The sequence below is a fragment of the Protomyctophum parallelum genome (genome assembly GCF_964188405.1).
Source record: "Protomyctophum parallelum genome assembly, chromosome: 6".
Taxonomy (NCBI): Eukaryota; Metazoa; Chordata; class Actinopteri; order Myctophiformes; family Myctophidae; genus Protomyctophum; species Protomyctophum parallelum.
In genome coordinates, this window is record NC_139701.1 from 20,205,178 (window position 1) to 20,349,356 (window position 144,179).

At 38.3% G+C, this 144,179-nt stretch overlaps 4 protein-coding genes across 9 annotated transcripts; 2 read left to right on the top strand and 2 right to left on the bottom strand.

Annotated features, from left to right (window-relative positions):
* Positions 1–9,018: 9,018 nt before the first annotated feature.
* LOC310860387 (histamine H3 receptor) lies at positions 9,019–17,034 on the bottom strand. Its single transcript, XM_083767266.1, has 3 exons — positions 16,672–17,034; positions 11,779–11,945; positions 9,019–9,906 (listed from the first exon to the last, which is right to left on the bottom strand). The coding sequence occupies exons 1-3, from the start codon at positions 16,943–16,945 to the stop codon at positions 9,031–9,033; spliced, it is 1,317 nt and encodes a 438-aa protein (XP_083623392.1). The 5' UTR covers positions 16,946–17,034; the 3' UTR covers positions 9,019–9,030.
* A 5,647-nt stretch (positions 17,035–22,681) lies between these two features.
* On the bottom strand, positions 22,682–37,089 carry impact (impact RWD domain protein). 2 transcript variants are annotated; one of them, XM_083767816.1, is made up of 12 exons: positions 36,943–37,089; positions 35,485–35,613; positions 35,055–35,107; positions 34,900–34,962; positions 34,470–34,555; positions 32,721–32,849; positions 31,974–32,068; positions 31,003–31,076; positions 29,521–29,611; positions 27,041–27,175; positions 25,846–25,911; positions 22,682–22,905 (listed from the first exon to the last, which is right to left on the bottom strand). In XM_083767816.1, the coding sequence occupies exons 1-11, from the start codon at positions 36,988–36,990 to the stop codon at positions 25,891–25,893; spliced, it is 924 nt and encodes a 307-aa protein (XP_083623942.1). In that variant the 5' UTR covers positions 36,991–37,089; the 3' UTR covers positions 22,682–22,905; positions 25,846–25,890. The 2 variants fall into 2 exon arrangements, with proteins under 2 accessions (XP_083623942.1, XP_083623941.1); XM_083767815.1 differs by lacking the exon at positions 25,846–25,911.
* A 324-nt stretch (positions 37,090–37,413) lies between these two features.
* Positions 37,414–74,933, top strand: osbpl1a (oxysterol binding protein-like 1A). Of its 5 annotated transcripts, none has more exons than XM_083767976.1 (30): positions 37,414–37,698; positions 40,326–40,455; positions 42,170–42,255; positions 42,373–42,447; positions 42,627–42,738; positions 43,120–43,205; positions 43,332–43,476; positions 47,064–47,131; positions 48,048–48,092; positions 48,205–48,278; positions 50,240–50,303; positions 50,569–50,670; positions 51,294–51,416; positions 53,161–53,242; positions 54,022–54,128; positions 59,546–59,708; positions 61,549–61,729; positions 64,134–64,209; positions 64,614–64,748; positions 67,041–67,138; positions 67,741–67,923; positions 68,052–68,159; positions 69,219–69,308; positions 69,508–69,634; positions 70,054–70,167; positions 70,590–70,713; positions 71,027–71,117; positions 71,477–71,497; positions 72,634–73,320; positions 73,870–74,933. In XM_083767976.1, the coding sequence occupies exons 2-29, from the start codon at positions 40,332–40,334 to the stop codon at positions 72,734–72,736; spliced, it is 2,907 nt and encodes a 968-aa protein (XP_083624102.1). In that variant the 5' UTR covers positions 37,414–37,698; positions 40,326–40,331; the 3' UTR covers positions 72,737–73,320; positions 73,870–74,933. The 5 variants fall into 5 exon arrangements, with proteins under 5 accessions (XP_083624102.1, XP_083624103.1, XP_083624106.1 ...); XM_083767977.1 differs by having other exon boundaries at positions 42,690–42,738; XM_083767980.1 differs by lacking the exon at positions 71,477–71,497.
* Positions 74,934–76,695: 1,762 nt separating this feature from the next.
* Positions 76,696–81,238, top strand: nipa1 (NIPA magnesium transporter 1). The gene is made up of 5 exons (XM_083767295.1): positions 76,696–76,780; positions 76,859–76,906; positions 78,478–78,568; positions 79,892–80,052; positions 80,595–81,238. Coding segments are annotated over exons 2-5 (762 nt in total). The 5' UTR covers positions 76,696–76,780; positions 76,859–76,905; the 3' UTR covers positions 81,104–81,238.
* The last annotated feature ends 62,941 nt before the right edge of the window (positions 81,239–144,179 follow it).

Here is a 144,179-nt window from a genome sequence, read left to right on the forward strand (position 1 = left end):
TCATAAGGTCAATATCAAAAAGGAGTCTAAAATGACAATAACCTACAATAGATACCAGTAGCCGGGGGGGGGGGTACCAGGGGTGTCCTTACAGACAGGGGGAAGGCAGGGAGTGAGGGACTGAGGGGAAAGAATCACCGCCACCAAGGACGCACACACTAATACTATAATATATATAGTTCTATATTCATCAACTGCTAGTGAGCTGGTTTGCACCAAAACAAAGTAAACTTAAACAAAACAAAACGAAATCATAAACAAATTAACGACAAAAAACAACAGAGGCAAGGCAGACTGGATTGGGTTCTCCTAATACAAACAAAAGGATACCATTAATACCTGGACATGATTAACTGATTTCAAACTATAGTCTAGTATAGCAGAACTGCCTTACCTCGGTTAAACGGTTCAAACACATATTGGGCAGACGTGCCCACAGCACAGGACAATGCCTCCGCTTGCGAGGCAAACGAGGGCAGATGAGATGACAGGGGGGACAGCTCTAAGCCTTGGTTGAACAGTACCAACTGTACCAACCCACAGCAGCCTATCCCAGGGTGGGATTCCCACTGTCAGATGCCTGTAGAATAAGACACTTAGGCCCAATCCCAATTCCTTTTTTAACCCTACCCCTCAGCCCTTGCCCCTTCCCCTTGTCCCTACATAATGAGTGTCAAGGGGTAGGGAGATAAATCATCCCCCTAGGAATTGGAACGTCCCTAAATATTGAACGTCCCTTGTAGAAATTGATATACAACCTGTTCTCAGAAAATAGCTGATCTGCAAGCTCACTACAGGCCAGTGGTCCCCAAACTTTGATGGCATTTCTGTCTCTAGGACCCCCAATTTATATTGTAAAATCAATGTTAATTAACTCTGAGAGTGTACAAACTATCATTTAGCCCATAACCCACTTTGGAAACTACTTTCCATTTGATTTAAGCTGTAGAGATGGAACATAAATATAACATTGCTGTGGTTATGATGAAATAAATATATTGTAATTTTGTCTCATGTTGGTAGCCCATGTATGTAATTCAGCTAGATATAGCTCATTCTGACACCTGCTCAACAGTTGTACCTGATTAATTGATTATTGTTTGTATAGCATGGGTACAGATATATATACAGGGTTAGAAAAAGGAAAAACAATTTACAGTATAGAAAGAAGGGGCTGTGGTCACTGTTCATTGTTTTTAATATCATTAAGAACATAGTAATTTTCTATCAATGAAAATGCCATCGTGATTCATCTCCATCCAATGTATAGTCTGCACGGCAGCTTGCAATCTGTTCTGTAGCTGGTTTGCCTGGGGAAAAAAACAACACCATTGCTAATTAGTTATGTAAGTTTTGCAACTTGTGGGGATTAGCTTAACATTGGTCATGATAAAACCATAGCTATCACTGCAGCGCGAGTAGCCAACGTTATGCAGTGACAGCGTTATGTAGGTACAGTAGGCTATTTCACGGCTTTTAAGAGCTCCAAAACTGCAGAATGTTGACATATCGTGGTCTGGGGGGTCGGACTGATGCCTGCTAATAAGCTAGCTTGCATCCGTGTTGTATCACCGGCGCACCGGCGATAAATAAAAAAGAATTAAAGCGCCGATGCGGCGCCAAATGAATGGGTAACGTTGTATGAATGCAACGCCGTATCATATCGTTAGTTCACGTGAGGTAACGTTAACCTTTGCTAGAGATTGCGATATTTTTGGCGATGCAGATTGTTAATACATTCAAATAATATTGGTTATTATAATATTTTTCCATAATAAAGGACATAAAAGGCTTCTTACCTCGTCCGCCTTTCAGCCCTCACTGCCCCTCAGTGATGTTGCTCCGTTTGAAGTCCCGTCGAGATATCCCTTCAAACGAAGGGGATTCTACCCCTCGCCCTCGGCCCTACCCCTCGCTCCAAAGACAATTGAGATAACCCTTCCCCCTCACGTGAACGCGCATAAGCAAGGGCAAGGGCTAAGGGCCAGGACGAAGGGAGGAATTGGGATTGAGCCTTAGATTTTGCTCATAACTTTACAATTACACAAACACAGGGAGACCTTACATACTGTCAATGACATTCTCTTGCACATGCGACCCCAACACACCACCAGGCAAACACAACAAAGCCAGCCAGCTACTCTGATCGCTGGGTGTGGCTCCCTCTTATTCAGCTTGTGACTGCAACTTGTTCCTGTTCGCAGATGACTCAGCACTGCTGGTCTCGGACAGGAACAAACTGCAGGTTGAAAAGACCCTCAGCTCTGAACTCGGTAGAATCTGCACCTGGCTCGCTGATAACAAACTATCCTTACACCTGGGAAAAACTGAATCCATCCTCTTCGGATCAAATAGTAAACTCAGCAAGGCAGATGGCTTCTTGGTTAGAGTGGGTGACAATATTATCACACGAAAAGATCAAATTACCTACCTAGGTTCCATCCTGGAGGCCAATCTTTCCGGTGATAAAATGGCCACCAACGTAATCAAAAAAGTCAATCAAAGAACAAGATTCCTTTACAGGATCTCCTCACTGGTCAGCAAAAACACCTTGAAGACCTTAACAGGAGCCCTCGTACAAGGTTTCTTTGACTATGCATCCACCTCTTGGTACCACAGCACCTCAAAGGCCCTTAAAACAAGGCTCCAGACCTCCCAAAACAAACTGGTCAGGCTCCTACTTGGCCTCACCCCCCGAACCCACCTCACCCCTGCCCACTTTGACAGGCTGGGATGGCTTAGGGTCGACGACAGAGTACAGCATCTTGCAATGGGTCTGGTCCACAAGAGTCGATACACCACCAAGATACCCATGTACCTGTCTAAATACTTAATTTAGTAATGTAATTTAATGTAAACGAAGTCCACACCCACAACACCAGAGGGAGTGCAACAAACCATGTACAACCCAGATTCGGCACAAACAAGGGACTAAATTATTTTCGCTCCTATACCACCAAAATGTGGAACGCCCTACCAACAGTCATTAAGACATGTGAATCCCTTGACTCCTTCAAAACCGCTCTCAAAGGGCACCTACGGATGGCTGCAATTCGAAACTGGCCTCTGTAAAATCTGAATCCCCCCACCCCCCCCCCCCATTTTCCCTCACTGTATATTGTATCTTTTCCCTTTTTTGCTTCCCATATGATGAATTCCTGTTCTGTTCTTTAGCTACATAGAAATGTCTATTTGTATGTCTCTAAATGTTTGTATGTCTTTAAATGTTTTGATGAATTGAACAATGTGGACCCTGTTGTAAACAAGTGTAATGCTTAATTGGGTCGTCCACTCACAGTTGACAGTCTTTGTATTGAGTTTGTGCTTAAAATGTACTGTAAATTCTACAAACTGTTAATAAATATTTCAATCAATCAATCAATCAAGTGAGCAGCCAGGTCTATCAGCTGTCCTGAATATGGGTAATTAGGGTGTCACATGATTGGAAAAGCTCAACCCACTACAATAATATCGGTATATACTCTAAGGTGCCTACTTACAGCCAAAAAATAAGTGAATTGTGCATGCCGCATATTAGGCACTAAACTATCTGCACATCCTGTGGTGCACTAACGTCTCGTCACCAGGCTTTTAGTGGTGCAGTAGTAGTTATAGTATTAGCCTGATTATCAGACTGTAGCTTTCTTGAAGCTTGAAGCAAGAGATGCAGTCCACTCAGAGAGTGGGCGGGGTCTTTGGGCTGGATCCAGGCTAAGTTAGTATACCTGTTGAAGAATTAAGAACGACAGAGTACAGCATCTTGCAATGGGTCTGGTCCACAAGATTCGATATACACCACCAAGATAGGCTACCCATGTACCTGTCTAAATACTTCCTTAATGTAAACGAAGTCCACACCCACAACACCAGAGGGAGTGCAACAAACCATGTACAGTACAACCCAGATTCGGCACAAACAAGGGACTAAATTATTTTCGCTCCTATGCCACCAAAATGTGGAACGCCCTACCAACAGTCATTAAGACATGTGAATCCCTTGACTCCTTCAAAACCGCTCTCAAAGGGCACCTATGGATGGCTGCAATTCGAAACTGGCCCCTGTAAAATCTGAATCCCCCCCACTGCCTCCCCCCCTTTCCCCTCACTGTATATGTATCTTTTCCCTGTTTGCTTCCTTTATGATGAATTCCTGTTCTGTTCTTTAACTATACGGTATATAGAAGTGTCTATTTGTATGTCTCTAAATGTTTTGATGAATTGAACAAGATGGACCCTGTTGTAAACAAGTAATGCTTAATTGGATCGTCCACTCACAGTTAACAGTCTTTGTATTGAGTTTGTGCTTGAAATGTACTGTAATTCTGCAAACTGTTAATACATATTTCAATCAATCAATCAGGCGACCGAAACGTTGCTCAATACAATCTAAACTCAAGTGAAGACAGTGTGCGGGATTATTTTTCTCTACTTATCAGCTCCAGTTATCCGACGCACCTGTCCATTGTAGGTGTGCAGAAGGACTTTTTCTTATAGTAAAAAAGAAACCAGTACTACAGGGCTATTAACTAAATTGTTCAGGGGCCACATTGTCAGAAACCCAAGGCCCTCGCAAGCTATTCATCTCATATGCACACTTGACACAATGCACTGGCTACTTGACAGTGCAGAAATATAATTGCCTTCCTTGATGCATTAAACGACCGTCAACGACCATCAGCTAGTTACAGACACAGACACACTCCTCCCCTCTGCTGTGCTTTAACTAGAAGTGACTTGGAGTCTGTCTCATTTCATCCAAAAGCCCTTGAATATGATGGAATGTGATTAAGGATTACTGAGGAAACTCAGTATCAGGATTATGGCAAGCTCACATTTCATATCACTCACACCATAATTCACTAGCAAAACAAAAACCCACTTTGAGAACCGTGGCTCAAGGCTATACATGGAAAAAGAAAAGACAACAAAATAAGCAACAGAAGCCAAGTAATCAGAAGTATTCATGTGTGTTATTTTCAATGTATCTGCTATTTTTCCTATGTTTTAAAAACATTTAAAAAATATTGCCTGTAAGGACATGACCAATAGGAACCCCAGTGTTATTGTCAACTGGATTGTCTGGACATATGTCCATCTGATTTTTTTATAGACCAAAATAGCATGCTACAAAAGGGGGAGCTGGGGAAGGAGCATTTCCTGTCATACATCTCCAGGCAAGTAAATATTTATAAAAGTGCTAATGCACCCATGTGCAATCGGTTCCCATATTAAGTGGTGACTGGCTGCATGCGTGGGCTGTGGATGCTTTCAGGATTTGTAAGTGGGCCCTGATCCAGAAAGTGATTCAATGTAGTCTATACTTTGTGGATCCATTTCCACATTCTAAGAGTTAAATTAATAGTCTGGACTTTACTGTGTTGTCTTTTGTATGGAAAATAACTTATTTGTGGCTATCTTAAATGAGAATACATCAAAGTACATATACAAAAATCAATTTTACTTGATTTGTAGTTTCGAAGTTTGAAGTTGATGCAGGCTCAAATTGTTGTATAACTCATAACCCATATGGTCTGGGAACAAAAGCTTGTTTTATATGAGCGAGTGTGAGTGAGAGGGATCGAAAAACATTTCCTCCTTGAAAAACAGAAAGGGTCAATGGCATTTGCACATAGTGGGTTGTCCACTGAGCCCCTCCGCCATAGCCCCCCCTCGGACAGGTCACAGGAGGGGAAAAATAATAATAATTTTAAGCAAAATAGATTTCTGTTACTAGGCCTAATTAAATATTCTGTATCACAGTATCGGCGCCCTATCCTGGTTAATTGCCTGTGTCAGTTTGTTCATATATAACTTTTCTGCGTGAAAATGCACAAAGATTTCGGATGCACACGCATTTTCGCACTCCCTACTGAACATTCAGCACCTCCTACTGTAATGTTCTCTCAGCCCTGTGAATGTTCACATTGAAATGTATAATTTATTGCATTCCTTTATCGTTCTCTGCTGAGAACATTCTCTTCAAAGCCTTTTTGTTATAAGGATATATTGGGATATTTTTGTGTCAATATTGTTTATTTTACTTTCATCCACCTAGTGATATCTTTCAGTCATTATGTAGAAAATGACTGTAAAAATGACAATGTTAGTAAGGCGGCATAGCTAACCTATCGTTCATTTCGTGTTAAAAGCGCCAAAATGTGTGTTGATAAATATGCCTCGCCTCTGTCTGAGGCATCCCCGGCGTCTCCTCCAAGGTCCTACGCCTGGTCCCAGCTCCCCGACCGTCCTCCAGACCGCGTGTCCTCTGCCTCGTCCCGCCCACCAGATGACATCAGGGTCTCGTCCCGGCCACCAGGCCGCCCACCAGATGACATCAGGGTCTCGTCCCGGCCACCAGGCCGCCCACCAGATGACATCTCGGTTTCGTCTCAGCCGCCAGGCCGTCCGCCTGATGCATTGTCTCAGCCCCCAGGCCGCCTGCCTAACTCCTGGCATCAGCGTCCTGGCCGTCCACCTGACGTCACCTGCTCAGCTTCGGTTCCCCTCCTCCAGGCCCCCTCCACCCGCCCTGCTCTGTGCGCTCCAGGCCAGTGTGGTGGGACGTCTGGAAGCCGTCCCTTAAGAGGTAGGTACTGTCATGGTCTGGCGCCCTACAGACCATGTCTCCATGTCAACCACTCCCACATTACATTCCAACTCTCAGGCCTTGCCACACACCTGCTCACACTCCCTCATTATCCCCACAGTGCCATGCCCCTTTCACACCTGAGGACACTTCTCCAATCATCCTGCTCCCCATAAGACTGGACTCATTCCACACAAACATTGCCAGTACATCCTTTGTGTTCCCTGTGATGCTCCTGAGGTTTTTGTTTCCAGTGTTTCATTCCTCTGAAACATTTTGCATTTTGGACCTTGCTACATTGGACTCATTGAGAGGTTTGCTTTTTGGACCTTGTTATTTTTGTTATTGTATTTTTGAACTGTTTAGCTTTTGGACATCCTGAGTTTTTGCTGTTATGCAGTATACTACTTTTGCTTGTAAGCTTTACTGCTCCAATAAATACCATTATTGAACTTCTCTGCTTGTGGCTCTGCGATTGGGTTCTATCTCCTGCCTATCCTGACAAACCTTGTTTAAAAATTCACACTATTTTGATTTGTTGCAATCTGCATGCCACGCAGGAAGAATCCAGCTGTGTAGGAGTTTGTGATAGTCACTGTACTAATTTAGTACAGTGACTATGATGTTTTCTTAGGTCTCATAATGGACTGGATAAAGTGAGTGTTGAGTACAAACCAATGACAATCCTTCTTTAGTTCAGTGATTCTCAACCTTTTAATTTCAAGAACGCCCAGGTTGATATTCATATTAATAGTATCTCCAATTCTCCATACATTTGCTTCACATGCTATATTTATTATTTAACTCTAATGATGAAAGTTATGATTGTGCATTACATCCACCCATTTACACACATTCATACACTGATCATATCTGTTAGTCATTGTCAGTCATGTCAGTCATCTCCAAACTCGGGCAACCTAGGCGATACCATTTATGTACATGCAAGTGCCTTTATTATCATTTCAGTACATCGAGGCTCTGCAAGTGACACTTTGTCTACATCACAGTGGCCATTGTACAAATCTTAACATGCAGGTGACCACCTTATGACCACATCACCTAAACCTGGAGTATGAATAGGGCTTAACGCTATGGACCAGAGCAGACCCCATCTAGTTGTGTTTAACTGTGCTGCACAGTGCACCAGTCTGTAAAAATAAGTTATATAATTTTTCTTTTGTAAAAAACTACTCTTATTTACAAAATAAGCCACTAGAATATGAATTCTACAGTGGATAGCAGTGTTTGTCATTTTGAAGGACAACTACCCTTTTATTTACAAAATAAGCCACTAGAATATGAATTCTACAGTGGATAGCAGTGTTCATGTTGTACTGCAGGATGATGAGATGCACCCTAGAACTTCAATTACATTAACTGGAGGTAAATCCTTTAATACAGTGTCAATTTTCTCAAAGTAGTTTTTAGTCATTAGTCAACGCCTTCTGTTTTAAATGCACACACACACACACACACACACACACACACACACACACACACACACACACACACACACACACACACACACACACACACAATTTAGTAACCCCTTTGGTTTCTTTCTTAACTTCACAGTCATGGCTGTCAGCTCCTGAAACTCATTCCAGGGAATATTGAAGGTGATGGTCTGGGTTAACTTTAAGGGTTCTGCCACAAAGCCTCCAGTCCTGTGCAGCAGCATGCCTGTCAAATACAGCAGCAAACATCCATCTTCGAGTTCAATATAAAGGTACTCAATATTGTTTAGTCTTCAACTGAGTTTCACTTCGAATCTCCATTCTTTTCTGTTTTCCAGATTTTCTTTGCTTTCCTGTCAGGTGTGTCCTGACATAGATTTTTAGCCCCGCTAGCAGCGAGGCTTGAACATCCACCACTTTGGTCATCAAGTAAACAATATATATATAGTAGCTCAACTACTGGCTAGAATTTTCTGTGAACCTTTGTGCACCCATAGGATGCCCCCTGTTGAATTTATTTCACTCTCAACCAAGATGAAAACTACTGCCGGGATTGCCATGGAATTAATTGTGCATTCTCCTCAGACTATGGCCTTTAAGGCCAAAAATGTCCACTTGCATACCAGATATCTGAAAATATAATCGGCAGATTGACAGAAATTTTAAATTTTACCCCAAAACCTTTTCTCTAGCACCACCCATCAGCCCATAAGATCAACTTTGATGCATCATAAATAGGCAGATATTCAAGTACTCTTGAATATCTCATTATTTAAGGCAGATTGAAGGATGAAGTCAACCCTTTTTCTCCCATCAATAGGGCCCCATTAGTGAGAGCATGGGCTTCTAAGGATGGCAAAGTTGTTGGTTCAAACCTGGTTTCAAAGCTGCTATCAGGGCTTTTACACTCTTTGTCTTGTTTTAGAGTGTTTGACCGGCAAACATTACTGTATTTATAAAAAGGCAAAGTTTATTTAACTTGATCTAGTGTAACTGTGTGCGAGGTTGGACTGAATGTCTGTTAGGACACAGAATCTTGGCAAAAGCCCTTCGGAAGCTGCTGTGGCAGAGAGGGTACAGGAATGGGTTGATGGCGGAATTCAGCCACAGAAGCCAGAAGGTGATCTCGTACCAGAAGTTTGCCACACATGTACCCCTGCAGGCAGCGCGGATAATCATCAGTAGCGTGTAGGGAGCCCAGCAGATCCCAAAAATGCAAACAAGGATGGCCAGGGATTTGGCAATCTTTTTGTCACGGGAAAGACGAGACTTCTGCATTCTAAGAGCAGTGACCCCACATGGGACCTTGGGTTGACAAAGCCTGGACGATTTCTTGCAAGGTGAGATGTCGTTCCTATGCAGAAAAGCCTGGCTTATGATAGGCTCGCCACTGGACGAGGGCGACTGCATCTCATCATCCTCGACCTTGATCACCGCAGAAATAGCCGTGTTCTTCTCGCTGGAAGACACCTTCCGAGTCTTAAAGAAAAACACAGACCAGGTGTCCCTGTCCTGTGACGTCTCCCTGTCCTGTGGCGTCCCTCTGTCTCTTGGAGTTCTTGCGGGCTCCTCTGCCCTGGGCCTGCTCTTGTTCCTCCGGTGGATGTTAACGTAGATGCAGAGGTTGAAGAAGGCCACCGAAAAGAACGGTGAGAAGAACTCAAAGGTGGAAGCGCTCAGGAGGAAGTACCAGGTGAAGTAGAAGTCAGCAAAACACTCTTCCTCCGGGACGACGCTCTGGCCCGCGATCAGCTCCCAGAAGATAATGGCGGGGCCATAGAGCAGGAAGGCCAGCATCCACACGACCACCATCTTGACCACAGCCTGACGGATCCTGTTTCGCTGTGCTCTGTATTTAACCTGTGGAAAAAACAAAAGCACAAAGTAAGACAAGATAAGACTTCAAATCAATTACAATTACACAGTCTGAGTCTGTCACAGTGCAACTCGTGAGCAAATTACAATCTGGTTTGAGAAAAGGTCACAGCACTGAAACAGCACTTGTAAAAGTAGTCCGCCGACAACAACAGGCCAAACCGTGCAGTCGTTTTTTACAAAATGTGGCAATATGGTAGAGGGCTATGTCACGCTGCTTAGACACTAAGCCCACAACCATTGGCCAAAGGGTGGCGCATGTCTCGAGCAGGCGTAGATTTACTGTAGGCAAAGTAAGGCATGTGCCTTACTCGTTTACGTGTTTGCCTACCCTCAGTCGAGTGGCTTTTCGTGTATTATTTGCTATGTATTTTGCCCTATTCAAGGCTGACGGACTCACGGACTGTATCAGACAGGAAAATACACATCTATTCTCTCGGTGTCCTGCATGTCTGGAAGGTGTTTGGTCAAAGGCCATTTTCAAAATTCAGAAACATTTCTACACACAAACTGTCTGTCTGTCTAGACATAGAATCTACCTCGTGTTTGATGTGGTCACTCAAATAGAGGAGGCATGTGTCAGTGGAGTGGGATGTTCTGAAGCCGAGCTTATTAGATCGGCTATTTTCTAGGGTAGATTGAGAGCTGCACTCCTTAACAGCAGTGCATGAAAAATAATATCTGTATTCAGGTTCCATCCTGTGATTCTCATCACCATAGTCCTCTTTCTTCCCCTTTCGATCTCTCTTCATATTCAGACTACTCCTTCGTCTCTTTTTTGTGACATTTTGTAATACATTGTTGAAAGTGGAAACCTGAAGTGTAGCCTCGGAAACCCAGACGTTTTATTTACCTGAAGTGTGACCCGGCTCTGTGGGTTCCGTTCAGATACCTTAATAGGATTCAGGAAAGGAGAACAAGGTGGAAGGAATAGAACAGAAATATGTTCTAATGATGCCAGCAACTGTGTAGTGACTGAGAGTGGCTACAGACTTATAGCATGTTATGTAGACAGCACTATAATTGCATTGTATGTAGTAGTCATAGTACATAATGTATAGCATATATGTATAGTTTATATGTATAGTTTCATTATATAGATATTCCACCGTTACTTTCTTAGCTTACGCATGTTTCATGATAAATGCTTTTTATGTGATTCCCATGCTTTTTTGTTCTTGCTTAATGTAAATCGCTCTGGATTAAGAGCGTCTGCTAAATGCCTAAATTGTAAATTGTAAATTGTGAGATTGGGTTGGACCCTCAACTCATGTCAAACCATGATTGAGCACATGTTGACCACAGTTGCCTGAATCTCATTAGATATGACCGTTCTCCTTCTTCTTTCTCCTCTTCCTCTTCCTCTCCCTTCCTCCTTGTCCTCCTCTCCCTCCTCCTCATTCTCTCTCCCTCCTCCTACTCCTCTCCCTCCTCCTCCTTCTCTCTCCCTCCTCCTACTCCTCTACCTCCTCCTCGTCCTGCTCTCACTCTTACCCTTCTCTGGCTGTCGATCTCTTCAAGGTTCTCCATTGTTAACTTCGATTTTTGTGTGTTTACAATCGTGAAAAACTGTATTACAAGTAGGAAGCAGAGCTGACTGAAAAGGCCATACAAAATGTTAATAAATTATAATGTGGCACTAATGTTGTGTTGTAACGCATACACATTGTGTGTGTGTGTGTGTGTGTGTGTGTGTGAGAGAGCAGCAAATGTACAATTCTTATGATTTTGTAAGTTCGATTTCCCTCACTTGCAATAACAAGTGATTTCTATTCCCTTTCAATTGCACATACATTATTTTATTTTGATTGTGTTGTTCCACTTTGACAGAGAGAGAGAGAGAGAGAGAGATCTTACTGCTCTGGTGACAGACAGGAAGCGGTCGTAACTAATCAGGACTATGTTGTAGACAGAGGCGGTGCAGATCAGGTAGTCCATAACCAGCCACAGCTTGCACAGTCCTCTGCCCAGCGTCCAGTGGCCGGTCAGGGTGTAGGGGATGTACACAGGAATACAGAAGGCACCTGCAAGCAGCGCTGGAAAGTAACTTACCTTAGAACATCATTTGTTACTTAGGCTACTGTGCTTATAAGTCCAATTTTGACGTACTTTTACTCTACTTGAATATCTCCAATTATTGTATCTTTTTAATCAACTACAGTTGATTGAAATTATTTAGTTACTTTGCAGATTTAGATTATTACCGTAATACAAAACATGCAATCATTGGTAAATGGTAAATGGTGCATTTATATAGCGCCTTTTATCCAAGGCGCTTTACAGAGATTGTGCATTACATTCACCCATTCACACACACATTCATACACCGATGGCAGCGGAAACCATGCAAGGCACCAACTAGCACATCGGGAGCAATTAGGGGTTCAGTGTCTTGCTCAAGGACACTTCGACAGTAACTCTGGGGGAGCCCGGGTTCGAACTGGCAACCATTACGGTTACCATCCAGGCACTCTACCCCTGAGCCACCGCCGCCCCATCATCATCATTGATAAATGATGAGGAGCTACCCACAAATAAAGTACCGGCGGCAGCCTCACCTTCACCAGTGATGAACACATTAATGCAGTACTAATGTCAAATCAATAATATGATTATGAAATGAACCATTGTGCATATAGGCTTCTGTGGTTAGGCCTATTATCTGTAGAGCGTCGCAGTCCCTCCCCCTTTCAGAACGACGAGTGGCCCAGGAAATGAAATGCAATGCATTTCTCCCATAGGACTTCTTTAAGTATTTATTTAAAGACGGTTACGCCGCGGACAAAGCCAACTCGGATCGTGACAAATCATGACAATGAACACAATGTTTTGGGCCGATCAAATAATTTATAAGAAAAACAAAACAAATAGTCTTGTCTCCTGCCTTTATTTTCTTCTTTCTAATGATTTGATCGGCCCAAAATATTGTGTTCATTGTCATGATTTGTCACGATCCGAGTTGGCTTTGTCCGCGGCGTAACCGTCTTTAAATAAATACTTAAAGAAAATCCTATGGGAGAAATGCATTGCATTTCATGAGAGAACATATTACTCCAGTTTTGGCATCACTGCACTGGCTTCCGGTTGTTTTTAGGATTGATTTTAAAATAATTTTACTTGTCTATAAAGCTCTCAATGGTCTCGCACCTTCCTACCTACATGACTGCCTGCCTAAATATGTCCCAAAACGACCCCTAAGGTCTTCCACTGCTGGCCTGCTCGCTTTGCCTAAAAAAATGGCAACTAAAAAATACGGGGAAGCAGCTTTTTGCTTCTACGGGCCGTCGGCATGGAACAAGCTCCCATTGTACCTTCGTCAGGCAGCCTCTGTAGACATTTTAAAGCTCAGCTCAAGACCCACTTCTACAACATTGCTTTTAATTGATCTTTTATTTTATTTATTTTTATTATTTGTTTGTTATTCATGTCCTCACTGTATTGCATTACTGCTTGTTTTTTGTCGTTGCCTTGCTGTATTGCATTACTGCTTGTTTTTTGTCGTTGCCTTGCTTTTCTTTTATTCTCCATTGTTCTGTAGTGTAAAGCACTTTGAGCTGCATTTCATGTCATGAAAGGTGCTATACAAATAAAGTTTTATTATTATTATTACTCGTCGTTCTGAAAGGGGGAGGGACTGCGACGCTCTAGTCTAAGTACCGGTAGGCCTATTTTATTGCCAATATTGTATAACCTACTTTCACTCATCAAGAACTATTTCGAATACAGGACTGTACTTTTATAATTATTTAGTTGTTTAGAACCTCTGCACTGTTTTCAAACCATTTTCCTCGTAAAACTGAGGAAATAAGAACACTGGCAACACACCATGGGTGGCTTCATTACAGACTATAGCCTCCTAGGGCAATGTTTGCACCGTGCATGCAGTGCCAACATTGGCACACTATGTGTGTGAGAATAAACTATTTAAAAGCATTTAGTCAAATAAATAAATGTCCCTCACATCCTGCACATAATTCCTCATTCATTAAAACTCTGAACTCTGACTGGCAGTCAGGGTTGTTTGTTGTTTCTCTGAGTAATGATCATTATAACAATGTGAAAGAAAGATTAAGGAAAAGGGCCTATATTCGTGGAATCGTGGACAATCGAAATATGTTGTGTAGCTGTCCCAGCAATGGGTATTTTGTGATAGTCTATTTTATTGCTCACCTTTCTGAAAATGTATATGTGAACATTATATGTGTGTTTATTTGGGTACATATGGTAAATGCATGGTGATATAGTGCCATCTACTGTGCTCTGTTTTTGTGGTCTGTCTGGTTCATGGGCAGGTTGAATTAGGCTCACCTGCTCTAATCACCTCATTCTAATCACCTCATTTAAATAACCTGTTGGGTCTTGGGCATGTCAGAGCAGAACAAACAGAGCAGAGGTAAAGAGAGGAGCTCTCTCATGTCAGAGTCTCCACAAAAGATGAGAAAGATAAGAAGGGGGCACGGTGGCACAGTTGGTAGTGCTGTCGCCTCACAGCTAGAAGGTCCTGGGTTCGATTCCCGCTCGGGGCGCTGTGGGTGCTGGCGGCGTGTTTCCTCCTCCGCGTCATCAGTGCCCATACCCGAAGGCGGTGTTGGCGAAAGGGCCTTTCTGTGTGGAGTTTGCATGTTCTCCCCGTGTCCCCTAGGGTAGGTAGCCTACCCTCACAAAAACATGCAGTAATCCTGGTCTCTAAACTGCCTCCCCCTGGCCAGCCGGGACGCCTGATGGAGGGGAAAGGAACTGGTTGGAATAACGTGCTCCTTCCACGCGCTACGTCCAACCCAGGGGGGCAGTCAGCCAGATATTTCGTGAAGCCTCATTTGAAATCGGTAGTTCATATAATGGCCTGTTGTGGCGCTGGACTGGACCCAAAAAGCCCCATAGCTCCATAGAGGCCCATGTATTTTGGCCCAACTTCACCTAGACTGTATTACCTTAATAAAGATGGTCATGAATACTTTCTGCTTCCAGTCACTAGTTTAAAGTCTCATTTCTAATGTCATAATATTCTTTTTGGAAAATTATGGTCCCATTTATTTAAAAAAAATGACCATAAAGTCGCGCATGTTCTGAGGGGCGTGGCTACCGTTACAGTCTATGATCGGGATTCCCCTCCCACTCGAGTCAAAATAAAAACCAACGGAGAAGAAGGGGGGAAGTCCCGCCTCGTTGTCTGGGCCAGCCAATGGCCAGCTGGTCCAAAAGGGAGCCAGCCAATGGCCAGCTGGTCCAAAACGGATCTAGAAAGATGGCGATTTACAGTGCATTAGAATGCAAGGGATTTCAGGCTTCATTTTACGTTCATGTTAGACCCGGGGAACGCTTTGTCCATATTTTTTACAGTCTATGGTCCAACCAGGTAAACTCCCCCCTGTCAGGTGTAAAGGAGCAACTTGGACACTCAAGCACGAAGGAAGCATGAGTTAAGTCTGTTGCTCTCCCTAGGTTGGCGGAGGGTGTGTAGAGACCAGGATCACATCACAGGTGAAAATGGGTTACAAAATCGTGGGACAAAAAATATAAATTAAAAAAAAAATAAGAAAGAAAATAATATAAACAAGAACTTAACTGAACTCCTAAAAATCTGTGCAGAAGGCGCATACGGTATGTTCCCAGTTGGTTTGTTTGTCTGTAAAAGTTTAATTGCCATTGTATCGTTTATTGTTTGTGTACATTTCATTGTGTTTATATAATACGGACATCAGGATTGACAAAGACATTCATATTTCATGTTTCATTGTATTTAAAAGAATATTGTTATGTTTTTGTTGCAGTTTTTCACGGTTGTCACTTGGGAGAAATAATTATTTCTGCCACGGATGAAGAGGGTTTAGGAGGAGCAGTTACATGTTGTAATTTTATGTCATTGTTATTTGTCATTAAAAAAATATATATGTTGATATGGCACACTGACTAAAATAAAAAACATGGCACTTCATTTAAAAACGGTTGCAGACCCCATATCCAGCCATAGACATTAAAGGTATATTCAGTGATTTCACTTAATTCAAATATCACTTATTTTTTTGTTTTGTTGTGATAATCCTCCCTACTATAGGGCGCGTTCGGCTATGCGCACCGGGAATGTGGTCAGTTTGTTGAGTGTGGTGGGCGGTGACGTCACAGAGTGCGTTCAGTGTGCCTTATTTACGAACGACCAGTTACAACACACCATTCACACTGAGCAACCCTACCCTGAGGGTAGGGTTGCTCAGTGCGTGCACTCGGCACACCCGGTGCGCAGCGCACTGGATTTTCGAACGACAACGCACTGAGTGCACTGAATAAACGAACGACAAGAGAGCACACCAGTGCGTTCAGTGCGCATTTCCGAACGCGCCCATAGAGTGTGCTGGCCATATAAGGAGTTCCTTCCTGTCCCCAGTTAACCCCTGGGGGTCAAAAAACCTTAGGTTTCGTTTTTGACTCTCTATCCTGATTGGACGAAAGGCTGGGTCCCACAGCCAAAAACGAAACCTAAGGTTTTTTGAGTGAAATCACTGAATATACCTTTAAAGGTATAAGTAAGTAACCCCCAGGGGTTAACTGGGGACAGGGAGGAACTCCTTATATGGCCAGCACACTCTATAGTAGGGAGGATTATCACAACAAAACAAAAAAACAAGTGATATTTGAATTAAGTGAAATCACTGAATATACCTTTAAAGGGGTTTATGTCCATTTAAGTTTAGGATATAGACACGTTTAGATGCGCGTGCAGTCACAGAGAGGCGCAAATGTGAATGAACTCACCCACAAGGAAATCTGATACAGCGAGGTTGAGGAAAAATAAGTTACTTTGATTTCTCAGGTTCTTGTCCACAGCAAAAGCCATGATCACCAGAGCGTTCCCTGACACAATCACCACGTCCAGAAGGATCATGAGCCCCGCTAGGATCACCAGCAGGTACGCCGGCAGCTCGTCTCCGGATCCGGTCCGACCTGCTGCTCCATAGTCCGCTGGCGCTGGGGTTGAGTTGACGGCGCTCCAGTTAAAACCCCAAACGTTCGTCGCACCCGTTTCCATTTCCAACCCCGTTTATAACAAGTGTGATTGTTGATTCCACAACGAGTCCAGGCACGAGATCCATCGATTGATGTGGCGCGTCGTTTCGTTACATAGTACTCGGAGTAAAGTGAGAGATGAACGGGAATTGAGATCCATGCTTGCCTAAACCCAATTAGGAGCGTTGGGACCGTTCTGCCCCCATGTAGCTGCGTGCGTAATATGGCTCATTGGCTGGATGCGCTTTTCCCACAGAGCGCACAGATAGAAGAATGAGTGAGTGACACGACGATTGATTGATTGAAATATTTATTAACAGTTTGCAGAATTACAGTACATTTCCAGCACAAACTCGATACAAAGACTTAACTGTGAGTGGACGACCCAATTAAGCATTACACTTGTTTACAACAGGGTCCACCATGTTCAATTCATCAAAACATTTAGAGACGTACAAATAGACACTTCTATATATTTAAAGAACAGAACAGGAATTCATAAAGGAAGCAAAAAGGGAAAAGAAACATAACAGTGAGGGGGAAAAGGGGGATTCAGATTTTACAGGGGGCAGTTTCGAATTGCAGCCACCCATAGGTGCCCTTTGAGAGCGGTTTTGAAGGAGTCAATGGATTCACATGTCTTAATGACTGTTGGTAGGGCGTTCCACATTTTGGTGGCATAGGAGCGAAAATAATTTAGTCCCTTGTTTGTGCCGAATATGGGTTGTACATGGTTCATTGCACTCCCTCTGGTGTTGTGGGTGTGGACTTCGTTTACATTAAGGAAGTATTTAGACAGGTACATGGGTATCTTGGTGGTGTATATCGAATCTTGTGGACCAGACCCATTGCAAGATGCTGTACTCTGTCGTCGACCCTAAGCCATCCAGACGCGCATGTAAACAAACAGTTTACTAAAACAGACTAAACTGTCCAACTTGGACTGTCCATATTGTTTGACCTGCCTATTCAATCAGTATTCACAACAACATCTCTGCTTTACAATCGTCATTTAATTAGCTGATTAGGCTGCATGGTTATTGATGTGGTCCAGCCAGGACGTCAGAATTCAAACCTTAGAAGTAAATTATGGTTCCACCACAATTCACTGACTGATTTAACTGCATGCCATAAGTAGGCCATTATTTAGACATAGATTTATTTTCATGGATTTGTAAAGAGAACAGAAGTGCTATACATCATCATGATTAGAGCTACATTACTTTCGTCACTGACTCACTGGTCAGGTCATCAGTTTCTATTTTAGGAAAGTTGGTGACTCAATTGTGCATGACATTTCCATTAAATCACTTAAATGGGATTAGAAAATGCATTGCTTATAAGCAAAATATTGAGTGCACTGCAGCTTCTGCTATACTTAGAAAAGGCCTATGTAAACAGACACTGACCATGCAGTGAGGATTCATGCTGCAAGTCAAGTCCTCCGTATACCTTTGTAGTTTTTGAGCAGTGCCTCATGCTCCATTACGCATGAAGCTATCTTAGCTATGTGTGTCTGTCCCTGTGTCCGAGCACCGTTTCGGACGAGGGAAGGCTTGCCGGAACTGGGCCGGCCCCCTGTTCCTGGGGGTCTGGATGTTCCTGGGACCTGTTCTGTCATTTTCTGTCATTTCTCGATGTGCCACGACTCACAAGTAAAAACTTTTTTTGAGTAGTGCAACCACTCCAAGGAACAGCAATGTCCGTGCCCGCCTATGTGTTGTTCACCTATGTGTCCGTGTGACATTAATGAGCACGAGTATGACTAGTACCAGTAAGGGCGCTGTTGTGCCAGAAACAGAGAGAGAGAGTGCTGCACTGTTGCCTGCTAATGAGAGAGAGAGAGGGGGGGGAGTTGCACCACTCAGTTCAGACGGGTGTGATTTTTTTTAAATACAAAAATTAATTATTGCAAATAATTTCGGAAGTTTCAAGTTTCAAGTTATTAATTTGTATATTTTTGTTAGAGATTTATCTTTAGGGTCATAATCCCCGGTATTATTAGTTTCCCAAGTTGCATCGTTCTCAAGTAGGCAGGTGGCCGACAGGTCTAGTTAATTTTATATTCTTTCCCTTGCACACAATGCATAACATTCAGCTATTGTGGTGAAACTGGATGAAAGCCAAAGAGACAAGTGGACCATGTCCTCCTGTCTGTTAGTTAACGTGTTTAGTATGCAGGGCAGGCCATGTCAACAAGAGCAACGCTGGATCACATTTCCTCGATCCCAAAATTGCATTTGGATTCGAATGTCGGAACAGGTCAGCTCCATATACCCTGCTGAAAAATCCAGCATAGACCAGCATAAGCTGGACCAGCAACTTTCTTGTCTTAGCTGGTGACCACCTTTTGCTGGTCTTAGCTGGTGACCAGCTTTAGAGTGTGTTTTGGACGCCATCTTGCTGGTCTTAGCTGGTGACTGACCAGCTAGGTTTTGCTGGTCCATGCTGGTTTAAACTGGTAGCTGGTCACCAGTTTATGCTGGTCTTAGCTGGTATTTTGCTGGTTTTGCTGGTCACCAGTTTATGCTGGTTTTAGCTGGTATTTTGATGGTTTTGCTGGTGACCAGCTTATAGTTTGTTTTGGGTTTAGGCTTAGGTCTTGCTGGTGAATTTCAGCCAGGGTCCCATGGTATTAAAAAATCACACCTGTGTGAAGTGAGGGGCACTAATATATTAAGTCTAAAGTGTGGGTCATGACCGAAAGAATAAGGTCGCGAATACAAGCAGCCGAAATGAGTTTTCTTCGACGGGTGACTGGCATCTCCCTTAGATCGAGATAGGGTGAGAAGTTCAGTCACACGAGAGAGACTCGGAGTAGAATCGCTGCTCCTTCGCCTGGAAAGGAGTCAGCTGAGGTGGTTCGGGCATCTGGTTAGGATGCCTCTCGGGCGCCTACCTAGGGAGGTCCTCGACGCACGTCCCACTGGGAGGAGACCCCGGGGCAGACCAAGGCACAGTTGGAGGAAATACATCGACTCACTGGCCTTGGAACGTCTCGGAATCCCCCAGGGGGAAGTCACTGATGTTGCTCTGGAGAGGGAAGTCTGGAGCACTCTGGTGGAGCTGTTGCCCCACGACCCGACTACGGATAAGCGGTTGAAGATGGATGATTAGGTAGCTAGGTCGTAGGTACTATATTGCAAACAAATAAAGTAAGACCAAATCCAGGTTACAAGTTCTAATACACTGCATTTTATTCAAGCTGCACATTAAATGTAAAATACACCAGCTTCAAATACTGTTTAACAAATAAAATAAATAATGACAAAAATAAATTAGATGTAAAATGTGCTTACATAAAATAAAAAGTAGTAAACACTAACAAATAAGTATACATAAAGCAAATTATAAATAAAATAAATAATACATGAACAGAATGCGTCAGACCTTAAAATGCAAAAATAACTTAATTTCGTCAAAGAGACACACACACACACCACCACAGAGCCTTCATTTAATCAAAGACACACACACACACACACACACACACACACACACACACACACACACACACACACACACACACACACACACACACACACACACACACACACACATAACATCACACATTCTGTGAACAGGGAACAGGCAACCCCCACCAGGGGTATGGGCTGTCAAAGCCAGGAAGTAGTTTTTTGGTACTCAGTAGGCGTTCCCGCATAACTTCCTGGTTTGATGATGTCACACGCATATACCCTCTATCTATAATACCTTTGAATTGATCACACTATTCTTGTTGACAGGCTGGGTATTGATATTTAATCTGAGCAACTCCTCTCCCCTCCCTCTCACTAAAGGTGTCTATTTACCTAAATAATATCGCCAGTTCTTACTGGATTTTCAGCAATACATCTTCACGACACAATCCTGTACTCTGTTGGACCCTCCCCAGATATAGTTTGTAAACTTCTTCATGATAGCTTCAGAAGAGTCCAGCAGGCCTTCTCCATTCTTCAGTTAAACACCTCCAAGACCAAAGTCATGTGGTTCGGTAGGAAGGGCTCTGTGTCCTCAAATGCTAGTATCTCATTATCCACCCTTGACGGGACTAATTTGGCAGGCGTTCCATAAACTTACGGCTCTGAACCAATTTGCACTTGAAGCTCACAGTTTTTGACCTTTTGTAAACAAGAAATGTGAGGGGCTTCTGTAAAAGAAAACCAATTTGATTGGGCCTTGGACTGTGTAAGAGTGCCGAGCGGCCAAGGCGATACATGAGTGGAGACCAGTCCAGAGCAACCTTCAATAAGGCTTTATTTCTTCCATTATTTCCTCAATCACTTTGACAGTAATATTCAATGCAACCTGTCATCACTCGGGTTAGTGTTATCCACACTTTTCCTGGGCTGTGTGTGCTCCAGTTCCTGTCGATTTGATCCAATGAAAGCCAATGAAACTGGTCAGATGACCAATGATATCCAATGAAATCAACAGGAACTGGAGCACACACAGCCCAGGAAAAGTGTGGATAGAGTATATAAGGTGGGTACCCATTACCTGGTTAGCCCATATACCATTCTCCAGGTATAAACAATAACAATATTCCCCACTCCTAGAATCACACAATGCCATTTTACATAAGCCTACTAAATGTATATGCACCCTCAATACATATGCACAGTTAGCATTTAGCATATAATTATATACATGATATCCCATACATGATTACATTCATTTATTTCATTATAGTCCATCCCAATCTCCCCTTCTATCCATTTCCCACTTGGTGTCACCCTCCCAGAACTATAAAAGGGGTGCCTATACCCAGAGGGAACACATTTGCCCGAACACCACCCTGAAAGGCAGGATGAGAATAAACAGAGGTCAAGTCAAAGTCACACACACAAGTTTAGACATCAGAGATTTACATTCCTTCTTCACAAGTCTTCTCATTATACTGGTCAATTAGAAAGTATGCTGTCCTATTTATTCCTAAACGAATGTGCCTTATCTGTTAATTTGTAGGTGTATGATGAGGTCGGCACGTCCGCCCCTTCAAAGAATCACAGACAACTCAGTGTCCCCCCTGCAACCCCCGAATTGCAGCCGTCCGTAGTTGACCTTTGAAAATGGTTTTGAAGGAGTCAAGGGATTTGCATGTCTTAAGGACCGTTGGTAGGGCATTCCACATTTTGGTGGCATAGGAGCGAAAATAATTTAGTCCCTTGTTTGTGCCGAATCTGTGTTGTACATGGTTCGTTGCACTCCCTCTGGTGTTGTGGGTGTGGACTTCGTTAACATTAAGGAAGTATCTAGACAGGTACATGGGTATCTTGGTGCTGTAGTGAATCTTGTGGACCAGACCCATTGCAAGATGCTGTACTCTGTCGTCGATCCTAAACCATTCCAGCCTGTCAAAGTGGGCAGGGGTGAGGTGGGTTCGGGGGGTGAGGCCAAGTAGCAGCCTGACCAGTTTGTTTTGGGAAGTCTGGCGCCTGGAACGTGAGACTGCCCTGTCTTATGATGGACTGTGTGATAATGGTAATTATTATAATAAAGTAATTGCAAAGTAGGATCAAAGTGACTGGGAGTACCATTTTAATACAATCAAACATCCTAAGAATTGACTGACTGGAAAGTATTGCACATGCACATTTGAATCAAAGTAGCTCAACCATCATGAGATATGTTTTTTATTTCAGCACAATTGAACAACCAACATTATTGGGGCCGCTATATCCCTCTAACAAATCACCCACAATTTCATACATTGCCCACACAAGGTCCAGCCATATACTGGGCTTCGATGCAGGTGTGTTAATAAGTTGTCATTTATTGGCAGGAAATTCACATACACATTCACCTTAATCTCAGAGGGATCCCCTCATTATGTTAAATAATGTTCAGATGTCACAACACCATGACATGGCATCAAGTCAAACTGTACAAGATTTCATTATTTTTCTTTTTTCCCCAGATTCAATTAGTCTTCTTGCTTTTCGTTTTTTTACTCTTCCCTCCTGATTTGCTTCCCTCGTCCTGTGAAAAGACAACAGTAAATCATCAGGAGTCAGGACATGAAATGAGTTCTATGAAATGTGTACTTGGATTTGGTCTGTCGTCAAATTTGGGGGTCCTTGACATGAAAAGGTTTGAGAACCACTTGTTCCACACTTAAAGTTTCCTAAAATGTAATAGGAATGAAGAAGTAGCCATAACACAATGAAATAAATGTCATTTTCACAAATTGTCATAGCAACACCTCAGTAAAATGAAAGTTTAATACATATAGAACAAATTAGTACAAATAGAACAAATGAACAATGACAAGGTGACAACTTAACACCCACCCTTGGTTTAAATAAAGTGTAGTATTTCTGTCTTGGTTACTGTAGTTACAGACCAGTAGCCATCTTTCTCTTGCAATTCACATTTAGAGACAGAATAAAATGTCACACACATGAATACGATGATATCACCTTACCCTAACCATAAAGAATATCACCTTAACCCTTACCCTACCCTGTTGTAAATAAGTGTAATGCTTTATCATGGATTGTCCACAAAGTAACAGTTTTTCTATTGACTTGTGCTTTCGTTTGAAATGTACCCATTCTGCATAATGTCAAATAAAAACTTCAATCAATCAATCAATCAATCAAACCAAATTCATGCAGTAATTGAATAGTAGGTCTTTCAAGTTTCTGCACTTTGTGCACTGCCCTCTGGAAGACAATAGTACCCACTACCCACCCATGGGCTAGACACTGGGAGATGGATTGCTGAGGTAGAGCGCCACACCTACTGTCAGCTCCCAGTACTTATGGCATACCTTAGTTACCCAAACCATTCCACTCATAAGCTAATGAGTTGACGGTGCCCGGATTCAAAGTCGAGCACGCTACTGACTAGCCTCGGAGACCGCAGGCGTTTTGTTAGCTACCGATGCTATATATTTACCGCCTGGAATCCCTTCAAGGACCCCTGGGACCCACTTTGAGAACCACTGCGCTGGAGGCCAGAGCAGAACCTCTTCCCCAAATTTTTCATATCGTCCCAGAGCGCCACCGGGAGACCAATTTTTGGATTTTCTTTCTATGCAGTATATTACTCCATTTGGTATTCCATTTCCATCCTGATTGTCTAAGTTTGGCTTCTAAAGTTTGCAGGAGTGGCCCGTTTTGAACAAAATGCCTCAAATCATGAACACAGTACACACACATGGACAGGGGCGAAAACATAGTCTGTGCTATGCCATTGACCTGGCGGAGACACTAAAATAGGGATGAGATGGGTTGAAAAAGCTATTCTCTCTCTCTACATCTCTTGTGGATTGTCACACATGCACACAGGTCTGAGATCTCTTTGGTGAGATTATGCAGGCATGGTCTGCCACATTTCAGATACAGCTGCGTACCTCTCATCACCCGATTCGACTGTTATCAATAGACAAGACCGCAGTGATCACTTAGGATCATTAATAATAATAATAATAAAACTTTATTTGTATAGCACCTTTCATGACATGAAATGCAGCTCAAAGTGCTTTACAGAACAATGGAGAATAATAGAAAAGCAAGGCAACGACATTAAAAAACAAGCATGCAGTACAGTGAGGACATGAAAAATAAAAAATACAAGATCAATTAAAGGCAATGTTGTTGAAGTGGGTCTTGAGCTGAGCTTTAAAAATGTCTACAGAGGCTGCCTGACGAAGGTACAGTGGGAGCTTGTTCCATGCCGACGGCCCGTAGAAGCAAAAAGCTGCTTCCCCGTATTTTTTAGTTGCCATTTTTTTGGGCAAAGCGAGCAGGCCGGCGGTGGAAGACCTTAGGGGGCGGTTTGGGACATATTTAGGCAGGCAGTCATGTAGGTAGGAAGGTGCGAGACCATTGAGAGCTTTATAGACAAGTAAAATAATTTTAAAATCAATCCTAAAAACAACCGGAAGCCAGTGCAGTGATGCCAAAACTGGAGTAATATGTTCTCTCATCTTAGTTCTAGTTAAAACTCTGGCTGCTGCATTTTGGACAAGTTGTAATCTGTCAGTTGTTTTCTTAGGCAGTCCTGAAAAAAGTGCATTGCAGTAATCAAGCCGAGAAAAAACAAAGGCGTGGATTAGCGTTTTTGCATCGTCCAAGGACAAATAGGCTCTGATTCGTGCAATATTTCTAAGGTGAAAAAAGGCAATCTTGGTGACATGATTAATGTGTGAATTAAAGTTCAATTCAGAATCAATAATAACCCCCATGTTCTTTACTGTACTGTTAGTTTCTACAGTTAGGTTGCCCAGTCTGCTTATTATTGATTCTTTCTGCTCACTAGAACCGATTATGAGAACTTCTGTCTTATCCTCATTTAGCTTGAGAAAGTTCTCACTCATCCAACATTTGATGCTAGACAGGCAGGTCAACAGCGGGTCTGAAGCACAGGGATCATCTGGAGCCACAGAAAGATATAGTTGGGTATCATCAGCATAGAAATGAAAATTGACTCCGTGATTGGTAATGAGTTCGCCCAATGGCAGTATGTACAAGGAGAAAAGCAGAGGGCCAAGAATCGAGCCCTGTGGAATACCAGAACTGATGTCATGTTTGTCTGAGTCAAACTCGGCTAGATTGACAAAGTAACTTCTGTTTGATAGGTAGGAGGAAAACCAGGACAGGGCCGTACCAGACAGGCCTATCCAGTACGATTGTTTTCGACGAGTATGGGCATGCTCTGCCGACTGATAAAAAAAAATCCGACAGGATTAAGGTTGGCGAACATGCGTTAATATTAGGACCGCACTGCGACATGCTTGCGGTTAAGTTTAGGGGAGGGTATGAGGAGGCATGTCATTTTCAGTAGGCTCCCAGCATGTCCAGTAGACCTGACTAGACTGATGAGATCGGTTAACGTGTCATCAACGCCAATCGCAGCCAGTAGGCTCCAGACGAGCCAATCGGCTGGATAAGATCGGCGTAATAAGTAACCTACTGGGAATTATCGGTTGATTTTCGGTCGAAACGGCTGCTCTCATTCCTACATGCCATTACTTTTCAGCTGTAGGGGGAGAAAGAGGAAGACAGTACAGATATGTGTACAACGGGTAATCACATGCCACACTACCCTTCCATGGCTCTAGGCAGGACTTTCATTACACATTGATTGCTATTATTATTCGGGCATGAATCTTGGCGGAGATTTATGCTCTGAGCGCAACTTTCTAGTTCACACTAGTGTACTGTATATGATGAGTGTGTTATGTTTACACACTCATGACGAGAAGATGCTGAAATATCGTCACTGTCAGGCAGAAACCTTTTTTTTATGTTTTTTCTTAAATGAATGTCATGTCTTATAGTTTGTTGTATGACAGTGTCACACAACAGTAATAGTGACGACCTGCCCAGAGAAGCCAGGTTGAAGTCTGTCTGTGGGATTTTAAAATATTTAACCAATGAAAAGTATTAACAAGATAACGGTTTAGATACGTTTCCACCCAACTCAACTCAACTCAACTTTATTTATATAGCACATTTTACATGACCAGGTCAACCAAAGTGCTGTACAGGTTAAGAAGCAAAAAACAAACAATACAATATAAACAACCATTTAAAAAATGAAAACAAAACGATACAATTTAAGCAGACTTTAGCAGGCAATATAAAGGCACAAACAAAACAGGGCTACCTCAGCTGACACTAAAGGCCAAGGAGAATAAGTGGGTCTTAAGCAAATTAAAAAGTTATGATGGACTGGGCAGCTCTGATGTGAAAGTCTGGCCTTGCATGGTTGCATGGTTTCCTCCGGAGCCGCATCGGTGTATGAATGTGTGTGAATGGGTGAATTTAATGCACAGTCTCTGTAAAGCGCCTTGGATAAAGGCACTACCGTAATTTCCGGACTATAAGCCGCAACTTTTTACCCATGATTTGAACCCTGCAGCTTATACAACGGTGTGGCTAATCTATGGATTTTTACAGCTAACGCAGAGCCATCTAAGGCTCTGAGCTAACGTGACGGCCACTAGGGGGCCACCTGCGGCTTATAGTCCGGTGCGGCTTGTATACGTACATATTTGGGATTTTCCCTAAATTTGGCTGGTGCGGCTTATATTCAGGTGCGCCTTATAGTCCGGAAATTACGGTACATAAATGCACCATTTACCATGACGTGTTGTGTCTCTCACCATGGCAGAGGTGAATCCTTCCTGCACCAGGATGTTCCTTGCACAGTTATTGATGTGCTTGAAGCGGTCGGGACCCAGCAGAATGCCTCCATACCAGCGGGACACCACCACAATCACGTTCCGCACGTCCAGAATCTGAGGCGAGAAAACCAACGCAATGGTATTGTTGGTGTCATGAACCCTATAGTCTCGATCAATAAAAATAACAAGCTCCGTCCCTACTGTATAATGAGCCTGCTTATTGATCGAGGCTTTTGTCAAGCCTACAAAATAGCCTATTTTGAGCATTTTATATTATTTTGAAGAAATATCTGTTCAAATAGATAGATACTCCAACCTGGCTTTGGTTGTGTGTGCCCCTTGCTTTATGCGTGCTCCCCCGTGACGTGATGTGGCAGCCAAGTCTAAGGACTTCTTACTATGACGTTGTGGGTGCCCCCTGCCCCCAAAGGCGCCCCTCACTTCACTTCACACGGGTGATTATTTTTATTGACCAGTACTTGTGACAGAGGAAAATTAAATGAATGCACTTTTAGGCCAACATGTTTGTGCCAGCGTGGTTGATTACCGGTAGATTAATTTCCTGATCGCCTCTTGTCTTGCTTGTTTAGACATGACGTCATGAGCTGCTAACAGGCTCCATAAGCCGAGAAGCCCAAAGCTTATTGATACCTGGTCTCAATAAATCTATGTGTTAAGGAGTTTGTCATGGTCTCGGGTTTCTAACATTCTCGAAAATAGCACGAGCTTGAGTTTGAAGATCGGCTACTTTTGGACTTTTTGGTGTAGAGGGAAAACAATGAGTGGGAAAGGTTAGGGTCCAAAGGGAAGCACGCACATCTCAAAAAACTCTACAGGTGTTGAACAAAAAATACATACAATGACAAAGGAGGGTTGTCCGCACACTGAATATCTGCTCCCAGGAAAATGTTATTGAAGAGTAAAGTCTTCAATAAATTTTTCCTGGGAGCAGATATTCAGTGTGCGGACAACGTTACCTCCTTTGGGACAAGCTTAGACTCCTGGGGGACACAAATAGCAGAGATAGTCGATCTACAAGCTTGTAAATGTGCTATTTTAGCTATTTTCGAAAAAAGTAATTTGAAAGATGTCATAGACCAGGCTTGTCGAACTCAACTTGGGGTGTGTGCTCTGTGTGTGTGAAATATAGAGGCAGTCAGGCATAAAAAGAGATATCAGAAGAATAACTGAAAAGCTGTGCGTATACTTTGAGCCTTGGCATTAACGTTAGTGGCATGGCATTCAAACCTCCCACGCAACTGTAAACATCAACAAAGATCACGCTTCAAAGCAAACATCAGACGCTTTTCAACAAAGCAAGTGGGAACTTGGCTGATCTCACACAGATCTGCAATCTCGACTCTGACCTGTCATGTAATTATAGGTGAAAATTTAATATATATTTTTCTTCTAAGAAAGTGAAAACATTTCAAAATACTTTTTACATCATGTCGATCCGCGACTGTTTTCATTCAAAGTTAGCTATGCTAAACATATAGGAATGTTTCACTGGAATGATTGTGTCACTCATCACTGATAAAATGTAGGCGAGCCAAACAGTATTGCAACCTGTTGTGTACAGTTATGGTCACGGCTTCTGACACATGCATGCCAATAATCCATGCAGTGCCATCTGAGATAATTTTGGTTTTTTGGAAGTTGGAATTAGTTACTCAATGACCTGACCTATTTGATGAAAACACATTACAGAATTGGACTACAGTTTCGTTGTGATGTGATTGGAATGTGGGTGTGTATGAGTGTCACAGGCAGTACCACCTAATCAATTGGCTCTCAAATGAGAAACTAAATCAGAAAAGTAAATTACTGCTTGTTTAATCTTTCTGGTGGCATTTCTACAGTATGCAACATAGTAGAGTAACATTAGCATAACTATATTTTTGCCTCGCTTAAAATAGAATAATTATATATTATATTATAATTGCTTCACCTGAAGTGCCTCAGTATTCCCTCCCTAGATATAAGCTGCAGCTCTGGGCACAGACCTCTAAATATACAAACAAAGATAACTTCCAACACACTTCAGCCAGTTGAAGGTAATAGGGCTCGTTGGTGGCGGTGCTCAACGGGGACAAATTAATTGCATCAGAGACTTCAGACACTACCCAAATAAAATACTGGGGCACTCAACATGGTCTGCATGTATTTATAGTCTCTCCTGAATGCTTTCTATCCTTGTTGTGTGGTTGTCACAAAATCCCAAGGCGCACTTGGACTTGTCACATGGCACACCATTTGAGAACTAGTAGAGTCATAAACGGAGGTTCTGTGACCATCCTCTGGCAAGGATGTTTTGATGACTGATATGGACCCTTTATAAAGATTTAGCCCCCATGTCCATCGCAAAAATCCCGGCATTAATTTACATGAGGTTCAGTGGCCATGGGGGTCCTTGACATGAAAACATTTAATAAGCACTGTTGTAATACACAGTGAACCTGCAATAAATGGAGCAGTCGTCCTCCGGCAGCCGTTTCACCATCATCTTCACAGTCCTGCAGGAAGCTCTGCTTGTCCTCACAGTGGATTCTACAACAGCACAGCGGAGATAGAGAATGTGAAGTCCATTTAAAACTTTTTGCTGTTTGCCGGAATGCTCTGAATTTATAAACCCGACTGCTTTTCATGGCCCCGTGGCCGTTTCCTATAGCACCGACCTTAGGCCAATTGACTTCCACTTGCACACAAGAAATGTTAAAATCAACTGGGCACATTGCCTTACTGAGAACTTACTGAGAACATTAATGCTACCCAGAGGCTATTTGGATATTGGTGACCCCCAGAACCTTTCCTAGCACTACTTCGTAGAATTAGAATATTAATAGAATAAGTATTAATTTTTTTTATACTCCAGCAAAGTCAAAGTGGGGCTTTTATAATCATTTAATCTTGTTACACATTCAGGGTCACATTATAAAGGCGGTATTTTCAGGTGGTATTACAAAATCAGCTCAAACCACGACCTCGTTATGCGCCCTACGTATTATGCAAGTCGGCATATTCTATACAATCATTAGAACTATTAACTCTGACTGGGGATATGTATAATATATGCTTGCAGTTCCATTCCGATCTGAAAGGTAGGTGGCATTTCAAAGGTTTAGTTATTCATTTATGAATCAAATGAACTAGAATAAAGATTTTCAAGGTTTCCCATGCTTAGAACAGAAACAAATGAAGTGATTTGTGTGCGTAATAGGCTACCTCTCCCGACTCCCTCCCTCCCTATCGCTGCCATGCTGTCATGACTTTCCAACACTGCAAATTACTTTAATAACCACAAAGAAATAGACATAGGCCTACAAGCTATGCACTACATGGCCGTGACAGCTTGTACCGGTAGATCTGTTCTTTTGAGGCACAAAGGAGACAGCAGTGCAATAGGAATTACGTTATGGTTAACCCAAATGTGACAAAGTCATGTCCTGTCTATGGTGCCTGCATGCAGAAATGAAATGGTGCAACATGAGTATATTGTCATAATTTGTACACCATTGTGTGTGCGGGAAAAAAATTAAAAAATTGAGACCTAGGGATTTGGCTATGCACCCCTGGCCTTTACCTCCTAGTTTACTCTAAAGTGGATATACCACTCACACGCTATTAAGCAAAGCTTCATTTGCGCATCTCGTACCGGGGATCAGCTAACTGTTAAAGGGAATGGCTGATTGGGTTGATGGAGGTGACGCCCTAAACACACCCTTGACTAATTCAGGGCCGTTTTGCGCACTCTACCATGGCGGAGAGCGCATCTTACCACGGTCATAATAGCAGAACTGTCATAATACATGGCGGAAAACTTGACCTTCTAAATGGCACCCTCAAACTATATTTCAAAAGTATTTATACAAATGTATACAACAGAGTTCTTGTCTAATGCCACTGAGACAAAGACCAACACATACTGGACATGAACTGACCTGTATGCATAAATATTATGCGTGGCACTCGCAATTTTCTTGTTTTCACACAGCTTGTCCAGGACAACTTTAACCTGCAACATCAGGAACATACAACAATGAATATTATTCAGGGTTTGTAGGCTACAGTATTTATGTATATTTTCTAGGGGTGCATGATTATGAAATTAGGACCGATATCCGATTATTTGCAGAGTCATATCTGCCGATACCGATTCTGACCGATTCCAATATTATACAGAGGACCACAATGGAAACAAGCCTAAGAGCTTGGCCCAAAGCCTGTTAATAAAGTATTCAATCAATCAATAAATAGCATAATACTTTCCACAACTGATGCCTCCCGACATACGTTGCCGGTTACAAATCACCTGTGCTGTAGGTTACAATTTTGTGGCGTTTGTGTGTGGCTAGGGTTAGGTTAGTGGGTAGGGTGTCGGACCAATGACTGTCGGACTCTTGGTATGTCGGAACAAATGCCTGCACCCGATTTATACTTGGCTGCATGCCGAAAATAGACGATCTACAAGCACACAACACATCGCAGTGCGAGGTTGTAGATCGACTATTTTCTTAACCAAGCATAAAATGACTTGTCTTAGTTCTACTGGATCTCTTCTCCACTAGTCCCTCCCTAACGTTTAGCGTAGTATAGTTTTTATTTATTTGGTCCAGTGCATTAGCGAGATAACTCGCTAATGCACTGGACCAGGGCTATAGTTCTGTGTATGTTTCTACTACTTTTTGGAGAACGATCGAGGAGTGAGTCCAGAGACCAGAAAACTACTCTACTGCCAAAGGTCGCCACGGTTACTGCACCCACCGTATACGATGAATGTACGATATACTGTATACGTCGGATTGGGAACAGTCAACAAATGAACAAAATAAATAAAGATGCACAGACAAAACTTCTGCAATCTAATGAGCACATAACGAAATTAACCCTGACCCAGACCAGCCTTTCTCACCTGTCTGGGGGTGACCACAGCTGCCAGGTGAGGCTGGAAGGTACTTCGTCTATCTGTAATTGTCTCTCCATGTTTGATCAACGGTACCTCAACATCTGCATGAAAACACACAAAAACATGCACAGATGGTTTCCATACTGCGTTCGACTGCAGCGATTGAAGCTGCTATAACTAAGCCACCGTCGTCTGTTAACTGCATATCATTTCAAATTATTCCATGTGCAGTGGTGGAAAGTAACTCAGGTAATACTCAAGTACTGTTAGTATTTCCAATTTTGAGCACTTTTACGTCTACTCCATTACACATCAGAATAGAAGCAAATATAGTACTTTTACTTTTACTTATTGGACAACTTTTGTTACTAGTTACTTTGTAGATTTTAATTATTATTACAAAACATACATTAACCACTTCAGCCCTGTATAGACTTTGGCTATTTGAAAATAGGCGATCTACAAGCTCACAACGCATCACAATGCAACACGTTGTGAGCTTATAGATCTGCAAATTTTCTAATCATTTTATACATTTTGAAAACATGAAGAAAGAAAATCTGCACAATGAGTACATTGTAGTATAGATACTTTTACTTAAGTAAAAGATGTGAGTAGTTTTTCCACCACTGAACATGTGTTTGATTCTGCTTTTGACTGCAGCAATTTAAGCTGCTGTTACTCAGTCATGTCTGTTATTTCTAATAACCCCACATGTACGCGTCATGGGGCCATGGGGTCATGGGGCCATACCATCAGTGTGATCCGCCAAGAGATGGGCGTATTCCATGTTCCGTTTCAAGGTCCTGAAGTCAGGTATATCGTCGTCATCATCGTCACCTTCCTCCTCCGCAGTCATATTGACCATCTCGGATTGTACCACTGCAGGAACAGAGCAGAGGTTATGATTATGGTTATGACCCATGCTCAAATGTGGCTCAAGACGACACTTCTGTAGTCTAGAAAAGCCCCTGCCAGACTCAACTCTTGCTCTCATTCAAATTAATTAAGGAAATACCACTAAATGCCTTTTAAATTATGTATAGTATGTAGTAAACGAGAGGGTATAAAGGCACAATCGGATCCAGCTATAGCACATACAGCATTGGATGATCTAATGAACATGTGAAGTGATCTCTCTCTCTCCCTGATGTAGTAGTTATAGCCCTGCAGAGGGGTCTGCTGACCTATTGACCCTCAAGAATGGTCAGTATGGTACATTCTGACTGAGACAGCATCAATTCCAGCCGAATTGAGATGTAAACACTGTTACTGGGAACTGTCCAAATCCAGGCACCACTGGCCTTCATGTTCATATACAAGGAAGTACCCATTCAAATGACTTGTTTCCCTACAGACTCAGAGACTCAGTCCCATGGGATACCCTTGTACTATATACTTGATATACTTCTCCAACTGTGTTTACTCCCCATACTCCTCAAGGTTAATTTCCTTTATTTGATGCGGATTGCATTCACACCTGCAGTGAATGGAAGTCAGGTGCGCTTGGAAGCAAAGCGAAACCGCTGTTTTTTGAACAGCAAGCCTTAAATATACAATCAGGGGCTCTACCCAGAAATATGTTAAAGTCTGGCAACCGTTTCTGTCCTATTTTGAGGAAGTATTTTCTACTGCCGCAACATAGCCATTGGCCTATTCCTCCCTGTTATAGTTGATTTTCTTTTTCATCCATTTTACAGTTTTGGACATTTCATTTATTCTTTGTGTGTTGAGTACGGGTGTCTGGTGTTTTGTAGCCGTTAGGTGTTTGTCTGTGTTTGTTTGCATAACTTTATGAAAAATCCAATACAAATATTTAAATAATAAATGTCCTTTTCTCTGCATAAATAAAATCATTCATCAATATTTGTCCCTGCCCCCTCCAACATTGAACCAACATATTAGTGTCTGGAACTAGATTGTCAATGATAAACACGGTGACAAGAAATTACACTAACTGAGAGATACCAGCAATACAATCTTGGCCTTTCTTATGCCTGACAAAGATTTTGTCAAGGAAGCAGTTATGAATATGAATATTCATTCACCAGAGTAGTTTTAATAGCCTGCTTCGTTTCACCTTTGTGATCCTCTTCCTCTGGAACCAACCACTCATGAAAAGGCTTGAGTGGGATTTATTATCACACAATTTAAACTCAGTCATTAGCCAACCATTAGGGAAGATCAGTTCCATACATTTCATGTAACAATTTAATTAACTGACCAATACTGCCCTCTGGTGATGTCCAAAGTCCATATCTCAGTTATTTCCTCCCAATATGCTGTTTTTAATTGAATACTTTAATAGACATAAATTACATAAAAGAAATATGATACAAAATAAAAACAGATAAAGTTAGTCATTTAGGTTAAAAGAATAGCAGGGAAAGTGGGCGGGTACAGAAAGTTATTTTGGATTCATTTTGGAACAAGTTTTCTAAACTTAATTAAAAATTACAAATGTATTACCAGGCTATTGCACTAAATTACATATCATCTCACCTGCTTCAGTGCTTTGGGACTTCTCCACGAGAAATTCACGGATTTTTTCAACCCAGAGGTAGAGGATGCTCTCCCCAGCATGATCTCTGTTGGAATTTAAGAAAAAGCCCAGTCCCTAACATGTAAGTGCATTTATCAAAAAGAGCACTGGGAATAGATATCGTCACTGTCGGGCAGAAACCTCCTATCTCCATATTCTAACTTTTTTTTTTTTTTCTCATAAATTAACGCCTTACTTGATCATATTACAGTGTCACACAAAAGCCTCAAAAGTAGCAGATCCACAAGCTTGTAGATCTGCTACTGATACTGAAAAGTATCAGTTTTGAACATATGTCGAGGTTTCCACCCGACAGAGACGATGTGCAAAACATGGTTCTATTTACATCAATTACAATAAGTGTTAAAAAATATAATGACATGTACTCACACATAAAGGTCCTCGAGGCTATTTGATAACTTCACCCTCTCAGGGCCTCGCAACCACGACGCACTAAAGGTAGATTATTAAAGATGGTGTTGGTGACGTGATCTCTCATTGCAGTGTGTGGTATTTAGATTAATTTAAAGAGCAAACAAACTTACTTGATCTGATAGATTGGTGGTGCTGCACTTGGATAATCAAGTGGGAGAATTATCTGTTCGATTTAAGGTATACTTGTCTTATTAAACAGTAAAAGAAATCTCAGAGATTGCACACTCACACTCACAGCCCTATATATTGGCTATTTTTAAAGCTTGATCTACAAGATCACAAAACATTCACAATACAATGTGTTGAGCTTGTACATTTTTTTTCATGCTTTTTTTTAACAAATCTTGGATTTATGTATTTTTATGTTATAATATTTTCGAAAAACATTTCAACAATACAAATAAAATGGGGGTTTGTGGCGAAATACTTAATATGGGTTCTGTGACAAGAACAAGTTTGAGAACCACTACTCTCCAGTTTTATTATTAATTCAAGCATTTAGGATATTATGATGAATACATACAAACACAAACACTTTACCTGGAGACATGCGGTGAGTTTGGGCTTCTCCAAGCCAGTTGATATTTTTATGCAAAATATTCTGGATGCTTCATCGATGACACACCATTCATCACCGTATATGGAAGAAAGTGCCTCCACCTCCTCAATCTATATGTGAGACAAGACAATAACAATCAGCCTGTATGCACCTGTTAAGCTGACTGTACCTGCAAATGCAGCAATGCAAATGTGGACTGTTCCCCACTTTGCAAATGCAATTGTGACAGCAAGGCAGAATGCACAGCTCTATAACATGTTTCACACTATGATGCATTATATCCTTCTACTATAATGGAAAGGGGGAGCAAACCAATATACCCGTTTATCCGTCCGGCTTCTCCTACGAAACCACTCCGTTAGCACACATCAATCCATCCATGAACAAATAATTCTGCATGCCACAGGAATCCATCTGCACTACATTGCCTCCACGCAACTGTCATATTTTCTGTACAAATATTGCTTTTGTGTGCCATACTGTTATTGCGCATGCAACATTTTGCTGTGATGCAAATTACATCACAATTTCCACATTCACCGACCCCTCCCCTTTTCACTACACACACACGCACGCACGCACGCACGCACGCACACACACACACACACACCACACACACACACACACACACACACACACACACACACACACACACACTCGAGTTCTAGTTCATTTGTATTCTTCATTGCAATAAAGGTGTTATTGATGATATTTTATGTTCTGTGACTTTAGTAATGTCAGAATAAGTCAACTTTATGACATTTGGAAATAATCTGATCATTTTATGATTTTATAGTCTGAAAAATACTAGGCAGATTTTCACACATTTCACATCTATTTCATTGATAATGATAGTGCTATTTGATTATTTTTTTTTTTTTGACAAGGGCTACTAGGCTAAAATTCAATAACTGACCCTAACGAACCATCATGCAAAAAATTACGCTTTTATCCAGAATTGCACAATCATTCACTAAGCCACCAGAGGGGGGTGTCGCTGCTGTGTATGTGGAGCAGGCTGTAGTGCTTGTCCACATGCTCAGTCAGCCTCATACTGCACAGTACTGTATGGACTTCTTGGGTGTCTACTGTCTTTACCCAAGACGTCCATAGTCCATACAGTACTGTGCGTAAAACTATAGTCTTAGAACTTCTAAGAGTCTACTACTAGGCTACGTATAAGTTCTATTTTTTTTGTTTAATGTTTGGTGAGTGTAATTGTGTGTGTCTGCTGTGTGACACAGGGAATTCGAGATCAACGTGAAATTGCAGATCTTCAAGCTCACAACGCGATACATGCTGATGAGTTGACTCAACGCTGAATGGAACCTGATTAATTACTAAAAAGTATTACTATAAGTATTACTAAGTTTATACCTATAGTCTCATCAGTCTCATGAGTCATGTCATGTCATGTCATGACAGACAAGACAACTTACTTGAGATGGAAGGTCCCCCTCATTCTGTGAATTTAAGATGTCGTCCATTTAATTCATTATAAATCCGCAACGTTTTTCAGGTATTAAAGCAAAGAAGAGAAAGCTCACGTAACGTTCCACTTTTTTACCGAAACGCCTATGTCCGGACGGTGTCCGTCAGCAGATATTAACACTTCCGGTGGTCGATCTCTTACAAATAAGAGTACCCTCTAACCGAATCAATTGAAAAACTATTAATTTGCACATAATTAAAACGTATGTACATATATACTCTAAGACTGCTATGCTTCACTATACATTATACTTGTGTATTTATGTATTTAAAATTGTATGTATGGATTGTATTGATACATGTTCGCTGTAGCTATGGAGGCGGGGTCAGACTTTTATTTTGAAAAGCAGAGGTGCGCATCCTTGGTTCCGCAGATCAGCTGATAACGGTGTAAACAGACTAGACTCCAGCTAGACACCAGCAGGTTGTGTGTGATGTGGTGGAGTGTGTGTGACACGTACGCTTCTTCTTGTTCTTTAACACTAAAAAACTGTCAAATGCTGCTCGTCAGGATTACGTGCTGCTTTATAAAAGCACAGAGTAACATGTATGCTGATGCTTCTGTTCAATAGAATGAAAATAGCCAGAGAGGCTTAAAACGAATCACATGCTGAACTCCACAGTTTCGGAATATGTGAGATCACATTCAACGCTTCTTAAGTGGATTTTCTTTTTTTTTCTTTGACAATCCTAGAATTTAATCGGTAAGTGTATAATGGGAAGTTTTCCCTGCTTGTTGTCAATCACTAATTTATGTAAAAGTTACTTTTTTGTTTGACCGTCACCGTGTCACGCCGAGCTAACCCTATAGCTGTAGCCCCTCTCGGGACCCTGGCATCAATTGTGAGTTGTGACTGATTTGTGATTTGACATCCAAATCAGTTCACACTGTAAGTCAATCTGAATGTGTCAAGAACAGTACGGACAGTTGCGTTTCACTATTGAAATCTCCACAAATCAAAGTCCTTCCATTCCATGCCAGCTTGTTTTCTTACAAGGTCTTTCTTTTAGATAGCAGATTCTAAATTCTCGAACCTGAAGTCAGTGGGGTTGTAGGATGTCACAAGACCAGCTGCATTCTTCATTGCGACTGCAGTCTTGAGCACATGAGTTTGGAAATTATACGTGGTTAAAATGAGACAGAATACATCTCTATTCTGTTAGTGTTTATTATAACGTCATGGTTTGTCTACTAACAGCAAATGGACTTTGATTGAGTATTTACAGTTTGCAGAATTACAGTACATTTCAAGCACAACTCAATACAAAAACTGTTAACTGTGAGTGGAAGACACCATAAAGCATTACACTTGTTTACAAGCGGGTCCACCGTTTTCAATTCATCATAACATTTAGAGGCGTACAATACACTTGGCCAAAAACAGGAAATCATCATAAAGGAGGTACAAAAGGGGAACAAACGTATACAGTGAGGGGAAAGGGGGTGGGGGATCCAGATGTTACAATGGTTTAGTTTCAAATTGCAGCCATCCGTAGGTGCCCTGAGAGTGGTTTTGAAGGAGTCAAGGGATTCACATGTCTTAAGGACAGTTGGTAGGGCGTTCCACATTTTTGTTGCATAGGAGCGAAATTAATTTAGTTTGTGCCGAATCTGGGTTGCACATGGTTTGTTGCACTCCCTCTGGTGTTGTGGGTGTGGACTTCGTTGACATTAAGGAGGTATTTACGACAGGTACATGGGTATCTTGGTGGTGTATCGAATCTTGTGCACCAGACCCATTGCAAGATGCTGTACTCTGTCCTCAACCCTAAGCCATTCCAGCCTGTCAAAGTGGGCAGGGGTTCGGGGGGTGAGGCCCAGTAGTAGCCAATACCCCCCGAACCCACCGAGTACTACATTTCAGTGGACAGTTGAATAATACTGTACACATACAAGACGTTTGAGAATGTCAGACAAACCTGTATCTAAATGACACCTCGCTTCTCAGTTCTCAATGCATTTAGCTTTACTGACAAAGCAGAAATCAACATACCGGTACTTGAATGCCTCAATAACACAAATATAATCCATTCATCTTTCAGTTCACTTTACACACTGTAGTGTAGTGTATAGCCACCATGTGACAATTCACAATATTGTCAAAATAGAGCTTTTTTTCTTTCTTGCATAACACTTAAGACTTAAGCTGTATAAAGCAAAAGCATCCCAAGACTTTCCCTACAAGGCAAGTCTGGTGACTTATTTGTGTGTAATGATGTATGCTGGTTTCCTCATTTTTCCCTGTGACACTGCAATTTGGAAATCTCATCGTCTACTAGCCGCAATTTGAATTATCCTCTTTCAATCTGCAAAGTGTTTGTTTCATAAAAATCCACCGTAGACATGTTATGAGCTACTTTCTGTCAAGGAATTCTGTGCAGGTCATTCTTTTTCTAAGTGTCAGAGTTTGGAAGCGCTCGTCGAAGTCACTGAACGGCCCTGCGTGACGGTGTCTTAAATTTGCACATAATGCAGGAGGCAGGAGCACGACCCGTTAATAAAAACTGCTTCCAAATTCTAACACTTAGAAAAATATATCACAGATCAGACATTTTGTGCCCACAAAAACTGCATTTAAAAAAATGTAATCACTAGATGTTCAGAAATCTAAGCCTCTATGGCACTAATCAGAGCAATGGTAATTGAGTTATAGCCATTTTGAAGTGTTGAACACTGCTGTAGTAATTAGTAAAGCCTTGCTGAGCTATGAGGCTCATTATAGGGCAGGAGCCTATGTCCTGTTTCTGTAGCGTGAGGCAGCTTGATGTACAAGTACACCCCCTGGACATGACTCTAGTCTAGTGAGTCGCAGGGACTTACCCCAATCCAACCCTTGATGCTGAGTGCCAAGCAGGGAGGCATTGGGTCCCATTTTTCAGAGTCTTTGGTATGACCCGGCCACTGAGCTGCTGTAGTGCCCTAGATCTTTTGGGTGGGGTGGGTGGTTGGGGCCTTGGGGGTGACTGTTCCCATACCAGACCACTGAACAGGGTTTGTGCCAAGTTTGGTGCGCATCAGCACAATATTGCACCTATGATGGGAGAATATTCACACCATGAGAATACCGGTAGTCACAACAGGGGCCACGTGTGCCCCCCAGGCGTCCTGTCATGGCAGACTCCTGAACAGTATTTGTGCCAAGTTTGGTGCGGATCGGACGCATTGGTGCTCCTCGCAAGTCTGGGTGTTAGTTTTGCATCCACCGTTGACCAATTAGGATTAATATAGGATAATTGATTAGAAATGCTGTCAAACCTTCAGCATGGGCAAAACAGTGTTCCTACATTGTAAGATGAAAATGTAATTTTTTATATTATTGTTCTGTTACAGGGGTCCATGGAGGACCCGGACCCTGAGGAGCAGTTTCTGCGTCATGCCAGGAATGGAGACCTGCCCGGCATCCAGAGACTGCTCATGTCCAAGATTAAAGAGGAGGCTCACTTTGACATCAACTGCAAAGGTACATCATCATTGGACAGTAATATATTATGCTTTTTATGTTTTTCAGTACAAAGATAATAATGTGACAATAATAACAAACTAATAATAAACTAAATCAACATAGTATAAAGATAACAGACAAACTGCCACACATTGTGTGCCTCTTTCATCTTAATCTCATTAAGCCATTCCTTAAAAGTTAAAACAAGGAGAGTGTAGTGCTGGCCAACTAAAAAGAAATATAGAACCATAATGGTTAACAATTACCGGTATAGTGATTCTTGACTTGAAGTCATATTGCACATAGTCCATTATTGATTGATTGAATACTTTATTAATAACAGTTTGCAAAAAAAAGAGTACAGTGTAATGCAAATACAATGCTAAAAGGATTGAAGAAAGCACTATGGTTGGTTTCCATTGGTGTCCTGAGAGTATTTAATTCATAGTCCATGATTGATTGATTGATTGATGTTTGTAATGACACAAAAGCATTGACATTCATTTGTTCTTGACTGTCAGAAAGATAAAACACAAATGCTTATTTCATTAAGTCAAATGTATTTATAAAGCACATTTAAAAACAACCACAGTTGACCAAAGTGCTGTACAATATAATAAAATGGCATAGAAAAGTGTAATAATAGACAGTAAACAACATTAAGGTCACCTTCACACCAGAAAGCTTTAAAACGAATCCTGCAGAATCCTGCAATTATACAGCACAGTGTGAAGGCAAACCGCAGCAAATTAAATATGCAAGAATCCCAACTTCTCCGCCCATTCACATCGAGTCTACCAAAGTATTATGTGGGAATGTGACCTAACATAGGAAATTAAAGCAATACTTTACAAAAGATCGAATTAAGGTAAAGACGTGGGACATGGGTCCGATGGAGGGAGAAGAGGTATGTTTTTAGTCTAGATTTAAAAGTGTCAAGGAAAGGGGCAGATCTGATTAGAAGTGGGACTGAGGCTGTTTGAAAATTTGGACAATTCACAGAGAATGCTGGGAGGCTGTTGCATAGTTTCGGATCATAGAGAAGGCTCAGTCACCCCTTTGTTTTTTGGTGTGGACGTTTGGGACATCTGAGCATCTGAGTGGAGGATCACAGTGGCCTGGGGACTGGGGTTATTGCGGGGAGATTAAATCAGAGATCTATGTTGGTGTTTTCTGAGTGTATGGCCAATCCAACTTGTCCACATTGCTAACTTTGTCCCTCCACCAGATGTGTAGAATTCTCCTGAGGCATGTGTTGGTGAATGTTTGCAGCCTGTGTGTTGTGAGTTTGTTGTTCTCCAAGTCTCCGCCCCATACAACATCACCTGTTTCACACTGGAGTTAAAGATGCACATTTTCTATGTTGGTGCAAGACCATTAAGATTCAGAGACATGCAGGAAAATGAAATCAATAATCAAAGCATTCATACAATTTCAATATACTAGACATGGCCTTGCCTATATAAAAATCAACAACATGGGCACTGTAAATGGAGAAAAAATGGATGGGTCCAATTACTTTTAATTTAGTCAATTGTTCATTTTTGTTGAAAAAAATCACACCCGTGTGAAGTGAGGGGTGCTCTTTCTGTTTTCCCACCTACAATCATGCAGATTGTACACTTTGCTCACAACACTGTGCATTGCGACGTGTTGTGAGCTTTTACTATTCACTGCACAACAAACTATAGGGTATAAGTAGGTAAGTGTGTACTGTGTATCATTTGTTCAGGCAAGAGTAAGTCCAACCTGGGATGGACCCCGCTTCACCTTGCCTGTTACTTTGGACACAAAGATGTTGTAGAGGAGTTACTGAAGGTACAGGCACTTTTACATGAATACAATACACATTTGAAGATGTTTGAATAGAATGTTTTGAAGGAATTGCATGGGTAATGTGTGTTATCTGTGAGTCTCTGTGTGTTCTGTACACAGGCGGGAGCAGTGGTCAATTTACCCAATAACGTGGGAGATACACCACTGCATAAAGCTGCCTTCACAGGGAGAAAGGTAATTTGTTTTATTGTCATGGACTGCTACAGTCTAATTCGAGTTGGACAACTTAAATTTATGCATCTCTTGTGTGATTAATACGGTATGATTTTGTGCATGCACTTATTCATCCCCTCATTTAACCAATCACTCACTCGGATCACGTCAATGGCCCAATCATGTACACCATTGATCAGGAGGTTGTCATGCTGCTGCTACGATATGATGCATGTGCTACTGTCATCAATGGGACAGCACAGATACCCAAAGATGTCACTCACAATGCGGAGATCAGGAGCATGTTGGAAGGTGAGAGAGACAAAGGTTGCATTCTAATGCCTGAAATATACTTATTTGCACACCGATCAATGTATCGAGCATCGGAAAGGATTTGCTGATTTACAAGTTGACAACGTATCTCGATGCAATGCCTTTTGAGCGGCTATTTTTAGTGCATGACACTGCACAACAAAGAATGAAATGAATCGGGCATAAGGTGTTATCGTGAAAGTGAAATTGTAGAGCAGTGTACACTGTACATTCAAACTCCATAACTAAATCTGTTTATAATGCTTAATCAGTGTGAGGTCACATCGGATAATGTATTATTCCTCACGAATCACTATGTAAGCATTTTAATTACCGGTAGATTATTTTAATTAATAACACGCTTCATCTTGCTCATGACAGCGGCCGAGAGAACAGAGGAAAGGAAACTGGAGGAGCAACTCCTGGAAGCAGCCAGGGAGGGTGACCTCTCTACTCTAACACAGCTGGTTAGTGTCACAGCCACGTGTGTGTGTGTGTGTGTGTGTGTGTGTGTGTGTGTGTGTGTGTGTGTGTGTGTGTGTGTGTGTGTGTGTGTGGGGTTATTTACTTAATTTCTTGTCTATCATTTCTAGCTCAGCAGGAAGAAACCACCAGACATCAACTGCACTGATCTGTTGGGGAACACCCCGCTCCACTGTGCAGCCTACCGCAGCCAGTATCAGTGTGCCCTGAAGCTGCTCAAGTGTGGAGCTAACCCCAATATCAAGAACAAGAATGGTACAGTTGATGCATCACACCATTAATATTCATCCGCCAGGGCCACTCTAGTGGCACTGTGAAAATACATGTTGTTGAAAGGATTTGTCACTGGTTCCTCTGGACTTATTTATACCTTATTGCTCGACAGAAATAACAGGTTCTCTTGGTGATAAGCGGCAACCAGGCTTTCAGTTTAGTTGAGTCACAGACTAAGGTTCTGTGACCATCCTCTGGCAAGGATGGTTTGATGATTGATTTGACCTCTATGGACCCTTTATAAAATATTTAGCCCCCAGGTCCCTCGCAAAAATCCCGGCATTTTTTGCTAGAGGGCCAAATTCAAAATGGCGTCCGGCGCCATAGCCAAGAATGAACTAGAATCATGTATGAAGACACTTTTCCATACAAGTCAAGCATGAGGATTCCAAATCTGACACAATTTTAATCATAAGACCTCTTTTTGGCCCGAAATTCAAGATGGCCGCCATCCAGTACAGTGAAAACATTACTTTTGAATAGGAAAGCAATCTAGGCTGTAATTCTTACAGACACAAAACACATGTGTCAGAGCATTCTGTGTCACTGGTTTCTGAATCATCAGATTCAGATGACTCCACCCTCCTCTGTGCATCATCCTCCTCCTCCACCTCCTCATCCTCCTCCTCACTCTCAACTTCCTCGTCCTCTTCAACTGGCCCTGTTGCATGTATCACAAAACGCATGCTCTTTGCGTTTTTACTGGGAGATCATCCTGTGTCCTCATCACTCTGATCAAGGCAGAGAACCCAGACAAGTACCATGATATCTTGTCCTTTCTTGGTCCTTTCCATACACAGTGTGTGATGATGAGTGCCATCAACAAGCGCTACAAGGGGGAGAGAGCGAGTGCATTTTCTGGCAGCGGCATTAGCCGTGGAACACCCGCGGCAGGAGGTACAGTAGTGTTTCTTGGCGGCATCAGTCCGACACTCTACCCCAAACCCTAAATCTAACCCTAACCACAAGCATGACACATGGCATCAGCCGCGGAACACCCACGGCAGGCGACAGTGTTTCTCTGCGGCATCAGTCCGACAATCCCAGTTTCCCCGGCAGATGCCACGGCTGTTACCAGCAGTTTACCGGCAGTTGCGGCGCCTGGAGCACGGCTGCCGAATGTACCGACAGTGCAGCAGAACGGAGCTGTCATAATCCATCCACCTACCCCCGGCAGCTGTCAGCCCTCCCCCCGGCAGCGGCGCGTCTTATTGCCGTAGAATGCACTCACTGCTTCTGACAAGGGGAGTGAGCTAGGAGATATCCTTGTAGCGGGAGGAGTCATTGCTGAGGGATCTGTTGATTGTGCGCTGAAAGGCAAGAATTATAAGAGGGGCTGCGTTGCTTGAGGCTGATGTACTGTATGAGGCACTTATGACTCATGAGATAATTAGGTCAGTGAGATGGCAGACTACTGGAGGGACTTCCTGTTCATGACAGCTAATGCAGAATGTGCATGCAGTCCAAATCTGCAACTGGGAAGAGTATGTCAGCTCTCTGCGTGCTATGCAGCCATGGATGGTAACATACAACAACAATAAGTATGGGAGGTGTCTGCCTGACTTCTGATGATGTTGACAGCTCTTCCTGCTGAACAGGTACTTCCTTCGTACTAATTTCACTCAGTCCATCACAGGTAACCATTATTCAAATATGGCCTAGGACATGTAGATTGAATGTACAATGAAGGGCAGCAAAATTATGTCAGGCTGGCTCTCCATCCTCTAAAATGAAAAGTAGCTGCTGGTGCACTCCAGAAATGTTAACAATTTGGCCCGCATAAGAGCGGAACACAACACTCTTGCCACCCGAAAAGAAGCCAAGAGGAAGCACACGGAAAGTGCCCAGGATGGGCATGATCTGGAGGATGGCAACTCCATCAGCGGAAGATCAAGATCAAGAAGGCAACCCATACAAGTGGTTGGACTATGTCCACAAGGTGTAATCCATCATCCTTGTGATGCTCACCGTATCATGTTTGAATGACCCATACAATGCAGCATACTCAACTAAAGATGATGAGCGAGACCTGTGTGTAAGTGTAAGGCACATGTTAACAACACGTACATGAAATTGAATGACACCTTCCCCTCTGCCAAAGCATTCAAAACACTACTGTGTAGTGTCAGTAACAATGAGTGGTTGCAAAAATGAATGTGAATTAATGTGAATGCAGCGATTGTCAACTCTATGCTGTTGGCCCACATTGCATCAACTTGTCAACACAACAACCGATGGAAGACTACAGCATTGAGCAGTCTGACGCTGACACCATCCTCTTCACCGTTTATGCAGGCTGTGATGCCAACTCAGGCTTCTATGGCAAAGGAAAATCATCAGTGTATGACAAGGTGGTAAAAATCTCTGTGGCACAGCAGCAGCTCTCACGGTGTGGAGATAGCCTTGACCTTGAGAAGGAGGTAGAACAATAGTTCTTTGCATATAAGGGACAGGTAATCTATGGAGACAAGAAGCCTGTGCTGCCAATTAGTATAGAATGAAGAAAAAATAATAATCTGTCTCACTCCAGATGCAGAGATAGCCTACACCAACACTGCCTCCACACCAACTACTTGGTGTATCTAGTGCTCCACCCCACACTGAAGCACCACTCGGACAGATTGAGAGTTGGTGGGTGGTCGCTGTCGTCCTGTCTGCCACCTGCGGCCTGCTCTCCCAACACACCTACCAGTTGAAGATGACGAGTGAGGAGGTGGAGGATGAGGATGAGGAGGAGGAGGAGGATGCACAGAGGAGGAGGGTGGAGTCACCTGAATCTGATGATTCAGAAACCAGTGACAGAATGCTATCTGACACATGTATTATGTGTCTGTAAAAATTACAACCCCCAAATAAATTGCTTTCCTATTCAAAAGTAATGTTTTCACTCCACTGGATGGCGGCCATCTTGAATTCCGGGGCCAAAACGAGGTCTTATGATTAAAATTGTGTCAAATTTGGAATCCTCATGCTTGACTTGTATGGAAAAGTGTCTAGATCAAAAGTTCATTTTTGGCTATGGCGCCGGACGCCATTTTGAATTTGGCCCTCTAGCGAAAAATGCCGGGATTTTTGCGAGGGACCTGGGAGCTAAATCTTTTATAAAGGGTCCATAGAGGTCAGATCAATCATCAAACCATCCTTGCCAGAGGATGGTCACAGAACCTTAGTCTGTGACTCAACTAGTTTGCATTTGAATATTTGGGACTGACCAACAGTGGCTTATGCTAGCGTGGTCGCAGCTAAAATTGTGTCACATCAGTGACTCCATACTCACCCCTCTGGAGTGAGTATGGAAATATAATGGCCCTCTCCATCGTCAAAGAGAGACTGCTCTAGAGAGACTTTAGATGAATCAGCGTGAGGTAAGAACGGAAGATTATGCCTCCCGGTTTTGGGGGGGAACGGAAGGCAGCGCTTTTCAGAGTAAATCTGCCATATCTGCTGGCACTCTAGCGCCTTTATTTTGAAGAATTTCCAGGCAAAAGTACTGTTAAAAAACAGCAGAGACTTGACAGGCAATGTAGGCTGCAACTTGTACTAAAATCTGATATTTGTGTCTATCCCAGGTCAGACGGTATTTGATCTGGCCAATGACACAGTGATGACGCAAGTCTTGGAAGGCAACATCCATCGAGTGAGTACCCTGTCAGTGGTCTTCCCCCATCCAATCAGAGTATACAACACTTTATTAAGCGTCTACCACAAGTCACCTTTGACAGTCCTACCACAAGTCCTTGACAGTCAACTATTGTGGACTGAGCATGTAAATACAATAGTCAGCAAAATGGGTATTGCAGTCACAAGAAAGTGTCAATCTTATGTTCATTCTGACATCATGGGTCAAGTTTGTAAATCATTAGTTTTGTGTCACTTGGATTATTGTTCAACTGTATGGTCATCTACGTCTAAAATGAATCTAGTTAAATTACAGGTTGCACAAAATAGGGCAGCCAGACTTGTTCTTGGCTGAAGAACTTGTATTGTAAATATGCACTCCAGCCTCTCACTATTGAGCAAAGAATTTCCTCAAGTTTGGCCACATTTTTCTGCCTTTGTTTGTTTTTGTTTGAAGAAATAGATTATTGTCAAGATATACACACCCACAATACAAGGCATGCTGTTAATCGGCATATCGCTGTAATAAATCAGCCTTTAAGAAAAAGGTGAAGAGTTATTTACTTGAATGACCAGTTGAAAGAACAACTTTAGGTTAAGTTATTCTATATAGTGTTTGTTTTATTCTGTTTTATACGTAATTGAGAATTGATGTATGTTATTTAATTGTGTTTTATACTGATATTGATGAACTGAATTAATGCAATTAATTTTTTAGTTTTCTTTCTTTTTTAATGTGTTTTGTAATATGTTGTGTGTGGACCCCAGGAAGACTAGCTGACTGCCATGGCATCAGCTAATGGGGATCCTTTCAAATAAATAAACCTTTCTACAGAAGACCTCACTAGGACAATTACGCCAATTTACGTGGAAAAATAGATGATGTGCATCATCATCGACACGCAAATGATTTTGTATGTTTCTTACTTCTGCAGGGTATGACACGTCATGTCAAGACCTTTGAAGGGCTGCTGTGGAAGGTGCAGTACAACACTGGCGTATTGAATTGTTCATATTTACTGATTGACAAAGGACAGAAACCTCATGCTGGACCCAGAATGAATGCAGATCTAATGTAGTTTCATCCCACAGAGTTCCAGGTTTTTCAGCTGGCGGTCGTACTGGGTGGTCCTCCAGGACGGGGTCTTGTCCTGGTACTCTAAACAGTATGTACCCTCTAGTCCTGGTACTCTAAACAGTATGTACCCTCTAGTCCTGGTACTCTAAACAGTATGTACCCTCTAGTCCTGGTACTCTAAACAGTATGTACCCTCTAGTCCTGGTACTCTAAACAGTATGTACCCTCTAGTCCTGGTACTCTAAACAGTATGTACCCTCTAGTCCTGGTACTCTAAACAGTATGTACCCTCTAGTCCTGGTACTCTAAACAGTATGTACCCTCTAGTCCTGGTACTCTAAACAGTATGTACCCTCTAGTCCTGGTACTCTAAACAGTATGTACCCTCTAGTCCTGGTACTCTAAACAGTATGTACCCTCTAGTCCTGGTACTAGTCTAAACAGTATGTACCCTCTAGTCCTGGTACTCTAAACAGTATGTACCCTCTAGTCCTGGTACTAGTCTAAACAGTATGTACCCTCTAGTCCTGGTACTCTAAACAGTATGTACCCTCTAGTCCTGGTACTCTAAACAGTATGTACCCTCTAGTCCTGGTACTCTAAACAGTATGTACCCTCTAGTCCTGGTACTCTAAACAGTATGTACCCTCTAGTCCTGGTACTCTAAACAGTATGTACCCTCTAGTCCTGGTACTAGTCTAAACAGTATGTACCCTCTAGTCCTGGTACTCTAAACAGTATGTACCCTCTAGTCCTGGTACTCTAAACAGTATGTACCCTCTAGTCCTGGTACTCTAAACAGTATGTACCCTCTAGTCCTGGTACTCTAAACAGTATGTACCCTCTAGTCCTGGTACTCTAAACAGTATGTACCCTCTAGTCCTGGTACTCTAAACAGTATGTACCCTCTAGTCCTGGTACTCTAAACAGTATGTACCCTCTAGTCCTGGTACTCTAAACAGTATGTACCCTCTAGTCCTGGTACTCTAAACAGTATGTACCCTCTAGTCCTGGTACTCTAAACAGTATGTACCCTCTAGTCCTGGTACTCTAAACAGTATGTACCCTCTAGTCCTGGTACTCTAAACAGTATGTACCCTCTACTCCTGGTACTAGTCTAAACAGTATGTACCCTCTAGTCCTGGTACTCTAAACAGTATGTACCCTCTAGTCCTGGTACTCTAAACAGTATGTACCCTCTAGTCCTGGTACTCTAAACAGTATGTACCCTCTAGTCCTGGTACTCTAAACAGTATGTACCCTCTACTCCTGGTACTAGTCTAAACAGTATGTACCCTCTAGTCCTGGTACTCTAAACAGTATGTACCCTCTAGTCCTGGTACTCTAAACAGTATGTACCCTCTAGTCCTGGTACTAGTCTAAACAGTATGTACCCTCTAGTCCTGGTACTAGTCTAAACAGTATGTACCCTCTAGTCCTGGTACTAGTCTAAACAGTATGTACCCTCTAGTCCGCGACCCACAAACAATTTCTATGGGGCGCGACTCGAGTAAAAATCCTATTTTCTTATACAAACATTATATATATATATATTTCAAAAGATTTATTTTATACATAATAATATAATAAAAATAATTGTATATGTTAAAACAAAGAAACAAAAACAAACAAATCTAATAATTAGTGAAAATTGCCGATCTACGTGCCACTTGTGCGCTTGTAGATCGGCTATTTTCACTACTTTCGACAAACATCTAATCTCTCTTTTGGGTCTCGACCTGAGAAGTTTGGGAACCACTGTTCTAGTCTATCGACTGGGAACCACCTTTATCACAAATACAGAATCTGTAACTATATGTCAAATGTGGGAGAAATGATCTCTCTCTCGTCATTCTGCCGTACTTCTCAACAGATGAATGCTACATTTCTTGTAGGTAGGCTAACTTAGTACCTCCACTTATTGTTTTCACATACATTTTATACTTTTAGAAATGTCTAACTAAAGATCTTCCCTTTCTCTCTCTATCTCTCTCCTTCTTTATTCCCCTCTCTCTCTGTCTGCTTCTGTCTCACTGTGTCTTATTGAAGGTTAGATGCAGCAGACATTACCAGAAGGCAAGGTTGTAAGTCTCTAACACAGGCCAACTGTCTGGTGAGTCAAGTTATCAAGTTGGTAGTCCCTTGTGACACTTAACCACTTTCCCTTACTTGAGCATGTCGCTGTTGTCGACAAATGTCTTAAACGATTGGGAATTAATTATTGCATGACACCGGATATGCTCATGTATAATTATTGTACAAGTCATGTAAATATTGTATATTATTTTGAGTAATATTGGTTATTACAATACCTGTCATTGCAGATTTGCATCATTCAAATCAGATAATTATACTTTATCTTCAATTCCATGTTTCAGATCAAAGCAAAAGATCCTTGCTTTTTTACCATCAAGTGCTTTGATGACAGCTTACATCAATTCAAAGTTTCACCTAAAAATGACCCAGAGGCTACAAGAAAAGTAAGATGTTTTTTTCTCTCATGGATCAATGGGTGTTCACAACATGTGGAGTTTTGTTTGTTGACTTGACACTAGGCCTGTTGAAAAATATATTTTTGCCAGTTGCTTTAAAAGCACCTGGCCTACATTCACTACTACCTCTAGTAGAGACTGTAGTGGACACTTTTTCTTGATTGGCTGCTTTGTCTCTAGGCTGCCTCTAAGCCAATAGGAGACTTACCCATAAAACCCATAGTCTGAACGGCGCGGGCATAAAACCATACTCTGAACGCCACAACGTGAGCTGATGCAGAGGCTGTGGCACACAAACGGATTAAACTGTACAGTAGATGTTCATAAACCAGAGCTTTCTGCACCTGACAGTTATAACTCATCATTCTTGTTTTTCTCTTATTTGTTCTTATTAAGGCGTTTTGAGCTGTAGGGCTCTAAACGTTACATAATACATTTTGCAAACGGGAGAACTGTATTTGTGTGCAGATTTTATAATTTTTCACTACATGTTGCGCTTTTGATCCAGCACCTAGCCTAGTAGGTCCTGGATGTGTGTGTCTCTTTTATCTTGTCTTTCTTCAGCCCTACAGTAGTTGACACGTTAATGGAAACAGCTCAATGTCTCCTAGGCGTGGTTGGAGGCTCTGGAGGAGCACTCTGCTTACAGCACACACTACTGCTCCCAGGAACAGGGCAGCGAGGAGGACGAGGACGAAGTGATGTCACTGAGCGGCCTCACAGACTCACTGCAGGTGGCCTTAAGCTAGAACAGCGGTCCCCAAACCTTTTTGGCCGTGCCCCCCCTGTTACCTCCTGACCTAGCTGCCACCCCCACCCCCCTCATTTAATTTGGCCGAAAATGAGAGACTGCTGTATACTCCCGCAGCTGCTCTATCTTCTTACAAAAGTGTTTGTTTTGCACCACCATTACCCTTTTCATGTCACGCACCTCTTAGAGAGCGTTTGCGCACCACAAGAAGTGCACGCACCACAGTTTTGGAACCACTGAGCTAGAACACTTAAGCAATTCCCAACCTGTGGGCCATGAGGGTATTGCAAGTGAGCCCCCAAATAATTGGTGAAACACTACGATTTTAATGATAATATAAAAACTAAATCTTATATATTAAAACTGGTTAAGGGAGGACCGGTCGGCAGGCGGGGTCCAAGGGAGACCACGTAGTTATGTCACTATGGCTCGGCCATAACCATATAAGGAGTTCCCAATGCAGCTAGGCCCAAATATGGAGTGTGTTGTCTAACTTTCAATGGGTCTTCATGCCGCAAGAAAATCAGTCGGCTCCAAATTGTGATACCAATAAATAATATTATATCCATTCTATACCCCAGAATATATGATAAAGGGGGAGGGGTTAGGGGAGCGGTGATATTGTGATGTCACCATATCACTGTTTTTTTCATTGGCACGTTTGACTGTCAAGGTTTCAGCCTCCAGGAAGAAACCCTAAATACAAAGGGAAGACATCATTGCATATAACAACCACACCAAGGGGTATAATGAAGTACTGTCACCTCTTAAACACATGGAAAACTGGAGAAATCACTGTACCCCATCTACTCCTTCAGTGCCACCTGGTGGTCACCAGTTTAGGCTCTGAGTGCCAATTCTCCCATTATAAAAAAAGAGAGGGCGTTTCTTTTTTTTTTTTTTTAATTACGTCTTGTCGGGATTGGCACCCATTGCAAAGACGTCTAGAAGACGGGATTACGGTTTTGGCACTTAAACAGTTACCGCCCCGCCTGCCAACACGGCCCGTCTTGACTGGATAGTCTGATCTCTGCTGCGAGGTGGTGGAAAATATGGAAAAAAGTACATGGTATCAGTATGATACAAGAGAACTGCCTGTAACTTGTACGTTTTAATTTTGAAGAAGAAGTCAACTAATATTGTTTATGCCGTTTGTTTTGATTGAATGATTGATTGAACATTTACGCCGTAATGTGATTTGATTTGGGTGTGTTCTAAATAAAGGTCTTGTGTTGATTATTGTGTAATGTATTTGCATGTGTAAACCTGAAACATTATTGTACTGTAAAAGGGTCTCTTTTCCCTTCACCTTTATCCGTTTTAGTATAATAGTATTAGTTTACTATGAATGGATTAATACACGATAATCATCACTAACACTTTATTTAGAAGTACACACCCAAACCAAATCATAGTACATCGTACACGTGTGTTCAATCAAAGCAAACGGCATAAACAATATTAGTTTGCCTCTTCTACAAAAATAAAACGTAAAAGTTAGTTACAAGGTTGCAATCTGTCGCGCGTGCCAAGCTGTCATTCTCTTGTATTATTTTCCCACAACGGAGTAACCTCGCATCTCGGAGGGCAGTGTCTGTAGGCCAATCAGAGGCAGTAGGTTACCATGTCTATGCTCGGCCACACATTAGATATACGCTTTGCCGAAGGAGACACCACGGAGTGCATCTCCTTTTTGTAAACGTAGTGCTGTTTCTCTTTGTTACCAGACCGCTGAGGCCAGCCACAACACTCTGGAGAAAGAGCTGACCAGTTTCTTCTCCATGGTGAAAGAAGACGGACTTGCAGAACGTAAAATATATTTCCTTCTTTTTTCTTAATGTTTTTTTCTTTATCTTTGGGAAAACAATAAATAAAATGCTTCATAAGATGGTGACTAGTGAAATATTTATTTAGACATCTTGATCAGTGGTCAGTGTCATCATGCCACATTTATTTAACGCTACACACACATATGGCCACCAAATACACAAAGGTTTGCAATGTGCTGCTTTGATATGAAATATGCAACATGTGTTGTGTCATAAACAAAGAGTGAGTACGCTGATTGTTGTCCCATGCAAAAGGGTTTAGGGCTCTCAACGTAAAGCCTGTGGTAACCATTTTCTCTCTTTCTCCTGCACTTCTATATGTATCGATAAACATCACTAACGTCCATATTCTGGGATCAACATTGGGTGAAAATAGCAGGTCTATAAACTGACAACTCGTAGTGTTGCGACACGTGATCTTTTTTTTTTTTGTGACCAACTTTTTATTTTGTTTTTTTAAAAGAACCCCGGGTTAGCACAGACATTACAGGAGAGTGAAACAACAATGGTGCATACGTATAACATAATACACGTGATCTTGTAGTTCAGCTATTTCCAGGGAAAATATTGGAGAGGAGAAAAAGGGAAGGGCCTAGTAGGCTATAGAACCCTGGTGGTCCCCGGTCAACTAAGTATATAGGATTCAAGTGGTTAAATAGAAATGGCTGTTGATATTTGACTTCGCTTTCACCTCGATGCATTTCTGCCATTACTACGGCACCTAGTTGTTTAGACTCTACTGCCTTTTTGTCCCCTCAGGGTTCCCGCCCGCCCTGCTGCAGAAAATGCGTGAGGTGTGCGTGCTGTCGAGCGAGACCTGCTACAATCTGAACGTCTGTCTCAGCCTCTTCAACAAGCAGGATGGGGTAGGTGTCAAGTCTCCCGTTACTGCTATCCGTCTACTCCGTTTACAGTGCACACACTGAGATAGGAGAAATAACATGGCAAATGTCATGATTCCCAAATCAGCCCACATCAGTCAAGAGTCTTAAGACAGTTATGGACAAATATTATTAAGCATTGGAACACACATTTTATTTCACTTTTAATATGTTCATTCATGATTTATTTCACGTTATAATATTCACATATATAATCTCATCTTGTTGCTGGGATAGAGAACGTTTATTTTCTCCTGATTTGTCTCGCTAAAAAAGGCCATTTTAGTATGAACATCTTGGAAATATTGTGTGACTTGTGATGATTGTGTCCAATATTTAGTTCAGTGATCAATTATGGAGCTAAAGAATGGATCAGAAGCTGTGTTCACGTTCATTCTTCTCTTAATAATGTGTCCGCCCACTTCACGCAGATACGGAAAGTAAACCGGAGATTGCAACTCTTGCTATTTCCCTCTCACCAAAGGAGGGATGATGTGTTTTTGTTAAAAAGTTTTAAATCTGAGTGTAATCTTCTTTGCTATAGAGTGTTTGTTCAGTAACAGGGGTCTCCTGTGTCTCCAGCTCTTTAGTAAATAGATCTCCAGTCAGGATAGCAATTCTATCCAATAAGGAGAAAGAACCCCAGTGTCTGCTAATCTTATCTGCTATTTATTTTTCATTTTAACTTGCCAGATTGGATCAAATTGGTATCCTGACCCGAAAATTTATTTTCTGTTAACTATAGAGATGGGGAGACACCTGGAATTTAGACAAATTTTACACAACGGTTAACAAATAAATTAGAGCTGCGACTCGATTAAGAAAATTAATCTAATTAATCAGAGGCTTTGTAGTTAATTAATCTTGATTAATCGCATTTTAATCGCATATCAATATTTAACCCGAGAACAGTGAGAAACCTTTTTTTCAAATGTTTTTGGTATCCCAGTGAATAGTGACTACGGGATTCCACTAATTTTCAACATTTTACTGTCATTAATATACCTTAGAGTTGTTGTGTGGATATAATAAGAAAGCCCCCCCCATTCTGTGTTGCCTAGAACTGGAGGTCTGAATAAAAAAACAGTAACATTATAAAGTACATCTCAGTGACATCACAAAAATGTACTTCATAATGTTACTGTTTTTTTCAGACCTCCAGTTCTATAGGCAACACAGAATGACGGGAGTTTTTATTATTTCCAGTGCACACAACTCCATAGAAAAATGCGTTTTATCCCAACAGTGATATATAGGCAGCAAGTGCCTATATAAAGTGTCTTTAGTGTGTATATGAATACTCAAATGTGCTTTACATGGCTGGGCATGAGAAAACAAATAAAAACAACTTTATTGGGGGAAACAAAAAGGTGCGATTAATTTATCTGTAGTTAATCGCGATACATTTTTCTGTAGTTAATTAATCTTGATTAACGCATTAAAGTCCCGGCCCTAAAATAAATACTATACCACCTTTAACCACATACTGTAAGGCAAGCCCTAATGTAGTTTGTTGTGTGAAAGTATTGCACAGCCAAAACACTGCTGTGCTCTTCTATTTCAATGGGAAAAAACTGTATATAAAAAGAATATATCCACATTCGTTAAAGGTTTCCACTGTACTGCACTACAAAGCCAGAGTGCAGTAACTACATTTTTGGTCGAAATTAAGTTATGACTTAAAATGAACTCCTTTATGTCTGCTTTAGCTTGTAACAGAGTTTAAATTTGTTTTGTTTTAGAGAAAAAGATTAAAATTGCAGTAACTACAAAACCTAACTCAAAACAAAGGCAGAGTGCAGTAACTACATGTTGGGGGTCAAGGGTCAAATCAGCCATTCAGAATTTTTGGCATGAGAATTTCGTTGTAAATAAATGCAGAATAAAGTCATATCACTTGTATACTTACAGTATAACCCATTTGGCTGGCAAGTTGAAAAACTGGCCAGTTGAAAAACTGGCCAGTCTGCCCACCTCTGTGGTTTAATTAAGGGACCAAGAAGTCACAAAGTGACTTTGGTCACTTATTGTTTTTGTGTTTATTTTTCTTCTCCTTCTTCTTCTTCTTCCGCCAAAAATAGCTGTTCTGGCTGAACCATGCAGTCGGTTTTCGTGAAACGCAGGAATCTGGTAGAGGACCATGCCAAACGGTGACTATGCGAATGTCAATTGGCCAAAGGGTGGCACTATAGCACTCAATTGAAAATGCAAACTTTGAACGTGCATATTTCATGAACCGTTTGACCGTTGGTAATGACACATATTGTGTCTCCTCATGCCGAACAACTTTTTTTTTTTTTTTTTACTTTTTTTTTATTTCAGTTTAGGCAACTTCACAGAATTACAGGTATACATTTTTCTTACAACCGATTTTCTTTTTTTTCTTTTTTCTTTTCACAACCTCAGCTGTTACATACTTTTACAGGATATTATAAATTATACACTCATACAAACAAACAACTTCACATACATTTACAAGTATTCACACAAAAAGAAAACAAAAAACAAGGAAATAAAATACAGGTATATAGCGAGACAAAAACGACAGAGCGTCGACTACAATGGGAGGTAAACAATACTGAGGGCAGTATGGGCACACCAGAAGGTCTGAAGAGAAGTGTATTTGGTGACTTGTTACTCGGGGTTCCGAAACCTGCTACCTCATTAGTAGAGGCAGTACAGGACTCCACCTTTTACTAAATATGTTTGGTTGAAGCCTCAGGGCATATGTAATTTGTTCCATCTGGTAGATGTCCCATATTTTTGGTTTTAGCCATTTAATTGTAATGCATTTGATGGCCGCTGTAAGCAGCACATGCAATAAATATATTTTGGCTCTACTCTCCAGACCTTCCGGTATCATTCCCAACAACATTACTATGGGATCCTCTGGGATGTTTTGACCAAAAACTTATTTTAGTGCTTCAGAAACCTCTCTCCAGAATGGTCTCAATTTGGGGCATGTCCAAAATATATGAGTATGATTCCCAATATGTGCTCTGCAGTCCGAACAACTTTTGACCTCTGACCTTTAGATCACCTGCCATTTTGAATTATATGAAAAACATTTAAAATGTATCACCTCCCAGGATCTTTGATCAAAATGCACGAAAACCTCTACACATGAACTTTGGACCTATACGGACAAAAAAATCGTAGTACATTTTATTTAAGTGAAAAAGTTTTTATGAGCCAATGAAAATTGCTGTTTTGTGAAAATTCTTCTTCTGCCCCTCATACATACATGCAGCGTCATATGCTTTTGCGACTTTACAGTATGGTAGAGGGTCATGCCAAATAGGCCTGTAACCAGTCTTACTCCAATTGGCCAAAGGGGGGCGCTATAGCAATCTTTTGAAAATGAAACCTTTGAACAGTCATAACTCATGCTTTGTTTGGCCAAAATTCATGGCACTTGTTTCCACCTTGACTCAGGGGGAACACATCTGTCACTTTGAAGTAAGAGCAGTTTGAAGAATGCTTATACCTGACTTTCTGCCTGGTTCTTTGAGCAATTTGCGTGAAACATTCTACACACAATGTATGGGCCATTAGCATTATCTGAAATTCCAATTGAAGAGAACTTTGTACGTGAAAATACACATGCATACACACTGTAATAATGGATAATGTTCTTTTAGCACTATATGTAGGAAAGTACTGTAGCATAATAGAGATAGCCTGCTCACTGGCATGCCGTAGCAGAGACTCTTCATCTGAAGAGTGTGACATCCCCATGTTGATTCTACCTTCATCCTCTCTTACTCTTCTCATAACATTATTACAGAGGCATGCTGTTTATTTTATTCTAAGCTTTGTTTGTCCAAAACTATACTATTGCCTACATTGGGTTGCTTGTGGGCATATAATTATGCCAATACTATTTAGGTTACTACATTTACATTGCAATTAATGTATAACTTTTATTGTTTTTAATAGATGAATCGATTCGTTCAATTGACCGTTGCACCCCTAGTAAACTAGTGGCTTACAAGTGAGCTAAGCCTCATTGCATTCCAGAGGACTATGAAATGCAGGACTCGCATGCTTTGATCCGTAAGTCGTAAAATCAAAATGTCTTATGACGCATTTCCACATACAGGCCACGCCCATTTTCGTCAGGAAAATATATCCTGCCAATTTGAATTTTCTCCAAAACACACTTTTGGCTCCTACTCCTACAGATTTTGTCCAAATCTCACATTGTGAGCTTTAAAATCTGCCATTTTCGTACTAAAACAATACAAGGACAAAAGCTGATTTGTTTTCACCAAAATCAAATATGTATATAACAATACGTTAAATCGATTTGTTGCAGACCTACTTTTAGGAATAACCACACATCTTCATGTTTTCAGCTCTGATGCCTAAATGAGAGGTTTGGCAAACGGTACATATTCCAAGTCCACAGCTGTCATTTGATCTCCTCTCGTCCGGCGGAGTCAGGTTTACAGGCGAGCCATCTGAGATGGCCGCTTCAGGATACCTTGTCCTCCGTTACAGAGAAAACATGTCTCTCAGCACCGGGTCCCATCTAGGGCATCGCTTCTCAAAGTGGATTCCAGGGATTCGCAGGGTTCTTTTTTAGCCAGGGAGTCTAAATGGACCCTTACAGGTCTGTAACTCTGACCGTATACAAATGGAACCATGGTTCCGTTAAGGGAATGCTCTGAGTTAAGTGGAGACCTTGAAATGTAAAAGTTTGAGAACCCTTGGTCTAGAGACGGAGGCCTCTGTGATGTCTGTTATCTCAGAGGACACGCTGTAGCAGGGAGGTTATCAGAGGATCACCATGCTGTGTAATACACCAGGGGTTCTGGAAAATAGCTGATCTACAAGCTCACAACGTGTCTCATTGCAGACATTTTCTTACAATTTGTTTCTATGTATTTGTATTTTTTTAACCCATTCTGACCTGAGATCATATTCATACGAGGTTTCCGCCGGACACACACTGGTCTGATGAACCCATTCTGACCTGAGATCAGATTCTAAAAATGTCAGTCGCTCTTCGATTTTTCAAAAATAGCAGACCTACAAGCTCGTATCGCGCCACTCGGTGGCGCGATATGAGCTTGTAGATCTGCTATTTTTCAATAGCTAAAGCATAACATGATGCCAACACCAAAATGGGTGCCCGGTCAGAATGGGTCAATTCAGAAATTCTTTTAAAGGTTTTGATTCAGTACTTTTTGGGTTTGAAAATCGTATAAAAAAGTTGGTTATTTACTCATGGTGGCCCATAAAAGCGGTTGCATGACCCAGAAATGGATCCTGACCCATTCGTTGGGAAACACTGATTTCCACGCTGGACTGCTGGACGCTGAGTGTGGCGTATGTGTGTGTGTGTGTGTGTGTGTGTGTGTGCGCGCGCGTGTGTGCATTTGTGTGTGTGGATACAGGTGCGCAGTCTGAAACTGGAGCAGGAGGTGGAGAAGAATAAGATATTGTCGGAGGCGCTGCAGACGCTAGCCACAGAGCACCACGAACTTGAGCAATCCGTCGTCAAGGGGTCGTCTCCGCGCAGCGCCCTCAGTGAGGATGAGTTCTACGACGCCGTGTCTGGTGAGTTCAACTGTTTTATTAAAACTACACAGCTGACGATGGAAGAGTTTTGAGAAGGGCTTCATTGTTCACCCTTATAAGCCTGAAACTATCGAGTGTTTCTTTGGCAATTAATGGTCGATTACTTTTTCGATTAATCGAATAATCGGGAAGTGTATTTTTATTTTGTGTATATATCGATGGATCTTAACATTTTAAATTTCAATGTTTCCTCTTGACTCTGACAGTAGTATACAAATGGAACTGTTACGGTCCATTTGGTTACACACTTGTAAGGGTCAATTTAGACCTCAAAAGGAACCAAGTTGGTTCTGTGGTTGGTGGAATCCACCTTGAGAAACACTGGTATATATTGATGAATGGATTAACCAGTTAAGCCCTACTTTATACTCGTAGCACAACAGTGTCATGCATACAGTAAATGGTGACAATAGTGTATCTACAGGCATGCAACTTGTCACAATGCGACAAGTTGTGATCTTGTATATCCAGCTATCTTCACATTTTTTGCTTTTCACCTACCGTATAATAGCATGTCTAAAATCGGGATCGATTTCTAATCGATTGTTTTATTGTATTATCGATTTCTTTATTTTACTGTTGCACCCCTACACCCTATGGGGTTCCCACTGGAACACTGTCTGGTGTTGTGGATGGCTTTGGTGTCAACATGGCTCCTCATGTTACAAGTGTTTTGAATGTGCTAGCAGCTAGAACTACTTGAAGCCATTTCACACGACTGATTAATTGATTGATTGAAATATTAACAGTTTGCAGAATTACAGAACATTTCAAGCACAACTCAATACAAAGACTGTTAACTGTGAGTGGACGACCCAATAAAGCATTACACTTGTTTACAAGAGGGTCCACCTTGTTCAAGTCATCAAAACATTTAGAGACGTACAAATAGACACTTCTATATAGCCAGGAATTCATCATAAAGGAGGTAAAAGGGAAAAGAAACATATACAGTGAGGGGAAAAAGGGGTGGGTGGTAGTGGGGGGGGCAGATTTTACGGGGGCCAGTTTCGAATTGCAGCCGTCCGTAGGTGCCCTTTGAGAGCGGTTTTGAAGGAGTCAAGGGATTTGCATGTCTTAATGACTGTAGGGCGTTCCACATTTAGTGAAAATAATTTAGTCCCTTGTTAGTGCCGGATCTGGGTTGCACGACACCTAATTGTTTGTTGAAATACTTGCATGACAACTAAATTAAATGTAAAAAAATATAGAGAGAGAGACTGGAACAACTGGAATTGTGATAAGCCTTTATTTAAACAAAACAATGAGTAACGTGGTTACGCTATTGCAACATTGGCTTAAAGATATCTTGTGTTATCAGTTCTATCATATGTGTGTGTGTTTGCAGAAGCTTTTAAAGTTTGACAATAACTTTGGAATGTATGTAACTATTTGTGATATCTAATTTGCTCTGTTACTTTGCGAAAAGAAAAAATCTGTGGTTTAAGTGATATGTTGTTGTTAAAATTAGTATTAAATAGCTCTATATTCTGATAGTAATGATTGGTAGTGATAGTAGTGTTTGTTCTGTAACAAGGGTCTCCCCGTCTCTCTTCAGCTCTTTAGTAAACAGAACATGCAACTTTTAAACAGAAACCTTTTTGTCTTCACCAAAACACATCACTTACACTACCTTCAACTGTTTATTTTGCTGTGTGTAACGTATCTATGCCAACATGGCAGATCCATATTGTTGGACCTCTTGCACCTACTGTGCTAGTGCTGCAGCATTGCAACGACCTGTCTTAGCTAGGTGTGACATTCCCAGCACGTAAACCTATGCATGCATGTGGGCTGTGTGTGTGGCTGTTTGTCTCAGAGTCAGAGTCAGAGCATTCCCTGAGCGGCTTCGAGACAGTGGCCAGCAACTCCCTCGACGAGGAAGAGGAGGAAGGCTCCGTCCTGTTCAGCAGCAACCGCAGCAGCCCCACCAGCATGTTACAAGACCATCACCATGGCAACGAGGAAGAGGCTCAACCCAACGGAGTCCCGGAACATAGGTGTGTGTGTGTGTGTGTGTGTGTGTGTGTGTGTGTGTGTGTGTGTGTGTGTGTGTGTGTGTGTGTGTGTGTGTGTGTGTGTGTGTGTGTGTGTGTGTGTGTGTGTGTGTGTGTGTGTGTGTGTGTGTGTGTGTGTGTGTGTGTGTGTGTGTGTGTGTGTGTGTGTGTGTGTGTGTGTGTGTGTGTGTGTGTGTGTGTGTGTCCCCGCAAAATGGCCTAGCTGTGTTTTTTAACAATGTAGTAAAGAGAGATAATTCTACCCCCGGTAGTGAAAATAAATACTTGCAGGGTTAAATTAACACTTTTCATGTCGTTACTGAAGGTCTTGCCAAGTCAAAAGTGTGAATAATTTAGAGAGTGGGCCGGCGCCCTGGAGCCCAGAGAAAGGCTTGTGTTGAGTTGAGGGGATGATCTGGGTGGCGTAAAACATTGATGAGGTCACAGTGTGTGTAATGCAATAATCGGAACTCGGCACGATCATGTGTCAACTAATCTCTCCATTGTGGATTGTGGCGCCCTCTTAGTCAGGGGTGATATTATGAGCTGAGCTTCAGGCTTGTAAAGATGATTTTAAACTGGCAATGGTAACAGCTGAGGAGGTACTTAAAAGACTGAGTGCCCTTCCTTCAACCCCACAATATTCCCTCCACATTTCTCAGAGACTCAGCCATCTCTATAGCTCCAATCATCACCCACATAATAAACCTCTCCATCAAACAGGGACAGGTCCTCCAAGATTTCAAACTGGCCAAAGTAACCCCCCTGCACAAGAAAGGGAGCAAATTAGACCCCAACAACTACCTCCCTATTTCTAGTCTAAGCTCCGTTTCAAAAGTGATGGGAAAAAATAGTCTAGTATGAACAGGTTGAAAAGTATCTTGCCACTAAATAATTAATGTACGAATTCCAATCTGGCTTCAGAACATCCCACTCCACTGACGCATGCCTCATCTATTTGAGCATCAAACACAAGGTGGATGCTGGAAAATACTGCGGCATTGTCATGCTGGACCTCCAAAAGGCTTTTGACACCGTGAACCACTCCATACTGGTTAACAAGCTAAAAGCAATTGGTTTTGATGGCACATTAGTGAGCTGGATACAATCCTACCTGGAGGGGAGAGAACAGATGGTGGAGGTGAACGGAACATTGTCCCTCCCCTCCCAGTGAGCTGTGGCGTTCCACAAGGAAGGATACTAGGGCCTTTACTGTTCCTATATGTAAACGACATGGTATCAGCTTGTGACTGCAACTTGTTCCTGTTCGCAGATGACTCTGCACTGCTGGTCTTGGATAGGAACAAACTGCATGTTGAAAAGGCCCTCAGCTCTGTACTAGAATCTGCACCTGGCTCGCTGATAAGAAACTATCTTTACACCTGGGGAAAACTTTTTGGTTAGCTTGGTTGGCTTCTTGGTTAGAGTGGGTGACCAGAGAACAAGATTCCTATACAGGATCTCCTCACTGGTCAACAAATACACCTTGAAGACCCTAACAGGAGACCTCGTACAAGGTTTCTTGGACTAGGCATGCACCTCTTGGTACCACAGCACCTCAAAGGCCCTTAAAACAAGGCTCCAGACTTCTCAAAATAAACTGGTCAGGTCTACTTGGCCTCACTCCCCGAACCCACCTAACCCCTGCCCATTTTGACAGGCTGGAATGGCTAAGGGTTGACGACAGAGTACAGCATTTTGCACTGTATAATATATGTTTCCTTTCCCTTTTTACCTCCTTACATGATTTCCAGTTTTTTTTTATATAGAAGTGTATATTTGTTCGTCTCTAATGAATTGAAAAAGGTGGACCCTGTTGTAAACAAGTGTAATGCTTTATCAGTGTGTCGTCCAAAGTAGTCTTTGTATTGAGTTATGCTTTCATGTGAAATGCACACATTCTGCAAACTGTTAATACATACTTCAATCAATCAATCAAGGCAATGTTACTTTATGGGTGCCCATAGCTGAATGGGTAGAGAGAGAGGCGGCCTGGGAAACGGCAGATCCCAGGTTTGAGCTTCCGCAATGTGTAGAGGTGTCCCTGAGGAAGACCCCTACAGCGAAAATAGCAGGGCTACAAACTCACAACACTGTTGGCACGTGACACTGTTGTGCGACGGAGCATAAATTAGTTTAACACCTTGCGTTTGGGTGTTGACTATCAGTCCGGGCGCTGGTCCAGCATGTCAGCATTACCTGCACCTGAAACTACACTACAGCCTTTTGTTTTGAACTGAAGACTGTATTCGCTTGAATAAGACATGAACGCTGCATCCATTACATGTCTGGCACATTTAATCTGTTGATATACTGAGCAGTCAGTCGCATTGCATCAGTTGTAGAAGTCGGCACACTTCATAAAGCCTTATTACTGTGTGCGTGTGTGCGTGCGTGTTGCTTTCAGGATCAGTTTACCTGCACCTATGTTCTCAAGAAATGACTTTAGCATCTGGAGCATCCTCAGGAAATGCATTGGAATGGTAAGCTTTCATTCAATACACAATCACGTTTAACTACACACAATCACACATAATGTACTGAAACATTTGTATTACTCCAAAACTGGCGCACAAAGTACTCACTTCCATTTCTTTATTGGCGCACAGTCTGCACACCAAAAAGGAGGGCAGGTGATATATAGAGCCTTGAATTCACACTAATCCTTTATTTAGCTCCAATCAATGCTTTCTTTTGCCATCAAAAGACATTTGGGATGTTAATTTGAAATTTTGAAATTATACTTTTCATAGCACACCTTCATGGCTGCATCTTCTGTGCAGCTGATCCATGGCTGCACACACATAGAATTTGTTCCGTTGAAAACAACCGAGTGTTTCATGTTAAACACTTTTTTTTTTTTTTTTATCTCACTCCCAATGTTTAGGAGCTCTCCAAGATTACAATGCCAGTGATTTTCAATGAGCCCCTGAGCTTCTTGCAGCGTCTGACAGAGTACATGGAACACACCTACCTCATCCACCAGGCCATCGCCTCCCCAGACTCTGTTGAGAGGATGAAGGTATCTACATATGTGGTTCTCAAACTTCTTCATTTAAAGGGGAGTTGCGCACAAGCTGTTTTCTTACCGTATGAAGACACGTATCCATTCGTCACTGAAAAAACCCAAACATGCAGAGCATTCCATAACGAATTAGAGGATTTACCGTCCGTGCGGATCAAACGCTAGAACTCTTATTCAATCGCGCAATTGTTTTTTGTTTACATCTGTCCTAGATGATATGACAGCAACACTCCATGCATTGTTGTTGCTGCAACTCTTCCTGCTCTACGTGAGCTGACGTTAGACCCAGCCTACGCTTTTCTTAAAGGACCTATATCTTAATTTTTTTTATCATTTTGTAAAAAGACGGCTAGGAAGAAATTCCCCTTTAACCCATTTTGGACGGGAACCCCTTTTGGTGTTTTAAACATTGTTATAATTTAGCTATTGAAAAATAGCAGATCTACAAGCTCGCTACGAGCTTGTAGATCTGCTATTTTTGAAAAATCGTGAAAATATTTCTTTCAGAAAACTGATTTAGAAGATTTTTTTTAATTTCGAGGTCAGGCCTAAATGAATTAAGGGACCCCCATAATGGCACTGAGGGTGTACAAATTCTGGTCCACTTGGTTCCATTTATACACTCAGACCCCTTTTCCACCGGTTGGTTGCCAATGGGAACCGGTTCAGTTCTTTTTGGTTTTTAGTCCATGAGCCAGAGCTCTAAAATTGATGGGAAACTATACCCTATATTAAATTGTTTATAGGATCAATACAAGTAAATTAATACATAATGCCTCATTTGCATATTTAAAAAATTAAAATTTGTAATACAATAAATCATTGTCTTCGTGTAAGTACTCAATTGGGGAAGTTTCATGGTGATAACAATCTAATATTAGGTATGGTTTTGCACACTCAATTCATAATTAACGTTTCAATTTTGGAGCTCTGGCTCATGGACTAAAAACCAAAAAGAACTGAACCGGTTCCCATTGGGAACCAACCGGTGGAAAAAGGGCCTCAGAGTTATAGACCGGGTCCATTTGAACCCCCTCAAGGAATCCTGAGGGTCTCTGGAGTCTGGACCCCACTTTGAGAACCACTGCTCTACATCTTGATGTGATGAGTTGTGAGCTATATTCATCAAGTTTCTTTTTGCAGTTGTTTTTTTCCAGTTTTGTCTTTTTTCCTAAATATATAATTTTTTCATAACGGACAGAAAAAGGCACGAGGACTAACGAGGAGATGTGAACTGTGCATGAATTGGCACAATGAAGGCTTTGTTCCTGTTGTCAGTTAGAAATGGCTTTCGAATGTTCATTGGTTGAATGTAAGCAAAGTGTTGATGGCACCACACTCATTACCCATTAAGACGATACATTGTTTGTAATTGTGACCAATTGTCGTGACCAGGCCCAGGGTGAAATGAGGAACACAACACTAGGATAGTGTTCCATGAACAGTAGCTTTATTGCTACAGGAATGAACAGGGGCTCTCAATCGGCCCACAGCCGCATGTAAACTGGCAAATAATAATATAAATTGGTCACCGAATGGCACTAAGACAGCACACATTGTAACTGTAAACAGACACATTGTGCTGTACATAAAGCAAGCTTTCCTTCTGCTCCTAGAGCATGTAGACTCGCTGCAACAGAAAGTTACAACACGATTAGGTCACTTATAGCAGGGGTATTACACTTTAAAACACGTCTACATGCTTTTGTGTGCACTCCAGACAGTGGGGGAAATACTCTTTTTATTGTACATTAAACGTAGTAGGCCAGGGGTTTTCAAAATGTGGTCCGTGAAGGTATTGCAGGTGGTAAATGCATGGTCACTGACACTGACCATGCATTTTGTAATGTATGATTTTTTTATTTTATTTTATTTTTCCCACTTGACTAGTTGAGAAACCGTGAAGTGAATGACCTGGTGACGAATGTAGTCAGGTACTGACAAGTTGAAGGTCAAGAAATTCAACAGAAAAAGGGAGTTAGAATCTCAAATTCTCAAGTGCACCAGATTGTCTGGTTGAGTTATTATTATTATGAAATTATTAGTAGTCAATGGACCATTGGTTGAGAAACGGTGGGATATGTATTGTACAGTATACACATGGGATGCATAGCAAGTGTTACAAAAGCACTAATCTTAGCCCATATCCCCACCCAACACAACAGACCCCAGGTTGATTCTAAGTCAGGGTGGTGGTCCCTCGTTCACAACCAGTTGAAAACCCCTGTAGTAGGCTGTGGATTTTCGCCTTACATTCATAATTAGTGATGATGTTGTATGTGCCTGCAGTGTGTGGCGGCGTTTGCGGTTTCGGCCGTGGCCTCCCAGTGGGAGCGGACCGGCAAACCCTTCAACCCACTGCTTGGAGAAACCTACGAGCTGGTCAGGTAAGAGGGAAATGCACAGCACATGTTCAACACAGTTTATATACTTAAAGCTGCAAACCGTTCATTATTTTAGTAAAGAAATTTATATTTCAACCAATCTGTTGAGTATGTTAATACACTATAAACACAACTATGGTGGTCGTGGTTCTGAGTTCTCTTTTATCCAGAGTAGACGTTTATATCCTGTGGTTGGGTAGGACACCTACTGGTTGATGAGAGGTATTGCAAGAAGCTGAAAGGCCAAGCACTTTTATCTTCTGCCCCAGTAGTTCTCAAAGTGGGGTCCAGGGACCCTCAGGGTTCCAAATGAACCTTGCAGGTCTGTAACTCTGAGAGTGTACAAATGGAACCAAAAGAACCCGTCTTTGGTTCCATTCGTACACTCAGAGTTATGGGGATCCTTGAATTTAAAACAAAGTTTGAGAACCAATGCTCTGCCCAAACTAAGCATTCTGTATTAGCTCAGCTGTAGAACCTTTGGCGCTCGCACATCCCTAGCAGGATATGAAAGTTATGGATTGCAGCTTTAAGACCCCAGCTACTATACAGACCTTTTTAGTTGTTGATCATTTTTTTCACATGTTTCTCTGTCAATCCGTCAGAGAGGACCTGGGCTTCAGGTTGATATCGGAGCAGGTCAGTCACCACCCTCCCATCAGCGCCATCCACGCTGAGGGCCTCAAGCAAGACTTCGTCTTCCACGGCTCCATTTACCCCAAACTCAAGTTCTGGGGCAAAAGCGTGGAAGCCGAGCCGAAGGGCATCATCACACTGGAGCTGCCCAAGTGAGAGAGAACAAATTAATCAACTTTTTTTTTTAAAGGCTTTGGTTGAAACCGGCACATTATGCAACTTTTACAGTGATTTGGACCAGATGTTTGCCACGATTCCATTCTCACCATTGTCTCCCCAGGTACAATGAAGCCTACACATGGACAAACCCCTCCTGTTGTGTCCACAACATAATTGTGGGCCAGCTGTGGATTGAGCAGTATGGTTCAATGGAGGTGATTAATCACAAGTAAGGACATGCAAACCAAGGCGAATGCAAGCGAATCCTTAGTGCAGAGATTTCCTAAATGCAATAAAATGGGGGTTCCCAAGGTATGGGTAAGCAGGCTTCGCTCCAGTGCTCAGAGTGGATCAAAACGTACCGACAGTTGGTGCTCAGTTGTTTCTGGCAGATTGTGTGTAAATGATTTATACATAATTAGGTAAGAAATAGGCTATGTTGTTGCTCAAGCTTGATTAGTTTCACACCTACAGCTTCTAGTTTAAAACTTTATCAATATGGTTAATGGTGCATTTTATATACCTGTAGCACCATTATCCAAAGTAATTTACAATGCAATGTGCATTCCCCTATACACACATATTCACACTCCTGATGAGCCGTTTGGGGTTCAGTGTCTTGCTCAAGGACACTTCGACACTAACCTAGGAGGAGCCAAGGAAACGGGAACGTTCTGTTTCCCAAACGGCCGCTCTACCCCCCTGAGCCACTGCCGCCCAATATTCTCTATTTCTATAGAGTAGTCAGTTTCTGTGATGTCAAGTGTATACTCTTGTCCACGCCTACGTAAGAGTACAGAGTGCTACTGATTGGCTGCTGTTCTGACTCGCCACACAGCAGCGACCGCTGCAAAGTGGAATCTTTCGCAACTTTGACTTTTTCTGGCTCCTCCTCCTGCCGCATTGGTCGCTCCTCTCCGTAGACAATGCACTGAACCTCGTCGCTGACACACTGAAGTGAAATACCACTGCTGGTGTGAATTCAGCGTTACACCTGTGAATGTGCTTGGTTGGTACAGCTACTAAATTACGGAACCCATTTGCACATTCTCAGTTAAATTAGCACTGTTTGACTGTGTAGACAGTCTAGCTTGTGCCAACATCTCAAATGAAAGTGCACTGCGCGCTATTTGCTACTGTGTAGATGAGCACTGACACTTACTCATGTCAAATACATTGAGGAAGTTTGTCCTGCAAACGAAGAGAAAGAATGAGGAAGCGGTGTTTAGTTGTATGTCTGGAAAAATGAAAAGTATGACTCTGCTGTTATTTCTGCTTTTTTACCCAGAACTGGTGAAAGGTGCTGCCTGAATTTCAAACCATGTGGCCTCTTTGGCAAGGAACTGCACAAAGTTGAAGGCTATATTCTGGACAAAAGGTATTTTTTTCAACTCAAATCAACATAACTATATTGTCAAATCATCAAGTGGGTGAGATAATTTGTTGCACAAGCTCTGCCATTGTAGTTTCAAGAAAGGAAGAAATAATCATGTTTTTGTCTGTCTTATTTGTTATTTCTTTTTTTCCCCATTTGTTTTTCATAAAAGTAAACTAAAACTGTGTTTGTTTTTCCACAGCAAAAAGAAGCTGTGCGCTCTGTATGGGAAATGGACAGAATGTATGTACATAGTAGACCCTGCTGCCTTTGAAGCACATAAGAGAAACGACAAGAAGGACACGGAAGAGAAGAAACCCGCTAAATCGGTATGCACATGAACCACTTAAGGCCTGTATACTTTGTCAAAGTTTTTGAAAATATTTGCCTATGTCCAAATAAAAATAGGGGCACCAGGTTTAAAGTCATACAATACGGGAATTGGGGAGTGATCAAATAGACTCTCCAGGAATATATTGATGCATACATAAGGACTATACAGTATGTCATCATTGACATATATTATGAACATAGATCACTTGGGTATTAATGCTAAGCCATAATTTCTTTATCGTTATACCCATAGCCTTATTCAGCCGATACTATTTTTACTTCTTTTCACATTTTAGATTTTCTGTTTTAAATGTTCTAAATGTCAATACATGAGCCATTAAAAATAACATGTACTTTTGAATTCTTGAGTATTTACTTTGTCCACCACTGCTGCTGAATGTGTGTTGATGTCCAGGGTTCTGGTGAGGAGGCCGAGGATGTGCTTCAACCAGACACAGATACAGTGGAGGTTATTCCAGGCAGCCAGCTCCTCTGGAGAATGCCTCCCAGACCAGCCAACTCTGTCGAGGTACAGTAAGAGACAGACAGCGTATTATATTATACAGCTTAAAATAGAATAAGTTGGACAGATCTGGGTTAATCTATGGACGCACACTCCCAGTAGGCAGAGGAAGAACTTATGCACCTTTTTATTTATTTTAAATCCGCCTCATTGAGGTGGTGCTATAATCACACACTTCACTAGGAAATAATTTTCATCTGGATTCCTTGGATCATGGATCATCTCCCCATACAGTCCATTCCATTATAAAATAAAAGTATAAAATGTATGTGCACGTGTGCTCATATAAAATGGCTTGTGTGTTTAACGAAACAAAAACAAAAAAATCATTGAGCGACACTTGTCAAAAAGGTTCAGCTACAAATGATGCATGATTCGTTGATGTTTTGACACTTGAAATCATTGATGTGGTTTGGTTTATTGGGAAGATGTACAGCTTCACGTCCTTCGCCATGCGTCTGAATGAGCTGAACACAGAGATGGACGGAGTCATACCCAAGACAGACTGCAGACTGAGGCCTGACATACGAGCCATGGAGAACGGCGATATTGGTAATAATGATTGTTGACTCATCGCATCTTCAAAAGTAGTTTTCCCTTTTTTGTCAGGTAATTTAGATCCGGGGACTCAGCAAAATTAGCTAATATTAAAATAATAAAAATATAGCCTACTATTTTATTACTTGACTATTTGAAAATAGCCTGTCTACAAGCTCATTATTCTATAAAATAAACGTTGGAAACTTTTTGAATATTTTTTTGTCCCTGGCACGAAAACTGTTCAAATGGGTATTCTGCGTACAGATATCAATTTGTGGGACCTTGAAAATGTTTGAGAACCACCCCCCCACCCCTGTGGTTGTAGATCTAGCAAGTGAAGAGAAGAAGAGGTTGGAGGAGAAGCAGAGAGCTGCCCGTAAGAACCGCTCCAAAGCCGACGAAGAGTGGAAGATGAGGTGAGACTGTCACACTGTCCATTCTCTACAACTTGTTACGCTCATAGCAACTTTATGGACTTTATCTATATTCATGAAAAGCCAGTCCTTGCGCGTAGGTGTGTAAGAAGAGTTTATACTAAGATATTTGAAAATAGCCAATCTACACGAAATTTGTCTAGTAATTTTTGGAAACATTGTGAAGCCTGTCTGTCTGTCTGTCTGTCTGTCTGTCAGAAGCCAGAGTTAATGGTGTTACATTTCCAATCATAATGAGTTCAAACTGTTTTCTGTATTTGTGACTATAATGCTAAAGTTAAATTACATTTAACTTTTTATCCTGACATTTCCTTCTGCTGCCTCTTCTCACTGATGTTAAGGAACCCTGCCCTTGGCCCAAGGTTAGAGACGCTTGCTGTTCATGTGGTGTGTCTTAACGTGTGCACTGTGGAGTGATCATGTCATGCTAATAACAAGCACTTGTTGCACTCTAGAATTAGAACCACCTGAATCACCTGTGATCTCACAAAGTCAATATTTTATCACGATTCAATAAGATTGTGATTCTTTGACATTCACGTTGTGATACATCGTTTTTTGCATGCCATAAAAGGTGCAGTCTTTCTAGACCATATTTAAAAAAATGTTTAAAGCAATAACTTTATTATGTCACACTATGATAGTGTGACATAATAAAGTTATTGCTTTAAACGTTTTAAATGCATTTGTTGTTCAAATATTGAAATGATTATATTATAATCATTTCAATATTTGAACAACAAATGCATTTTGTGCTGTCTGCTGAGCTACCGTATGAACTGCAGGTAGATTTGGCAAGAATAACCACAGAATCACAAATCTTGGTGTCAAATAATCAATGCAAATAATGCCAAAGAATCGCAATCTTATGCTAAATTAGTAGCAGTCCTAGTACAATCAGTTCTTTCAGTGTGTGTGTGTGTGTGTGTGTGTGTGTGTGTGTGTGTGTGTGTGTGTGTGTGTGTGTGTGTGTGTGTGTGTGTGTGTGTGTGTGTGTGTGTGTGTGTGTGTGTGTGTGTGTGTGTGTGTGTGTGTGTTCCTGTAAACTTCCTGGCTAATGACCACAGTCATGCTGGAAGAAAAAAAAGCCTGATTCATACATGCCCAAAAATAGCAGATCTACAAGCCCACAAGCGCCGTGACCTTCTAGAGCTGCTATTTTCATCTCGGGAAAACATTATACGGCAAAATGTAAATTGGGCATACAGGCCGCTCACCCTAATCGCTATAACGATGACTATAACCATATGGTTCTCTATTGTCTTTGTTATACTTGTAGTTTGAACAAATTTTATTTATAGCAGTTGAGACGAATAATAAAATAAGTCCATACTAATTATCCATAATGTATAAATCATGGATAAGGAGTCAGGACAGCTAGGCCTTTTCGGGGAGGGGTCAGAATAAATTATGGACTTACTGTAGATGGTTATTCGTCTCAACTGCTGTGAGAATCACCCTTAATGTCTGTTGTTGGTTGTTTGTTTTTTTCCTCCAGGTGGTTTGCCCAGGGACAGAATCCCCACATCAGCGCCCAAGACTGGCTGTTTGCTGGTGGTTACTGGGATAGGAACTACACCGACCTGCCTGACATCTACTAGAAGACGCCTCCTGATGCTCCAGATTAGGGCAATATGACACCTATGCTACTGTAGCTGCTGCATTGTCGTCGGATAACTTCCAGCTTTCTTTCTAAACAAGCCTCCTATATGCAAATTATATGCAAATAAACATACTATGACTGCACAGTAAAATCCTCTGTTAATTTAACTATCAGAGTTGAATTAAAACTGAGGGTTTTATTGTGTACAATGTGGCCTTATTCTATTATGTTAATAATGTGCATAAAATGGCAATAATTAGTGTTTAATAGTTACAAAATGTAAAGCATTTTGTTTGGAGATTTATTTTTCTTAATCTTTTTTTTTTAGACCAAATTATTTTCTGTTCATAATGTACCTTATTATCCTTATGTGTTGATGCATTAAGTTGCTGTAGCATAGGTTGATGCATAAGGAGGTTTATGGTTTTTCAATGTGCGTGTCTTGTTTTAATCGTCACTGTATTGTGTTCCTATATATGTATACTAGTTTGCACAATCTTACATTACTACACCTCCAGTGATCTTCTCATTACCTCATTTCACCTTCCAAGCTCATCCCTCATAGGAGGGAACATGCCATTGGTTACTGCTAAACTAGCCTGAGCTAACGGGCGCGTTCGGCTATGCGCACCGGGAATGTGGTCAGTTTGTTGAGTGTGGTGGGCGGTGACGTCACAGAGTGCGTTCAGTGTGCCTTTTTTACGAACGACCAGTTACAACACACCATTCACACTGAGCAACCCTACCCTGAGGGTAGGGTTGCTCAGTGCGTGCACTCGGCACACCCGGTGCGCAGCGCACTGGATTTTCGAACGACAACGCACTGAGTGCACTGAATAAACGAACGACAAGAGAGCACACCAGTGCGTTCAGGGCGCATTTCCGAACGCGCCCAACGTGTTAGGTTTCTGGTCTAGAGGGGCGGGTCGCGGCTCAGATTTGCGCACGCCCTGATTGGATCTCATCGATCTGTCCGTCACCCCCGGCCCCTCCTCTCCCCCCTAGTGCAGTGCTACGTCACATCATTTGGAGCGATGCCCACCCGGAGGGGTTGACTCCCACTTTTAGACCAGAGCGGCCAATGCGTTCCTCCAGGCTTTCAATTTTTGCACCAACAAAACTGGTACCGAGGTTACTGCTAAACCAGCTATTCCCAACCTGTGGGCTGACTGTGAGGATATTGCAAGTGGGCCCTCAAATAATTGGCAAAACACTTGATTTTTAATCATAATATATTAATAAATAAATAAATGGGGGAAACAATAGTTTGCATCATGATAATGGGTCCATGCTGGGACACGATCGATTTACAAACTCACTGACAGGCAGCCCTGCTGCCCCATGCTTAGTTACTAAGCATGTTTTCAATGCACGTACGCTTTAGAGATTCTCATGTGGGATCTGATCCAGACAAGGTTGGGAAACACTGTCTTAAACCAATTACTTGCACCCGAGACATATAGTATTCACACAAGAAAACAAAACAAAACAAAAGCAGCCTAGTTATTATTCATGTGATCTCTGGAGGGCTATGTTAGCTCTACATATAGCATTTATTAGTTTTTGTTTGTTTACTTACACGTCTATGAACAACAGTACTGTGTATCAATGGCATCAATGTTTAACTTTGCATATCTTTATTTTACAACCCGACAATTTTACACTACCGCTAATTATTGGGTTAACTTACAATTATTAGGACAGTTTTTGGTTGAGTTGAGTTGCGAGGTCTTTGCAAAACGCGCGCGCGCGCGCGCGCGCGCGCGCGTGTGCGTGTGTGTGTGTGTGTGTGTGTGAGAGAGAGAGTGTGAGTGAGTGTGAGAGAGAATGTCAAGTTTGTCCACAGTGACTGAAGTGAACACCATCATGAAATCAACACGTCAAATGACGTACACAAACAATGTACTTTCAACTGAAAAGTTTTGTCCTACGACAAGGTACGAAGAAGTATAATAGTCTTGTTATTTAATAGTCTCGTTATTTAAGCAAAATGTCATTGTAACTTCCTGGTCATCATTTGGCCACCTACTGTGTGTCATGGTCTAATTAAAATGTATTGCAACTGTCTGGGGAAAAAATAATATTCCAAAATTTACAAAGGATTGACACTATTGATCTGATTTCAATCAAAAGTATTTTTGAGTCGTTTTTAAAATGCAAACTTATGAACTTTGTCTATACCACTATTGCATTATTTACTTTTCATGATTATGTCTATAAATTAATTTATAGAAAAGAAATATATTGTCTTTAATATCTTGTCCAATCTGCCTCATAAGATTTGAGGTTTATTTATTGTTGCAACACACATGACCATATATATGGGCAGGGTGATAATGCCGGCTGATGGCCGGAGGCACAGATAGGCTACTGTTTGATTGTGTGTTAGGCTGTTAGCTATAAAAAAAACATCTGTGTTTCAGAGGCTATGTGTTAGCAAGTGCAAAACAAGGTGACCCAAGTACAGTTTTGTACATGAGTACAGCAGGTGTGTTCTTTGTAACTGTCTCTCATTGTGACTTTGTGAGTATTCCACTCTCACATGCACCTCTGAATCCTGTTGGTATTTCTACCAGAGAAGAACAAAAATACAAAATTATATATAGATAACCCTAAACCTAACCTCCCACAGGGCAGCACACCTAAACCTAACCTTAACCCATGTCTAACCAATGACTAGTCTAAACTAAGCATGCACCCCAATATGGGTTATTAGCTTCAGTTCTTACATCTAAACCCTAGGTCACTTTTCTTCCACTAATTAATTGTACTACCTGCACACAAGCCCTTTATATGTTTTTTAATGTTATCTCCCTTAGAGATGGGATGAGAAGTTCAGTCACGCGAGAGAGACTCTGAGTAGATTCGCTTGGAAAAGAGGCAACTTAGGTAGTTCGGGCATAAGGATATGTCTCCTCCTAGGGAGGTCCTCGTTGCATGTCCCACAGGAAGGAACCTCCCAGGCAGACCTTAAGGACCAAATTGGAGGATTATATCTCCAAACTGGTCTTGGAACGCCTCAGGATCGCCCAGGATGAAGTTACTAATGTTGCTCTGGAGAGGGAAGTCTGGAGCTGTTGTCCTCTCGACACGACTCCGGATAATCGGTTGAAGATTGATAGATGGACATGGGGCAGGGGTTTACTTGATTGCATACAACTATGCTTCCATTATACTGTCAAAGACAAAATGATTATGCATTGGTCTGTCATTTCTAAATAAATCTGATGGGCATATCCCCTGGCACATCACAGCTGCCAGTTGGAAACAATATCTCAGACTTATTGGAGAAAGAAATTGTATCTATCATTGTAATCTATAGTAATACTGTAGATATTGTAAATTTAATAGAAATCCATTTACAATAGTTTGCTATTGCCATTGACAATGCATTGGGCGTTTACGTTAAATAACTATAAAACTATAAAACATTTCAAAGTAAAACGTTCCACCATGTAGGCGGCCTACATGTGTGTCCAGAGTAAGCTGAATTATACAAAGTGTACAGTTTCTAGGTGAAAGTGGGGTTTTTACATGCCAAAATCTGCCATTGACGTTGACCCCAATTATACATTTCTCAAATTTGAAAGCACTATAGGCCTAGCAGCCTGTCAAACCAGGCTACTATAGGCCTATAGGCTATATTTATATAAAACTATTAAACATTTCAAAGATTCATTTTCAGGCAAACATGTCCACTGTAAGATGAACATTTTAGCGAGAGGCAACAGTCTGGCAAGTATTGTACTGTTTGTCTGTTATAAAGATGTCTTAATACATTAATAATAATAAACAGTCTGGCAACGCGAGACTAGGCGTCACCTGACGTTGTCACCCTTCTTTCCGGTACTTTACAGTCTGAGCTTCCGGACTACAATTCGGACTACAAAACGCTTGTATCTTGTCATGGATTTTGAATCAGACACAGACACGGGTAAAACTTTACCGGTGGTTGGAATAGTCATAGCTGTGATATCAAGTTTCATCAACGGGTCGACATTTGTGCTTCAGAGAAAAGGAATATTACGTGCCCGAAACAGAGGTGCACTGAATGTAAAGAACACATCTCATCTCATTTTGGATGTAAATTGAAGGCTAAATCTTTATGTCTTTTCCCCAGGTGGGTCCTATCTTAAAGATGTCGTGTGGTGGAGTGGTACGCTTGCTAGTGAGTATTGATGACGATTGGGTTAGAAATAGGTACGTTATACTTGGAAGTTGGAACTCTCCAAGCTCCGCTCGTAACGCGTCGTACGTGGGCTTTAGCTGTTTTCGAAAGGTTCGACACGGTTCGACACGGTCTTGCGATGAAGCTAGCTCTGGTCCAGGAGCTCTAATGAAAGCATTAGATGAATATATTGACGCATGAAGTATACTATGTTGTGGGTGATTAAGTGGGGTGGGCCGCAGTTTTAGGAGAGCTTTTTTGATTGTTTTTGTCTTAATTAATTCGTCTTAATTATGTATGCATGATTGTATTTGTTGTATTGTTCTGTACTTGCTGTATATATTGTTGGACCTAACCTAACCCCCTCGAAAACGAGATGATACATCTCAAGGGGATATCCTTTACGTTTACGATGAAGCACAACTTATTCTGGCACATGATGACGGATGCCACTTGTTTTTATGAGGTTATCCCTGTAACAGACGTGTACAAGTATCTTGTATAATAGATGTACAAGATACTTTTTGGCAAGTGACAAACTAGCCTGACTGCTTTAACTGCATAACATGTTTTTCTTCGTTTTAGTTAAACAGGCAGGAATTTTAGGGTGGAGAGCCATCAGTTTGCCCTCAAAAGATCATTAAGATGATATTACCCTGCCTGAGGCCAGTGGCCTTGATGCCCCACTGTGAAACTAGCTCCTCACCACTTCGACTCGGTTTGAGCATATAATAGATATATAAACAATAGAGACCGCACCAGAATTGGCCTACGATCCACTTGCATTGAGTGGCCACGGCCGACCCCCGACAAATCCAGTGACTCTGATTAGTCCGGAGATGACCATTTATGAACTTATTTTGAATAGAGTTTATTATATTTATTAGAGTTTACCCTTAAGGCTCATACATAGCCTGGCTTTTCGGTGGTTAGGTGAACTACAACATGACGTCACGATATCTATCACGAGCCGTGGTGAAGAGCAAAACACTGCCATCGCCCCAGCCCTTCTCTCTGTTTTTACTCACCACGGCTCAACTTTTCAGCTCCGGTGGTCACCTCACCACCGGAGCGGTGGTCACCTCACCACCAAAAATCTAGACTATGAATGAGCCTTTAATCTTTCAATTACATTATTTAAGTGGCAGAATCATTGTAGAGCGGCAAAGGAGGTAGAGCGACAATCCTTGGAATGCAAAGGTTCCAGGTTTGATTCCTGGCTCCTCCTGACCTAAGTGTCCTTGAGCAAGACGCTGAACCCCTAAAACTCCTCCCGGATGAGCAGGTTGGTGCCTTGTATGGTTTCCTCCACCATTGGTGTATGAATGGCTGAATATGAAGTACATTGTAATGGATAAAAGCACTATATAAAAGCAGTCCATTTACCATTGTTTTATTTGACAGCCTTAGTTACTGCCCAGGGCCCAGGCATTTGGCCTTTGTGCCGTCAAAAAACACCAATCTGGCCAATTGGCCTTGGCCCAAAATGATGAAATTCCAAGCCTGTATTATCAACAAAACCAGAATCTATCTTGACATTTGTATTGTACCATCTTATGAACTCTCTTTAGTGATTGCGGGCCAGATTGGGAATTTCCTGGCATACAATGCAGCCCCTGCTGTCATAGTGACACCCTTGGGTGCCCTTGGAGTGTTGTTTGGGTAAGTAAAGAAGTTACCAACTCATCCCCACATTTATGTCCGTCTTTGCATTTGGATATAATCAGAGTCATCAGAATCAAAGTCGGTTTTATAATTGTCACATCGCAGGTTTACTGTGTGTGTGTGTGTGTGTGTGTGTGTGTGTGTGTGTGTGTGTGTGTGTGTGTGTGTGTGTGTGTGTGTGTGTGTGTGTGTGTGTGTGTGTGTGTGTGTGTGTGTGTGTGTGTGTGTGTGTGTGTGTGTGTGTGTGTGTGTGTGTGTGTGTGTGTGTGTGTGTGTGTGTGTGTGTGTGTGTGTGTGCGTGTGTGCGCGTGTGTGTGTGCGTGCACTGGAGGTGCATTTGCTAATTATTATATATACATTCTGCTTCATCCTCGGACCTCCTAGTTACTGCATCAATTGAAATCCAAAGATCACCAGAACCAAGACAACAGCCAACCAAAACTTGCCACTGCTACTTTCATTGTGTTGTACAGGGTTGGTTGATATGACTTCAATATCACATATCAATATCACAATGAATTCAAACTTTAGCCTCGATTAGCCTACAACTAATGGAACGATTCTTTTTTGATGGGTGCTAGCCCCTCAATGCATGGCTTTTATGTCATGTGGCAGCCATGTCTATAATGTTTGTTTAGAGTAGCCTACTTAGGAAAACTTATGACATAAATAAATCGTTTGCCAGCCAAGTCTCCCAAGACTTTCTTTGTTTAAGGAACTAAATGATGTCATGTGGCCGGTATAAATAAATACAGTGGGCGGCCGGCCGCCCCTCACTTTTTATTTAAAGATCGTTAGCCCCTCCTATTCCCAGCTTTATGTGTCTGTGTGTACCCTATAGTGATGATTTGATTGGCTGAGCAATGTGTGTACCCCATAGCGATGATTTGATTGGCTGAACATGGAATGTGATGGTGTACGATGATAAGCGCTTTCTACAGACACAGCGCACAACACTGAGTTGTGAGCTTGTCGGTTGGCTATCTTCACTATTTTTGTATCACAAAGTATAATAATCTTTTTTTGGGGGGTAATTCTTATAGCTTCTTAACTATTTGATTAACCTTATAAGCAAGATGAAGTGGTTCTAAATCTTTGTTTTTATATAATGTTGGTAAATTGCCCAGCCCTAAGTATGTACTGTATGTCATGATACTAACTGCCACCTTTGCTCTGCTGCCAAACTGTGAGGTGCTTGTTGTATGTGATGATGACATGTGATGCTCTGCTGCCAGACTGTGAGGTGCTTTTTTGTAAGTGATGACATGTGATGCTCTGCTGCCAGACGTGTGACATGTGATGCGCTGTGATTTGATGCAGGGGAGTGCTGGGCTCCTGGGTGCTGAAGGAGCAGCTGAACACCCTGGGGAAGCTTGGCTGTGTGTTGTGTTGCTGTGGCTCTGTTATGCTCATCCTTCACGCCCCAAAGACAGAGGCTGTTACCTCCAGAGTAGAGCTCCAAGAGAGGCTAGCTGACCCAGGTGTGACGTTTGAAACACAAGCACGCTCACTTAATATGTAGTTAAATCTGGCACCCGTAGATCTCACAAAGTTCAGGCAAAGTGGCATTCTCTGCCAGAGACATAAACTATGCAAAACAAGGGCAAGTCAAGCTAAAATAGCACATTGGCAAACACACACACACACACACTTACTTTCTGGGCAGAAATTAAAGTAATTTCTGCTTTTATCCTGCTAGCCCCTCCTATACAGGTTTAATGTTTGTCTTTAGTTCAATGTTTGTTTTGTAAACACCATTGACAATGAAGGGAACATTTACCTAATGTACCTCATTACATCATATTGTCTGTATTGTTAATGGCGTTTAATGTTTGTGTTGGCAGTTTGTTTTATCACCATTACATCACCTAATCAACATGAGTTAGACTTTAATATATTAGTGCCCCTCACTTCACACGGGTGTGATTTTTATAGCCTTATTACTTAGGCTTATATATGCTAGAGGTGCAAACGTTACATTTGTAAGTTTATATTCTACTAATGTGCTTGTTCTTTTTTGCAGTGTTTCTATTGTATGCCTCATTGGTTGTCGTGCTGCTGGTGGTGCTAATTCTATGGATTGCTCCAACCCATGGTTCATCAAACATCATGGTATATGTGGCTATTTGTTCACTTCTTGGAAGCTTCACAGTGCCTAGCAGCAAAGGACTGGGCCTGGCTGCACAAGAGGCCTTCAGTGGAGGGCCATCAAGTAACGGAGCCCTGGCTCTCTTCTTGGGCTTGCTGGGAATACTGGCTATTAGCATTGTTATACAATTTGTGTTTATCAACAAAGCCCTGGAGCGCTACAGCTCTAACTTGTTTGAAGCCATCTACTATGTGACATTCACATCCACTGTGATTCTGGCTTCTGCTATCCTTTTTAAGGAATGGACTGCGCTAACGGTCACTGACAGCCTTGCCATGCTGTGTGGTCTGACAACAGTGTTTGTTGGAGTGGTTTTGCTCCGCATATCCCACGAGGCCTCGCTTACATGGAACCAAAGAGAGGCAGGAAAAAAGACAGACTGAATGACAATGTTTTACTGAACGCTATTGCATTACCACAGCGCCTGTACTACTTTTGACTGTGTATGAAAATATTTAGAATTGTGAATGTAATTTATAATGTCTCTCAGTACATTCCAAACTTAAAATAAATAAAACAAAGAGAGATAGTAAGAAGAATGAGCTGTGAGCAGGGATTGGGAGGTTTAACCCCTTTTGGTGTCTTAAACATTATGTTGTAATTTAGCTATTGAAAAGTAGCAGATCTACAAGCTCATACGAGCTTGTAGGTCTGCTATTTTTGAAAAATCGTGAAAATATAACTGGAGGATTTAGAAGATTTTTTTTAAATTCCGACATCAGGCCTAAATGGGTAAATAGTAGTAGTAGTAAAATCAGTAGTAGATTACTAATGAGGTTGCTAGGTGTAAGTATGTAGGACTAGTAGCATGCCAAAGTTTGTGCTATTGCCATAGAGAATGCATTGGGCGTTTAAGTTAAATAACTACAAAACATACAAAAACTACAAAACATTTCAAAGTAAAACGTTACAGCATGTGTCTCCACAGTAAGCTGAATAATAAAAAGTGTGAATGGAGTTTCTAGGTGAAAGTGATTTTTTGACGTGCCAAAATCTGCCATTGAGCCCCATGTTAAAAGTCTCAAATTTGAAAGGACTATATTTCTAAAACTATAAACATTTCAAATATTCCTTTTCAGGCAAACATGTCCACCGTAAGATGAACCTAAGTAGGCTAGAATGGGGTTGGTAGGTGTAAGTATGTAGGACTAGTAGCATGCCAAATTTTGTGCTATTGCCATAGAGAATGCATTGGGCGTTTAAGTTAAATAACTCATAAACTACAAAACATAAAAATAAAATAAAGTTCCAGCATGTGTCTCCACAGTGAGCTGAATAATAAAAAGTGTGAATGGAGTTTCTAGGTGAAAGTGACTTTTGACTTGCCTATAGAGCTGCCATTGAGCCCCATGTTAAATGTCTCAAATTTGAAAGCACTATATTTCTAAAACTATGAAACATTTCAAAGATTCCTTTTCAGGCAAACATGTCCACCGTAAGATGAACCTAAGTAGGCTAGAATGGGGTTGCTAGGTGTAAGTATATGTAGGACTAGTAGCATGCCAAATTTTGTGCTATTGCCATAGAGAATGCATTGGGCGTTTAAGTTAAATAACTCATAAACTACAAAACATAAAAATAAAAAAAAGTTCCAGCATGTGTCTCCACAGTAAGCTGAATAATAAAAAGTGTGAATGGAGTTTCTAGGTGAAAGTGACTTTTGACGTGCCTATAGAGCTGCCATTGAGCCCCATGTTAAATGTCTCAAATTTGAAAGCACTATATTTCTAAAACTATGAAACATTTCAAAGATTCCTTTTCAGGCAAACATGTCCACCGTAAGATGAACCTAAGTAGGCTAGAATGGGGTTGCTAGGTGTAAGTATGTAGGACTAGTAGCATGCCAAATTTTGTGCTATTGCCATAGAGAATGCATTGGGCGTTTAAGTTAAACTAGAAAGCAGTTCCTGTAGAAACTGCGTGGGCTCGCGTAAAATGCTTTGTATAAAGTTATTGCCGTGTCAAGTTTGAAACTCGGGGACCGGAGTAATGGTGTTACCATTGGTGGTCTAAGTCCATAATCAAAATTTCTGGACTGTAACATATTGTAAAGAAAAGTAGAAAATGTATTAAAGCTGAAGTAAAAGTTAAAAAAGTATGAACATTTGTAAAAACTATAGTTTAAGCATAAATAACTGCATAAAGCGGAAATAAAGTATGTGGAAGTAGTATGATGCCCAAAAAGGGGCAGAATAAAGTAAGTAAAGTATTACTGTCTACTAATGATTTGTAATGTATGAATAATGCTTTACAATGTATTCTTGATGAATCAAGAAAAGGTAAAAAAGAAAAAAAATAGTCAATCCAATGGAGTATACATATAAAAGCATTCATGAGCTTAACAGAAATAGCATACTTTTACATGTAAAAAGAAGGTTCAAATAGCATATAGGCCTATCTTTAAAAGCATAAACACAATGATTATTGATAATGGTCTAAGATATTTCTTAAAAAAAATATTAAGATAAAAAATATTAAGTTCTTTATTATTATTTTTTTCCTTTTAAGTTTAAAAAAAAGTTAAAGTTTTAATTTTTTAATGTTTTTCATTTCTTTTAATTTTTTAATTTTTTAATCATGTTAATGCTAACATGCTAATGCTAACATGCTAACATGCTAATGCTATCATGCTAACATGCTAATGTTAACATGCTAATGCTATCATGCTAATGCTAACATGCTAATGCTAACATGCTAATGCTAACATGCTAATGCTAACATGCTAACATGCTAATGCTAACATGCTAATGCTATCATGCTAACATGCTAACATGCTAACATGCTAATGCTAACATGCTAACATGCTAATGCTAACATGCTAACATGCTAACATGCTAATGCTATCATGCTAACATGCTAACATGCTAATGCTAACATGCTAATGCTAACATGCTAACATGCTAATGCTAACATGCTAATGCTATCATGCTAACATGCTAATGCTAACATGCTAACATGCTAATGCTAACATGCTAATGCTAACATGCTAACATGCTAATGATAACATGCTAATGCTATCATGTTAACATGCTAATGCTAACATGCTAACATGCTAATGCTAACATGCTAACATGCTAATGCTAACATGCTAATGCTAACATGCTAACATGCTAATGCCATCATGCTAACATGCTAACATGCTAATGTTAACATGCTAATGCTAACATGCTAATGCTAACATGCTAACATGCTAATGCTAACATGCTAATGCTAACATGCTAACATGCTAATGCTATCATGCTAACATGCTAATGTCAACATGCTAATGCTAACATGCTAATGCTATCATGCTAACATGCTAATGCTATCATGCTAATGCTAACATGCTAACATGCTAACATGCTAATGCTAACATGCTAATTTTTAAGTTTTCATTTTTTTCATTTTTTTCATTTTTTTCAATTTTTTTCAATTTTTTCATTTTTTTCATTTTTTTAATTTTTTTTTAATTTCTTTTAAATTTTTTAATTTTTTTAATTTTTAATTTTTTTTTTTTTTTTTTAAAGTTTTTTTCATTTTTTCATTTTTTTTTTTTTTTTTAATTTTTTTGAAAATATTTTTTTATAAACGTGTGTGTGTGTGTGTGTGTGTGCGTGCATGCGTGCGTGCGTGCGTGCGTGCACTTGCGAGAGCTGTGTAAAGGCCAGCCAATAGGAAGACAGGGTGTGTGTGTGCGTGCGTGCATGCGTGCGTGCGTGCTCTTGCGAGAGCTGTGTAAAGGCCATCCAATTGCACAAATAGCAGACCTACAAGCCCACAAGGTATCGCAGAGCAACTCATTGAGATCTTGTAACTTTAATTTCAGCCCTGTAATTAAGCTCTTATATGTCTCAGCTGTGGAAGTGTAAAAGACAAACAAGTGGCGCGCAACTTGAAGGTCTTGATCTTGAATGGTCTTGAATGGGGGGAAACTATGCCCGAACAAATTGCTCTATCGCAAAAAGTAAAAGTCGAATGCAAATAATTTCTTCGCTGTGAGTGGCCTGAGATATTGAGGTACACCATGTGCGATTGTGGTGTTGGTACGATCGAAAATGTGGTTATAAGAGCGAGTTAAGAATTGTCATCGCGATAATGTCCTCGTAAGATTTCTACAATGGATGTCAATGAGCAGCTTGACTGTATTTGTGTCACTTAAAAGGCCGTAGTTCACATTCTGTATGTCTCTGTGTTTTGGTGGTCACATTGTGTGAAAGAGGACATGTGTGGCTACAAAATGACCAAAGGACATGCGTAGAAAATGAATATTTTGGCCGGGACGGCAATTTGTTTGGTAAATTTTCAAGGAAAGATTTTCTGTTCTACGCACTCTAGTGAAAAAAGCCCGCACTCTAAGTTGGCACTAATTAGGCGAAACGGCCTGCGATTGAACTGCGATTTCGGAAAAACCGTTTAACGTATTCGAATACGGTTTGAACCACGAAAAAGTCCAGAGTCATGTGAGCTTTCTAAAGTTTAAATCACGTTTCTACGACAAAGTATGCCAGAGTAATGAGGCTGCAAAAGTGAGGTTGATTTAGAGATCAATCCCATACATTGTCAATGGGAGGAAAAAACTATAAATAAAGTTAAATATTTTAAAAAGTATAAACTTTTTCAAAACAACTTTTTCACCAATTAAAGTTCAAAGATAGATGAACATTATAAAGTTTGAATGAAGTTTCAAAGTGAAAGTATGACGGAGTAATAAGAGCTCAAAAAAGTTAACTGTGAAAAATGGGGCCTTTCTTCCATCAACTCTCACTATAAAGAATGTAAAAAAAAGTTAAAAAGTTAAAAAGTATAAAAAGTATAAAACTTTGTAAAAATTCTAATTGGAGCAATAATAACTGCAAAGAGCTGAACAGTTTGAAGTTTGAACTAAATTTCTAGCATAAAGTATGTGGAAGTAGTAGGGTGCCAAAAAAAGTGGCGGAAATTGGAATAATAAATATAAACTGAGAGTAACTAGTGTGTGCTCGCTGTGGCGAGCCCACAATAACTCATAAACTAGAAAGCAGTTCCTGTAGAAACTGCGTGGGCTCGCGTAAAATGCTTTGTATAAAGTTATTGCCGTGTCAAGTTTGAAACTCGGGGACCGGAGTAATGGTGTTACCATTGGTGTTCTAAATCTATAATCAAAATTTCGGGACTGTAGCATATTGTAAAGAAAAGTAGAAAATGCATTAAAGCTGAAGTAAAAGTTAAAAAAAGTATGAAAATGTGTAAAAACTATAGTTTAAGCAGAATAAAGTATGTGGAAGTTGTAGAAGTGTTTTTAAAGTTTTTCTTTAAATGTAAAAAAAAAAAAAATAATCTAAAAAATTGAAGTTTTTTCTTTTTAAGTAAAAAAGAAAAAAAAAAATTTTAAGTTTTCATTTTTTTCATTTTTTTTCATTTTTTTCATTTTTTTTCATTTTTTTCAATTTTTTCATTTTTTAATTTTTTTTTCATTTTTTTTCATTTTTTTAATTTTTTTTAATTTTTTTAATTTTTTTTAATTTTTTTAATTTTTTCATTTTTTTTTAATTTTTTTAATTTTTTTGAAAATATTTTTTGAAAATACTTTTTTGAAAATACTTTTTTGAAAATACTTTTTTGAAAATACTTTTTTGAAAATACTTTTGAAAATACTTTTTTGAAAATACTTTTTCATCTCTATCTGATCTATCTGTGTAAAGGCCATCCAATTGCACAAATAGCAGACCTACAAGCCCACAAGGTATCGCAGAGCAACTCATTGAGATCTTGTAACTTTAATTTCAGCCCTGTAATTAAGCCCTTATATGTCTCAGCTGTGGAAGTGTAAAAGACAAACAAGTGGCGCGCAACTTGATCTCTTATTTTACAATGGTTCTGAATGGGGGGAAACTATGCCCGAACAAATTGCTCTATCGCAAAAAGTAAAAGTCGAATGCAAATAATTCTTTCGCTGTGAGTGGCCTGAGATATTGAGGTACACCATGTGCGATTGTGGTGTTGGTACGATCGAAAATGTGGTTATAAGAGCGAGTTAAGAATTGTCATCGCGATAATTTCCTCGTAAGGATTTTACAATGGAGGTCAATGAGCAGATTGACTGTATTTGTGTCACTTAAAAGGCCGTAGTTCACATTCTGTATGTCTCTGTGTTTTGGTGGTCACATTGTTTGAAAGAGGACATGTGTGGCTACAAAATGACCAAAGGACATGCGTGTAAAGTGAATATCTTGGCCGGGACGGCAATTTGTTTGGTAAATTTTCAAGGAAAGATTTTCTGTTCTACGCACTCTAGTGAAAAAAGCCCGCACTCTAAGTTGGCACTAATTAGGCGAAACGGCCTGCGATTGAACTGCGATTTCGGAAAAACCGTTTAACGTATTCGAATACGGTTTGAACCACGAAAAAGTCCAGAGTCGTGTGAGCTTTCTAAAGTTTAAATCACGTTTCTACGACAAAGTATGCCAGAGTAATGAGGCTGCAAAAGTGAGGTTGATTTAGAGATAAATCCCATACATTGTCAATGGGAGGAAAAAACTATAAATAAAGTTAAATATTTTAAAAAGTATAAACTTTTTCAAAACAACTTTTTCACCAATGAAAGTTCAAAGATAGATGAACATTATAAAGTTTGAATGAAGTTTCAAAGTGAAAGTATGACGGAGTAATAAGAGCTCAAAAAAGTTAACTGTGAAAAATGGGACCTTTCTTCCATCGACTCTCACTATAAAGAATGTAAAAAAAAGTTAAAAAGTTAAAAAGTATAAAAAGTATAAAACTTTGTAAAAATTCTAATTGGAGCATAAATAACTGCAAAGAGCTGAACAGTTTGAAGTTTGAACTAAATTTCTAGCATAAAGTATGTGGAAGTAGTTAGGTGCCAAAAAAACGGCGGAATAAAGAATAAGCGGAAGAATAATAACTAGAAAGCAGTTCCTGTAGAAACTGCGTGGGCTCGCGTAAAATGCTTTGTATAAAGTTATTGCCGTGTCAAGTTTGAAACTCGGGGACCGGAGTAATGGTGTTACCATTTGTGTTCTAAATCCATAATCAAAATTTCGGGACTGTAGCATATTGTAAAGAAAAGTAGAAATGCATTAAAGCTGAAGTAAAAGTAAAAAAAAGTATGAAAATGTGTAAAAACTATAGTTTAAGCAGAATAAAGTATGTGGAAGTTGTAGAAGTTTTTTTAAAGTTTTTCTTTAAATGTAAAAAAAAAAAAAAAAATCTAAAAAATTTAAGTTTTTTCTTTTTAAGTAAAAAAGAAAAAAAAAGTTTTTTATTTTTAAGTTTTCATTTTTTTTCTTTTTTTTTCATTTTTTTCCTTTTTTTTAAATTTTTTCATTTTTTTTCATTTTTTTATTTATTTTTAATTTTTTTTAATTAAAAAAAAAAAAAATTGAAAATACTTTTTTGAAAATACTTTTTTGAAAATACTTTTTTGAAAATACTTTTTTGAAAATACTTTTTTGAAAATACTTTTTTGAAAATACTCTTTTGAAAATACTTTTTTGAAAATACTTTTTCATCTCTATCTGATCTATCTGTGTAAAGGCCATCCAATTGCACAAATAGCAGACCTACAAGCCCACAAGGTATCGCAGAGCAACTCATTGAGATCTTGTAACTTTAATTTCAGCCCTGTAATTAAGCCCTTATATGTCTCAGCTGTGGAAGTGTAAAAGACAAACAAGTGGCGCGCAACTTGATCTCTTATTTTACAATGGTTCTGAATGGGGGGAAACTATGCCCGAACAAATTGCTCTATCGCAAAAAGTAAAAGTCGAATGCAAATAATTTCTTCGCTGTGAGTGGCCTGAGATATTGAGGTACACCATGTGCGATTGTGGTGTTGGTACGATCGAAAATGTGGTTATAAGAGCGAGTTAAGAATTGTCATCGCGATAATTTCCTCGTAAGGATTTTACTATGGAGGTCAATGAGCAGATTGACTGTATTTGTGTCACTTAAAAGGCCGTAGTTCACATTCTGTATGTCTCTGTGTTTTGGTGGTCACATTGTGTGAAAGAGGACATGTGTGGCTACAAAATGACCAAAGGACATGCGTGTAAAGTGAATATTTTGGCCGGGACGGCAATTTGTTTGGTAAATTTTCAAGGAAAGATTTTCTGTTTGTACACTCTAGTGAAAGAAGCCCTGCACTCTAACTTGGCACTAATTAGGCGAAACGGCCTGCGATTGAACTGAGATTTCGGAAAAACCGTTTAACGTATTCGAATACGGTTTGAACCACGAAAAAGTCCAGAGTCGTGTGAGCTTTCTAAAGTTTAAATCACGTTTCTACGACAAAGTATGCCAGAGTAATGAGGCTGCAAAAGTGAGGTTGATTTAGAGATCAATCCCATACATTGTCAATGGGAGGAAAAAACTATAAATAAAGTTAAATATTTTAAAAAGTATAAACTTTTTCAAAACAACTTTTTCACCAATTAAAGTTCAAAGATAGATGAACATTATAAAGTTTGAATGAAGTTTCAAAGTGAAAGTATGACGGAGTAATAAGAGCTCAAAAAAGTTAACTGTGAAAAATGGGACCTTTCTTCCATTGACTCTCACTATAAAGAATGTAAAAAAAAAGTTAAAAAGTTAAAAAGTATAAAAAGTATAAAACTTTGTAAAAATTCTAATTGGAGCATAAATAACTGCAAAGAGCTGAACAGTTTGAAGTTTGAACTACATTTCTAGCATAAAGTATGTGGAAGTAGTTAGGTGCCAAAAAAAACGGCGGAATAAAGAAACATAAGAATAACTAGAAAGCAGTTCCTGTAGAAACTGCGTGGGCTCGCGTAAAATGCTTTGTATAAAGTTATTGCCGTGTCAAGTTTGAAACTCGGGGACCGGAGTAATGGTGTTACCATTGGTGTTCTAAATCTATAATCAAAATTTCGGGACTGTAGCATATTGTAAAGAAAAGTAGAAAATGCATTAAAGCTGAAGTAAAAGTTAAAAAAAGTATGAAAATGTGTAAAAACTATAGTTTAAGCAGAATAAAGTATGTGGAAGTTGTAGAAGTGTTTTTAAAGTTTTTCTTTAAATGTAAAAAAAAAAAAAAAAAACTAAAAAATTGAAGTTTTTTCTTTTTAAGTAAAAAAGATTTTTTTTTTTTTAAGTTTTCATTTTTTTTCATTTTTTTCATTTTTTTCATTTTTTTAAATTTTTTTCATTTTTTTTCATTTTTTTAATTTTTTTTAATTTTTTTTAATTTTTTTAATTTTTTCATTTTTTTTAATTTTTTTAATTTTTTTGAAAATATTTTTTGAAAATACTTTTTTGAAAATACTTTTTTGAAAATACTTTTTTGAAAATACTTTTTTGAAAAGACTTTTTTGAAAATACTTTTTTGAAAATACTTTTTTGAAAATACTTTTTCATCTCTATCTGATCTATCTGTGTAAAGGCCATCCAATTGCACAAATAGCAGACCTACAAGCCCACAAGGTATCGCAGAGCAACTCATTGAGATCTTGTAACTTTAATTTCAGCCCTGTAATTAAGCCCTTATATGTCTCAGCTGTGGAAGTGTAAAAGACAAACAAGTGGCGCGCAACTTGATCTCTTATTTTACAATGGTTCTGAATGGGGGGAAACTATGCCCGAACAAATTGCTCTATCGCAAAAAGTAAAAGTCGAATGCAAATAATTCTTTCGCTGTGAGTGGCCTGAGATATTGAGGTACACCATGTGCGATTGTGGTGTTGGTACGATCGAAAATGTGGTTATAAGAGCGAGTTAAGAATTGTCATCGCAATAATTTCCTCGTAAGATTTCTACAATGGATGTCAATGAGCAGATTGACTGTATTTGTGTCACTTAAAAGGCCGTAGTTCACATTCTGTATGTCTCTGTGTTTTGGTGGTCACATTGTGTGAAAGAGGACATGTGTGGCTACAAAATGACCAAAGGACATGCGTGTAAAGTGAATATCTTGGCCGGGACGGCAATTTGTTTGGTAAATTTTCAAGGAAAGATTTTCTGTTCTACGCACTCTAGTGAAAAAAGCCCGCACTCTAAGTTGGCACTAATTAGGCGAAACGGCCTGCGATTGAACTGCGATTTCGGAAAAACCGTTTAACGTATTCGAATACGGTTTGAACCACGAAAAAGTCCAGAGTCGTGTGAGCTTTCTAAAGTTTAAATCACGTTTCTACGACAAAGTATGCCAGAGTAATGAGGCTGCAAAAGTGAGGTTGATTTAGAGATAAATCCCATACATTGTCAATGGGAGGAAAAAACTATAAATAAAGTTAAATATTTTAAAAAGTATAAACTTTTTCAAAACAACTTTTTCACCAATGAAAGTTCAAAGATAGATGAACATTATAAAGTTTGAATGAAGTTTCAAAGTGAAAGTATGACGGAGTAATAAGAGCTCAAAAAAGTTAACTGTGAAAAATGGGACCTTTCTTCCATCGACTCTCACTATAAAGAATGTAAAAAAAAGTTAAAAAGTTAAAAAGTATAAAAAGTATAAAACTTTGTAAAAATTCTAATTGGAGCATAAATAACTGCAAAGAGCTGAACAGTTTGAAGTTTGAACTAAATTTCTAGCATAAAGTATGTGGAAGTAGTTAGGTGCCAAAAAAAACGGCGGAATAAAGAAACATAAGAACTAGAAAGCAGTTCCTGTAGAAACTGCGTGGGCTCGCGTAAAATGCTTTGTATAAAGTTATTGCCGTGTCAAGTTTGAAACTCGGGGACCGGAGTAATGGTGTTACCATTGGTGTTCTAAATCCATAATCAAAATTTCGGGACTGTAGCATATTGTAAACAAAAGTAGAAAATGCATTAAAGCTGAAGTAAAAGTTAAAAAAAAGTATGAAAATTTGTAAAAACTATAGTTTAAGCAGAATAAAGTATGTGGAAGTTGTAGAAGTGTTTTTAAAAGTTTTTCTTTAAATGTAAAAAATAAATAAATATATATATATATATATATTGAAGTTTTTTCTTTTTAAGTAAAAAAAAAAAAAAAGTTTTTTATTTCTAAGTTTTCATTTTTTTCATTTTTTTCATTTTTTTTCATTTTTTTTCATTTTTTTTAATTTTTTTAATTTTTTAATTTTTTTTAATTTTTTTTAATTTTTTTTAATTTTTTTAATTTTTTTTAATTTTTTTAATTTTTTTAATTTTTTTTAATTTTTTTGAAAATACTTTTTTTGAAAATACTTTTTTTGAAAATACTTTTTTGAAAATATTTTTTTGAAAATACTTTTTTGAAAATACTTTTTTGAAAATACTTTTGAAAATACTTTTTTGAAAATACTTTTTTGAAAATACTTTTTCATCTCTATCTGATCTATCTGTGTAAAGGCCATCCAATTGCACAAATAGCAGACCTACAAGCCCACAAGGTATCGCAGAGCAACTCATTGAGATCTTGTAACTTTAATTTCAGCCCTGTAATTAAGCCCTTATATGTCTCAGCTGTGGAAGTGTAAAAGACAAACAAGTGGCGCGCAACTTGATCTCTTATTTTACAATGGTTCTGAATGGGGGGAAACTATGCCCGAACAAATTGCTCTATCGCAAAAAGTAAAAGTCGAATGCAAATAATTCTTTCGCTGTGAGTGGCCTGAGATATTGAGGTACACCATGTGCGATTGTGGTGTTGGTACGATCGAAAATGTGGTTATAAGAGCGAGTTAAGAATTGTCATCGCAATAATTTCCTCGTAAGATTTCTACAATGGATGTCAATGAGCAGATTGACTGTATTTGTGTCACTTAAAAGGCCGTAGTTCACATTCTGTATGTCTCTGTGTTTTGGTGGTCACATTGTGTGAAAGAGGACATGTGTGGCTACAAAATGACCAAAGGACATGCGTGTAAAGTGAATATCTTGGCCGGGACGGCAATTTGTTTGGTAAATTTTCAAGGAAAGATTTTCTGTTCTACGCACTCTAGTGAAAAAAGCCCGCACTCTAAGTTGGCACTAATTAGGTGAAACGGCCTGCGATTGAACTGCGATTTCAGAAAAAACGTTTAACGTATTCGAATACGGTTTGAACCACGAAAAAGTCCAGAGTCGTGTGAGCTTTCTAAAGTTTAAATCACGTTTCTACGACAAAGTATGCCAGAGTAATGAGGCTGCAAAAGTGAGGTTGATTTAGAGATAAATCCCATACATTGTCAATGGGAGGAAAAAACTATAAATAAAGTTAAATATTTTAAAAAGTATAAACTTTTTCAAAACAACTTTTTCACCAATTAAAGTTCAAAGATAGATGAACATTATAAAGTTTGAATGAAGTTTCAAAGTGAAAGTATGACGGAGTAATAAGAGCTCAAAAAAGTTAACTGTGAAAAATGGGACCTTTCTTCCATCGACTCTCACTATAAAGAATGTAAAAAAAAGTTAAAAAGTTAAAAAGTATAAAAAGTATAAAACTTTGTAAAAATTCTAATTGGAGCATAAATAACTGCAAAGAGCTGAACAGTTTGAAGTTTGAACAACATTTCTAGCATAAAGTATGTGGAAGTAGTTAGGTGCCAAAAAAAAGGGCGGAATAAAGAAACATAAGAATAACTAGAAAGCAGTTCCTGTAGAAACTGCGTGGGCTCGCGTAAAATGCTTTGTATAAAGTTATTGCCGTGTCAAGTTTGAAACTCGGGGACCGGAGTAATGGTGTTACCATTTGTGTTCTAAATCCATAATCAAAATTTCGGGACTGTAGCATATTGTAAAGAAAAGTAGAAAATGCATTAAAGCTGAAGTAAAAGTAAAAAAAAGTATGAAAATGTGTAAAAACTATAGTTTAAGCAGAATAAAGTATGTGGAAGTTGTAGAAGTGTTTTTAAAGTTTTTCTTTAAATGTAAAAAAAAAAAAAAAAAATCTAAAAAATTGAAGTTTTTTCTTTTTAAGTAAAAAAGAAAAAAAAGTTTTTTATTTTTAAGTTTTCATTTTTTTTCATTTTTTTTCATTTTTTTTCATTTTTTTCCATTTTTTTCATTTTTTTCATTTTTTTTCATTTTTTCATTTTTTTTAATTTTTTTTTAATTTTTTTAATTTTTTTTATTTTTTTTATTTTTTTTTATTTTTTTTTTTTAAATTTTAATTTTTTTTGAAAATACTTTTTTGAAAATACTTTTTTGAAAATACTTTTTTGAAAATACTTTTTTGAAAATACTTTTTTGAAAATACTTTTTTGAAAATACTCTTTTGAAAATACTCTTTTGAAAATACTTTTTTGAAAATACTTTTTCATCTCTATCTGATCTATCTGTGTAAAGGCCATCCAATTGCACAAATAGCAGACCTACAAGCCCACAATGTATCGCAGAGCAACTCATTGAGATCTTGTAACTTTAATTTCAGCCCTGTAATTAAGCCCTTATATGTCTCAGCTGTGGAAGTGTAAAAGGCTGGGAGTGGCGCGCAACTTGATCTCTTATTTTACAATGGTTCTGAATGGGGGGAAACTATGCCCGAACAAATTGCTCTATCGCAAAAAGTAAAAGTCGAATGCAAATAATTTCTTCGCTGTGAGTGGCCTGAGATATTGAGGTACACCATGTGCGATTGTGGTGTTGGTACGATCGGAAATGTGGTTATAAGAGCGAGTTAAGAATTGTCATCGCGATAATTTCCTCGTAAGGATTTTACTATGGAGGTCAATGAGCAGATTGACTGTATTTGTGTCACTTAAAAGGCCGTAGTTCACATTCTGTATGTCTCTGTGTTTTGGTGGTCACATTGTGTGAAAGAGGACATGTGTGGCTACAAAATGACCAAAGGACATGCGTGTAAAGTGAATATCTTGGCCGGGACGGCAATTTGTTTGGTAAATTTTCAAGGAAAGATTTTCTGTTCTACGCACTCTAGTGAAAAAAGCCCACACTCTAAGTTGGCACTAATTAGGCGAAACGGCCTGCGATTGAACTGCGATTTCGGAAAAACCGTTTAACGTATTCGAATACGGTTTGAACCACGAAAAAGTCCAGAGTCGTGTGAGCTTTCTAAAGTTTAAATCACGTTTCTACGACAAAGTATGCCAGAGTAATGAGGCTGCAAAAGTGAGGTTGATTTAGAGATAAATCCCATACATTGTCAATGGGAGGAAAAAACTATAAATAAAGTTAAATATTTTAAAAAGTATAAACTTTTTCAAAACAACTTTTTCACCAATTAAAGTTCAAAGATAGATGAACATTATAAAGTTTGAATGAAGTTTCAAAGTGAAAGTATGACGGAGTAATAAGAGCTCAAAAAAGTTAACTGTGAAAAATGGGACCTTTCTTCCATCGACTCTCACTATAAAGAATGTAAAAAAAAGTTAAAAAGTTAAAAAGTATAAAAAGTATAAAACTTTGTAAAAATTCTAATTGGAGCATAAATAACTGCAAAGAGCTGAACAGTTTGAAGTTTGAACAAAATTTCTAGCATAAAGTATGTGGAAGTAGTTAGGTGCCAAAAAAAAGGGCGGAATAAAGAAACATAAGAATAATAAATATAGGCTGCCAATAACTATTGTGTGCTCGCTGTGGCGAGCCCACAACTAGAAAGCAGTTCCTGTAGAAACTGCGTGGGCTCGCGTAAAATGCTTTGTATAAAGTTATTGCCGTGTCAAGTTTGAAACTCGGGGACCGGAGTAATGGTGTTACCATTGGTGTTCTAAATCTATAATCAAAATTTCGGGACTGTAGCATATTGTAAAGAAAAGTAGAAAATGCATTAAAGCTGAAGTAAAAGTTAAAAAAAGTATGAAAATGTGTAAAAACTATAGTTTAAGCAGAATAAAGTATGTGGAAGTTGTAGAAGTGTTTTTAAAGTTTTTCTTTAAATGTAAAAAAAAAAAAAAAAATCTAAAAAATTGAAGTTTTTTCTTTTTAAGTAAAAAAGAAAAAAGAATATTTTTAAGTTTTCATTTTTTTCATTTTTTTCATTTTTTTTCCATTTTTTTCATTTTTTTCATTTTTTTTCAATTTTTTCATTTTTTTATTTTTTTTATTTTTTTTTATCTTTTTTTATTTTTTTTAAGTTTTTTTATTTTTTTTATTTTTTTTAAGTTTTTTTAATTTTTTAATTTTTTTTTAATTTTTTTGAAAATATTTTTTTATAAACGTGTGTGTGTGTGTGTGTGTGTGTGCGTGCGTGCGTGCGTGCGTGCGTGCGTGCACTTGCGAGAGCTGTGTAAAGGCCAGCCAATAGGAAGACAGGGTGTGTGTGTGCGTGCGTGCATGCGTGCGTGCGTGCTCTTGCGAGAGCTGTGTAAAGGCCATCCAATTGCACAAATAGCAGACCTACAAGCCCACAAGGTATCGCAGAGCAACTCATTGAGATCTTGTAACTTTAATTTCAGCCCTGTAATTAAGCTCTTATATGTCTCAGCTGTGGAAGTGTAAAAGACAAACAAGTGGCGCGCAACTTGAAGGCCTTGATCTTGAATGGTCTTGAATGGGGGGAAACTATGCCCGAACAAATTGCTCTATCGCAAAAAGTAAAAGTCGAATGCAAATAATTCTTTCGCTGTGAGTGGCCTGAGATATTGAGGTACACCATGTGCGATTGTGGTGTTGGTACGATCGAAAATGTGGTTATAAGAGCGAGTTAAGAATTGTCATCGCGATAATTTTCTCGTAAGGATTTTACAATGGAGGTCAATGAGAAGCTTGACTGTATTTGTGTCACTTAAAAGGCCGTAGTTCACATTCTGTATGTCTCTGTGTTTTGGTGGTCACATTGTGTGAAAGAGGACATGTGTGGCTACAAAATGACCAAAGAACATGCGTGTAAAGTGAATATTTTGGCCGGGACGGCAATTTGTTTGGTAAATTTTCAAGGAAAGATTTTCTGTTCTACGCACTCTAGTGAAAAAAGCCCGCACTCTAAGTTGGCACTAATTAGGCGAAACGGCCTGCGATTGAACTGCGATTTCGGAAAAAACGTTTAACGTATTCGAATACGGTTTGAACCACGTAAAAGTCCAGAGTCGTGTGAGCTTTCTAAAGTTTAAATCACGTTTCTACGACAAAGTATGCCAGAGTAATGAGGCTGCAAAAGTGAGGTTGATTTAGAGATAAATCCCATACATTGTCGATGGGAGGAAAAAACTATAAATAAAGTTAAATATTTTAAAAAGTATAAACTTTTTCAAAACAACTTTTTCACCAATGAAAGTTCAAAGATAGATGAACATTATAAAGTTTGAATGAAGTTTCAAAGTGAAAGTATGACGGAGTAATAAGAGCTCAAAAAAGTTAACTGTGAAAAATGGGACCTTTCTTCCATCGACTCTCACTATAAAGAATGTAAAAAAAAGTTAAAAAGTTAAAAAGTATAAAAAGTATAAAACTTTGTAAAAATTCTAATTGGAGCATAAATAACTGCAAAGAGCTGAACAGTTTGAAGTTTGAACTAAATTTCTAGTATAAAGTATGCGGAAGTAGTTAGGTGCCAAAAAAACGGCGGAATAAAGAATAAGCGGAATAATAAATATAGGCTGCCAATAACTAGTGTGTGCTCGCTGTGGCGAGCCCACAATAATAAATATAGGCTGCCAATATCTAGTGTGTGCTCGCTGTGGCGAGCCCACAAATATAGGCTGCCAATATCTAGTGTGTGCTCGCTGTGGCGAGCCCACAACTACAAAACATAAAAATAAAAAAAAGTTCCAGCATGTGTCTCCACAGTAAGCTGAATAATAAAAAGTGTGAATGGAGTTTCTAGGTGAAAGTGACTTTTGACGTGCCTATAGAGCTGCCATTGAGCCCCATGTTAAATGTCTCAAATTTGAAAGCACTATATTTCTAAAACTATGAAACATTTCAAAGATTCCTTTTCAGGCAAACATGTCCACCGTAAGATGAACCTAAGTAGGCTAGAATGGGGTTGCTAGGTGTAAGTATGTAGGACTAGTAGCATGCCAAATTTTGTGCTATTGCCATAGAGAATGCATTGGGCGTTTAAGTTAAATAACTCATAAACTACAAAACATAAAAATAAAAAAAAGTTCCAGCATGTGTCTCCACAGTAAGCTGAATAATAAAAAGTGTGAATGGAGTTTCTAGGTGAAAGTGACTTTTGACGTGCCTATAGAGCTGCCATTGAGCCCCATGTTAAATGTCTCAAATTTGAAAGCACTATATTTCTAAAACTATGAAACATTTCAAAGATTCCTTTTCAGGCAAACATGTCCACCGTAAGATGAACCTAAGTAGGCTAGAATGGGGTTGCTAGGTGTAAGTATGTAGGACTAGTAGCATGCCAAATTTTGTGCTATTGCCATAGAGAATGCATTGGGCGTTTAAGTTAAATAACTCATAAACTACAAAACATAAAAATAAAAAAAAGTTCCAGCATGTGTCTCCACAGTAAGCTGAATAATAAAAAGTGTGAATGGAGTTTCTAGGTGAAAGTGACTTTTGACGTGCCTATAGAGCTGCCATTGAGCCCCATGTTAAATGTCTCAAATTTGAAAGCACTATATTTCTAAAACTATGAAACATTTCAAAGATTCCTTTTCAGGCAAACATGTCCACCGTAAGATGAACCTAAGTAGGCTAGAATGGGGTTGGTAGGTGTAAGTATGTAGGACTAGTAGCATGCCAAATTTTGTGCTATTGCCATAGAGAATGCATTGGGCGTTTAAGTTAAATAACTCATAAACTACAAAACATAAAAATAAAATAAAGTTCCAGCATGTGTCTCCACAGTGAGCTGAATAATAAAAAGTGTGAATGGAGTTTCTAGGTGAAAGTGACTTTTGACGTGCCTATAGAGCTGCCATTGAGCCCCATGTTAAATGTCTCAAATTTGAAAGCACTATATTTCTAAAACTATGAAACATTTCAAAGATTCCTTTTCAGGCAAACATGTCCACCGTAAGATGAACCTAAGTAGGCTAGAATGGGGTTGGTAGGTGTAAGTATGTAGGACTAGTAGCATGCCAAATTTTGTGCTATTGCCATAGAGAATGCATTGGGCGTTTAAGTTAAATAACTCATAAACTACAAAACATAAAAATAAAATAAAGTTCCAGCATGTGTCTCCACAGTGAGCTGAATAATAAAAAGTGTGAATGGAGTTTCTAGGTGAAAGTGACTTTTGACGTGCCTATAGAGCTGCCATTGAGCCCCATGTTAAATGTCTCAAATTTGAAAGCACTATATTTCTAAAACTATGAAACATTTCAAAGATTCCTTTTCAGGCAAACATGTCCACCGTAAGATGAACCTAAGTAGGCTAGAATGGGGTTGCTAGGTGTAAGTATGTAGGACTAGTAGCATGCCAAATTTTGTGCTATTGCCATAGAGAATGCATTGGGCGTTTAAGTTAAATAACTCATAAACTACAAAACATAAAAATAAAAAAAAGTTCCAGCATGTGTCTCCACAGTAAGCTGAATAATAAAAAGTGTGAATGGAGTTTCTAGGTGAAAGTGACTTTTGATGTGCCTATAGAGCTGCCATTGAGCCCCATGTTAAATGTCTCAAATTTGAAAGCACTATATTTCTAAAACTATGAAACATTTCAAAGATTCCTTTTCAGGCAAACATGTCCACCGTAAGATGAACCTAAGTAGGCTAGAATGGGGTTGCTAGGTGTAAGTATGTAGGACTAGTAGCATGCCAAATCTTTTGCTATTGCCATAGAGAATGCATTGGGCGTTTAAGTTAAATAACTCATAAACTACAAAACATAAAAATAAAAAAAAGTTCCAGCATGTGTCTCCACAGTAAGCTGAATAATAAAAAGTGTGAATGGAGTTTCTAGGTGAAAGTGACTTTTGACGTGCCTATAGAGCTGCCATTGAGCCCCATGTTAAATGTCTCAAATTTGCAAGCACTATATTTCTAAAACTATGAAACATTTCAAAGATTCCTTTTCAGGCAAACATGTCCACCGTAAGATGAACCTAAGTAGGCTAGAATGGGGTTGCTAGGTGTAAGTATATGTAGGACTAGTAGCATGCCAAATTTTGTGCTATTGCCATAGAGAATGCATTGGGCGTTTAAGTTAAATAACTCATAAACTACAAAACATAAAAATAAAAAAAAGTTCCAGCATGTGTCTCCACAGTAAGCTGAATAATAAAAAGTGTGAATGGAGTTTCTAGGTGAAAGTGACTTTTGACGTGCCTATAGAGCTGCCATTGAGCCCCATGTTAAATGTCTCAAATTTGAAAGCACTATATTTCTAAAACTATGAAACATTTCAAAGATTCCTTTTCAGGCAAACATGTCCACCGTAAGATGAACCTAAGTAGGCTAGAATGGGGTTGCTAGGTGTAAGTATGTAGGACTAGTAGCATGCCAAATTTTGTGCTATTGCCATAGAGAATGCATTGGGCGTTTAAGTTAAATAACTCATAAACTACAAAACATAAAAATAAAAAAAAGTTCCAGCATGTGTCTCCACAGTAAGCTGAATAATAAAAAGTGTGAATGGAGTTTCTAGGTGAAAGTGACTTTTGACGTGCCTATAGAGCTGCCATTGAGCCCCATGTTAAATGTCTCAAATTTGAAAGCACTATATTTCTAAAACTATGAAACATTTCAAAGATTCCTTTTCAGGCAAACATGTCCACCGTAAGATGAACCTAAGTAGGCTAGAATGGGGTTGGTAGGTGTAAGTATGTAGGACTAGTAGCATGCCAAATTTTGTGCTATTGCCATAGAGAATGCATTGGGCGTTTAAGTTAAATAACTCATAAACTACAAAACATAAAAATAAAATAAAGTTCCAGCATGTGTCTCCACAGTGAGCTGAATAATAAAAAGTGTGAATGGAGTTTCTAGGTGAAAGTGACTTTTGACGTGCCTATAGAGCTGCCATTGAGCCCCATGTTAAATGTCTCAAATTTGAAAGCACTATATTTCTAAAACTATGAAACATTTCAAAGATTCCTTTTCAGGCAAACATGTCCACCGTAAGATGAACCTAAGTAGGCTAGAATGGGGTTGGTAGGTGTAAGTATGTAGGACTAGTAGCATGCCAAATTTTGTGCTATTGCCATAGAGAATGCATTGGGCGTTTAAGTTAAATAACTCATAAACTACAAAACATAAAAATAAAAAAAAGTTCCAGCATGTGTCTCCACAGTGAGCTGAATAATAAAAAGTGTGAATGGAGTTTCTAGGTGAAAGTGACTTTTGACTTGCCTATAGAGCTGCCATTGAGCCCCATGTTAAATGTCTCAAATTTGAAAGCACTATATTTCTAAAACTATGAAACATTTCAAAGATTCCTTTTCAGGCAAACATGTCCACCGTAAGATGAACCTAAGTAGGCTAGAATGGGGTTGGTAGGTGTAAGTATGTAGGACTAGTAGCATGCCAAATTTTGTGCTATTGCCATAGAGAATGCATTGGGCGTTTAAGTTAAATAACTCATAAACTACAAAACATAAAAATAAAATAAAGTTCCAGCATGTGTCTCCACAGTGAGCTGAATAATAAAAAGTGTGAATGGAGTTTCTAGGTGAAAGTGACTTTTGTCGTGCCTATAGAGCTGCCATTGAGCCCCATGTTAAATGTCTCAAATTTGAAAGCACTATATTTCTAAAACTATGAAACATTTCAAAGATTCCTTTTCAGGCAAACATGTCCACCGTAAGATGAACCTAAGTAGGCTAGAATGGGGTTGCTAGGTGTAAGTATGTAGGACTAGTAGCATGCCAAATTTTGTGCTATTGCCATAGAGAATGCATTGGGCGTTTAAGTTAAATAACTCATAAACTACAAAACATAAAAATAAAAAAAAGTTCCAGCATGTGTCTCCACAGTAAGCTGAATAATAAAAAGTGTGAATGGAGTTTCTAGGTGAAAGTGACTTTTGATGTGCCTATAGAGCTGCCATTGAGCCCCATGTTAAATGTCTCAAATTTGAAAGCACTATATTTCTAAAACTATGAAACATTTCAAAGATTCCTTTTCAGGCAAACATGTCCACCGTAAGATGAACCTAAGTAGGCTAGAATGGGGTTGCTAGGTGTAAGTATGTAGGACTAGTAGCATGCCAAATCTTTTGCTATTGCCATAGAGAATGCATTGGGCGTTTAAGTTAAATAACTCATAAACTACAAAACATAAAAATAAAAAAAAGTTCCAGCATGTGTCTCCACAGTAAGCTGAATAATAAAAAGTGTGAATGGAGTTTCTAGGTGAAAGTGACTTTTGACGTGCCTATAGAGCTGCCATTGAGCCCCATGTTAAATGTCTCAAATTTGAAAGCACTATATTTCTAAAACTATGAAACATTTCAAAGATTCCTTTTCAGGCAAACATGTCCACCGTAAGATGAACCTAAGTAGGCTAGAATGGGGTTGCTAGGTGTAAGTATATGTAGGACTAGTAGCATGCCAAATTTTGTGCTATTGCCATAGAGAATGCATTGGGCGTTTAAGTTAAATAACTCATAAACTACAAAACATAAAAATAAAAAAAAGTTCCAGCATGTGTCTCCACAGTAAGCTGAATAATAAAAAGTGTGAATGGAGTTTCTAGGTGAAAGTGACTTTTGACGTGCCTATAGAGCTGCCATTGAGCCCCATGTTAAATGTCTCAAATTTGAAAGCACTATATTTCTAAAACTATGAAACATTTCAAAGATTCCTTTTCAGGCAAACATGTCCACCGTAAGATGAACCTAAGTAGGCTAGAATGGGGTTGCTAGGTGTAAGTATGTAGGACTAGTAGCATGCCAAATTTTGTGCTATTGCCATAGAGAATGCATTGGGCGTTTAAGTTAAATAACTCATAAACTACAAAACATAAAAATAAAAAAAAGTTCCAGCATGTGTCTCCACAGTAAGCTGAATAATAAAAAGTGTGAATGGAGTTTCTAGGTGAAAGTGACTTTTGACGTGCCTATAGAGCTGCCATTGAGCCCCATGTTAAATGTCTCAAATTTGAAAGCACTATATTTCTAAAACTATGAAACATTTCAAAGATTCCTTTTCAGGCAAACATGTCCACCGTAAGATGAACCTAAGTAGGCTAGAATGGGGTTGGTAGGTGTAAGTATGTAGGACTAGTAGCATGCCAAATTTTGTGCTATTGCCATAGAGAATGCATTGGGCGTTTAAGTTAAATAACTCATAAACTACAAAACATAAAAATAAAATAAAGTTCCAGCATGTGTCTCCACAGTGAGCTGAATAATAAAAAGTGTGAATGGAGTTTCTAGGTGAAAGTGACTTTTGACGTGCCTATAGAGCTGCCATTGAGCCCCATGTTAAATGTCTCAAATTTGAAAGCACTATATTTCTAAAACTATGAAACATTTCAAAGATTCCTTTTCAGGCAAACATGTCCACCGTAAGATGAACCTAAGTAGGCTAGAATGGGGTTGGTAGGTGTAAGTATGTAGGACTAGTAGCATGCCAAATTTTGTGCTATTGCCATAGAGAATGCATTGGGCGTTTAAGTTAAATAACTCATAAACTACAAAACATAAAAATAAAAAAAAGTTCCAGCATGTGTCTCCACAGTGAGCTGAATAATAAAAAGTGTGAATGGAGTTTCTAGGTGAAAGTGACTTTTGACTTGCCTATAGAGCTGCCATTGAGCCCCATGTTAAATGTCTCAAATTTGAAAGCACTATATTTCTAAAACTATGAAACATTTCAAAGATTCCTTTTCAGGCAAACATGTCCACCGTAAGATGAACCTAAGTAGGCTAGAATGGGGTTGCTAGGTGTAAGTATGTAGGACTAGTAGCATGCCAAATTTTGTGCTATTGCCATAGAGATAGAGATTTTAGATTTTTTTCAAATCCTCAAAAATGATGAAAAACGGCGTGCTATAGTATGCCGTACGGTATGGTCTATAGTCCATGGTCAAAAATGGGATAAAAAACGTCTAAAAATAGACGTCTAAAACACGTCTATTTTTAGACGTGTTTTAGACGTCTATTTTTTGACGTTTTTATCCCATTTTTAGATGCTCGTCTAATAGCCCATACCGTACGGCATACTATAGCACGCAGTTTTTCATCATTTTTGAGGATTTGAAAAAAATGAAAAGAAAAAAAAAACGATGGGTTATAGCCCATCTTTTTTGATTTTTTTCAAATCCTCAAAAATGATGAAAAACGGCTTGCTACAGTATCCCGTACGGTATGGGCTACAGCCCATGGTCAAAAATGGGATAAAAAACGTCTAAAAATAGACGTCTAAAACACGTCTATTTTTAGACGTGTTTTAGACGTCAATTTTTTGACGTTTTAATCACATTTTTAGATGCTCGTCTAATAGCCCATACCATACGGCATACTATAGCACGCCATTTTTCATCATTTTTGAGGATTTGAAAAAAATGAAGAAAAAAAGAACGATGGGTTATAGCCCATCGTTTTTAGATTTTTTTCAAATCCTCAAAAATGATGAAAAACGGCTTGCTATAGTATCCCGTACGGTATGGGCTACAGCCCATGGTCAAAAATTGGATAAAAAACATCTAAAAATAGACGTCTAAAACACGTCTATTTTTAGACGTGTTTTAGACGTCAGTTTTAGACGTCATTTTTTTCATTTGAAAAAAATGAAAAGAAAAAAAAAACGATGGGTTATAGCCCATCTTTTTTGATTTTTTTCAAATTCTCAAAAATGATGAAAAACGGCTTGCTATAGTATCCCGTACGGTATGGGCTACAGCCCATGGTCAAAAATGGGATAAAAAACATCTAAAAATAGACGTCTAAAACACGTCTATTTTTAGACGTTTTAATCCCATTTTTATACGCTCATCTAATAGCCCATACCGTACGGCATACTATAGCACGCCGTTTTTCATCATTTTTGAGGATTTGAAAAAAATTAAGAAAAAAAAAAAACGATGGGTTACAGCCCATCGTTTTTAGATTTTTTTCAAATCCTCAAAAATGATGAAAAACGGCGTGCTATAGTATGCCGTACGGTATGGTCTATAGCCCATGGTCAAAAATGGGATAAAAAACGTCTAAAAATAGACGTCTAAAACACGTCTATTTTTAGACGTGTTTTAGACGTCTATTTTTTGACGTTTTTATCCCATTTTTAGATGCTCGTCTAATAGCCCATACCATACGGCATACTATAGCACGCCGTTTTTCATCATTTTTGAGGATTTGAAAAAAATGAAAAGAAAAAAAAAACGATGGGTTATAGCCCATCTTTTTTGATTTTTTTCAAATCCTCAAAAATGATGAAAAACGGCATGCTATAGTATGCCGTACGGTATGGTCTATAGCCCATGGTCAAAAATGGGATAAAAAACGTCAAAAAATAGACGTCTAAAACACGTCTATTTTTAGACGTGTTTTAGACGTCTATTTTTTGACGTTTTTATCCCATTTTTAGATGCTCGTCTAATAGCCCATACCGTACGGCATACTATATAGCACGCCGTTTTTCATCATTTTTGAGGATTTGAAAAAAAAAAAAAAAAAAAAAAAAAAAAGATGGGTTATAGCCCATCTTTTTTGATTTTTTTGATTTTTTTCAAATCCTCAAAAATGATGAAAAACGGCTTGCTATAGTATCCCGTACGGTATGGGCTACAGCCCATGGTCAAAAATGGGATAAAAAACGTCTAAAAATAGACGTCTAAAACACGTCTATTTTTAGACGTGTTTTAGACGTCTATTTTTAGACGTTTTTATCCCATTTTTAGATGCTCGTCTAATAGCCCATACCGTACGGCATACTATAGCACGCCGTTTTTCATCATTTTTGAGGATTTGAAAAAAATTAAGAAAAAAAAAACGATGGGTTATAGCCCATCGTTTTTAGATTTTTTTCAAATCCTCAAAAATGATGAAAAACGGCGTGCTATAGTATGCCGTACGGTATGGTCTATAGCCCATGGTCAAAAATGGGATAAAAAACGTCAAAAAATAGACGTCTAAAACACGTCTATTTTTAGACGTGTTTTAGACGTCTATTTTTTGACGTTTTTATCCCATTTTTAGATGCTCGTCTAATAGCCCATACCATACGGCATACTATAGCACGCCGTTTTTCATCATTTTTGAGGATTTGAAAAAAATGAAAAGAAAAAAAAAACGATGGGTTATAGCCCATCTTTTTTGATTTTTTTCAAATCCTCAAAAATGATGAAAAACGGCATGCTATAGTATGCCGTACGGTATGGTCTATAGCCCATGGTCAAAAATGGGATAAAAAACGTCAAAAAATAGACGTCTAAAACACGTCTATTTTTAGACGTGTTTTAGACGTCTATTTTTTGACGTTTTTATCCCATTTTTAGATGCTCGTCTAATAGCCCATACCGTACGGCATACTATAGCACGCCGTTTTTCATCATTTTTAAGGATTTGAAAAAAAAAAAAAAAAAAAAAAAAAAGATGGGTTATAGCCCATCTTTTTTTTATTTTTTTTATTTTTTTTAAATCCTCAAAAATGATGAAAAACGGCTTGCTATAGTATCCCGTACGGTATGGGCTACAGCCCATGGTCAAAAATGGGATAAAAAACGTCAAAAAATAGACGTCTAAAACATGTCTATTTTTAGACGTGTTTTAGACGTCTATTTTTAGACGTTTTTATCCCATTTTTAGATGCTCGTCTAATAGCCCATACCGTATGGCATACTATAGCACGCCGTTTTTCATCATTTTTGAGGATTTGAAAAAAATGAAGAAAAAAAAAACGATGGGTTATAGCCCATCGTTTTTAGATTTTTTTCAAATCCTCAAAAATGATGAAAAACGGCGTGCTATAGTATGCCGTACGGTATGGTCTATAGCCCATGGTCAAAAATGGGATAAAAAACATCAAAAAATAGACGTCTAAAACACGTCTATTTTTAGACGCGTTTTAGACGTCTATTTTTTGACGTTTTTATCCCATTTTTAGACACTCATCTAATAGCCCATACCGTACGGCATACTATAGCACGCCGTTTTTCATCATTTTTGAGGATTTGAAAAAAATGAAGAAAAAAAAAACGATGGGTTATAGCCCATCGTTTTTAGATTTTTTTCAAATCCTCAAAAATGATGAAAAACGGCGTGCTATAGTATGCCGTACGGTATGGTCTATAGCCCATGGTCAAAAATGGGATAAAAAACGTCAAAAAATAGACGTCTAAAACACGTCTATTTTTAGACGTGTTTTAGACGTCTATTTTTTGACGTTTTTATCCCATTTTTAGATGCTCGTCTAATAGCCCATACCATACGGCATACTATAGCACGCCGTTTTTCATCATTTTTGAGGATTTGAAAAAAATGAAAAGAAAAAAAAAACGATGGGTTATAGCCCATCTTTTTTGATTTTTTTCAAATCCTCAAAAATGATGAAAAACGGCATGCTATAGTATGCCGTACGGTATGGTCTATAGCCCATGGTCAAAAATGGGATAAAAAACGTCAAAAAATAGACGTCTAAAACACGTCTATTTTTAGACGTGTTTTAGACGTCTATTTTTTGACGTTTTTATCCCATTTTTAGACACTCATCTAATAGCCCATACCGTACGGCATACTATAGCACGCCGTTTTTCATCATTTTTGAGGATTTGAAAAAAATGAAGAAAAAAAAAACGATGGGTTATAGCCCATCGTTTTTAGATTTTTTTCAAATCCTCAAAAATGATGAAAAACGGCTTGCTATAGTATCCCGTACGGTATGGGCTACAGCCCATGGTCAAAAATGGGATAAAAAACGTCTAAAAATAGACGTCTAAAACACGTCTATTTTTAGACGTGTTTTAGACGTCTATTTTTAGACGTTTTTATCCCATTTTTAGATGCTCGTCTAATAGCCCATACCGTACGGCATACTATAGCACGCCGTTTTTCATCATTTTTGAGGATTTGAAAAAAATTAAGAAAAAAAAAACGATGGGTTATAGCCCATCGTTTTTAGATTTTTTTCAAATCCTCAAAAATGATGAAAAACGGCGTGCTATAGTATGCCGTACGGTATGGTCTATAGCCCATGGTCAAAAATGGGATAAAAAACGTCAAAAAATAGACGTCTATTTTTTGACGTTTTTATCCCATTTTTAGATGCTCGTCTAATAGCCCATACCATACGGCATACTATAGCACGCCATTTTTCATCATTTTTGAGGATTTGAAAAAAATGAAGAAAAAAAGAACGATGGGTTATAGCCCATCGTTTTTAGATTTTTTTCAAATCCTCAAAAATGATGAAAAACGGCTTGCTATAGTATCCCGTACGGTATGGGCTACAGCCCATGGTCAAAAATTGGATAAAAAACGTCAAAAAATAGACGTCTAAAACACGTCTATTTTTAGACGCGTTTTAGACGTCTATTTTTTGACGTTTTTATCCCATTTTTAGATGCTCGTCTAATAGCCCATACCATACGGCATACTATAGCACGCCGTTTTTCATCATTTTTGAGGATTTGAAAAAAATGAAAAGAAAAAGAAAACGATGGGTTATAGCCCATCTTTTTTGATTTTTTTCAAATCCTCAAAAATGATGAAAAACGGCGTGCTATAGTATGCCGTACGGTATGGTCTATAGCCCATGGTCAAAAATGGGATAAAAAACGTCAAAAAATAGACGTCTAAAACACGTCTATTTTTAGACGTGTTTTAGACGTCTATTTTTTGACGTTTTTATCCCATTTTTAGATGCTCGTCTAATAGCCCATACCGTACGGCATACTATAGGACGCCGTTTTTCATCATTTTTGAGGATTTGAAAGAAAAAAAAAAGTAAAAAAAAAAAAAGATGGGTTATAGCCCATCTTTTTTGATTTTTTTGATTTTTTTCAAATCCTCAAAAACGATGAAAAACGGCTTGCTATAGTATCCCGTACGGTATGGGCTACAGCCCATGGTCAAAAATGGGATAAAAAACGTCTAAAAATAGACGTCTAAAACACGTCTATTTTTAGACGTGTTTTAGACGTCTATTTTTTGACGTTTTTATCCCATTTTTAGATGCTCGTCTAATAGCCCATACCATACGGCATACTATAGCACGCCGTTTTTCATCATTTTTGAGGATTTGAAAAAAATGAAAAGAAAAAAAAAACGATGGGTTATAGCCCATCGTTTTTAGATTTTTTTCAAATCCTCAAAAATGATGAAAAACGGCGTGCTATAGTATGCCGTACGGTATGGTCTATAGCCCATGGTCAAAAATGGGATAAAAAACGTCTAGAAATAGACGTCTAAAACACGTCTATTTTTAGACGTGTTTTAGACGTCAATTTTTTGACGTTTCTAACCCATTTTTAGATGCTCGTCTAATAGCCCATACCATAGGGCATACTATAGCACGCCGTTTTTCATCATTTTTGAGGATTTGAAAAAAATGAAAAGAAAAAAAAACGATGGGTTATAGCCCATCTTTTTAGATTTTTTTCAAATCCTCAAAAATGATGAAAAACGGCTTGCTATAGTATCCCGTACGGTATGGGCTACAGCCCATGGTCAAAAATGGGATAAAAAACATCTAAAAATAGACGTCTAAAACACGTCTATTTTTAGACGTGTTTTAGACGTCTATTTTTAGACGTTTTAATCCCATTTTTAGACGCTCATCTAATAGCCCATACCGTACGGCATACTATAGCACGCCGTTTTTCATCATTTTTGAGGATTTGAAAAAAATTAAGAAAAAAAAAACGATGGGTTACAGCCCATCGTTTTTAGATTTTTTTCAAATCCTCAAAAATGATGAAAAACGGCGTGCTATAGTATCCCGTACGGTATGGGCTACAGCCCATGGTCAAAAATGGGATAAAAAACGTCTAAAAATAGACGTCTAAAACACGTCTATTTTTAGACGTGTTTTAGACGTCTATTGTTTGACGTTTTTATCCCATTTTTAGATGCTCGTCTAATAGCCCATACCATACGGCATACTATAGCACGCCGTTTTTCATCATTTTTGAGGATTTGAAAAAAATGAAAAGAAAAAAAAAACGATGGGTTATAGCCCATCGTTTTTAGATTTTTTTCAAATCCTCAAAAATGATGAAAAACGGCGTGCTATAGTATGCCGTACGGTATGGTCTATAGCCCATGGTCAAAAATGGGATAAAAAACGTCTAGAAATAGACGTCTAAAACACGTCTATTTTTAGACGTGTTTTAGACGTCAATTTTTTGACGTTTCTAACCCATTTTTAGATGCTCGTCTAATAGCCCATACCATAGGGCATACTATAGCACGCCGTTTTTCATCATTTTTGAGGATTTGAAAAAAATGAAAAGAAAAAAAAACGATGGGTTATAGCCCATCTTTTTAGATTTTTTTCAAATCCTCAAAAATGATGAAAAACGGCTTGCTATAGTATCCCGTACGGTATGGGCTACAGCCCATGGTCAAAAATGGGATAAAAAACATCTAAAAATAGACGTCTAAAACACGTCTATTTTTAGACGTGTTTTAGACGTCTATTTTTAGACGTTTTAATCCCATTTTTAGACGCTCATCTAATAGCCCATACCGTACGGCATACTATAGCACGCCGTTTTTCATCATTTTTGAGGATTTGAAAAAAATTAAGAAAAAAAAAACGATGGGTTACAGCCCATCGTTTTTAGATTTTTTTCAAATCCTCAAAAATGATGAAAAACGGCGTGCTATAGTATGCCGTACGGTATGGTCTATAGCCCATGGTCAAAAATGGGATAAAAAACGTCTAAAAATAGACGTCTAAAACACGTCTATTTTTAGACGTCTATTTTTTGACGTTTTTATCCCATTTTTAGATGCTCGTCTAATAGCCCATACCATACGGCATACTATAGCACGCCGTTTTTCATCATTTTTGAGGATTTGAAAAAAATGAAAAGAAAAAAAAAACGATGGGTTATAGCCCATCTTTTTTGATTTTTTTCAAATCCTCAAAAATGATGAAAAACGGCATGCTATAGTATGCCGTACGGTATGGTCTATAGCCCATGGTCAAAAATGGGATAAAAAACGTCAAAAAATAGACGTCTAAAACACGTCTATTTTTAGACGTGTTTTAGACGTCTATTTTTTGACGTTTTTATCCCATTTTTAGATGCTCGTCTAATAGCCCATACCGTACGGCATACTATAGCACGCCGTTTTTCATCATTTTTGAGGATTTGAAAAAAAAAAAAAAAAAAAAAAAAAAGATTTTTAGATTTTTTTGATTTTTTTCAAATCCTCAAAAATGATGAAAAACGGCTTGCTATAGTATCCCGTACGGTATGGGCTACAGCCCATGGTCAAAAATGGGATAAAAAACGTCTAAAAATAGACGTCTAAAACACGTCTATTTTTAGACGTGTTTTAGACGTCTATTTTTAGACGTTTTTATCCCATTTTTAGATGCTCGTCTAATAGCCCATACCGTACGGCATACTATAGCACGCCGTTTTTCATCATTTTTGAGGATTTGAAAAAAATTAAGAAAAAAAAAACGATGGGTTATAGCCCATCGTTTTTAGATTTTTTTCAAATCCTCAAAAATGATGAAAAACGGCGTGCTATAGTATGCCGTACGGTATGGTCTATAGCCCATGGTCAAAAATGGGATAAAAAACGTCAAAAAATAGACGTCTAAAACACGTCTATTTTTAGACGCGTTTTAGACGTCTATTTTTTGACGTTTTTATCCCATTTTTAGACACTCATCTAATAGCCCATACCGTACGGCATACTATAGCACGCCGTTTTTCATCATTTTTGAGGATTTGAAAAAAATTAAGAAAAAAAAAACGATGGGTTATAGCCCATCGTTTTTAGATTTTTTTCAAATCCTCAAAAATGATGAAAAACGGCGTGCTATAGTATGCCGTACGGTATGGTCTATAGCCCATGGTCAAAAATGGGATAAAAAACGTCAAAAAATAGACGTCTAAAACACGTCTATTTTTAGACGTGTTTTAGACGTCTATTTTTTGACGTTTTTATCCCATTTTTAGATGCTCGTCTAATAGCCCATACCATACGGCATACTATAGCACGCCGTTTTTCATCATTTTTGAGGATTTGAAAAAAATGAAAAGAAAAAAAAAACGATGGGTTATAGCCCATCTTTTTTGATTTTTTTCAAATCCTCAAAAATGATGAAAAACGGCATGCTATAGTATGCCGTACGGTATGGTCTATAGCCCATGGTCAAAAATGGGATAAAAAACGTCAAAAAATAGACGTCTAAAACATGTCTATTTTTAGACGTGTTTTAGACGTCTATTTTTAGACGTTTTTATCCCATTTTTAGATGCTCGTCTAATAGCCCATACCGTACGGCATACTATAGCACGCCGTTTTTCATCATTTTTGAGGATTTGAAAAAAATGAAGAAAAAAAAAACGATGGGTTATAGCCCATCGTTTTTAGATTTTTTTCAAATCCTCAAAAATGATGAAAAACGGCGTGCTATAGTATGCCGTACGGTATGGTCTATAGCCCATGGTCAAAAATGGGATAAAAAACGTCAAAAAATAGACGTCTAAAACACGTCTATTTTTAGACGCGTTTTAGACGTCTATTTTTTGACGTTTTTATCCCATTTTTAGACACTCATCTAATAGCCCATACCGTACGGCATACTATAGCACGCCGTTTTTCATCATTTTTGAGGATTTGAAAAAAATGAAGAAAAAGAAAACGATGGGTTATAGCCCATCGTTTTTAGATTTTTTTCAAATCCTCAAAAATGATGAAAAACGGCGTGCTATAGTATGCCGTACGGTATGGTCTATAGCCCATGGTCAAAAATGGGATAAAAAACGTCAAAAAATAGACGTCTAAAACACGTCTATTTTTAGACGTGTTTTAGACGTCTATTTTTTGACGTTTTTATCCCATTTTTAGATGCTCGTCTAATAGCCCATACCATACGGCATACTATAGCACGCCGTTTTTCATCATTTTTGAGGATTTGAAAAAAATGAAAAGAAAAAAAAAACGATGGGTTATAGCCCATCTTTTTTTATTTTTTTCAAATCCTCAAAAATGATGAAAAACGGCATGCTATAGTATGCCGTACGGTATGGTCTATAGCCCATGGTCAAAAATGGGATAAAAAACGTCAAAAAATAGACGTCTAAAACACGTCTATTTTTAGACGTGTTTTAGACGTCTATTTTTTGACGTTTTTATCCCATTTTTAGACACTCATCTAATAGCCCATACCGTACGGCATACTATAGCACGCCGTTTTTCATCATTTTTGAGGATTTGAAAAAAATGAAGAAAAAAAAAACGATGGGTTATAGCCCATCGTTTTTAGATTTTTTTCAAATCCTCAAAAATGATGAAAAACGGCTTGCTATAGTATCCCGTACGGTATGGTCTATAGCCCATGGTCAAAAATGGGATAAAAAACGTCAAAAAATAGACGTCTAAAACACGTCTATTTTTAGACGTGTTTTAGACGTCTATTTTTTGACGTTTTTATCCCATTTTTAGATGCTTGTCTAATAGCCCATACCGTACGGCATACTATAGCACGCCGTTTTTCATCATTTTTGAGGATTTGAAAAAAAAAAAAAAAAAAAAAAAAAAAAGATTTTTAGATTTTTTTGATTTTTTTCAAATCCTCAAAAATGATGAAAAACGGCTTGCTATAGTATCCCGTACGGTATGGGCTACAGCCCATGGTCAAAAATGGGATAAAAAACGTCTAAAAATAGACGTCTAAAACACGTCTATTTTTAGACGTGTTTTAGACGTCTATTTTTAGACGTTTTTATCCCATTTTTAGATGCTCGTCTAATAGCCCATACCGTACGGCATACTATAGCACGCCGTTTTTCATCATTTTTGAGGATTTGAAAAAAATTAAGAAAAAAAAAACGATGGGTTATAGCCCATCGTTTTTAGATTTTTTTCAAATCCTCAAAAATGATGAAAAACGGCGTGCTATAGTATGCCGTACGGTATGGTCTATAGCCCATGGTCAAAAATGGGATAAAAAACGTCAAAAAATAGACGTCTAAAACACGTCTATTTTTAGACGCGTTTTAGACGTCTATTTTTTGACGTTTTTATCCCATTTTTAGACACTCATCTAATAGCCCATACCGTACGGCATACTATAGCACGCCGTTTTTCATCATTTTTGAGGATTTGAAAAAAATGAAGAAAAAAAAAACGATGGGTTATAGCCCATCGTTTTTAGATTTTTTTCAAATCCTCAAAAATGATGAAAAACGGCGTGCTATAGTATGCCGTACGGTATGGTCTATAGCCCATGGTCAAAAATGGGATAAAAAACGTCAAAAAATAGACGTCTAAAACACGTCTATTTTTAGACGCGTTTTAGACGTCTATTTTTTGACGTTTTTATCCCATTTTTAGACACTCATCTAATAGCCCATACCGTACGGCATACTATAGCACGCCGTTTTTCATCATTTTTGAGGATTTGAAAAAAATGAAGAAAAAAAAAACGATGGGTTATAGCCCATCGTTTTTAGATTTTTTTCAAATCCTCAAAAATGATGAAAAACGGCGTGCTATAGTATGCCGTACGGTATGGTCTATAGCCCATGGTCAAAAATGGGATAAAAAACGTCAAAAAATAGACGTCTAAAACACGTCTATTTTTAGACGTGTTTTAGACGTCTATTTTTTGACGTTTTTATCCCATTTTTAGATGCTCGTCTAATAGCCCATACCATACGGCATACTATAGCACGCCGTTTTTCATCATTTTTGAGGATTTGAAAAAAATGAAAAGAAAAAAAAAACGATGGGTTATAGCCCATCTTTTTTGATTTTTTTCAAATCCTCAAAAATGATGAAAAACGGCATGCTATAGTATGCCGTACGGTATGGTCTATAGCCCATGGTCAAAAATGGGATAAAAAACGTCAAAAAATAGACGTCTAAAACACGTCTATTTTTAGACGTGTTTTAGACGTCTATTTTTTGACGTTTTTATCCCATTTTTAGACACTCATCTAATAGCCCATACCGTACGGCATACTATAGCACGCCGTTTTTCATCATTTTTGAGGATTTGAAAAAAATGAAGAAAAAAAAAACGATGGGTTATAGCCCATCGTTTTTAGATTTTTTTCAAATCCTCAAAAATGATGAAAAACGGCTTGCTATAGTATCCCGTACGGTATGGTCTATAGCCCATGGTCAAAAATGGGATAAAAAACGTCAAAAAATAGACGTCTAAAACACGTCTATTTTTAGACGTGTTTTAGACGTCTATTTTTTGACGTTTTTATCCCATTTTTAGATGCTCGTCTAATAGCCCATACCGTACGGCATACTATAGCACGCCGTTTTTCATCATTTTTGAGGATTTGAAAAAAAAAAAAAAAAAAAAAAAAAAAAAGATTTTTAGATTTTTTTGATTTTTTTCAAATCCTCAAAAATGATGAAAAACGGCTTGCTATAGTATCCCGTACGGTATGGGCTACAGCCCATGGTCAAAAATGGGATAAAAAACGTCTAAAAATAGACGTCTAAAACACGTCTATTTTTAGACGTGTTTTAGACGTCTATTTTTAGACGTTTTTATCCCATTTTTAGATGCTCGTCTAATAGCCCATACCGTACGGCATACTATAGCACGCCGTTTTTCATCATTTTTGAGGATTTGAAAAAAATTAAGAAAAAAAAAACGATGGGTTATAGCCCATCGTTTTTAGATTTTTTTCAAATCCTCAAAAATGATGAAAAACGGCGTGCTATAGTATGCCGTACGGTATGGTCTATAGCCCATGGTCAAAAATGGGATAAAAAACGTCAAAAAATAGACGTCTAAAACACGTCTATTTTTAGACGCGTTTTAGACGTCTATTTTTTGACGTTTTTATCCCATTTTTAGACACTCATCTAATAGCCCATACCGTACGGCATACTATAGCACGCCGTTTTTCATCATTTTTGAGGATTTGAAAAAAATTAAGAAAAAAAAAACGATGGGTTATAGCCCATCGTTTTTAGATTTTTTTCAAATCCTCAAAAATGATGAAAAACGGCGTGCTATAGTATGCCGTACGGTATGGTCTATAGCCCATGGTCAAAAATGGGATAAAAAACGTCAAAAAATAGACGTCTAAAACACGTCTATTTTTAGACGTGTTTTAGACGTCTATTTTTTGACGTTTTTATCCCATTTTTAGATGCTCGTCTAATAGCCCATACCATACGGCATACTATAGCACGCCGTTTTTCATCATTTTTGAGGATTTGAAAAAAATGAAAAGAAAAAAAAAACGATGGGTTATAGCCCATCTTTTTTGATTTTTTTCAAATCCTCAAAAATGATGAAAAACGGCATGCTATAGTATGCCGTACGGTATGGTCTATAGCCCATGGTCAAAAATGGGATAAAAAACGTCAAAAAATAGACGTCTAAAACACGTCTATTTTTAGACGTGTTTTAGACGTCTATTTTTTGACGTTTTTATCCCATTTTTAGATGCTCGTCTAATAGCCCATACCGTACGGCATACTATAGCACGCCGTTTTTCATCATTTTTGAGGATTTGAAAAAAAAAAAAAAAAAAAAAAGATGGGTTATAGCCCATCTTTTTTTATTTTTTTTATTTTTTTTAAATCCTCAAAAATGATGAAAAACGGCTTGCTATAGTATCCCGTACGGTATGGGCTACAGCCCATGGTCAAAAATGGGATAAAAAACGTCAAAAAATAGACGTCTAAAACATGTCTATTTTTAGACGTGTTTTAGACGTCTATTTTTAGACGTTTTTATCCCATTTTTAGATGCTCGTCTAATAGCCCATACCGTACGGCATACTATAGCACGCCGTTTTTCATCATTTTTGAGGATTTGAAAAAAATGAAGAAAAAAAAAACGATGGGTTATAGCCCATCGTTTTTAGATTTTTTTCAAATCCTCAAAAATGATGAAAAACGGCGTGCTATAGTATGCCGTACGGTATGGTCTATAGCCCATGGTCAAAAATGGGATAAAAAACGTCAAAAAATAGACGTCTATTTTTTGACGTTTTTATCCCATTTTTAGATGCTCGTCTAATAGCCCATACCATACGGCATACTATAGCACGCCATTTTTCATCATTTTTGAGGATTTGAAAAAAATGAAGAAAAAAAGAACGATGGGTTATAGCCCATCGTTTTTAGATTTTTTTCAAATCCTCAAAAATGATGAAAAACGGCTTGCTATAGTATCCCGTACGGTATGGGCTACAGCCCATGGTCAAAAATTGGATAAAAAACATCTAAAAATAGACGTCTAAAACACGTCTATTTTTAGACGTGTTTTAGACGTCAGTTTTAGACGTCATTTTTTTCATTTGAAAAAAATGAAAAGAAAAAAAAAACGATGGGTTATAGCCCATCTTTTTTGATTTTTTTCAAATTCTCAAAAATGATGAAAAACGGCTTGCTATAGTATCCCGTACGGTATGGGCTACAGCCCATGGTCAAAAATGGGATAAAAAACGTCAAAAAATAGACGTCTAAAACACGTCTATTTTTAGACGTGTTTTAGACGTCTATTTTTAGACGTTTTAATCCCATTTTTAGACGCTCATCTAATAGCCCATACCGTACGGCATACTATAGCACGCCGTTTTTCATCATTTTTGAGGATTTGAAAAAAATGAAGAAAAAAAAAACGATGGGTTATAGCCCATCGTTTTTAGATTTTTTTCAAATCCTCAAAAATGATGAAAAACGGCGTGCTATAGTATGCCGTACGGTATGGTCTATAGCCCATGGTCAAAAATGGGATAAAAAACGTCAAAAAATAGACGTCTAAAACACGTCTATTTTTAGACGCGTTTTAGACGTCTATTTTTTGACGTTTTTATCCCATTTTTAGATGCTCGTCTAATAGCCCATACCATACGGCATACTATAGCACGCCGTTTTTCATCATTTTTGAGGATTTGAAAAAAATGAAAAGAAAAAGAAAACGATGGGTTATAGCCCATCTTTTTAGATTTTTTTCAAATCCTCAAAAATGATGAAAAACGGCGTGCTATAGTATGCCGTACGGTATGGTCTATAGCCCATGGTCAAAAATGGGATAAAAAACGTCAAAAAATAGACGTCTAAAACACGTCTATTTTTAGACGTGTTTTAGACGTCTATTTTTTGACGTTTTTATCCCATTTTTAGATGCTCGTCTAATAGCCCATACCGTACGGCATACTATAGGACGCCGTTTTTCATCATTTTTGAGGATTTGAAAGAAAAAAAAAAGTAAAAAAAAAAAAAGATGGGTTATAGCCCATCTTTTTTGATTTTTTTGATTTTTTTCAAATCCTCAAAAACGATGAAAAACGGCTTGCTATAGTATCCCGTACGGTATGGGCTACAGCCCATGGTCAAAAATGGGATAAAAAACGTCTAAAAATAGACGTCTAAAACACGTCTATTTTTAGACGTGTTTTAGACGTCTATTTTTTGACGTTTTTATCCCATTTTTAGATGCTCGTCTAATAGCCCATACCATACGGCATACTATAGCACGCCGTTTTTCATCATTTTTGAGGATTTGAAAAAAATGAAAAGAAAAAAAAAACGATGGGTTATAGCCCATCGTTTTTAGATTTTTTTCAAATCCTCAAAAATGATGAAAAACGGCGTGCTATAGTATGCCGTACGGTATGGTCTATAGCCCATGGTCAAAAATGGGATAAAAAACGTCTAGAAATAGACGTCTAAAACACGTCTATTTTTAGACGTGTTTTAGACGTCAATTTTTTGACGTTTCTAACCCATTTTTAGATGCTCGTCTAATAGCCCATACCATAGGGCATACTATAGCACGCCGTTTTTCATCATTTTTGAGGATTTGAAAAAAATGAAAAGAAAAAAAAACGATGGGTTATAGCCCATCTTTTTAGATTTTTTTCAAATCCTCAAAAATGATGAAAAACGGCTTGCTATAGTATCCCGTATGGTATGGGCTACAGCCCATGGTCAAAAATGGGATAAAAAACATCTAAAAATAGACGTCTAAAACACGTCTATTTTTAGACGTGTTTTAGACGTCTATTTTTAGACGTTTTAATCCCATTTTTAGACGCTCATCTAATAGCCCATACCGTACGGCATACTATAGCACGCCGTTTTTCATCATTTTTGAGGATTTGAAAAAAATTAAGAAAAAAAAAAACGATGGGTTACAGCCCATCGTTTTTAGATTTTTTTCAAATCCTCAAAAATGATGAAAAACGGCGTGCTATAGTATGCCGTACGGTATGGTCTATAGCCCATGGTCAAAAATGGGATAAAAAACGTCTAAAAATAGACGTCTAAAACACGTCTATTTTTAGACGTCTATTTTTTGACGTTTTTATCCCATTTTTAGATGCTCGTCTAATAGCCCATACCATACGGCATACTATAGCACGCCGTTTTTCATCATTTTTGAGGATTTGAAAAAAATGAAAAGAAAAAAAAAACGATGGGTTATAGCCCATCTTTTTTGATTTTTTTCAAATCCTCAAAAATGATGAAAAACGGCATGCTATAGTATGCCGTACGGTATGGTCTATAGCCCATGGTCAAAAATGGGATAAAAAACGTCAAAAAATAGACGTCTAAAACACGTCTATTTTTAGACGTGTTTTAGACGTCTATTTTTTGACGTTTTTATCCCATTTTTAGATGCTCGTCTAATAGCCCATACCGTACGGCATACTATAGCACGCCGTTTTTCATCATTTTTGAGGATTTGAAAAAAAAAAAAAAGAAAAAAAAAAAGATTTTTAGATTTTTTTGATTTTTTTCAAATCCTCAAAAATGATGAAAAACGGCTTGCTATAGTATCCCGTACGGTATGGGCTACAGCCCATGGTCAAAAATGGGATAAAAAACGTCTAAAAATAGACGTCTAAAACACGTCTATTTTTAGACGTGTTTTAGACGTCTATTTTTAGACGTTTTTATCCCATTTTTAGATGCTCGTCTAATAGCCCATACCGTACGGCATACTATAGCACGCCGTTTTTCATCATTTTTGAGGATTTGAAAAAAATTAAGAAAAAAAAAACGATGGGTTATAGCCCATCGTTTTTAGATTTTTTTCAAATCCTCAAAAATGATGAAAAACGGCGTGCTATAGTATGCCGTACGGTATGGTCTATAGCCCATGGTCAAAAATGGGATAAAAAACGTCAAAAAATAGACGTCTAAAACACGTCTATTTTTAGACGCGTTTTAGACGTCTATTTTTTGACGTTTTTATCCCATTTTTAGACACTCATCTAATAGCCCATACCGTACGGCATACTATAGCACGCCGTTTTTCATCATTTTTGAGGATTTGAAAAAAATTAAGAAAAAAAAAACGATGGGTTATAGCCCATCGTTTTTAGATTTTTTTCAAATCCTCAAAAATGATGAAAAACGGCGTGCTATAGTATGCCGTACGGTATGGTCTATAGCCCATGGTCAAAAATGGGATAAAAAACGTCAAAAAATAGACGTCTAAAACACGTCTATTTTTAGACGTGTTTTAGACGTCTATTTTTTGACGTTTTTATCCCATTTTTAGATGCTCGTCTAATAGCCCATACCATACGGCATACTATAGCACGCCGTTTTTCATCATTTTTGAGGATTTGAAAAAAATGAAAAGAAAAAAAAAAACGATGGGTTATAGCCCATCTTTTTTGATTTTTTTCAAATCCTCAAAAATGATGAAAAACGGCATGCTATAGTATGCCGTACGGTATGGTCTATAGCCCATGGTCAAAAATGGGATAAAAAACGTCAAAAAATAGACGTCTAAAACACGTCTATTTTTAGACGTGTTTTAGACGTCTATTTTTTGACGTTTTTATCCCATTTTTAGATGCTCGTCTAATAGCCCATACCGTACGGCATACTATAGCACGCCGTTTTTCATCATTTTTGAGGATTTGAAAAAAAAAAAAAAAAAAAAAAAAAAAGATGGGTTATAGCCCATCTTTTTTTATTTTTTTTAAATCCTCAAAAATGATGAAAAACGGCTTGCTATAGTATCCCGTACGGTATGGGCTACAGCCCATGGTCAAAAATGGGATAAAAAACGTCAAAAAATAGACGTCTAAAACATGTCTATTTTTAGACGTGTTTTAGACGTCTATTTTTAGACGTTTTTATCCCATTTTTAGATGCTCGTCTAATAGCCCATACCGTACGGCATACTATAGCACGCCGTTTTTCATCATTTTTGAGGATTTGAAAAAAATTAAGAAAAAAAAAACGATGGGTTATAGCCCATCGTTTTTAGATTTTTTTCAAATCCTCAAAAATGATGAAAAACGGCGTGCTATAGTATGCCGTACGGTATGGTCTATAGCCCATGGTCAAAAATGGGATAAAAAACGTCAAAAAATAGACGTCTATTTTTTGACGTTTTTATCCCATTTTTAGATGCTCGTCTAATAGCCCATACCATACGGCATACTATAGCACGCCATTTTTCATCATTTTTGAGGATTTGAAAAAAATGAAGAAAAAAAGAACGATGGGTTATAGCCCATCGTTTTTAGATTTTTTTCAAATCCTCAAAAATGATGAAAAACGGCTTGCTATAGTATCCCGTACGGTATGGGCTACAGCCCATGGTCAAAAATTGGATAAAAAACATCTAAAAATAGACGTCTAAAACACGTCTATTTTTAGACGTGTTTTAGACGTCAGTTTTAGACGTCATTTTTTTCATTTGAAAAAAATGAAAAGAAAAAAAAAACGATGGGTTATAGCCCATCTTTTTTGATTTTTTTCAAATTCTCAAAAATGATGAAAAACGGCTTGCTATAGTATCCCGTACGGTATGGGCTACAGCCCATGGTCAAAAATGGGATAAAAAACGTCAAAAAATAGACGTCTAAAACACGTCTATTTTTAGACGTGTTTTAGACGTCTATTTTTAGACGTTTTAATCCCATTTTTAGACGCTCATCTAATAGCCCATACCGTACGGCATACTATAGCACGCCGTTTTTCATCATTTTTGAGGATTTGAAAAAAATGAAGAAAAAAAAAACGATGGGTTATAGCCCATCGTTTTTAGATTTTTTTCAAATCCTCAAAAATGATGAAAAACGGCGTGCTATAGTATGCCGTACGGTATGGTCTATAGCCCATGGTCAAAAATGGGATAAAAAACGTCAAAAAATAGACGTCTAAAACACGTCTATTTTTAGACGCGTTTTAGACGTCTATTTTTTGACGTTTTTATCCCATTTTTAGATGCTCGTCTAATAGCCCATACCATACGGCATACTATAGCACGCCGTTTTTCATCATTTTTGAGGATTTGAAAAAAATGAAAAGAAAAAGAAAACGATGGGTTATAGCCCATCTTTTTTGATTTTTTTCAAATCCTCAAAAATGATGAAAAACGGCGTGCTATAGTATGCCGTACGGTATGGTCTATAGCCCATGGTCAAAAATGGGATAAAAAACGTCAAAAAATAGACGTCTAAAACACGTCTATTTTTAGACGTGTTTTAGACGTCTATTTTTTGACGTTTTTATCCCATTTTTAGATGCTCGTCTAATAGCCCATACCGTACGGCATACTATAGGACGCCGTTTTTCATCATTTTTGAGGATTTGAAAGAAAAAAAAAAGTAAAAAAAAAAAAAGATGGGTTATAGCCCATCTTTTTTGATTTTTTTGATTTTTTTCAAATCCTCAAAAACGATGAAAAACGGCTTGCTATAGTATCCCGTACGGTATGGGCTACAGCCCATGGTCAAAAATGGGATAAAAAACGTCTAAAAATAGACGTCTAAAACACGTCTATTTTTAGACGTGTTTTAGACGTCTATTTTTTGACGTTTTTATCCCATTTTTAGATGCTCGTCTAATAGCCCATACCATACGGCATACTATAGCACGCCGTTTTTCATCATTTTTGAGGATTTGAAAAAAATGAAAAGAAAAAAAAAACGATGGGTTATAGCCCATCGTTTTTAGATTTTTTTCAAATCCTCAAAAATGATGAAAAACGGCGTGCTATAGTATGCCGTACGGTATGGTCTATAGCCCATGGTCAAAAATGGGATAAAAAACGTCTAGAAATAGACGTCTAAAACACGTCTATTTTTAGACGTGTTTTAGACGTCAATTTTTTGACGTTTCTAACCCATTTTTAGATGCTCGTCTAATAGCCCATACCATAGGGCATACTATAGCACGCCGTTTTTCATCATTTTTGAGGATTTGAAAAAAATGAAAAGAAAAAAAAACGATGGGTTATAGCCCATCTTTTTAGATTTTTTTCAAATCCTCAAAAATGATGAAAAACGGCTTGCTATAGTATCCCGTACGGTATGGGCTACAGCCCATGGTCAAAAATGGGATAAAAAACATCAAAAAATAGACGTCTAAAACACGTCTATTTTTAGACGTGTTTTAGACGTCTATTTTTAGACGTTTTAATCCCATTTTTAGACGCTCATCTAATAGCCCATACCGTACGGCATACTATAGCACGCCGTTTTTCATCATTTTTGAGGATTTGAAAAAAATTAAGAAAAAAAAAACGATGGGTTACAGCCCATCGTTTTTAGATTTTTTTCAAATCCTCAAAAATGATGAAAAACGGCGTGCTATAGTATGCCGTACGGTATGGTCTATAGCCCATGGTCAAAAATGGGATAAAAAACGTCTAAAAATAGACGTCTAAAACACGTCTATTTTTAGACGTCTATTTTTTGACGTTTTTATCCCATTTTTAGATGCTCGTCTAATAGCCCATACCATACGGCATACTATAGCACGCCGTTTTTCATCATTTTTGAGGATTTGAAAAAAATGAAAAGAAAAAAAAAACGATGGGTTATAGCCCATCTTTTTTGATTTTTTTCAAATCCTCAAAAATGATGAAAAACGGCATGCTATAGTATGCCGTACGGTATGGTCTATAGCCCATGGTCAAAAATGGGATAAAAAACGTCAAAAAATAGACGTCTAAAACACGTCTATTTTTAGACGTGTTTTAGACGTCTATTTTTTGACGTTTTTATCCCATTTTTAGATGCTCGTCTAATAGCCCATACCGTACGGCATACTATAGCACGCCGTTTTTCATCATTTTTGAGGATTTGAAAAAAAAAAAAAAGAAAAAAAAAAAGATTTTTAGATTTTTTTGATTTTTTTCAAATCCTCAAAAATGATGAAAAACGGCTTGCTATAGTATCCCGTACGGTATGGGCTACAGCCCATGGTCAAAAATGGGATAAAAAACGTCTAAAAATAGACGTCTAAAACACGTCTATTTTTAGACGTGTTTTAGACGTCTATTTTTAGACGTTTTTATCCCATTTTTAGATGCTCGTCTAATAGCCCATACCGTACGGCATACTATAGCACGCCGTTTTTCATCATTTTTGAGGATTTGAAAAAAATTAAGAAAAAAAAAACGATGGGTTATAGCCCATCGTTTTTAGATTTTTTTCAAATCCTCAAAAATGATGAAAAACGGCGTGCTATAGTATGCCGTACGGTATGGTCTATAGCCCATGGTCAAAAATGGGATAAAAAACGTCAAAAAATAGACGTCTAAAACACGTCTATTTTTAGACGCGTTTTAGACGTCTATTTTTTGACGTTTTTATCCCATTTTTAGACACTCATCTAATAGCCCATACCGTACGGCATACTATAGCACGCCGTTTTTCATCATTTTTGAGGATTTGAAAAAAATTAAGAAAAAAAAAACGATGGGTTATAGCCCATCGTTTTTAGATTTTTTTCAAATCCTCAAAAATGATGAAAAACGGCGTGCTATAGTATGCCGTACGGTATGGTCTATAGCCCATGGTCAAAAATGGGATAAAAAACGTCAAAAAATAGACGTCTAAAACACGTCTATTTTTAGACGTGTTTTAGACGTCTATTTTTTGACGTTTTTATCCCATTTTTAGATGCTCGTCTAATAGCCCATACCATACGGCATACTATAGCACGCCGTTTTTCATCATTTTTGAGGATTTGAAAAAAATGAAAAGAAAAAAAAAACGATGGGTTATAGCCCATCTTTTTTGATTTTTTTCAAATCCTCAAAAATGATGAAAAACGGCATGCTATAGTATGCCGTACGGTATGGTCTATAGCCCATGGTCAAAAATGGGATAAAAAACGTCAAAAAATAGACGTCTAAAACACGTCTATTTTTAGACGTGTTTTAGACGTCTATTTTTTGACGTTTTTATCCCATTTTTAGATGCTCGTCTAATAGCCCATACCGTACGGCATACTATAGCACGCCGTTTTTCATCATTTTTGAGGATTTGAAAAAAAAAAAAAAAAAAAAAAAAAAAGATGGGTTATAGCCCATCTTTTTTTATTTTTTTTAAATCCTCAAAAATGATGAAAAACGGCTTGCTATAGTATCCCGTACGGTATGGGCTACAGCCCATGGTCAAAAATGGGATAAAAAACGTCAAAAAATAGACGTCTAAAACATGTCTATTTTTAGACGTGTTTTAGACGTCTATTTTTAGACGTTTTTATCCCATTTTTAGATGCTCGTCTAATAGCCCATACCGTACGGCATACTATAGCACGCCGTTTTTCATCATTTTTGAGGATTTGAAAAAAATGAAGAAAAAAAAAACGATGGGTTATAGCCCATCGTTTTTAGATTTTTTTCAAATCCTCAAAAATGATGAAAAACGGCGTGCTATAGTATGCCGTACGGTATGGTCTATAGCCCATGGTCAAAAATGGGATAAAAAACGTCAAAAAATAGACGTCTATTTTTTGACGTTTTTATCCCATTTTTAGATGCTCGTCTAATAGCCCATACCATACGGCATACTATAGCACGCCATTTTTCATCATTTTTGAGGATTTGAAAAAAATGAAGAAAAAAAGAACGATGGGTTATAGCCCATCGTTTTTAGATTTTTTTCAAATCCTCAAAAATGATGAAAAACGGCTTGCTATAGTATCCCGTACGGTATGGGCTACAGCCCATGGTCAAAAATTGGATAAAAAACATCTAAAAATAGACGTCTAAAACACGTCTATTTTTAGACGTGTTTTAGACGTCAGTTTTAGACGTCATTTTTTTCATTTGAAAAAAATGAAAAGAAAAAAAAAACGATGGGTTATAGCCCATCTTTTTTGATTTTTTTCAAATTCTCAAAAATGATGAAAAACGGCTTGCTATAGTATCCCGTACGGTATGGGCTACAGCCCATGGTCAAAAATGGGATAAAAAACGTCAAAAAATAGACGTCTAAAACACGTCTATTTTTAGACGTGTTTTAGACGTCTATTTTTAGACGTTTTAATCCCATTTTTAGACGCTCATCTAATAGCCCATACCGTACGGCATACTATAGCACGCCGTTTTTCATCATTTTTGAGGATTTGAAAAAAATGAAGAAAAAAAAAACGATGGGTTATAGCCCATCGTTTTTAGATTTTTTTCAAATCCTCAAAAATGATGAAAAACGGCGTGCTATAGTATGCCGTACGGTATGGTCTATAGCCCATGGTCAAAAATGGGATAAAAAACGTCAAAAAATAGACGTCTAAAACACGTCTATTTTTAGACGCGTTTTAGACGTCTATTTTTTGACGTTTTTATCCCATTTTTAGATGCTCGTCTAATAGCCCATACCATACGGCATACTATAGCACGCCGTTTTTCATCATTTTTGAGGATTTGAAAAAAATGAAAAGAAAAAGAAAACGATGGGTTATAGCCCATCTTTTTTGATTTTTTTCAAATCCTCAAAAATGATGAAAAACGGCGTGCTATAGTATGCCGTACGGTATGGTCTATAGCCCATGGTCAAAAATGGGATAAAAAACGTCAAAAAATAGACGTCTAAAACACGTCTATTTTTAGACGTGTTTTAGACGTCTATTTTTTGACGTTTTTATCCCATTTTTAGATGCTCGTCTAATAGCCCATACCGTACGGCATACTATAGGACGCCGTTTTTCATCATTTTTGAGGATTTGAAAGAAAAAAAAAAGTAAAAAAAAAAAAAGATGGGTTATAGCCCATCTTTTTTGATTTTTTTGATTTTTTTCAAATCCTCAAAAACGATGAAAAACGGCTTGCTATAGTATCCCGTACGGTATGGGCTACAGCCCATGGTCAAAAATGGGATAAAAAACGTCTAAAAATAGACGTCTAAAACACGTCTATTTTTAGACGTGTTTTAGACGTCTATTTTTTGACGTTTTTATCCCATTTTTAGATGCTCGTCTAATAGCCCATACCATACGGCATACTATAGCACGCCGTTTTTCATCATTTTTGAGGATTTGAAAAAAATGAAAAGAAAAAAAAAACGATGGGTTATAGCCCATCGTTTTTAGATTTTTTTCAAATCCTCAAAAATGATGAAAAACGGCGTGCTATAGTATGCCGTACGGTATGGTCTATAGCCCATGGTCAAAAATGGGATAAAAAACGTCTAGAAATAGACGTCTAAAACACGTCTATTTTTAGACGTGTTTTAGACGTCAATTTTTTGACGTTTCTAACCCATTTTTAGATGCTCGTCTAATAGCCCATACCATAGGGCATACTATAGCACGCCGTTTTTCATCATTTTTGAGGATTTGAAAAAAATGAAAAGAAAAAAAAACGATGGGTTATAGCCCATCTTTTTAGATTTTTTTCAAATCCTCAAAAATGATGAAAAACGGCTTGCTATAGTATCCCGTACGGTATGGGCTACAGCCCATGGTCAAAAATGGGATAAAAAACATCTAAAAATAGACGTCTAAAACACGTCTATTTTTAGACGTGTTTTAGACGTCTATTTTTAGACGTTTTAATCCCATTTTTAGACGCTCATCTAATAGCCCATACCGTACGGCATACTATAGCACGCCGTTTTTCATCATTTTTGAGGATTTGAAAAAAATTAAGAAAAAAAAAACGATGGGTTACAGCCCATCGTTTTTAGATTTTTTTCAAATCCTCAAAAATGATGAAAAACGGCGTGCTATAGTATGCCGTACGGTATGGTCTATAGCCCATGGTCAAAAATGGGATAAAAAACGTCTAAAAATAGACGTCTAAAACACGTCTATTTTTAGACGTCTATTTTTTGACGTTTTTATCCCATTTTTAGATGCTCGTCTAATAGCCCATACCATACGGCATACTATAGCACGCCGTTTTTCATCATTTTTGAGGATTTGAAAAAAATGAAAAGAAAAAAAAAACGATGGGTTATAGCCCATCTTTTTTGATTTTTTTCAAATCCTCAAAAATGATGAAAAACGGCATGCTATAGTATGCCGTACGGTATGGTCTATAGCCCATGGTCAAAAATGGGATAAAAAACGTCAAAAAATAGACGTCTAAAACACGTCTATTTTTAGACGTGTTTTAGACGTCTATTTTTTGACGTTTTTATCCCATTTTTAGATGCTCGTCTAATAGCCCATACCGTACGGCATACTATAGCACGCCGTTTTTCATCATTTTTGAGGATTTGAAAAAAAAAAAAAAGAAAAAAAAAAAGATTTTTAGATTTTTTTGATTTTTTTCAAATCCTCAAAAATGATGAAAAACGGCTTGCTATAGTATCCCGTACGGTATGGGCTACAGCCCATGGTCAAAAATGGGATAAAAAACGTCTAAAAATAGACGTCTAAAACACGTCTATTTTTAGACGTGTTTTAGACGTCTATTTTTAGACGTTTTTATCCCATTTTTAGATGCTCGTCTAATAGCCCATACCGTACGGCATACTATAGCACGCCGTTTTTCATCATTTTTGAGGATTTGAAAAAAATTAAGAAAAAAAAAACGATGGGTTATAGCCCATCGTTTTTAGATTTTTTTCAAATCCTCAAAAATGATGAAAAACGGCGTGCTATAGTATGCCGTACGGTATGGTCTATAGCCCATGGTCAAAAATGGGATAAAAAACGTCAAAAAATAGACGTCTAAAACACGTCTATTTTTAGACGCGTTTTAGACGTCTATTTTTTGACGTTTTTATCCCATTTTTAGATGCTCGTCTAATAGCCCATACCATACGGCATACTATAGCACGCCGTTTTTCATAATTTTTGAGGATTTGAAAAAAATGAAAAGAAAAAAAAAACGATGGGTTATAGCCCATCTTTTTTGATTTTTTTCAAATCCTCAAAAATGATGAAAAACGGCATGCTATAGTATGCCGTACGGTATGGTCTATAGCCCATGGTCAAAAATGGGATAAAAAACGTCAAAAAATAGACGTCTAAAACACGTCTATTTTTAGACGTGTTTTAGACGTCTATTTTTTGACGTTTTTATCCCATTTTTAGACACTCATCTAATAGCCCATACCGTACGGCATACTATAGCACGCCGTTTTTCATCATTTTTGAGGATTTGAAAAAAATGAAGAAAAAAAAAACGATGGGTTATAGCCCATCGTTTTTAGATTTTTTTCAAATCCTCAAAAATGATGAAAAACGGCTTGCTATAGTATCCCGTACGGTATGGGCTACAGCCCATGGTCAAAAATGGGATAAAAAACGTCTAAAAATAGACGTCTAAAACACGTCTATTTTTAGACGTGTTTTAGACGTCTATTTTTAGACGTTTTTATCCCATTTTTAGATGCTCGTCTAATAGCCCATACCGTACGGCATACTATAGCACGCCGTTTTTCATCATTTTTGAGGATTTGAAAAAAATTAAGAAAAAAAAAACGATGGGTTATAGCCCATCGTTTTTAGATTTTTTTCAAATCCTCAAAAATGATGAAAAACGGCGTGCTATAGTATGCCGTACGGTATGGTCTATAGCCCATGGTCAAAAATGGGATAAAAAACGTCTAAAAATAGACGTCTAAAACACGTCTATTTTTAGACGTGTTTTAGACGTCTATTTTTTGACGTTTTTATCCCATTTTTAGATGCTCGTCTAATAGCCCATACCATACGGCATACTATAGCACGCCGTTTTTCATCATTTTTGAGGATTTGAAAAAAATGAAAAGAAAAAAAAAACGATGGGTTATAGCCCATCGTTTTTAGATTTTTTTCAAATCCTCAAAAATGATGAAAAACGGCGTGCTATAGTATGCCGTACGGTATGGTCTATAGCCCATGGTCAAAAATGGGATAAAAAACGTCTAGAAATAGACGTCTAAAACACGTCTATTTTTAGACGTGTTTTAGACGTCAATTTTTTTGACGTTTCTAACCCATTTTTAGATGCTCGTCTAATAGCCCATACCATAGGGCATACTATAGCACGCCGTTTTTCATCATTTTTGAGGATTTGAAAAAAATGAAAAGAAAAAAAAACGATGGGTTCTAGCCCATCTTTTTAGATTTTTTTCAAATCCTCAAAAATGATGAAAAACGGCTTGCTATAGTATCCCGTACGGTATGGGCTACAGCCCATGGTCAAAAATGGGATAAAAAACATCTAAAAATAGACGTCTAAAACACGTCTATTTTTAGACGTGTTTTAGACGTCTATTTTTAGACGTTTTAATCCCATTTTTAGACGCTCATCTAATAGCCCATACCGTACGGCATACTATAGCACGCCGTTTTTCATCATTTTTGAGGATTTGAAAAAAATTAAGAAAAAAAAAACGATGGGTTACAGCCCATCGTTTTTAGATTTTTTTCAAATCCTCAAAAATGATGAAAAACGGCGTGCTATAGTATGCCGTACGGTATGGTCTATAGCCCATGGTCAAAAATGGGATAAAAAACGTCTAAAAATAGACGTCTAAAACACGTCTATTTTTAGACGTCTATTTTTTGACGTTTTTATCCCATTTTTAGATGCTCGTCTAATAGCCCATACCATACGGCATACTATAGCACGCCGTTTTTCATCATTTTTGAGGATTTGAAAAAAATTAAAAGAAAAAAAAAACGATGGGTTATAGCCCATCTTTTTTGATTTTTTTCAAATCCTCAAAAATGATGAAAAACGGCATGCTATAGTATGCCGTACGGTATGGTCTATAGCCCATGGTCAAAAATGGGATAAAAAACGTCAAAAAATAGACGTCTAAAACACGTCTATTTTTAGACGTGTTTTAGACGTCTATTTTTTGACGTTTTTATCCCATTTTTAGATGCTCGTCTAATAGCCCATACCGTACGGCATACTATAGCACGCCGTTTTTCATCATTTTTGAGGATTTGAAAAAAAAGAAAAAAAAAAAAAAAATTTTTTAGATTTTTTTGATTTTTTTCAAATCCTCAAAAATGATGAAAAACGGCTTGCTATAGTATCCCGTACGGTATGGGCTACAGCCCATGGTCAAAAATGGGATAAAAAACGTCTAAAAATAGACGTCTAAAACACGTCTATTTTTAGACGTGTTTTAGACGTCTATTTTTAGACGTTTTTATCCCATTTTTAGATGCTCGTCTAATAGCCCATACCGTACGGCATACTATAGCACGCCGTTTTTCATCATTTTTGAGGATTTGAAAAAAATGAAGAAAAAAAAAACGATGGGTTATAGCCCATCGTTTTTAGATTTTTTTCAAATCCTCAAAAATGATGAAAAACGGCGTGCTATAGTATGCCGTACGGTATGGTCTATAGCCCATGGTCAAAAATGGGATAAAAAACGTCAAAAAATAGACGTCTAAAACACGTCTATTTTTAGACGCGTTTTAGACGTCTATTTTTTGACGTTTTTATCCCATTTTTAGACACTCATCTAATAGCCCATACCGTACGGCATACTATAGCACGCCGTTTTTCATCATTTTTGAGGATTTGAAAAAAATTAAGAAAAAAAAAACGATGGGTTATAGCCCATCGTTTTTAGATTTTTTTCAAATCCTCAAAAATGATGAAAAACGGCGTGCTATAGTATGCCGTACGGTATGGTCTATAGCCCATGGTCAAAAATGGGATAAAAAACGTCAAAAAATAGACGTCTAAAACACGTCTATTTTTAGACGTGTTTTAGACGTCTATTTTTTGACGTTTTTATCCCATTTTTAGATGCTCGTCTAATAGCCCATACCATACGGCATACTATAGCACGCCGTTTTTCATCATTTTTTTGGATTTGAAAAAAATGAAAAGAAAAAAAAAACGATGGGTTATAGCCCATCTTTTTTGATTTTTTTCAAATCCTCAAAAATGATGAAAAACGGCATGCTATAGTATGCCGTACGGTATGGTCTATAGCCCATGGTCAAAAATGGGATAAAAAACGTCAAAAAATAGACGTCTAAAACACGTCTATTTTTAGACGTGTTTTAGACGTCTATTTTTAGACGTTTTTATCCCATTTTTAGATGCTCGTCTAATAGCCCATACCGTACGGCATACTATAGCACGCCGTTTTTCATCATTTTTGAGGATTTGAAAAAAATGAAGAAAAAAAAAACGATGGGTTATAGCCCATCGTTTTTAGATTTTTTTCAAATCCTCAAAAATGATGAAAAACGGCGTGCTATAGTATGCCGTACGGTATGGTCTATAGCCCATGGTCAAAAATGGGATAAAAAACGTCAAAAAATAGACGTCTATTTTTTGACGTTTTTATCCCATTTTTAGATGCTCGTCTAATAGCCCATACCATACGGCATACTATAGCACGCCATTTTTCATCATTTTTGAGGATTTGAAAAAAATGAAGAAAAAAAGAACGATGGGTTATAGCCCATCGTTTTTAGATTTTTTTCAAATCCTCAAAAATGATGAAAAACGGCTTGCTATAGTATCCCGTACGGTATGGGCTACAGCCCATGGTCAAAAATTGGATAAAAAACATCTAAAAATAGACGTCTAAAACACGTCTATTTTTAGACGTGTTTTAGACGTCAGTTTTAGACGTCATTTTTTTCATTTGAAAAAAATGAAAAGAAAAAAAAAACGATGGGTTATAGCCCATCTTTTTTGATTTTTTTCAAATTCTCAAAAATGATGAAAAACGGCTTGCTATAGTATCCCGTACGGTATGGGCTACAGCCCATGGTCAAAAATGGGATAAAAAACGTCAAAAAATAGACGTCTAAAACACGTCTATTTTTAGACGTGTTTTAGACGTCTATTTTTAGACGTTTTAATCCCATTTTTAGACGCTCATCTAATAGCCCATACCGTACGGCATACTATAGCACGCCGTTTTTCATCATTTTTGAGGATTTGAAAAAAATGAAGAAAAAAAAAACGATGGGTTATAGCCCATCGTTTTTAGATTTTTTTCAAATCCTCAAAAATGATGAAAAACGGCGTGCTATAGTATGCCGTACGGTATGGTCTATAGCCCATGGTCAAAAATGGGATAAAAAACGTCAAAAAATAGACGTCTAAAACACGTCTATTTTTAGACGCGTTTTAGACGTCTATTTTTTGACGTTTTTATCCCATTTTTAGATGCTCGTCTAATAGCCCATACCATACGGCATACTATAGCACGCCGTTTTTCATCATTTTTGAGGATTTGAAAAAAATGAAAAGAAAAAGAAAACGATGGGTTATAGCCCATCTTTTTTGATTTTTTTCAAATCCTCAAAAATGATGAAAAACGGCGTGCTATAGTATGCCGTACGGTATGGTCTATAGCCCATGGTCAAAAATGGGATAAAAAACGTCAAAAAATAGACGTCTAAAACACGTCTATTTTTAGACGTGTTTTAGACGTCTATTTTTTGACGTTTTTATCCCATTTTTAGATGCTCGTCTAATAGCCCATACCGTACGGCATACTATAGGACGCCGTTTTTCATCATTTTTGAGGATTTGAAAGAAAAAAAAAAGTAAAAAAAAAAAAAGATGGGTTATAGCCCATCTTTTTTTATTTTTTTTATTTTTTTCAAATCCTCAAAAACGATGAAAAACGGCTTGCTATAGTATCCCGTACGGTATGGGCTACAGCCCATGGTCAAAAATGGGATAAAAAACGTCTAAAAATAGACGTCTAAAACACGTCTATTTTTAGACGTGTTTTAGACGTCTATTTTTTGACGTTTTTATCCCATTTTTAGATGCTCGTCTAATAGCCCATACCATACGGCATACTATAGCACGCCGTTTTTCATCATTTTTGAGGATTTGAAAAAAATGAAAAGAAAAAAAAAACGATGGGTTATAGCCCATCGTTTTTAGATTTTTTTCAAATCCTCAAAAATGATGAAAAACGGCGTGCTATAGTATGCCGTACGGTATGGTCTATAGCCCATGGTCAAAAATGGGATAAAAAACGTCTAGAAATAGACGTCTAAAACACGTCTATTTTTAGACGTGTTTTAGACGTCAATTTTTTGACGTTTCTAACCCATTTTTAGATGCTCGTCTAATAGCCCATACCATAGGGCATACTATAGCACGCCGTTTTTCATCATTTTTGAGGATTTGAAAAAAATGAAAAGAAAAAAAAACGATGGGTTATAGCCCATCTTTTTAGATTTTTTTCAAATCCTCAAAAATGATGAAAAACGGCTTGCTATAGTATCCCGTACGGTATGGGCTACAGCCCATGGTCAAAAATGGGATAAAAAACATCTAAAAATAGACGTCTAAAACACGTCTATTTTTAGACGTGTTTTAGACGTCTATTTTTAGACGTTTTAATCCCATTTTTAGACGCTCATCTAATAGCCCATACCGTACGGCATACTATAGCACGCCGTTTTTCATCATTTTTGAGGATTTGAAAAAAATTAAGAAAAAAAAAACGATGGGTTACAGCCCATCGTTTTTAGATTTTTTTCAAATCCTCAAAAATGATGAAAAACGGCGTGCTATAGTATGCCGTACGGTATGGTCTATAGCCCATGGTCAAAAATGGGATAAAAAACGTCTAAAAATAGACGTCTAAAACACGTCTATTTTTAGACGTCTATTTTTTGACGTTTTTATCCCATTTTTAGATGCTCGTCTAATAGCCCATACCATACGGCATACTATAGCACGCCGTTTTTCATCATTTTTGAGGATTTGAAAAAAATGAAAAGAAAAAAAAAACGATGGGTTATAGCCCATCTTTTTTGATTTTTTTCAAATCCTCAAAAATGATGAAAAACGGCATGCTATAGTATGCCGTACGGTATGGTCTATAGCCCATGGTCAAAAATGGGATAAAAAACGTCAAAAAATAGACGTCTAAAACACGTCTATTTTTAGACGTGTTTTAGACGTCTATTTTTTGACGTTTTTATCCCATTTTTAGATGCTCGTCTAATAGCCCATACCGTACGGCATACTATAGCACGCCGTTTTTCATCATTTTTGAGGATTTAAAAAAAAAAAAAAAAAAAAAAAAAAGATTTTTAGATTTTTTTGATTTTTTTCAAATCCTCAAAAATGATGAAAAACGGCTTGCTATAGTATCCCGTACGGTATGGGCTACAGCCCATGGTCAAAAATGGGATAAAAAACGTCTAAAAATAGACGTCTAAAACACGTCTATTTTTAGACGTGTTTTAGACGTCTATTTTTAGACGTTTTTATCCCATTTTTAGATGCTCGTCTAATAGCCCATACCGTACGGCATACTATAGCACGCCATTTTTCATCATTTTTGAGGATTTGAAAAAAATTAAGAAAAAAAAAACGATGGGTTATAGCCCATCGTTTTTAGATTTTTTTCAAATCCTCAAAAATGATGAAAAACGGCGTGCTATAGTATGCCGTACGGTATGGTCTATAGCCCATGGTCAAAAATGGGATAAAAAACGTCAAAAAATAGACGTCTAAAACACGTCTATTTTTAGACGCGTTTTAGACGTCTATTTTTTGACGTTTTTATCCCATTTTTAGACACTCATCTAATAGCCCATACCGTACGGCATACTATAGCACGCCGTTTTTCATCATTTTTGAGGATTTGAAAAAAATTAAGAAAAAAAAAACGATGGGTTATAGCCCATCGTTTTTAGATTTTTTTCAAATCCTCAAAAATGATGAAAAACGGCGTGCTATAGTATGCCGTACGGTATGGTCTATAGCCCATGGTCAAAAATGGGATAAAAAACGTCAAAAAATAGACGTCTAAAACACGTCTATTTTTAGACGTGTTTTAGACGTCTAGTTTTTGACGTTTTTATCCCATTTTTAGATGCTCGTCTAATAGCCCATACCATACGGCATACTATAGCACGCCGTTTTTCATCATTTTTGAGGATTTGAAAAAAATGAAAAGAAAAAAAAAACGATGGGTTATAGCCCATCTTTTTTGATTTTTTTCAAATCCTCAAAAATGATGAAAAACGGCATGCTATAGTATGCCGTACGGTATGGTCTATAGCCCATGGTCAAAAATGGGATAAAAAACGTCAAAAAATAGACGTCTAAAACACGTCTATTTTTAGACGTGTTTTAGACGTCTATTTTTTGACGTTTTTATCCCATTTTTAGATGCTCGTCTAATAGCCCATACCGTACGGCATACTATAGCACGCCGTTTTTCATCATTTTTGAGGATTTGAAAAAAAAAAAAAAAAAAAAAAAAAAGATGGGTCATAGCCCATCTTTTTTTATTTTTTTTATTTTTTTTAAATCCTCAAAAATGATGAAAAACGGCTTGCTATAGTATCCCGTACGGTATGGGCTACAGCCCATGGTCAAAAATGGGATAAAAAACGTCAAAAAATAGACGTCTAAAACACGTCTATTTTTAGACGTGTTTTAGACGTCTATTTTTTGACGTTTTTATCCCATTTTTAGATGCTCGTCTAATAGCCCATACCATACGGCATACTATAGCACGCCGTTTTTCATCATTTTTGAGGATTTGAAAAAAATGAAAAGAAAAAAAAAACGATGGGTTATAGCCCATCTTTTTTGATTTTTTTCAAATCCTCAAAAATGATGAAAAACGGCATGCTATAGTATGCCGTACGGTATGGTCTATAGCCCATGGTCAAAAATGGGATAAAAAACGTCAAAAAATAGACGTCTAAAACACGTCTATTTTTAGACGTGTTTTAGACGTCTATTTTTAGACGTTTTTATCCCATTTTTAGATGCTCGTCTAATAGCCCATACCGTACGGCATACTATAGCACGCCGTTTTTCATCATTTTTGAGGATTTGAAAAAAATGAAGAAAAAAAAAACGATGGGTTATAGCCCATCGTTTTTAGATTTTTTTCAAATCCTCAAAAATGATGAAAAACGGCGTGCTATAGTATGCCGTACGGTATGGTCTATAGCCCATGGTCAAAAATGGGATAAAAAACGTCAAAAAATAGACGTCTAAAACACGTCTATTTTTAGACGTGTTTTAGACGTCTATTTTTTGACGTTTTTATCCCATTTTTAGACACTCATCTAATAGCCCATACCGTACGGCATACTATAGCACGCCGTTTTTCATCATTTTTGAGGATTTGAAAAAAATGAAGAAAAAAAAAACGATGGGTTATAGCCCATCGTTTTTAGATTTTTTTCAAATCCTCAAAAATGATGAAAAACGGCTTGTTATAGTATCCCGTACGGTATGGGCTACAGCCCATGGTCAAAAATGGGATAAAAAACGTCTAAAAATAGACGTCTAAAACACGTCTATTTTTAGACGTGTTTTAGACGTCTATTTTTAGACGTTTTTATCCCATTTTTAGATGCTCGTCTAATAGCCCATACCGTACGGCATACTATAGCACGCCGTTTTTCATCATTTTTGAGGATTTGAAAAAAATTAAGAAAAAAAAAACGATGGGTTATAGCCCATCGTTTTTAGATTTTTTTCAAATCCTCAAAAATGATGAAAAACGGCGTGCTATAGTATGCCGTACGGTATGGTCTATAGCCCATGGTCAAAAATGGGATAAAAAACGTCAAAAAATAGACGTCTATTTTTTGACGTTTTTATCCCATTTTTAGATGCTCGTCTAATAGCCCATACCGTACGGCATACTATAGGACGCCGTTTTTCATCATTTTTGAGGATTTGAAAGAAAAAAAAAAGTAAAAAAAAAAAAAGATGGGTTATAGCCCATCTTTTTTTATTTTTTTTATTTTTTTCAAATCCTCAAAAACGATGAAAAACGGCTTGCTATAGTATCCCGTACGGTATGGGCTACAGCCCATGGTCAAAAATGGGATAAAAAACGTCTAAAAATAGACGTCTAAAACACGTCTATTTTTAGACGTGTTTTAGACGTCTATTTTTTGACGTTTTTATCCCATTTTTAGATGCTCGTCTAATAGCCCATACCATACGGCATACTATAGCACGCCGTTTTTCATCATTTTTGAGGATTTGAAAAAAATGAAAAGAAAAAAAAAACGATGGGTTATAGCCCATCGTTTTTAGATTTTTTTCAAATCCTCAAAAATGATGAAAAACGGCGTGCTATAGTATGCCGTACGGTATGGTCTATAGCCCATGGTCAAAAATGGGATAAAAAACGTCTAGAAATAGACGTCTAAAACACGTCTATTTTTAGACGTGTTTTAGACGTCAATTTTTTGACGTTTCTAACCCATTTTTAGATGCTCGTCTAATAGCCCATACCATAGGGCATACTATAGCACGCCGTTTTTCATCATTTTTGAGGATTTGAAAAAAATGAAAAGAAAAAAAAACGATGGGTTATAGCCCATCTTTTTAGATTTTTTTCAAATCCTCAAAAATGATGAAAAACGGCTTGCTATAGTATCCCGTACGGTATGGGCTACAGCCCATGGTCAAAAATGGGATAAAAAACATCTAAAAATAGACGTCTAAAACACGTCTATTTTTAGACGTGTTTTAGACGTCTATTTTTAGACGTTTTAATCCCATTTTTAGACGCTCATCTAATAGCCCATACCGTACGGCATACTATAGCACGCCGTTTTTCATCATTTTTGAGGATTTGAAAAAAATTAAGAAAAAAAAAACGATGGGTTACAGCCCATCGTTTTTAGATTTTTTTCAAATCCTCAAAAATGATGAAAAACGGCGTGCTATAGTATGCCGTACGGTATGGTCTATAGCCCATGGTCAAAAATGGGATAAAAAACGTCTAAAAATAGACGTCTAAAACACGTCTATTTTTAGACGTCTATTTTTTGACGTTTTTATCCCATTTTTAGATGCTCGTCTAATAGCCCATACCATACGGCATACTATAGCACGCCGTTTTTCATCATTTTTGAGGATTTGAAAAAAATGAAAAGAAAAAAAAAACGATGGGTTATAGCCCATCTTTTTTGATTTTTTTCAAATCCTCAAAAATGATGAAAAACGGCATGCTATAGTATGCCGTACGGTATGGTCTATAGCCCATGGTCAAAAATGGGATAAAAAACGTCAAAAAATAGACGTCTAAAACACGTCTATTTTTAGACGTGTTTTAGACGTCTATTTTTTGACGTTTTTATCCCATTTTTAGATGCTCGTCTAATAGCCCATACCGTACGGCATACTATAGCACGCCGTTTTTCATCATTTTTGAGGATTTAAAAAAAAAAAAAAAAAAAAAAAAAAAGATTTTTAGATTTTTTTGATTTTTTTCAAATCCTCAAAAATGATGAAAAACGGCTTGCTATAGTATCCCGTACGGTATGGGCTACAGCCCATGGTCAAAAATGGGATAAAAAACGTCTAAAAATAGACGTCTAAAACACGTCTATTTTTAGACGTGTTTTAGACGTCTATTTTTAGACGTTTTTATCCCATTTTTAGATGCTCGTCTAATAGCCCATACCGTACGGCATACTATAGCACGCCGTTTTTCATCATTTTTGAGGATTTGAAAAAAATTAAGAAAAAAAAAACGATGGGTTATAGCCCATCGTTTTTAGATTTTTTTCAAATCCTCAAAAATGATGAAAAACGGCGTGCTATAGTATGCCGTACGGTATGGTCTATAGCCCATGGTCAAAAATGGGATAAAAAACGTCAAAAAATAGACGTCTAAAACACGTCTATTTTTAGACGCGTTTTAGACGTCTATTTTTTGACGTTTTTATCCCATTTTTAGACACTCATCTAATAGCCCATACCGTACGGCATACTATAGCACGCCGTTTTTCATCATTTTTGAGGATTTGAAAAAAATTAAGAAAAAAAAAACGATGGGTTATAGCCCATCGTTTTTAGATTTTTTTCAAATCCTCAAAAATGATGAAAAACGGCGTGCTATAGTATGCCGTACGGTATGGTCTATAGCCCATGGTCAAAAATGGGATAAAAAACGTCAAAAAATAGACGTCTAAAACACGTCTATTTTTAGACGTGTTTTAGACGTCTAGTTTTTGACGTTTTTATCCCATTTTTAGATGCTCGTCTAATAGCCCATACCATACGGCATACTATAGCACGCCGTTTTTCATCATTTTTGAGGATTTGAAAAAAATGAAAAGAAAAAAAAAACGATGGGTTATAGCCCATCTTTTTTGATTTTTTTCAAATCCTCAAAAATGATGAAAAACGGCATGCTATAGTATGCCGTACGGTATGGTCTATAGCCCATGGTCAAAAATGGGATAAAAAACGTCAAAAAATAGACGTCTAAAACACGTCTATTTTTAGACGTGTTTTAGACGTCTATTTTTTGACGTTTTTATCCCATTTTTAGATGCTCGTCTAATAGCCCATACCGTACGGCATACTATAGCACGCCGTTTTTCATCATTTTTGAGGATTTGAAAAAAAAAAAAAAAAAAAAAAAAAAGATGGGTTATAGCCCATCTTTTTTTATTTTTTTTATTTTTTTTAAATCCTCAAAAATGATGAAAAACGGCTTGCTATAGTATCCCGTACGGTATGGGCTACAGCCCATGGTCAAAAATGGGATAAAAAACGTCAAAAAATAGACGTCTAAAACATGTCTATTTTTAGACGTGTTTTAGACGTCTATTTTTAGACGTTTTTATCCCATTTTTAGATGCTCGTCTAATAGCCCATACCGTACGGCATACTATAGCACGCCGTTTTTCATCATTTTTGAGGATTTGAAAAAAATGAAGAAAAAAAAAACGATGGGTTATAGCCCATCGTTTTTAGATTTTTTTCAAATCCTCAAAAATGATGAAAAACGGCGTGCTATAGTATGCCGTACGGTATGGTCTATAGCCCATGGTCAAAAATGGGATAAAAAACGTCAAAAAATAGACGTCTAAAACACGTCTATTTTTAGACGCGTTTTAGACGTCTATTTTTTGACGTTTTTATCCCATTTTTAGACACTCATCTAATAGCCCATACCGTACGGCATACTATAGCACGCCGTTTTTCATCATTTTTGAGGATTTGAAAAAAATGAAGAAAAAAAAAACGATGGGTTATAGCCCATCGTTTTTAGATTTTTTTCAAATCCTCAAAAATGATGAAAAACGGCGTGCTATAGTATGCCGTACGGTATGGTCTATAGCCCATGGTCAAAAATGGGATAAAAAACGTCAAAAAATAGACGTCTAAAACACGTCTATTTTTAGACGTGTTTTAGACGTCTATTTTTTGACGTTTTTATCCCATTTTTAGATGCTCGTCTAATAGCCCATACCATACGGCATACTATAGCACGCTGTTTTTCATCATTTTTGAGGATTTGAAAAAAATGAAAAGAAAAAAAAAACGATGGGTTATAGCCCATCTTTTTTGATTTTTTTCAAATCCTCAAAAATGATGAAAAACGGCATGCTATAGTATGCCGTACGGTATGGTCTATAGCCCATGGTCAAAAATGGGATAAAAAACGTCAAAAAATAGACGTCTAAAACACGTCTATTTTTAGACGTGTTTTAGACGTCTATTTTTTGACGTTTTTATCCCATTTTTAGACACTCATCTAATAGCCCATACCGTACGGCATACTATAGCACGCCGTTTTTCATCATTTTTGAGGATTTGAAAAAAATGAAGAAAAAACAAACGATGGGTTATAGCCCATCGTTTTTAGATTTTTTTCAAATCCTCAAAAATGATGAAAAACGGCTTGCTATAGTATCCCGTACGGTATGGGCTACAGCCCATGGTCAAAAATGGGATAAAAAACGTCTAAAAATAGACGTCTATTTTTTGACGTTTTTATCCCATTTTTAGATGCTCGTCTAATAGCCCATACCATACGGCATACTATAGCACGCCATTTTTCATCATTTTTGAGGATTTGAAAAAAATGAAGAAAAAAAGAACGATGGGTTATAGCCCATCGTTTTTAGATTTTTTTCAAATCCTCAAAAATGATGAAAAACGGCTTGCTATAGTATCCCGTACGGTATGGGCTACAGCCCATGGTCAAAAATTGGATAAAAAACATCTAAAAATAGACGTCTAAAACACGTCTATTTTTAGACGTGTTTTAGACGTCAGTTTTAGACGTCATTTTTTTCATTTGAAAAAAATGAAAAGAAAAAAAAAACGATGGGTTATAGCCCATCTTTTTTGATTTTTTTCAAATTCTCAAAAATGATGAAAAACGGCTTGCTATAGTATCCCGTACGGTATGGGCTACAGCCCATGGTCAAAAATGGGATAAAAAACGTCAAAAAATAGACGTCTAAAACACGTCTATTTTTAGACGTGTTTTAGACGTCTATTTTTAGACGTTTTAATCCCATTTTTAGACGCTCATCTAATAGCCCATACCGTACGGCATACTATAGCACGCCGTTTTTCATCATTTTTGAGGATTTGAAAAAAATGAAGAAAAAAAAAACGATGGGTTATAGCCCATCGTTTTTAGATTTTTTTCAAATCCTCAAAAATGATGAAAAACGGCGTGCTATAGTATGCCGTACGGTATGGTCTATAGCCCATGGTCAAAAATGGGATAAAAAACGTCAAAAAATAGACGTCTAAAACACGTCTATTTTTAGACGCGTTTTAGACGTCTATTTTTTGACGTTTTTATCCCATTTTTAGATGCTCGTCTAATAGCCCATACCATACGGCATACTATAGCACGCCGTTTTTCATCATTTTTGAGGATTTGAAAAAAATTAAAAGAAAAAGAAAACGATGGGTTATAGCCCATCTTTTTTGATTTTTTTCAAATCCTCAAAAATGATGAAAAACGGCGTGCTATAGTATGCCGTACGGTATGGTCTATAGCCCATGGTCAAAAATGGGATAAAAAACGTCAAAAAATAGACGTCTAAAACACGTCTATTTTTAGACGTGTTTTAGACGTCTATTTTTTGACGTTTTTATCCCATTTTTAGATGCTCGTCTAATAGCCCATACCGTACGGCATACTATAGGACGCCGTTTTTCATCATTTTTGAGGATTTGAAAGAAAAAAAAAAGTAAAAAAAAAAAAAGATGGGTTATAGCCCATCTTTTTTGATTTTTTTTATTTTTTTCAAATCCTCAAAAACGATGAAAAACGGCTTGCTATAGTATCCCGTACGGTATGGGCTACAGCCCATGGTCAAAAATGGGATAAAAAACGTCTAAAAATAGACGTCTAAAACACGTCTATTTTTAGACGTGTTTTAGACGTCTATTTTTTGACGTTTTTATCCCATTTTTAGATGCTCGTCTAATAGCCCATACCATACGGCATACTATAGCACGCCGTTTTTCATCATTTTTGAGGATTTGAAAAAAATGAAAAGAAAAAAAAAACGATGGGTTATAGCCCATCGTTTTTAGATTTTTTTCAAATCCTCAAAAATGATGAAAAACGGCGTGCTATAGTATGCCGTACGGTATGGTCTATAGCCCATGGTCAAAAATGGGATAAAAAACGTCTAGAAATAGACGTCTAAAACACGTCTATTTTTAGACGTGTTTTAGACGTCAATTTTTTGACGTTTCTAACCCATTTTTAGATGCTCGTCTAATAGCCCATACCATAGGGCATACTATAGCACGCCGTTTTTCATCATTTTTGAGGATTTGAAAAAAATTAAAAGAAAAAAAAACGATGGGTTATAGCCCATCTTTTTAGATTTTTTTCAAATCCTCAAAAATGATGAAAAACGGCTTGCTATAGTATCCCGTACGGTATGGGCTACAGCCCATGGTCAAAAATGGGATAAAAAACATCTAAAAATAGACGTCTAAAACACGTCTATTTTTAGACGTGTTTTAGACGTCTATTTTTAGACGTTTTAATCCCATTTTTAGACGCTCATCTAATAGCCCATACCGTACGGCATACTATAGCACGCCGTTTTTCATCATTTTTGAGGATTTGAAAACAATTAAGAAAAAAAAAACGATGGGTTACAGCCCATCGTTTTTAGATTTTTTTCAAATCCTCAAAAATGATGAAAAACGGCGTGCTATAGTATGCCGTACGGTATGGTCTATAGCCCATGGTCAAAAATGGGATAAAAAACGTCTAAAAATAGACGTCTAAAACACGTCTATTTTTAGACGTCTATTTTTTTACGTTTTTATCCCATTTTTAGATGCTCGTCTAATAGCCCATACCATACGGCATACTATAGCACGCCGTTTTTCATCATTTTTGAGGATTTGAAAAAAATGAAAAGAAAAAAAAAACGATGGGTTATAGCCCATCTTTTTTGATTTTTTTCAAATCCTCAAAAATGATGAAAAACGGCATGCTATAGTATGCCGTACGGTATGGTCTATAGCCCATGGTCAAAAATGGGATAAAAAACGTCAAAAAATAGACGTCTAAAACACGTCTATTTTTAGACGTGTTTTAGACGTCTATTTTTTGACGTTTTTATCCCATTTTTAGATGCTCGTCTAATAGCCCATACCGTACGGCATACTATAGCACGCCGTTTTTCATCATTTTTGAGGATTTAAAAAAAAAAAAAAAAAAAAAAAAAAGATTTTTAGA

Coding starts and splice junctions, on each gene's coding strand:
- LOC310860387 (XM_083767266.1), bottom strand. CDS start 16,945: ATGGAAACGGGTGCGACGAACGTTTGGGGTTTTAACTGGAGCGCCGTC. Junction 11,946..16,671: donor TGTATCAGATTTCCTTGTGG/GTGAGTTCATTC, acceptor CGCTGCTTGCAG/GTGCCTTCTGTATTCCTGTG. Junction 9,907..11,778: donor TCCTGTCTGTCACCAGAGCA/GTAAGATCTCTC, acceptor TTTTTTCCACAG/GTTAAATACAGAGCACAGCG.
- nipa1 (XM_083767295.1), top strand. Junction 78,569..79,891: donor GCCCTTGGAGTGTTGTTTGG/GTAAGTAAAGAA, acceptor GATTTGATGCAG/GGGAGTGCTGGGCTCCTGGG. Junction 80,053..80,594: donor AGAGAGGCTAGCTGACCCAG/GTGTGACGTTTG, acceptor TCTTTTTTGCAG/TGTTTCTATTGTATGCCTCA.
- osbpl1a (XM_083767976.1), top strand. CDS start 40,332: ATGGAGGACCCGGACCCTGAGGAGCAGTTTCTGCGTCATGCCAGGAAT. Junction 42,739..43,119: donor GATCAGGAGCATGTTGGAAG/GTGAGAGAGACA, acceptor TGCTCATGACAG/CGGCCGAGAGAACAGAGGAA. Junction 69,635..70,053: donor AGAAGAAACCCGCTAAATCG/GTATGCACATGA, acceptor GTTGATGTCCAG/GGTTCTGGTGAGGAGGCCGA.
- impact (XM_083767815.1), bottom strand. CDS start 36,990: ATGGACGACATCTTAAATTCACAGAATGAGGGGGACCTTCCATCTCAA. Junction 34,556..34,899: donor AGCCTCGAGGACCTTTATGT/GTGAGTACATGT, acceptor AAATTCCAACAG/AGATCATGCTGGGGAGAGCA. Junction 31,077..31,973: donor CTGTGGTCACCCCCAGACAG/GTGAGAAAGGCT, acceptor CTGATGTTGCAG/GTTAAAGTTGTCCTGGACAA.